Raw genomic sequence first — 141,177 nt, forward strand, 5'->3', positions numbered from 1 at the left:
TCAGTCTCTTACTCTCTTCTTCCTCTTCCGGCAAGTCACGCATCCTCTGGAGCGCCCAGATATGCCTACCATGTTGCGTAACGGAGCGGACGAGTCCCAACTCTATCAGTGGAATTTCTGGGCAACTATTGCGAATACGACTAAACACAGCGCAAAATACTCTCGTTACGGATGCGTTCCGACTGTAAGACATCTGCAAAAGGATCAGCGAGTAGAACTACTGTGGTATATGTCGTCTATTGGGGGCTTTTGCGACTGGTAGATGAAAACAAAGTGGGGCACTGCGATTAGGTCGGAACGAATGAACAAAGAGCGCTATGCTCCTTTCGGACAAACTTGCGACGTAATGACGCGGCAAGGCGCACTAGAAAGGCAGCGTCACCTGGGAAACCCAATGCACTGGACGCGTTGACGGAAAATGTATAGGCATCTGCCAAGGTATCAATGACACAGGCTTGCACCTCTTCTGCGCGCCCTACGGCGTGGCTCCCACCAACTGCAGCGCACGTAGAACGTCCTATACCCCGGTATGTCCTTCAAATGCACAAATGATTGTCCTGATGCAAAGTTCAGTGTGACCTTTTGGGGGTACAAGTCTTCAATTACTCTTGGTTCAGGCATTGTTTACCGTAGTCCACGGTCAAGAGATATTGGGAGCTGGAAGATAGTTGGTGTCCCTTGCTTAAAGAGATACCGACTACCTATTGCTAATGGTGAGGACCTGTTGCAGTGGGGACCTCCCAACGTTGTTGAGCGACAGTCGTTGTTACGGTTCAGTAGTTTACTTGTTGGTTGGTTGCTACGTCATACAGCCAAACGTCAACATCTACACAACATTAACACAACATCGACATTGGCATCTACCGATGTACTGCTATGCTCTGTGGCATGTAGCATGACCAAGTCATTCCTCCAATGATCCTTGTCCGCGTGTCCCACACGGGCTGCGACAAAATCACTCTCACAGGCCTGTTAGCCTTCGAACGAATAGCTAAAGTAACCTCCCTCCCTGCGCGACGAACAACCTGGTGGGCCGATGTTAGCCAATGAGACGTAGCGTAAGGTCGGGATATCTGCAACTCTTGCGCTCTCATTGGCCGACTTCGGCGCACTGGGTTGTTCGTCGCGTAGGGAGGGAGGTTACCTCCGCATGATACTAGAAGAGGAGTTTCAGAAAACGCGAAATTTGTCGCTGGCCTGCAGGAGTCGCCGGTAACGTGTTGTGAGCACTACTGCGTCTTGGACGATGGCGAGGCTAGAAGACAACATGACTTCAGTACACAACTGTAGCGAATCAGGGTGGATCGTGCCATACCCGTACAGGCGTATTCTGCGACGCGATCTAGCGTAACAGCAATTATACTAACAAGCATTGTGTCTGCCAAGGGCGAAAGGGCCTGTAATCGCCCTGACCGTAGCGCGACACCTTCTTTAGGGTTGCGAACTGCGGGAGACGTACCGCCCTAAGCACCTTCCATCTCGGAGACGGCTGAGCGGCCACCCCAAATCACCGCTAGTCACTAGTGCTTTCGCCGAGTGTCCTTGGGCCGCTGACGTGCACAATGTAGGTGCATCCTAGTTATTTGTCCGCCAGATTCACTCCTAAGGAGCAACCCGATCTGATACCATAAAGGTGTGCCGTATGTACCAACCAGATGATGTGTCCCAGTGCCTACAGATCTCTCGCATCGCTTCGGCGCTAATTAGTAGCGCCCAAAGAAAGCGACGCAGCGTGGCAAACGATAGTACATCTAGTAATAGCTTCAACCACGTTTATGGGGTCAACAAAAGTCCTTGTTACACGGTTCCTCACCGCACTGATGTAGGTGCGGCATCGGCTCATTAGAGTACCCCGCTTGACATGCTCAGCCCGCCTGACGGGTCCCGATTGCACGGACCTAGCGGCGGATGCGGGCTACCCCTTCGCTGTCCGGGTGTGCGGAACTTATGGCGTATGACGCCTGCAGCCGTTGAAGTGGAACAAGCGCCAGCAAAGTCAACACAGGTCTAATCGTGCATGCAATTTTTGGCTAGTGTTTCGCGACGTGAGGGCGAGAGCCAAAGATGTTCTCAGCTCGCCTCTGCGCTCTCTAACCTTTGCCGATCGCCCCCGCGCTAATCAAACTCTTATCCGATTTGCGCCACTCTACTTACAGACTTAATGTGCAACGACTAGGAAGCCACAGGCAGCCCCGTATGCACTGGCAACACAGATGCCTTGCCACTTGCGTCTAGCGCAGAGCAGGTAGTCTTCTGACTAACAAGCAGTGTGTTTGTTGGGAGAATGGCTCTTCCGGTAGTACGGACGTGCCTAGTTGCTTGGCAGGAGGAACTGCCGTCTTTATGAAGAAGGCATCCTGTCGACGTAGACTTAGTGTACTTATTCGATCTCACGCGTACAGCAATGTTCACATAGCTGTGTTACTTCCGACTTGCAACTTGCGGCTTGCAGCTTCCACTCGCCCACCTCGCGTATCGCACTAAGCAAGGCCACACTTGCTCGTAGCCACCTCCCAAGAGAGTCAGAGATTCCAAGTCTTGCAGAGCAAATCCGCCCAGAATGCGAAGCGAGCACCTATACGCATGTTGAGAATAGACAGTCAACCGCCCTTGAACGGCTAACGGCGTGAAGCTTAGTTTACTGTGGATGCCACACCCTGCGGCTTGAATTAACTTGATTGCGAGGTTTCATGGATGACCAAACAAATTCAGGTACCGCTAATCGGACAAGCTAGCGTACCGCGGAACCCGAGGCAGCACGACGGCCTGCGCGATTTGTGCAGATGGATAATGTTTGTCGCCTACGGGGCGGTGTTAGTGCGACATAATACATAGCAGCAGATGCTCTCTCGTCCTGGAACAATTGTGGAAGCTGTGGGTGTGGCGTTTTGTCTCCTCTTCGGAGTCAGCCCTGCCAGTCACAGTGCTAAGAAGAGCCCGTGACTCCAATCGTTTGGATATGTTTTCGAACGCATATCCGCCCAGGCAGAAAAAGCAGCATGAGTGGTAGTGCGAAGCAAGTGAACGGTCGGCAGCTGCCACTTATTCGTGCGGAGGATCGAGACATGTTGGCATTGTTGGGATCCCTGGAGGTACGGAGGGCTATTTGCGCAGGTAAAAGAGAGCAAAGGATAGACCCGTAATCCACAGGCAACAAGCGCAGTGGGGGGAGAAGACAGCGATAGCGTAGGCCTCGAGCATTCTGCTCGTTGCAAAATTCGTTGAATCGCCACTGAACCCTGCTTGGACGCGGAGCCTTTCGGACGTTCTTGAAAAGGCTCTGCTCCTTGAAGGATGTCTATATTTATTCGAATCTAATCTAACAACTATGTGTTTGAGCTAGAGCTACTATGCATAGCACAAGGAGATATCTCCCCTTGCTAGGCGCTTTTGATAGCTTACGTGGGCGTTAGTACAGACTTGTCACGTCTAGCCCGTCTGAAGTTCCCAAACGAAAAGGAGTGGAGCATCCGATCTAGGCATATACCTGGAGCTAAGGCGATTTAATTTTGTGGCGTCGGCGTTACAAGTCGAAGTCACTTCAGCCCGCCGAAAGTGCACGCCAGGATCAGAGGCAAGAAAGGAGACCAGAGCTTGTCCCCACGACGTAGGAGTGCCAATTAGAAAGAACGAGAATTTTATAGCACCAGGGAGAGATTCTACAGAAGACTCGGTGTACCCAAAGGTAGTCACTGAAGATGGAAACACGTGGCAAATCATTGGCCCATGGGGACGAGCTGCGACCAGGTTGATCTTGGAAGAGAGAAAATACGAATCTTCTTAATAATAGCTCGGCAGCGCGATACCAACTCATGGCATGCTAGTTACCGTCAAACCGCTCGTAGCAAACTATCAGCCGGAGATTACTTGGTAGTTCTGCGACATCCAGTCATGTCCTGTCGGAATGATGGTGGAGATGGATACACATAGACGATCGTCACGCAAAATGCTCCTTTTACGAATGAACCCTGTAACTGAAGCTAGTCCTATAACCCTAAGTCTAGCTAGTCTTATACTCCCTAAATGTACGGAGAAGCTCGTACTAGTTGAGTAAAGGATGCCGTAGGTCAGGATCGTTTTGTTCTCAGTTGCAGCTTGATCGGTTAGAGATTTCCGAAGACATATCGATTCTATAGCCTAACCTTCTGCCCCTGTCCTGCCGCGGTAAGCTGAACGGGCGTGTCGGGATGATCAAAATAAAAGGAGTAGTACATGTGCTCTAGCGACGGAGCTAAGCCTTTAATACCTGTACGCTGTTTTCATGAGACGTGCTACTTTTGTTCATTGTGACAGCGTGCGTTACTGTTAGGTCATAGTGTATTTCGAGCATCGCTGCGCGAATAAAAGAAGACTTATGCAGATGAGTGTAAAGCAAGCAAGGGTACTTCGAGTACTATATGCGGAAGGTCGAGAACCAGCTGTATATGCATAGACTTACTTCTAGCCTAGTACGGACATATGTCCGACACTCAAGTAGTTGATCGAGATGCCAACGTTGGCGGTGAGTAGTCTGGTCCGCGTACTGAAACACTACTAGCCCATATTTTGATTCAGGCGCGGGACGGGCCTAAATTACGCTTCTCCAGGGAAGCGGCTTCAATCGGTGAAATTGCTTGACACCGTTATTAGGGCACGCTAGTGTTCGCTGCCAAGATGTGCAACACCAGAATTGCTCTTCGGGGACGGCTGAGCTTGAACTTATCACGTGCGGTATGTCAAGTTAGTGTGGTATTTAAGATTGCCGTTGTAGCGGTTTAAAGGACTACGATATATCACCTTGTCTTTCGTTTCTTTCGCTACAAGCTTCTCATCCGGTGCCAGATTGTCTTGTCAGCAATTTGCTGCCATTGCCGTTCCTGTGTCTTCGCCAATCGGCACGTCCATTCTTTTACTAAGCCTGAATCACTATTTGTCTCCAGACATACTACTCGTGTGCCCTACACTACTACCACAGTCCTTACGTTTAGCGCAAACTTCGACCAGAGACACAAACGTAGCCTCTCGTCAAGATGAAGGTGCAATTCGCCCTTGTTTCAATGCTATTCTCGATACCTCCGGCCTTTTCTCACACCGCCTTCACGAACTTCTTCGTCAATGGAGTGTCTCAGGTAGGACGCGATCATCAACGTAACATGTTCTTGATTAACGTGCACTAGGGTGACGGTGTTGCCATGCGCATGAATCCAAATCCGGGAAGTGTAGGAAGCCCAATCGGCAGTCTTAACAGCAATGACATGGCTTGCAGTATGTTAAATCGCTGCATCTAGTATCGTTCTAATCTTTGCTCTAGATGTCGGCGGAACAAAGGGCGTCTCTCGCGTACAACCTGTCCCAGACGGTGCTCTTGTCACTTTCGAGATTCGCTCATCGGCAAACGACCCATCCAAGCATCGCCTGTCTCGCAGTCACCACGGTCCTTGCGCGGTATACTTGAAAAAAGTCGACTCTGCTATTAGAGATAAAGCTATTGGAGATGGCTGGTTCAAGATCTTCGACTACGGCTACAATGCATCTACTAAGAGCTGGTGCACCGACGAGATCATCAACAACAACGGTCTTTTCTCTGTTCGACTTCCTAAGAGCCTGCAAGGCGGGTATTATCTCGCTCGTCCTGAGATCCTGGCTCTTCACTCTGCTACTGCTGGCGATCCACAAGTCTACACTGGCTGCGCCCAGATCTTCGTTCAGAGCAATGGTGACCTCGGCCCCAAATCAACAGTCTCCATCCCGGGGCATATGAAATACGGGGAACCCAGCACGAGCTTCAACATCTACGTCAACAAAAATGCTGAATACCGCGTTCCAGGTCCAAGTGTCGCTAAGCTTGTCGCTAAAACCGGGCAAGCTGGGACACCTTCGCCAACCCAAAAGGAAGGTCTTAAACCCAAAGGTTGCATCGTCGAGAATGACAACTGGTGCGGCAAAGAAGTCTCATCCTATTCCGACCAGAAAGGTTGCTGGGCCGCGTCTAAGGAATGCTGGGCACAGGGCAAGACGTGCTGGGCTTCTATGTCGCCAACAGGCGGTGCCGGATGCCAACTATGGCAGAGGAAATGCCAGCGAATTCAGAACGCATGCAAAGCAAAGCGTTTTGTCGGTCCGCCTAACAAGGGCAAGATCTTAACGCCGAAGAGAAGAACGATTGATGTGGGTCTAGTTATGGCTAGCTAAGGTGGTGTCTCTTGCCGCTCTAGCCATGAATACGCCTTTATCTAACACTGCGTGTGGATCTTAGGCGAACATGCCCGCTCCTCTTGTAACTTCCGTCACGGCTTAAGTTAGATGCTGCAAGGTATCCAACGACACTGCAGCTCAGCCACTCATCTACATTCTCCTAGGCCTAGCTCTGACTCTATTTTCGTTGTATCTTTTGCGATCCGCAGTTTCGTTGCTGGCTAAAGCAACAGCGTCGTGCTCTAGACAAGCCTCACCGCCTCGCTTAAGCTTTCATTCGTGCGCAACGTCTGCTTCCCTGTCTACATGCTCTTCCGCTAGATGTAGTACACGACTGCATATCTAGTAACTGCGGGTCTTTTCCTTTGCTTAAGTTCTGCTTCTTCTTTTCTGTTCATCGACCTTTAAGCTGCTAGCTCAGCTTTCTCATTACACATCTATATTCTTGTTGGCACAAGCTATACCAACTAATTACATTCGCTACCTACATTATTTTATCCCTCTATGCATATTACATATGAACAACAGCCCTGGTGAATCTTTGTCCCTTCGCTTATCCACACGCGTAGTAACTTACCACAGACTCCTCTACCGACCATGCTCGTTCAGTGTGTCCAATAACCAAGTAACTTGGCTTGGTTGGTTGACTTTGGTTGACTACGTAACAAGCAACCACGAGTAAACGTCTATCCGAGCAACCACAAGTAAGGGTTTTCGCATTACTCGAGTCAACTCGGAGTTGGTTGACGACCTTACCGCATTAGGCATTTTTGTAGAGGAGGTGAGCGACCGGAGTTTTTTTGGGCATCGGGACAGGAAGAACTATTAGCCTGGATGTTCTGATTGGCTGGAAATTGCCGCTCTTGAGATTTGCTGTCGAAAACTCTCACGCCTGCAGCCTCTATGTACGAAACCGCCAGATTTCAGGTTAAACATGCCTACCCACCCATTTTTTCTGCCTCGTAGAGGATCCACGTGTTCCCCTCTACCTAGGACTCCCTCTGAATCCCTTAGCTATAACCTAGAAAACATAGAGACCCCGAGTTCTGTTTCCACCAATACTGCTGCCACCTTCGAAAGAGAGCTGCCGACATCTACTCAATGCCCATTCCCTATTGACTGGGACAAAATTCGCTATGAAAGGAAGGTGTTGCCATCGATTCGATATCGTCAGCCTCACAAGCGGGCCCTCAACTCTAAAACCCAGCCCTCGCCAATCTACAAACACGGTGCGCAGCTCACAACCGATGGAGAGAACAAGTTTTGGCTCTGCAAATACTGCCATCTTAGTGGCCAGCACGATTCTGCTCTGTACAGTAGTGAGAGTACTACTAGTATCATGTATCACCTAAAGAATCAACACAAACTTGAAGAATTCAGTTACAAAATGATGGCATTAAACCCGTTCGACATAGCCATGGGAGCAACGAGCTCCATACCATACCTTGGAGGCCGGCGCTTGATGTTCAACGACTCTCAGTTCAAGAAAGAGTTTATTGACTGGGTTATTGATCTTGACTTCACCTTTCGACAAGCGACACATCAACGCACTCGTAACATGTTTACTGGCTGCTTAGAGGATATCGATAAAATTCTACCTAAGAGCCCATCGACTCTTAGCACCTGGATTAAAGACATGTGGGACGGTGATACTGGGAGACGTGCTTGGCTAAAGGAAAGGCTTCATCTTGCGAAAAGCAAGATCCATATCTCAATTGATGCCTGGACGTCTGAGGAAGGAACAAACTATGTGGCAGTTGTTGCTCACTTCCTAGACGAGAAGCATAAGTTGCAAACAGCCCTTCTTGACCTCCCGCCTCTAAAAGGCCCACATTCTGGAGAGAACATTGCGAAATTGCTGTCAACGGTTATCGACTTGTACGATATATCCGCTGTCATTGGCTTCTTTATGATGGACAATGCTGGCAATAACGACACGTGTATTGGAGAACTAGCAAAGCAGTACCCCACAATCACACAGCAGAGTCGCCTTCGGTGCGTTGGCCATATTCTAAACCTCATCGTCAAAGCTCTTCTCTTTGGGACGGGGGTTAGCAAGTTGGAGAAAGAGCTCTGTGGCGCATCTGATGATGAGCGGTTTGAGATATGGAGGAAGCAGAGTTTTATCGGTAAGCTCCATAATTTCTGTGTGTGGATCAACCGGAGTGATCAGCGGCGGGAGTTTCTGAGAGAGTATATTTTGCAGGCGTACGATAGAGGCAGCATCGAGAACCTTTACACTAGGGTACTGGCTGACGGTGGCGTCCGCTGGAACTCTGTGTATGCCATGATTGAGAGAGCTCTTAAGCTCCGTAACGCAATTGATTTGTTCTTTCTCCACTATAATCATAGTGGTGAAGGATACGATATCTCACAGGACGCCATTACTCAGCGCGATTGGACTAATCTGGAGCACTTCTTCAATATCTTGAAGCCGTTTAAAGATCTGACCAAACGCATGGAAGGCCGGGCCAATAAAGCTGGCCTTGAAGGATCACATGGCTCACTCTATGAGACACTCGAGTCGCTTGACGTCCTCTTTAAGAAGCTTCAGGAAGCCGGAAAGTTCGCAGACAATCACCCCGAGGAGGTTTCGGAATACTATTCCTGTGCCATTGATACTGCCCGCCTCAAGCTTGAAGAATACTACGGCCTTACGGACGCTACGCCAGCGTACCGATGCGCTGTCGCCCTCCATCCTGCGAACAAATTTAGCTATTTCGACATCGAATGGCAGCATGAGAAGAAATGGATTACTGAGGCGAAGCAGTGATCTTGCTGGACTGGACTGGACTGGATTCAGGGTTCGGATCCAGTCCAGTCCGGTGCAAGGGCTCTGGGACTCCTGGAGCGCCAGTGCAAATCCAGTTCTCACAATTGCTTAGTAAGTAACCTTTTTCAATGGAAAAGGCCAGTCCAGTGGCCGAATACACATTTATTCTACACTATATACTGCGTCATGGACATCCACAATGTCCATACTGGTTCCATCAATATCGTCCTCGTCCAGAAGATCGTCTTGGTCCACGATCTGAAGTTCCGCGCCGTCCATTTCGGTATCAGCATCACCCCACCCTGCTGCCCAGTTTCCTGAGGGTTAGGCTCACCTTCTAGTCTCCCGATGCCTTCGTCGTCGAAAGTATTCCGTGTAGGTGGTTCATACCACGACCGAAGGCACTCGCTAGCTTCGATAATATCCATCTTGAGCCTCGAGCGCCGGTCGGTAAGCAGCATCTTTGCGCTGCTGAATAGCCTCTCACACTCATCGGACATTGGTGGAACAGCTAGTACGTCGAGAGCCATACGTGCTAGATCAGGTTGCGAGTAGTAGCGATCATTCCAGTACTGGATAACGTCAAACGAGTCATGTTCATCGAGCCGGATGACGTCTTTCTCAAGAAACTGATCGAGGAGATCGATAGCGGGTATTTCAGGTGCTGATGCCTCATGGCGGAGCTTAAGCCGCTTATGGCTTTTAATAGCTGCAGAAGCCTTCTCTTTCTTAGCCGGAACAGCTGGCGTTAGGGCTGGGGTAGCAGACGCCTGCTTAGTAGAGTATCTACCTCGATACTCTTCTAACCAGAACTCCTTAACAAGCTCTTTCACGGTTAAAATCCATGGCCGCCTAACTTCGTCCGTCCAGGTCTCGATGTACCACTGATGTTTAAGAGTTGGATTTAGAGAAATGGCGGTATAGTATGCTGGCGTATTATCCGCTTTTTTGAAGTATTCCTCGGCCTTACTCCAGGAAACTTCAGCTGCAGCGGCAAGAAACGCGAAGTCATCTGCTTCAGTTGCAAGAGCTCTACGGCCATGTTTCTTCAGAACCGCCTCTTTGTGGAGCTCTTCAAATTTAATCTTAGCCTGCTGAATCTCATCTAGCAGCCAGTCAAGCGTCTGAAAGTGATCCGCTAGTGTTGACGCCCTGCCTTCCGTAGATAGGGTTCCATCATAGAACGTCTCAAGCTGGTCGTGAAGGTGCGCAAGTTCCTCCCACTGTTGCTTAGAAAGGCGGTCTTGAATGAGGGTTATCTGGCCCTGGCCAGCCTCGTACTGGTCACAGAAGATCTGAATTCGCTCCTTCACGTTTAGAGCTCTACCGATCGAGGTAAAGTATGAATTCCAGCGCGTCTGTTGGCTCTGAATAATCTAGAGCATGTTAGCTCTAATTTCCGCCTAGCAGGTGCCAGCTCACCTCTAAGCTGTCAAACTCTGATAGCTCCCCTCCACATATAATTGATCTAAAGAACTGACGGCGCTGAGGGCTTGCTCGTATATATCGAATAATATTATGAAGCTTTCCGATAGCGCCGCGCTTCCGCCAGAGCTCCTTAATTCTCTTCATATCACCCTCCCTATACGCCGCGTCCAGATCTTTACAGACTTTTTCAGCGTCCTTTCCGATGAGAAAAGCCTACGCACATAGGTTCACGATATGCCCAAAGCAGCGGAGGCGCCGGCGCCTTCGCTGCTTCTCTGACAAATTTGGGTAGAGGGCCTGAAGGACGGAATTGATACAGGTGTCATTAGTGGACGCGTTGTCTGCCATAAAGTAGCCGATCTGGCCAGTAATCTTGTAATCTTTCATCACCTGCAAAAGGACATCGGCGATATTTTCTCCTGAGTGTTCCCCTTCTATCTCACGTAGCGCTAACACGGCAGTTCGACGTGTTCCGGTATTATCGATAAAATGTGCCACTACTCCAAGCACAGCGAGGTGATTCGGCGACGTCCAAAGATCGAACGATAACGAAATAGAACTCCGAGCGTCATGCATGTCGTGTCCTAATCTCTCCTTCCTCTCCTTGAATGCACTAATCACCCATTGACGAATAGTAGATGCGGCTTTTGGAAGTAGGTTCGCTAAAGGGGGAAATAGATAAAAGAGGAGATCCCGAAAGTAGCCATTTTCAATCTGGAAGAAAGCGATATGGCAGCAGACCAGCCAGCGGATTAGGAGTTCTTTAAACCGATCTAAGCGGCGGGCGAAGACGATTGACTTCATGTCCTGGTAGTCGGATATCGACGGCTGGCTCGTATCCACCGAGTCTCCTCGGAAGGATTTACTTTCGCCGGTAACCTTATCGATCTTATGTGTCGAGTCGAGGTGGTCGAGCGCTGTAGAATTGCCATTCGACACTGCTGGAAGCTCTTGCTGACGGCGCTGTTTTTCACAGAGGTAGCAATACCATACACGTCTCCCATCTTTTTTGGCCTGTAGATCTTCACTGTATATCCAGATCACCGACGTTCGCTTCTTTGTTGCTTTAGGGCCCTTCGCTAGCACCGCACAGCGGATATACTGCTCCCCCTGGAGCGTAAACTCATCTGGCTGGATTAGAGCTTCTGGGTCGCGACGGGGGTTAATAGATTCAGGGGCAAGAATAATATTATCAGACTCGGAAGTCTTGGAGGAAGAGCGAGCGAAGAACTGAGTAATTGTTGATGCGGCCATTTTAGGATGTCTGCCGCCGCTGAGTAGGTTCATACCATTTTTAACATCTTAGCAGTTGTAGGTCCCGCTGGCCTGCCAGATTCATTATTGAATGCTATTAGGAAGTCATTGGACTAGATGAACTCCTTCTGAGAACGCGCTTCTGGGGTAAAGCGTACCTGAAGCAAGAACGCCGAAGATGTGACTCACTCTTCCTTATCAGGTTAAGTTGCTTCCTAATTAGGCATGGTCCATTGGCGCTCCAGGAGCCTCCAGACCTCTCGATCCAGTCCAGTCCAAATTTCTCAAACTCCGGATCCAGTCTAGCTAAATCCAGTCCATCCAAATCCAGTCTAGTGCTAGTCCAGTCCAATTAGATCACTGAGGCGAAGCGGGTGGTGCATGATGAGTATGTACAATACGAGGAAGCAGCTGCGGAAGCAGAGATAGCAGAAGCAACACAAGAGGAGGATAATGAGGTTGGTACTGATAGCGATACAACGCTCGATCTTCTCCAGCAAGCTCGTAAGCGTCGCCAGCGGGTCGCCGCTAGTACGGCGTCTACGCGAGGAAAGAAGCGCGCAAGAGTCACCTCTGACCTCGATCAGTTTATAGCTAGGACTAATAAGGCTGATGGAGATGTTGATGACCCTCTAGAGTGGTGGATTCGCCATGCACCTGACTATCCTGTGCTCTCTAAGATGGCGTTTGATCTGTTTAGTTGTCCTGCAATGAGTGCTGAGTGTGAGCGGGTATTCTCACAGACGAAAAAGGTCATCACGGATGAACGGAATCGGCTCAATTCAGGGACTGTGGCGGCAATTGAGTGTCAAAGGCACCTCCTTCGAACTGGTATGCTCCTGTAGGTTAGTATAGATATCAAATCGGGAAATTCTATCGAGTAATGTCAACCAACCAAGCAAAGCAAGGGCATCTCGTCAACCAACCAAGCAAGGTAAAGGATTCTCGTCAGCCAAGTCAAGTAAGAGGGTCGATTTTTGGTTTACTTGGTTGATGGACACACTGGTACAAGCTCATCTCAGTAAATACGACTGTCAACTATAGTAATCAGATAGCAATCAGTCAGTCAGTGCAACACCAAAAATAGCGATCTTGGCAGTCAGTTCAGTTTCAGTTCACCAGAGTTGTCAACAATCAGTCAAATCGGTATGATTGGTTCCTATCTAGGTATAACACTTTCCTAATCGAGGCGATACTAACCTAGGTAGGAAACAATCATGCCGATCTGGTTGATTGTTGACAACTCTGGAGTTCACGACTCCAAAAAAGTCTTGGCAGTCAATCAGGTCAGTTCACTAGTCCCAAACTGACAGTTTGAGCCGCATAGATGGACTGACAACTGATTGATTGACTGATAGCAACTCTGTAGGCGTCCCACTAGCAGCATTTGACCTTATAGGGTCTCCGCTTATTGTAGTAGTTGCCAGGTCTCAAGAGAAGCGACGTCGTCAGAAAGAGACAAAGGGACATTTTTTTGCAGAACAGGACCAACAATTGAATGGAAGAACGAGGCGTTTCTAGTACTGGATCTAGTTTTAGCTGACGCTGACGCTGACGCTGACGCTGACGCTGACGCTGACTCTCATATGCTAAGTATCTCCTTGTCCAATAAGAAACCAAAAAGTTTTGGAGACTGAAAACAACCGTTTCGTCATTGCACTACCATGCCTACTGTGGTATTTGGCATAAGTATTGGGCTGCTGAGATTTGTCCCTAAGAGGAGATCTGTCCCCAACGCTAGCTATATATCTACTAGTGCAGAAAGCAGACATTGATTACAGAACATCAGGAACATCAACACTTGGCTGTCTTGAGTGATTCGTAGTAGCTGCTTTGTTCCATTGTAGTTCGCTTCTACTGTCGTCGAGACCTCTTCCGCGGGCCGAGATCCTTCCAAGCCTCTGAAGCTGTCGCTGCTGCTGCACGCTTGGGACGCTGTCTAGGCTCATCCTGAGGCTTAACAAGTGCATTCTGCGCATCAACTTGCTGTAAATGGGTCGGGTATGAGTCCGTTGCTCTAGGCTTTCTTTGCTCTGAGGAACTCCTCCCACTCCGGCCTCCCCGTATACTTCTCCATTAACGTCCTGTACCCACACCAGGTTCCCACCTTCGCAACAGCGCCCTGCAAGGCCCACGGCACATACCACCTTAGCGAACCAAGCCACCAAGCCGTCGGAAACATGATGAGTGCAGATGCGGCTGCATGTCTGGCATCACATTAGCATGTCTGGCTGATATATTGGTGATTCACAGTCCGCCTAGTGCGAAACCTGTGTAAGATTGTGGATTGGAAAAAAGAATGAACTTACTGCATAAGCATGATTTGAATAAGGCTGAGCGATACCTTCTTTTCCTCAACGTCGCTCATGTAAAGCAAGAGGTTTTCGAAGAAGAGCCGGTCCATAGGGTCCGGCGTTCCGGTGGGATGCGCCCATACATATAATACGCTATCTTCTTGTGCTTCAGGGTGGGGCCAGAAACTACCATTATGTCAGTCAACTGTTGTGTTCTCGTATGCAAACCCCCATACGACTAGGTTCCATCTGCAGTCTTGCTCTGGTGGGAAACTTACCGATGCGGCACCCAGGGCTCGATCTCGAAAGCTCCGTCCTCGCTCGTCCACGCTTGGTCCTGGGCGGCCCATCCGAGCGTCGTGCCGACTTTCCCTTTTGCCACATAAAATGTTTCGCTTTGATCGAAATGCAGGTGCAAGGGAGGAGACTGGGGGTGATGTTTCCCTTTACTGTTGGCAGGTGTAAGGTAGATTGTTCGCATAAGGACCGTGGCATTCAGCGTTGGTGGAGGTTCGAGGAACTCGATTATAAAGGAGGAATTGAAAAGGGTATGTGGCCCGGATATCGTTTTTGCTGTTTCCACTGCTTCGAGATTTGTTGTTGCCATGCTGAACGACTATTCTTATACGCCTTGATGTCCAGGAATAAAAGACGTAGGAGGTCCCGCGACTACGATCAAGTAGCGAAGCAGGTAGGGAACAGAACGTGATATTTATGTTATGATGCGCGCTTTTCGAAGCCCGTACTACCGTGTCCGTGCACACCATGCGCGGATTCGCGCAATGCGCCCAAACGCTTTATGCACCCATACTTCACAGCACTACAATTCAACACCACGATGCCGCTAAAGCAAGTCCTTGCAGAGATCGACTCTATAATGCCATGCGACAAGATCCCCTGGACAGAATTAGCTAGAAAACATAGTGTTGTACGCTCAACTCTATCGCGAACGTACCGACGCGAAACGCGATCGCGTGAAGAACAGGCTGTTGCACAACAAAAGCTCAACCCACAACAAGAGCTAGAGCTTGTTAAGCATATAGATGTGCTTACTGCGCGTCGCTTGCCACCTACAAGAGAGATGATACAGAATTTCGCGTCAACTATCGCAAAAGAGCCAGTCTCTGAGAGCTGGGTTACCCGATTCATCAACACACACAAAGACCAGATCACACCTCAGTGGAACAACGCTATGGACGCCAATCGCCACGCTGCTGATTCCTACACAAAGTATAAGCTGTACTTCGACCTGTTGCAGCACAAAATCACCCAATACAACGTTGACGCTGAGCACACATACAATATGGATGAGAAGGGCTTCTTAATTGGCTTAATAGGCAGAAGCAAGAGGATCTTCAGCAGGCGTCAATAGGAGAAGAAGGAGGTTCGAGCCAGTGATCTAATTAGACTAGACTAGCACTAGACTGGATTTGGATGGACTGGATTTAGCTAGACTGGATCCGGAGTTTGAGAAATTTGGACTGGACTGGATCGAGAGGTCTGGAGGCTCCTGGAGCGCCAATGGACCATGCCTAATTAGGAAGCAACTTAACCTGATAAGGAAGAGTGAGTCACATCTTCGGCGTTCTTGCTTCAGGTACGCTTTACCCCAGAAGCACGTTCTCAGAAGGAGTTCATCTAGTCCAATGACTTCCTAATAACATTCAATAATGAATCTGGCAGGCCAGCGGGACCTACGACTGCTAATATGTTAACAATGGTATGAACCCACTCAGCGGCGGCAGACATCCTAAAATGGCCGCATCAACAATTACTCAGTTCTTCGCTCGCTCTTCCTCTAAGACTTCCGAGTCTGATAATATTATTCTTGCCCCTGAATCTATCAATCCCCGTCGCGACCCAGACGCTCTGATCCAGCCAGATGAGTTTAAGCTCCAAGGGGAGCAGTATATCCGCTGTGCGGTGCTAGCGAAGGGCCCTAAAGCAACAAAGAAGCGAACGTCGGTGATCTGGATATACGGTGAAGATCTACAGGCCAAAAAAGATGGGAGACGTGTATGGTATTGCTACCTCTGTGAAAAACAGCGCCGTCAGCAAGAGCTTCCAGCAGTGTCGAATGGCAATTCTACAGCGCTCGACCACCTCGACTCGACACATAAGATCGATAAGGTTACCGGCGAAAGTAAATCCTTCCGAGGAGACTCGGTGGATACGAGCCAGCCGTCGATATCCGACTACCAGGACATGAAGTCAATCGTCTTCGCCCGCCGCTTAGATCGGTTTAAGGAGCTCCTAATCCGCTGGCTGGTCTGCTGCCATATCGCTTTCTTCCAGATTGAAAATGGCTACTTTCGGGATCTCCTCTTTTATCTATTCCCCCCTTTAGCGAACCTACTTCCAAAAGCCGCATCTACTATTCGTCAATGGGTGATTAGTGCATTCAAGGAGAGGAAGGAGAGATTACGACACGACATGCATGACGCTCGGAGTTCTATTTCGTTATCGTTCGATCTTTGGACGTCGCCGAATCACCTCGCTGTGCTTGGAGTAGTGGCACATTTTATCGATAATACCGGAACACGTCGAACTGCCGTGTTAGCGCTACGTGAGGCAGAAGGGGAACACTCAGGAGAAAATATCGCCGATGTCCTTTTGCAGGTGATCAAAGATTACAAGATTACTGGCCAGATCGGCTACTTTATGGCAGACAACGCGTCCACTAATGACACCTGTATCAATTCCGTCCTTCAGGCCCTCTACCCAAATATGTCAGAGAAGCAGCGGAGGCGCCGGCGCCTTCGCTGCTTTGGGCATATCGTGAACTTGTGTGCGCAGGCTTTTCTCATCGGAAAGGACGCTGAAAAAGTCTGTAAAGATCTGGAAGCTGCGTATAGGGAGGGCGATATGAAGAGGATTAAGGAGCTCTGGCGGAAGCGCGGCGCTATCGGAAAGCTTCATAATATTATTCGATATATACGAGCAAGCCCTCAGCGCCGTCAGTTCTTTAGATCAATTATATGTGGAGGGGAGCTATCAGAGTTTGACAGCTTAGAGGTGAGCTGGCACCTGCTAGGCGGAAATTAGAGCTAACATGCTCTAGCTTATTCAAAGCCAACAGACGCGCTGGAATTCATACTTCACCTCGATCGGTAGAGCTCTAAACGTGAAGGAGCGAATTCAGATCTTCTGTGACCAGTACGAGGCTGGCCAGGGCCAGAAAACCCTCTTTCAAGACCGCCTTTCTAAGCAACAGTGGGAGGAACTTGCGCACCTTCACGACCAGCTTGAGACGTTCTATGATGGAACCCTATCTACGGAAGGCAGGGCGTCAACACTAGCGGATCACTTTCAGACGCTTGACTGGCTGCTAGATGAGATTCAGCAGGCTGAGATTAAATTTGAAGAGCTCCACAAAGAGGCGGTTCGGAAGAAACATGGCCGTAGAGCTCTTGCAACTGAAGCAGATGACTTCGCATTTCTTGCCGCTGCAGCTGAAGTTTCCTGGAGTAAGGCCGAGGAATACTTCAAAAAAGCAGATAATACGCCAGCATACTATACCGCCATTTCTCTAAATCCAACTCTTAAACATCAGTGGTACATTGAGACCTGGACGGACGAAGTTAAGCGGCCATGGATTTTAACCGTGAAAGAGCTTGTTAAGGAGTTCTGGTTAGAAGAGTATCGAGGTAGATACTCTACTAAGCAGGCGTCTGCTACCCCAGCCCTAACGCCAGCTGTTCCGGGTAAGAAAGAGAAGGCTTCTGCTGCTATTAAAAGCCATAAGCGGCTTAAGCTCCGCTATGAGGCATCAGCACCTGAAATACCCGCTATCGATCTCTTCGATCAGTTTCTTGAGAAAGACGTCATCCGGCTCGATGAACATGACTCGTTTGACGTTATCCAGTACTGGAATGATCGCTACTACTCGCAACCTGATCTAGCACGTATGGCTCTCGACGTACTAGCTGTTCTACCAATGTCCGATGTGTGTGAGAGGCTATTCAGCAGCGCAAAGATGCTGCTTACCGACCGGCGCTCGAGGCTCAAGATGGATATTATCGAAGCTAGTGAGTGCCTTCGATCGTGGTATGGACCACCTACACGGAATACTTTCGACGACGAAGGCATCGGGAGACTAGAAGGTGAGCCTGACCCTCAGGAAACTGGGCAGCAGGGTGGGGTGATGCTGATACCGAAATGGACGGCGCGGAACTTCAGATCGTGGACCAAGACGATCTTCTGGACGAGGACGATATTGATGGAACCAGTATGGACATTGTGGATGTCCATGACGCAGTATATAGTGTAGAATAAATGTGTATTCGGCCACTGGACTGGCCTTTTCCATTGAAAAAGGTTACTTACTAAGCAATTGTGAGAACTGGATTTGCACTGGCGCTCCAGGAGTCCCAGAGCCCTTGCACCGGACTGGACTGGATCCGAACCCTGAATCCAGTCCAGTCCAGTCCAACAAGATCACTGCCGGGGAGCGACTTATCCTCGGGACGGGGCTTTTCCCTTTCGGGACTGGTTGCGAGAGCGTCGTCCTCGAGATCTTGAGGATCGAGAGGATCTTGAAGTATCAGATCCTGCGGAGCGGGTACGGGTCTGGTTATTAGCGCTGTGCGATCGGATATGCTGAGCGGGCAGAGGGACGCTGCAGTTGCTAGATATATGACCCTTCTGGTTACATTTAAAGCAGCGGCCTTCCTTGATTCTCTTCTGGCGTTCAGCAGAGCCAGCGGGAGCGTAGTTCAACACGTCTATATCCATTGCATCAGGATGGGCTGCAGGGAGACGGCGTGGGCGGTCTGGTAGGAAGCGGAGGTTGTTGTCGTACGTGGATATAAGGTTAGCGTAGTCGTTGAGGTCGCTAGGCAAGGCCTCTCCAACCATTGCACGCTGTAGTTCATGGGACAAGGAGTTTCGGAGGGAAGCGATGAGACCAATCTCATTTAATCCAGTATCAGCGGCTAGTCGTCGGAACTCAGCGAAGTGGGAAGTGAAGCTGCGCTTCCCTTGACGTAATCCACTCAGTCGGCTAAGAGCTGTCAGCTCCTTGTTTGGGTCTCCGTAGGTGGCTTCGAGGAAGGTAACGAGCTGGTCTACATTATGGATATCCTTGTCCATAAGAGGGTCGATAAGGGCTACTGCGTCCTTCTCTAGTCGAGAGTGAGCGTATAGCAAGCGGAATCTTTCGTTTGGGTATCGGTCAGCATTGCCCTCGAGCTTATACCTCAGCTTGCGGACAAAGGCGGGAAGGTCCTTTCGTCGACCATTGAAAAGAGGAGGGTCAGGCAGACGATCGGTTCGGGGCAGGTCCTTCTGGTTCACGGTGGGCGGCGTCGCAGGCTTCGAGCCAATTCCAGATGGCTCCTCTAAACGAATTTGTTCACCTTCAGTGTCGGTACGGGTAATGGCCGGGGTAGTAGCGGGAGCAGACCTAGTCTTAATAGTCTCTAGCTCTTGACGGAGCTCTAGTATTTGCTGAGCGTGTCGATTCTCTTGCTCAGCTAGATTAGCGAGCAGTGCTTCGTTGCTGGCTTTTAACGCGGCTGAGTCTGCTTTTAGTAAAGCAGAGTCCGCTTGAATTGCGTTTAACCGATTTAGGATCAGTTGCAAAGCGTCAGATTGTTCAGAGGTGGTCATGGTAAGTTTGACGCAACGTAATGTCACGAGATGCTACGCGCACGTGTTTTAAGAGCTTGCTAGAAGCGTTAATTGTGGCTACGTACGATATCTGGTGTAATACAAGACGTTGCGTAAGGGAACAGAATCAGCATGTACAGGCGGTGAGAAGTTATCGATGGGGGCCGTGCGCATGGCGCTAGGCCCGGCCGGCCAATCAGCAGAATCCTGGTGCTTGGCGGAGCACTCGGATTCTGTAGTGCGTTCAGTGTCAAGGGAACCACGGTGGTTACCGTGACAAATACCTAGAACAAGCGTTTGGGGACCCAGACCGTACCCAGAACGCTCAGAACAAGCTTTTCAACCTAAAGCAGAAGAACCTTGATTTCAGCACCTACTTCGCGGAATTCCAGCGCCTAGCACTGGAAGGAGAAATGTCAGAGAGCACCCTAACGCCCCTGCTATTCCAAGGGATATCTCGCGAGCTGCAGGATATGCTCCTGCACAATCCACCGCCCTCGCAGGAGTTCTCCGTGTATGCTAGCCACCTCCAGAAACTTGACAACCGCTACCGTCTACTCAAACGTAACCGCCAAACGACCCAGCTCTCCCGCTCCGGCCCACCAAGTCCAGCTCCGATGTACGAACCCATGGACCTCTTCTCAGAAGACGTTCGCACCAGGCAGCCGGAGGGAGAGAGGCGAATGTTTCCGCTGCGGATCAAAATCCCACCGAGTCGCCCAGTGCCCTGAGCCTGACACCCGCCAGTCTGCGGGAACGATCACTAACCAGCACCAACGCTACCCCAGTCCGCCAGCCGCCTACCAGGCTCTCCGCTCTGCGTCCCCGCAGCCTTACCGCCCCGCTAGCCCCCCTAGGTCTCCACTACTCCGCCGTGCCGCCAGCCCGCCCTCTAAGACGAACTACTCGTTAAATGGAGTGAGCCTGAACTAAGTCGCGTGCAGGCTCCTGAACGGCGCATCAAGAAACCACTTCCCTTAGTCCGATTATCCGCCGCGTCTATTAAGGGACTATCGGTGCACGAGGAAAGTGACCAGAGGTCTAACATGATTATCCTGCCTATCACGCTAGAGATAGGGAAGAAGGCGATACTAACGTACGCCATGACTGATTCTGGAGCAGAGGGTAAAGGATTTATAGACCGAAGCTGGGCTGATAGCCACGGGCTACCTCTAAGGAAGCGAAAGAACCCCTTTGGCATTGTTACGTTTGAGGGCGACATGTCTGTTAAGGGGATAGTAACGCACTATGTAGAAACCACCATGCGGGTAGAGGACCACCTAGAGACGATCCGGCTGAACGTGACGCAGCTAGCGCACTACCCAGTAATCCTAGGAATGCCCTGGCTAAAGCAACATGACCCGAAGATTGGCTTCGCTAGCCACACGTTGACGTTTGAGAGCGAGTACTGCCAGAAACACTGCAACACGCCTGGAAGGCCAAACAAGATCCACGCTCTGCACGAGCTCCCGCCAAAATCCCGCACGATTGACCTGCCCGACCGCCCAAAGCTGCTGAGGAATCGAGATATCGCGAAGGTATCGCTGAACGCTTGCGCTGCGTACGCCCGAAGAAACTACCGTATGTTTACGATCACGATCGAACAGATAGATCGCTATCTGTCCCAGCCTGACACGCCTGAGCTACTAGACCCTAAGTCCCTACTGCCAGAGGAGATAAGGGACTTCTGAGACGTCTTCTCGCCCAAAGAAGCGGAGAAGCTCCCTCCACACCGCTCACACGACCATGACATCCGCTTACTTGATGGCAAGACGCCGCCCTTCGGGCCGCTGTACCCCATGTCCCGAGAAGAACTTAAAGCCTTAAAGGAATGGCTAGAGGAGAACCTGCGGAAGGGCTTTATCCGGCCAAGCTCTTCGCCTGCCGCCTCGCCTGTACTGTTTGTTAAGAAGCCGGATGGAGGCCTCCGGTTCTGTGTCGATTACCGAGGACTAAACAACATCTCAGTAAAGGACCGCTACCCGCTGCCGCTCGTAAAGGAGAGCTTAAATAACTTGAAGGGAATGAAGTACTTCTCCAAGGTTGATATCATCGCTGCCTTCAACAACGTACGTATGAAGGAAGGCCAGGAGTATTTGACTGCGTTCCGAACGCGATTCGGCCTGTATGAGAGTCTGGTGATGCCGTTTGGCCTATCTGGAGCACCAGCTACCTTTCAGAGGTTCATCAACGATACCTTGAGGGAATACTTGGACGTTTTCTGCACTGCCTACCTAGACGACATTCTGATCTACAGCCGAACTAGAGGAGAACACGAAAAACACCTGCGCCTGGTACTAACCGCGCTGCGAAAAGCCGGACTGTACGCAAAGATCCAGAAGTGCGAATTCTTCAAGGAAGAGACTACCTTCCTAGGCGTTATTGTTGGACGCGAAGGGATTCGCATGGACCCACAGAAGGTCGAGACAATACAGGAATGGAAAACCCCGTCCTGCCTGACTGACGTACAAGCGTTTATCGGATTTAGTAACTTCTACCGTCGGTTTATACAAGACTTCTCGAAGATTATCGCCCCGCTAGTCGCTCTTACAAGAAAGGGTATTAAGTTTGTCTGGAATAGTGACTGCCAGAAGGCCTTCGACCGTCTGAAAACCGCATTTACCGAAGCCCCGATCCTGGCCCCGTTCAACTGGGAAAGGGAGATTATCCTAGAGACGGATGCATCCGACTATGTATCCGCTGGAGTGCTATCTCAGTACGGAGACGATGGGATACTTCGACCCGTAGCGTTCTTCTCTAAGAAACACTCAACGACTGAGTGTAATTATGAGATATACGATAAAGAACTGCTCGCGATCGTACGCTGCTTCGAGGAATGGAGACCTGAGCTGGAAGGAACCGCATCGCCAATTAAGGTTATTACAGACCACCGCAACCTAGAGTACTTTACAACTACTAAGTTGCTGAACCGACGACAAGCCCGCTGGTCTGAATTCCTGTCCCGCTTTAACTTCCGGATCACATACCGCCCCGGCAAGCTGGGTGCGAAGCCTGACGCGCTGACCAGGAGGTCAGAAGATCTGCCTAAGGAGGGGGATGAACGCCTGCAGCACCAGAGCCAAGTCGTGCTAAAGAAGGAGAACTTCGATCTGCCTCCAACCCCGCGGGACACGCCCGCTACAACCCCCGTACTAGCCGCCGCCCGCCTTGTCAATGTACCGCCAACGCCGCCAGCTTCCCCAAAACCTAAGAAAAAAGTCCGCTTTGCCGTCGACCACTTCGTCCGCCTGTTCCCTATTACACGCGCCCGTGCGATAGGAAGTCCAGAACTAGCAGTGCCAGAACCAGCCGTTGAACCCGCCCGTCCGATACTACCACCTAGGAGAGCTGCACCGATACTACCGCCGACCATAAAGGATCTGTTCACGAAGGGATACAAGAACGACGAAGAACTGAGTTCTATACTAGAGGCCCTCCGTACTAGACAGAGTCGTCACAAGAGGATCACACTCGCCGAGTGTGTAGAGCGTGAAGGCTACCTGTATTATCGAGACCGCCTGTACGCGCCTAATGACCCTGAGCTACATGCTGAGCTACTACGGATGTACCACGAGAGCCCTGTCGCCGGCCACATGGGCCGATCCCGAACCTACGAGGCACTGTCCCGAGAATACTACTGGCCTGGAATGCTAGACTACGTCGAGCAATGGGTTCGGAACTGTCACACTTGTAGACGAATTACGACGTCACGAGAAGCAAAACAAGGAGTCCTGAAACCGTTACCAATACCTAACCGAGCCTGGCAAGATCTGTCGATGGACTTTATCACGCACCTGCCTAAGAGTAGTGGATTTGACGCTATCTTAGTCGTAGTAGACAGACTCACTAAGATGAAGCACTTTGTTGCCTGCCAGGGTACCTGCGACGCCGAGGAGGTATCGCGCCTATTCACGAAGTACGTCTGGAAGCTACACGGCCTCCCCAAGACTATCGTATCAGACCGAGGACCACAGTTCGTATCCGAGTTCTGGAGCCACCTAACCCGACGCCTAGGGATCCAGTCCCTCCTGTCTACTGCGTACCACCCAGAAACTGACGGGCAAACGGAGAGAGCGAACTCCTTTCTAGAACAGTACTTGCGAAGCCAAGTTTCGTACCTGCAGGATGACTGGGCGAGATGGCTACCGCTAGCCGAATTTGCGGTAAACAACGCTAACAACGAGAGCACCCGCACAACGCCATTCTTCGCGAACTACGGCTTCCACCCCCGCCTAGGATTCGAGCCTGTTGATCCAAGCCGACAGCCAGCGGCGCAAGACGCCGAAAATCTAGCCCTAAAGATGAAAACCGTCCACGAGTACTTGCGCTCTGAGATTTGTGTCGCACAAGCCCAGCACGAGAAGTACGCCAACAGGAAACGCAAACCTGCCCGCCAGTTCTTTGAAAACGACCTAGTGTGGCTTGACGCCCGGAATATTAAGACCGCCCGCCCGCAGAAAAACTAGACTGGAAATTCCTAGGACCCTACAGGGTCACTCAAGGTCGTCAGCCCGTATGCTTACCGCCTAGAGCTGCCTGCTTCAATGAAGATCCACCCTGTGTTCCACGTGAGCCTGCTCCGCCCAGCTGCGACTGACCCCCTGCCTGGGCAGCGACAAGACCCGCCTCCTCCTGTCGAAGTCGAGGGAGTCGAGGAGTGGGAGGTCGAGGACATCCTAGACTCCCGCTGGGACCGCCGCGGCCGTGGAGGCCGGCCCCGACTAAAGTATATAGTGAAGTGGGTTGGATACGACGAGCCTACTGAAGTACCAGCCGACTACGTCGAGAACGCCCAGGAGATTGTCAAGAACTTCCACCGCCGTTACCCAGACAAGCCCCGTTGATCGCGTCGTCGGAGCTCCGCCTAAGGAGGGGAGTACTGTCACGGCGCTGACCTAGATAGCCTATTAGAGCGCGCCAAGCTGCTAAGCGAGCAGCTGCGCGATCGCTGAAATTCCTGCGCGAACGCGCCCTGTCGTACGCTCCTTGAGCTACGTCCTTGTCTTAGCCTGACCCCGTATTGTCAGCGATATCGTAGTGAATATACTGATCACGTGCACCTATCTTCCCTGCCTGCCGACCCCGTGACAGTACTTAGGCGTAGCCCCTTACACTTATAAAGTAGAATCACATGTGGAAGACTTGCCACTTCGGCCTTGTCAGGCAGACGAACGCCTCGATTACGCTAGCAGGGAGGATGGCCGACCCGCACCGCCACAGACCTTGCCATGGGTCCAATATTTCCCCTTTAACAAAGAGAGAAGATAAGAAAGTAGTGTATATCTCTCCGTGCAGCCGGCTGTTCAGTGCCTAGACCGCGGATGTCAGCCGCGCCGGGAACCGACACTCACGTTCAGCTCTAAATGCACAACATGGGCTTGAGTGGACAAGGAATTAACTTGGATCGAACTCATTCAGACGTATTGAAGTCTTCGAACACTCGTTTGTTTAACAAATTCCTGGTTAGTACGGCCAGAGGTCGATATCGCACCTGCTCAGGCAATTCCAGCATCGTCAAACTTATCATATGACTGGATTGATTCCGTTACCAGTATTGCCTCGAGATGCGGAGTGCAGTTGGCCCTCGCGGAACGTGATTGTAAGATCGACTGCAAGAATTTAAAGCGAAATACGCATGGTATTGAAAACTCTTTATATAACAAGCCCTTATGGTAAATGAGTAGGAACCACGTCTGCTCATGTCCCATTTCCATTCAAGTCTCCTTTCTCTTCTTCACTTTCTTCTTCTCTACCTTTTCACTCCCGCCTCCCTTCCTCTTCTTCTTTCCTTTTTTTCTTCTTGGTGCACTTCTTCTGCTCTTGCCCTGGTTTCTGTCCTTCCACTGTCTCCCCACATGTCTTCGCCTTTATTGACTTCTTCTTCTTCTTCTTCTTCTTCTTCTTCTTCTTCTTCTTCCTCATCTTCTTCTCTTCCTGTCCCAACTTCTTGCCTTTTTCAATCTTTTTGGCTTCCTCCTTCAGCTTATACTCTCTTTTCTTCTGCTCTTTTTCTTCCTTCATACGTGCAAAATCTTGTTTCCACTTGGACAGTCCAAACAATTCACTCTCAATCCAAAAGCCAGAGCCCACCATAGAATCAAGGGTGCTCCTAATGAGAATCTTCCAATTATCCCAGCTCGGTACTCTCCATTCCCTCTGCTGAAACTGCACAGCCTCAAAATGTGTATCCCAGTTTCTGGTTTCATCCACGGGCCAAATCTGGTAACGAAAGTCCTCTGCTCCTTTTACCATAGGGTGCACACTGTAAATTTGTAAGCTAGTTTGGCTTAGTGCTGCTGCCCAGTGGAGAATTGGAGCCTCGATCATTTGAAAGTTCGTAAGTCCGATTGGATTGAACCTCTGGGGAGGTGGTGGGGATAACACCACAACCGTTTTCCCTCTTGATACTGACCATGCAAATACTGCAGATGCTCCCTTGATATACCTGGTCCAACTCGATTTAGTTTTATCATGATTTGGGCACAAGGGATTCTTTTTGTCCATGAGAGGCCCCATCACAGTTGTTAAGGTTTGCATATTATGTTCGTCTGCCCATTTTTGAGCCTCTTCACGTAGAATGCCGTTCCATAAGACCTGGACATTGGGTCGCCATGATTGTCTAAACTGTTTGATGATCTGTTTCTCTTCTTCGATCGTGAGGTACTGGCGTAATACCGGCATCGACGAGGATAGATAGCATCGAGCATCCTGTGAGAAGTTCGTCATATCGATTGCGGTTGGCATTGCAGCTATGTTAGAATGATGGTTCATCTCGATTCTAAAACGTCGGAGGAGTTGGTCGAGCTTGTGCTTTATGTTTCCACTCGCGGGTCAGATGGCTTGGGGGATGACGCAAAGCCCTTCACTAGGGTGCGGGGAAGACTGCGATACACGCTCCAGAGCCTTTAGTACGAACCTTAACTGCGTCGACGCGAAACATGCGGTTATCGGTAGATCGATCTGCCGATCTGCATCCACCAACTATCATCTGGGATGCTATGCCCAAGTCGTTTCTCTTCCTGGAATAATCGAAAATAAAATCTGCATTGAATGAAATGGATTCACAAAGATTTGGGGCCCAGATATGGTTAGGCTTGGTCAAAGCGTGCGGTCATGCTACCTTGGCACTAGCGCATACCTCCAGCGGGCTTGGCATGATCGCACGAAGCTTATGGCCAAATCACGACAACCTCACCAACACCATCTAAACCACTCTTCCTTTGTCTCCTTATGCTTAGAAAACGCGTTCGCTCTGAGTCGCCAGGCGAGTTCTCACAATACGCTAAGCGCGCCCGCGTTCCGGCATCCGCGGTACACATCGACAGCGCACGAAAGAGCCAAACCGAACGCTCCCGCTCCGCCGAATGCAAATCCACGTCGCTGTCGCCATCGTTACCTAGTGTTACTCGTGGCCGTAGCCTATCAGTAGGCTCTGATCATCGCCCTGTCCAGCTTACCAAGGAGAACCTTGCGTCGTTCGAAGCGGCGCATTCTTCAACTATGCCATCACAACGCACGGCATCCCCCTCACGAAACGCCAGCGGTGCCAATATCGACGACAAGCAGAAGCTCGACGCGTATAATATAAGGTTCGACGTAGGGGCGATTCTACCAGCGGAGCTGAACACTTTTGTTGACGCGGTGGTGAGGAGAGCGCGTGACGGACCAGCGTCACCTAATGCACAGCGTACGGTGGAGCGACGGCGCCGAGCCGCTCTACAAAATGAGGCTACAGGAATCGCTACATTAGAAAAGTCCCTGCTTTTCGAAGGCCAAGCTGGAGATGAAGAAAATGGAGTTCCTCTGCTAGAGAAGAAGGCGAACGTTAACTTGAGTCGATGTTACTAGCCAGATGCACCAAGCAAGATGGTTAAGAACTCGTGGGGCACTCTGTCTTTGCCGCAACCTGATCGGGCCCTTGGCTATATTACACGGATGGATGCTCAGATGTCCGGTGGTGAAATCGAGGTACCCTTCAATGAGCAAGAAGAGCAAATAGCCGACTGGTACGTACACACCGTGCGATGAGAGATATTCTACCCGGGTTTTCTTTGACATCTTAGGTATCGGCTCTCCACACGTGGTGATCTCCATTTCCCCTTTCTTACGGCGCAGTTCAAATCTCTCTCTGGAGGGGACACTATCTTCCACGCAAATTGCCAGTCCGCCCGCGATGGCGCCATCATCACCAACTACCTTCATAAATTCTACTCAATCGCTTATGCTGGACAATCGCCAACCCGTGAGCCGTCCATGGTTGAAACTTGCCATTTCTCTCTGACGAGTGAGATGTGGAGTCTTGCATTGTGGATACATTGGCGCGAGTTGGATAAACACGGCACAGTGCAATATAGGATGGAGATAATTCATTCAGCAACACTGAGAGATCTGGATGCGCTACTGGTAACAAGACGCATGCTACGAAATATTGTAGACTGGTCGCTCAACGAGCGCCTCAAGTCCATCAAAGCCACGCTTCCGCTATTCTGGGACAGTCCTCTGAGACCGCCTCAGCCCACGGAATTGGGAGCAAGCGATTCTAGCTCGACGCAGACAGGGAGTGCTAGTGTTGCCAGTGCTTCAACGAGTGGAGGAGTGAGGTTTGTACCACCCATGACGCCGTCTAGCGAGAATGGAGACGCAGTAGGTGCAAACAAGAGAAGAAGGCTGGTAGACCAAGGTTGAAAACCAGGAATCCAGTGCAGTGCAGGGCTAGTATTCTATGAACCGTTCACTTATGCACGTAATTGCACTTTTGTGGATGACATTCTGAGCTTCATGCCTGGAGTGATATTTTTTTTAGATACGTACCCACAACAATTCTTCTGGCCTTCAGGAGCAGTTGGCCCTCGGCAAAGTTCTTCGGATGCCAGTGGTAGATACTGGCCGCTTCTTGAGCCGCTTGGTCGTAACATAAGCAAGTTCAGTATTGAACTTGTGCGCTATTGGCCAGGAAATCAGCCCTTGGCGGTTTGGCACGTGATGTACTACTTATGCCGTGACTCGTGTACCCCAAGGTTTAGGTGGGACTTCGTTCAGACCAACCTGCCTGCGGTCATGTTCTAGCGTGGATCCACACGACAGATCCGATCTGACGAAGACTGACGAACCTCTTCCAGACTCTTGGCATTAACCAGGATGAGCCGCGGCCCACATGTTCAACAGCTGCCCTGAACTGTCTTGCAATCATTGGTCTAACGTTATTTTTATAAAGGGAAAAAACCATGGCCCTCTGCACAAGGTTAGTGCCAGTGCGGGTCAGCCGTCCTCCCTGCTTGCGGTGGCGAGCTGAAGTATCTTATGCGTCAATCTACTGCTTGTACAGAGGTAAATACCGCTAATTATGTTGCCACTAAACCCGTTTCGTGTAAGGACGATGTAGGTCGGTAAGTCAATTGCATTAGCCTGCAGCAGTCATTACGGTGAGCTTCTCTATAACTTAGCCAAACGTGTTACAAGTAGACGGAATGTATACGTAAATTGTGCTTCAACATATAATCCACTACTCTTCTAGAAATTTTGGCGCAAAGTCGTTCACACGAGTCGTATGTTGGTCCTCTGTGCTACCACGTAGTCACTCTGTATCAAGCCAACACCAGCCCTCCTGTACTCACCATCCACGCTAGTTGACCTGACAACCAGTACGTAGTATTCCTCAATGTCACTGTTACTCTTCCTTCGCCTTCCCATAACGACACAATCTTCTTTGCGAATATCTTCACCGCCCTCAACGTCATACTGCATCCACCCTCTTTTCACTCTACTAGGATCCAAGACTGCATGCTGTGCCTCATGAACTTCAATCATACAGTTCTGAAATGTCCATAAGTTGGCGATTATGGCATGGCCGTATTCGCGCTCCTCGTCGAACCGGAGGTGATCAATCCAATCAACTTCGCCCAAGGGAATGTCCATAAACTGAATGCCTCCACTATATGCCATCCATGACCAAGATGGCACATGGTAGTCGTACGCAATCTCCTTCATCTTGTTGTTCGATGCCTGCCAAAGGAGGTTCCTATGAAGATACTTTTGGAAGATGCCATATCCGCTGTGGCATTTTAAGGCACCCGCAATACGATCCACCAATCCAGATATTGCAATACATCTATCGCTTGGGACTGTAAGGTCCCGCTTCGAGTAGTCCTGGAATAGAAAGGAAATGCAATTTGGGGTACGTAGCCTGCCGGATTGAAGGAGTCGTTTCGGGAAGTTTGGATCGAGCGTGAAGAACCTGTTTGTGGGAGGGCTGAGGATAACGATGACTAGCTATGAAGATGTCGCCTTAGATGTTTTGAAGCTCTCACCTTTCTAGCCGGGTAAGGTTCTCGCAGTAGACCCCTTTACCACATTCCCAGTATATCTAGTTGGCGCTAAAATGGATTGTCCGTCGCGCCAAAACCCCTTCTTGCATTACCCATGCTCGCGTGTTCAGTTGAGCCTTGCCCACATCGTTGTCAAAATCATCTATATCAGTGCTGGTATAGAACTGCTCGCCTAAGGCATCTTGAACATGGACATACTCAGGAATTATGCCACGCTCAAGAAACCCTGCGTAGGAGTCGATTGCCGCAGTTGCAGCGATTATGCAGTAAGCCACTAAAAAGACGCTCTCCATTCGGCTAGATTCGCGTTTCCAGTCCATACATGGGCAAACCGTTTAAACGGTCGAAATTTTCTCAAACAGTTAAACGGTTTAAAAATATTACAAACGGCTAAACGAACGAATAAACGATTTAAACGAACGAATGAACGACTTATAGTGTTGAGAAATATCCACAGCGCCTACTTGCTCAATACCAGTCGAAATAATGCCCACTATCATCCTCAACATCCTGAGAGTCACCTTCCGGCCGTGGGATTCTGATTAAACCCATCCCGTTCTCATGGAGAGGCCGTATGAGTCCTTGACGCAGCCAATTGCCTGTACATTCAATCATCTCGATAGTTTTACATGTGATTCGTAATCTATCCCATGAACATATCCTTCTTGCCCTAGAAAACGTCCTCTCCGGCTCCGATGACTCCGCTGGGATAGACAGAACACTAATCGCTATGCGGCTAAGTTTTGGATACTGCCTTCTCTGCTGTGGTTGACACCACAACCCCAGAGGCGTACAATCCGGAGGGATATCTGTTGCCATACCGTTAATGAAGCTAGTAAAATCATCACTAACACTCGCATTAATAGTCCTAACCTCCAGCTTCTTTAATAGTATCGCGAGTTGATTCTGCTTCTTTGCTAGTGGTGGTGGCATCGTCGTAGGAGTAGAGGGATATTCGCTGGGGGGTCCGTGATTAAATTCCGTTTGCCAGAATGCTGTGGCCGAGGCAATAGTATCCTCGTGCCATTCATCTGGCCAGTTCTGCTTGATATACGCGATGCGTTTACGGGGATTAAGGAGCAGAGCGGCGGCGTATACAGGAACCTCCTCAGTTAAGCGGTAGTATTTAGAGAGGATAAACCATCCCATATCGATAGCTCGAACCATCTGTTCGTCGTAGTGTTCATCCGATTGATATATCTTCTGATAAAATGTTAGTAATCGACTTGATGTGGATAAATTGAAGGATACCTGTTGTTCTTCGTAATGGAGTAACAACATATCCATTAGCATCAACGATTGTGAGATAGATGAGTCGTCTCCTTCTGCGTACAATGTTGCTGAAGCAAATGGTTGAGGAAACGTGTGTGCTTTGCCTAGCAATTCCCAATCTCTAACTAGTAGCCGGTTGTCTCCGATAGCATCTTCGTGATCAGACATGAAGGACTGGATTTTGTCCTTCTTTCTAATCGCACGATCAATGACCTGATACCAGGACGACCAGCGGGTGCGATTATCTATTCCTAAACGCAGTCCCACTGCCTTATCCCACGCATTCTGGTGGAGGGTTGATAACCTTAGCCACACAGCTAAGCCATGAAGCTTGCGTAATGCAGGGACATTTTCAACGCCGCTAAAGTCTTCAGTCGATATTACGGACGCATTGCTAGCCGTGCTGCCCTTGCGCCTGTGCTTTCTGGCCGGCTCTCCGTTCTTTCTCTTTGCTGTATTTCGTTCGGCGGCAGCCTTCTTTCGATGAGAAGCTAGGACCTCAGAAAACTGAGAGAGAAGCTCCTCTCCAGTGACGCCGGATGCTGCCTCGAGTGCTGCGACGAGAGCCTCTTTAGAAGATGCGAGAAGGAAGGCTTGAAGGGAGAGGTTAATGATATGCGCGATACAGCGTATACGACGTCCTTTTGCGTTGAATTTGATCTGCTTAATGTCAGCCTATAGCTTACACTGCGTAATTAACTAACCCTATGTCTACTTATTAGCTTGCGTTGTATAGACTTAAGACAAGTGTCGTTTGACGTCGCCTTGTCACCCGTGTGCCATCCAAGTTTTAACTGTATCCTATATTTCTCTAGAGTATCGATAACTGCCTGCGCTTAAGCTTCTCCAGAATGGCTCTCTAGACATTCTGGTAGAGATAGTAGTGCCTTACAAAGCCTATAGTCTTTGTCTACCCACTGTGCACACACAGCAAGTAGAGAGTGTCTATGTGGCGATGTCCAGAGGTTCGTTGAGATATGGATCGGACTTGACGTAGTGGTAAGACTGTCCTTGATCTCGCTGCTGTAAAAATCATAGTTTGCTGCAATATATTGGACTATCGTGCGCCGTGAGGTAATGAGGGAGTCTTTGATGTATAGGTTACATGCGAGAGCTAGTTGTTTAAACTTATCCCATTCAATAGCCGAAAAGGGCACTCTCCAACGCGTGAGTATACTGATTAATGCTTCCTGATATGCTTGCGGGTTGAAGGCATTTCGAATCGCATCCTCGCTTGCTACAGGACGAAAATGCGCGGAGATTGAGCGCTGGGTACCCGATACGGACCTGGTGGATCTGGATGCGACGGGATGATTGTTTCTGACGTGATTGGCAGCATTTACCTTATGGTCGTATCGTTTATCTCGACACACGGTGCAAGCATAGAAGGTTTTACCTCCAGACTTGCGTCCGCGTGTATTTAAACGCTCCTTCGTGATCTCCATAATTAAGAGGAAGTTTGGCGGTAATCCATTGACACCTTAGGAGGTTTCCGTAGCATCAATAATAGACGATGTGTCAGATGACATATTGATAGTTAAAAGACGAGGTTTTGAACTTGGTATAATGGTTTGAGACCGATATCGAGGGACTTGAAAGATGTTTCGATTGCCAAGGCTGGAAACCCGTTTAACCGTTTAAACGGTTTTCGAATGCCTATAAACGGTTAAACGGTTAAACGTGCATAAACGGTTTAAACGAAACGATCGAACGAATGAACGAACGGAAGTGCCCATGTATGACCTTACGTAGCGCTAACACGGCAGTTCGACGTGTTCCGGTATTATCGATAAAATGTGCCACTACTCCAAGCACAGCGAGGTGATTCGGCGACGTCCAAAGATCGAACGATAACGAAATAGAACTCCGAGCGTCATGCATGTCGTGTCGTAATCTCTCCTTCCTCTCCTTGAATGCACTAATCACCCGTTGACGAATAGTAGATGCGGCTTTTGGAAGTAGGTTCGCTAAAGGGGGAAATAGCTAAAAGAGGAGATCCCGAAAGTAGCCATTTTCAACCTGGAAGAAAGCGATATGGCAGCAGACCAGCCAGCGGATTAGGAGTTCCTTAAACCGATCTAAGCGGCGGGCGAAGACGATTGACTTCATGTCCTGGTAGTTGGATATCGACGGCTGGCTCGTATCCACCGAGTCTCCTCGGAAGGATTTACTTTCGCCGGTAACCATATCGATCTTATGTGTCGAGTCGAGGTGGTCGAGCGCTGTAGAATTGCCATTCGACACTGCTGGAAGCTCTTGCTGACGGCGCTGTTTTTCACAGAGGTAGCAATACCATACACGTCTCCCATTTTTTTGGCCTGTAGATCTTCACCGTATATCCAGATCACCGACGTTCGCTTCTTTGTTGCTTTAGGGCCCTTCGCTAGCACCGCACAGCGGATATACTGCTCCCCTTGGAGCGTAAACTCATCTGGCTGGATCAGAGCTTCTGGGTCGCGACGGGGGTTAATAGATTCAGGGGCAAGAATAATATTATCAGACTCGGAAGTCTTAGAGGAAGAGCGAGCGAAGAACTGAGTAATTGTTGATGCGGCCATTTTAGGATGTCTGCCGCCGCTGAGTGGGTTCATACCATTTTTAACATATTAGCAGTCGTAGGTCCCGCTGGCCTACCAGATTCATTATTGAATGCTATTAGGAAGTCATTGGACTAGATGAACTCCTTCTGAGAACGCGCTTCTGAGGTAAAGCGTACCCGAAGCAAGAACGCCGAGAATGTGACTCACTCTTCCTTATTAGGTTAAGCTGCTTCCTAATTAGGCATGGTCCATTGGCGCTCCAGGAGCCTCCAGACCTCTCGATCCAGTCCAGTCCAAATTTCTCAAACTCCGGATCCAGTCCAGCCAAATCCAGTCCATCCAAATCCAGTCCAGTGCTAGTCCAGTCCAATTAGATCACTGCTTCGGCTGCCGCAACCGCTCTTCGTATCACAAGCATTTGCGATAGCTTGACGAATTTAGACAAGACTGGCGAGTAGGCAGCAGCATCGTGGAATGCTCCAGCATTCTTCTCGTCAATACCAAGGACGGCGAGGAAGACCACTACTGGGCTTCCAAACACACTTCCGCGAAGTGGATGATCGAGCAAGGATATACAGAGTAGCAGCGCCGCCTGTCTAACGCTTCCGTGTCCTTGCTCTGTCTCTGACAAAGCTTCCTTGCATGTTTGGCTGCCTCATGAATACAGGTTAGCTGTACAGCAGTGTATTGGTGAGGTAAGCGAGCCATTCCACCGTGGTCTTCGTCTTGACTGGTTCGGCACACGAAGCACAGAAGACGCTTCTAAGTGTATTTATAGGCTCGATAGGACTCCTTCTGGAGATTTACTATGAGTGCCTTCTCGCTCGCTCGGCTTGTGTCGTCGCTGACAAAGCTGTTGATTCGAAACTGATCAAAGAAGCCAACCCTATCATCACAAACATCTGCATGTGCCTGATCGACCAGGCGGTCAACGCTCTCAGCAAGAACGCACAGATCGGGCTCTAAGGCGGGGGCGGGCATATGACTAAGACGGGCAGCTTTCAGGAGTGGGACGCCTTTGAACAGCTGCCACCATCGCGTAGCATCCAGCCAAGTGTCAACTTCTGTCGCGACGGTCACACCCGGGCAACTGTCTAATCCAGCTTCTAGCGCTGTCCGACTGCTAGCTAACTCTGCATCGATCAACTCGTGCAGCACGGCCTCTCTAGAGGGAGCTGCCCTTCGTACGTTCTCTCGTAGGACTGGATGACTGACCACATCATTTCCGCTTGGACCAGGAGTAACCTCGAAATACGATGACTGCGCGCTAGTTGCAAAGAAGCGTTGGCAATAGACATGCGTAAAGATAGGGCTGCTATTTTCGTACAGATGTTGTAAAGGCACGTGACGGCCGCCTCTTGTGGTTCGTACTGTACTGTGATTCTGAAAATGTCTTGACATAGTGTTCTCCGCACAAGGCGAAGCTGTCGCTATCTTTGGACACTGAGAGCATTTTAAGCCCTGATGTAGTGATAATCTAGGTATTGGAGATGATGTTGGCGCTGGGTACGGAATCAGGCTCTGTGTTGGGTCCACAGCACCTGGGAATGCTTTCCGAAGCAGCCGAGCGACGCACACTGCCCTCCTGTACCATCGCACGGACGTACGTCTGGGTGCAACTTATGCTGCGCGCGAAGGTGCGTAGTGAGCGCACTGACTGATAGCTTGTGCTACCACAGTACGCGTGCTAGGCGCGACAGATACGCGTTGGTGTGATGTTCCGGGTTCACTTCGGCACATGGCCACAAGCAACTGTGATTGGCTACTCGAACAAATCGACTCAAGCCCATTCAAGCATAGGATGGAGATTTATATTGTGATTAACATGGGTTTATCTGAACTGTGCGCGCGCGAAACTCCAAGTGCTCGAACAACTGTGCAAGACCCCATGTGGCTGTTTCCAGTATAGTCCCGGAAGATTGCTACATGACGTCACATAAGACGGGTGTCATAGCGTGCCCAGACGCGTCGTTCCAAGTACCAGGCGCGTAGACAAGCCGATGACGTAGCCTACTTCGCAACGCGAACAAATCGCAAACCGTGTTTTTGCAACATTAACTCTTTCCTCCCTCTTTAGTATACTCGAGGCCTCTTGATATCCAATCAAGCAGAGGTCGATCGAGCAGTGGAACCTCCGCAATGCACGATCCGCAAGACCTTGACTTTGTCGGGTCGATCCGAGCCTTGATCGTCTCGGGAGAATACCGCTCGCGTGCGAAGTGCCCTCTCCACCCTCCTCGGCTGTGTGCTCGCCTCGCAGATCTTCTCCTCCTCGACATCTTCGAGCAACAGCATCTTCAGCGGCTTGAACGGATGGGCGACTCTACAGTGCATATTGGTAACGTGGGGGACCAACATCGCTATCAACTACGGGAACGAGTGGTCCGACTATGCCCTCGATACGCCAGGTCAACAGGAGAGTATCAGGCGGGACGTCAACTTGCGCGAGGCGCTCGCTAAGAAGGCCAAAGGAGAGGCGGGAGGAGAGACGGGAGGGGAGGATCTCGAGGAAGCTGCGAAACAGGCAAATTCGAAGCTTTATGGAAATACCACGAGGATCATTCATGATGGGACGTTCCACCGTGGACGGCGCTCGCTTGCTGTGCGGTCTGGCAGGCTGCGCTCGTAGCTCTCATCATCTTCTCGCGTGCAGCGGACCCCGCCCTCTCTGGCGCATCGTTGGGAAATGGAGCAAGAACACCCTTCCGCGGTTTGGCGCTCCACCTCGGCATCATATGCACGATCCTCTCGCACTCGTACGTCGGGCCTCCGCTGCGCCTGCACTACAACGGCTTCGGCGAACTCGTCTCTGCGCTGTTCCTCTCGCCCGTCGCTGTCCTTTTCGGCCTTGTCGGCCACTACACAGCCTCAACAGGCCGCCCAGTCGCGTGGTCCGACCTCTTCACGTCGAACTTGCCCACTCCCTCAGGCTTCACGCTGGACAAGTCGCTCTGGCTCCTCTTTGGCGCGTTGTACTTCTACGAACAAGCGAGGATCTTCGTCATGCACATACACGACATTGGCACCGACATCGCCGGTGGAAACGGACGTTCGTCTCGCGCATAGGGCACCGGCGGGCCAAGGACCTCTATGCGGTGTTCAACGTGCTGTCTGTCACGTTATTTGGGCTGCTAGCGCGCACGCTTTCAGGCGAGAGCTACGGCGATCGCAAAAGTTTGATAGGGCGGGCAGGCGGGAAGATGCTCCGGCTCCGAGCGCGTTCGAGTGCCGGACAAGTATGGATAGGCGGCCTGGTCGTGCTGCTGAGCTGCGCTCTGCCTGTGATTTTCGCGACGTATCGCGTGCTCGTAGCGGAGATCCCACAGGCCACTGCTCCTTCGGCGGACGTGCCGGACGCTCTGCCCGATGCGAGCCTCAAGCACGGCTTGACGGATACTGCCGAGCCGGCCCTGCGAAGCTTCCATGGACGCCCAGTCCCGGACGGTAGGAAGGTCTATGAGCCAAGTCGGAAAGCAGGAGGAATATCCATGGGAGACTGTATCAAGTTGGTCTCGCTGCAGACGTTGGCGACGCCGGCGGTATTGACCATAACGGCGTTGTTGGCGGCGTACGTCGGGCAGCGGGCGGAGAAGATGGACGCGTATCTGCACTAGCACAAGTTGCTGGATGCGGAGCGAGCCGCACAAGTACAAGCATCTTCTGCACATCGTTTGTCGCGTTGGAAGGGTGTAGGGTGTAGTAGCTGTTTGAATACGTGATACGCTGACAGAGCCTCCTGGAAATGACGTTATTATAAGAGCACACCTACTGGGCTTGCTTATTTACCTCTTGAGAATGCGGGAATAGACTGTCATGTGGCTGACCAAGCCGCTGGTTGGGTTCTCTAGAATGGGTTCTAATGTGGGTTGACCGTAGGACTTCGATTGTTGCGATGCAACGACTCTACCATCAAATGGGAACGGTGTGAGGGGAAGATGTTGTTGGCCGATTGTGTTGCTATTGCTGTTCAAGACCGTGGTCGACAATCGCGACTCATTCTCGTGGGCTATTTTGCCTCATTCGGAGGTCACAGGGGACAACTTCGAGAGGTTGTGGTACGAAACCGCGCAGAGAATGGGTCATGCACTCAGTGAGATCCATCAGAAGAGCGTTGCTGGAAAGCCAGACTACTTGAAGGCGTTGGACGAGCACATCAAGTCCGCGGCTGACTGGCGGGCACAGAACGAGTAAACTTCGGCTCGCTGAGCATGAGAGCTCTCGCGCGAGTCTCATCAGGCCTTGTTGGGTGTGTTGGAGTGGCACTACTCGTATGACAGTAGTACGCCAGGTGTCTGTGAGGTGGTTCGTGCGAGCGGTGATACTGATCAGCCCGAGGGCTTGTTGATGCGGGACGTCGCGAACATTGTTGGTTGGCGGTAGGTAGACAACAAACCCCGCTGGTGGCTGTGCTCTGACTGTTGCGCCTGGGGGCGTCTTGATTCCGTCATTGCGTCTTGCGCTACTTTGTTGCCTATGTTGGATAGATGTGTTGTGCGCAGACTTGTCAACAATCAAGCCAATCAAGCCGATCTAACCATGTTTAGTAAGATCTTAACCTATGCGAGCTAGTGAATTGCCATATTGGGTTAGACCGGCTTGATGAACTGGAGTGTTGACAAGTCTAGTCGTGCGGTGTAAGTTTAACATGCTCGCAAGTGCTATACCTGTCCCTGCCAGTTCCATCTCTTGGAAATCATTTTGCGATCGTCTGCGGTGTCGAGGAGCGAAAAGCAATCTGCATAACGATTGGCAAAGCGGCTGAGAAGCGGCTTACTGTGATGCAGTTTAGAAGCTTATACACATGACCAGTCTGAGAGCGCAGTTGATCGTCTCGAGCGCACGTAGATTATGACCACAGCTCCGAGCAGTATCTCCATCCACGCATATTCTTCACGGAACGGCTCCAGAATCTGGCCAACCCAATCATTCTAGTCATCGTCCCATCGTCCGCAAGCAAAGATAGCTCGGGCGTACTCCCAGTAGCTTGGGTACCAGCCGGCAAACTCCCAGTCTATGATGACCAACTCGGAGTGCGCACTGTCGGGTTGCGTCTCCCGCTTGCGTATAAGAATGTTCCTCCGTTGAAAGTCTGCATGCGAGCAGAGTTGCCAACAAGCAAGCCAATCAAGCTTTTGACGTCGGCTTGGCGTGAGGCTCGTTCTTGAAGCTTGGATATAGGCTTGGATTACAAGCTTCTGGTGTTCTGGGCGGCTTGCTTGAAACTCGGCTTGAAGGCTTGATAGATTTGTGTACGATAGACCGCCCGCCTATACTGATTACATGTCGTCTTGATCCCAGTCGCATACGCCGTACAACGCGTCTATCTGGTGGTCAGATACTAGTTTTGTCGCCCCCGTTTTGCCCATGCCGAAGCCAGCTTTCTGCCACCGTCGTACGCACTGTATTGCCGCCAGTAACTGGGGTGATATCGCCCGTCTTCGCGGCTCTAATAGATTACCGAGCTCACTAAACATGCGCTCACAGTCGCAGCTTGAAGCTGGGGCTGATATGACGTCAATCGCGAGCTGGGCAAGTCGTGGGTAGCGGTCGCGTTGTTGTATCCAGTATTGTATCGGGTTATTGGCGACTTCTGAGCCTTTCTCCGCCCGCGGTTCTCATCGTTTCCATCGCTCGTATTCGTCTAGATCGTCAGCGCTGGCGCTAGAGGTGGCCTTTGGATCGATAAGGCTGTCGATCGCGTCGTCAACATCGTTAGTAACGACCCATTGGGAACTTAGAAAAGGGAAGACGAGAACGGGGTTGAGCGTAAAGTCAGCAAGCGCAGTTTCTTCGTCGGGAGTGAAGGCGGTCTGCAGTGTGAGCTCGAAGGCCTGCGAAGTGGACAGATATCCGATGATGGTATCAGCCTGAGGCTGTGACAATCGGGGCAGCGTCTTGCCCGAAGGCGGTGGAGGAAGGAAGTCGCGTGACATGAAGTCGAGTGTGCTGGAGATCATAGGCATTCGTTACCTCGAGCCATTGTTACTCTTTGCTGGCGAAGATGACTCGAGAGCCATCAACTCCGTGCCTATGTTCTCATTGTCGAACGAGAGTCATCTCTCTTGCGTGACAGTATTGTGTCCAAATGGCTCTGAAGATGGGCCGGCAGTGCGCGTTGTGTATCGACATCGATGCGGTAAGCTCGGCAGTGTGTCCATCAACCAAGTAAGTTACTTGCTTGACACCAGGGCGCTAGAGCACTACAGTGGGCCGGACTAAATTAGTTGGAACCTTAAGCACCGACGCGCAACACTGGCCAATCACTCCAAGACGATCTGCTTACGTTAAAGCAACCGGTTGAACCGGTCGGTCCAAAGGGCCCACAGTTGCTTGGAGCCCTGGTGTCAAGCAAGTAACTTACTTGATTGATGGACACACTGAAGCTCGGAGCGTGGCGCGCGTCCTAGGCGCTGCGCGTCGGCCAACATGGCTGCAATCGACACCGATGCTAAATTGCCTGCTGGATGGCCTTCTATCTGACAGCAACACATGCTATCTGACACATCCCCATTGACATACCCATCTCGCAACCAACCCGCTTCTGGACAGGTAAGAAAAGCTTCCTGTGAACCTTTTTCGCAGTCACGATCTTTGCGCACAAATCATTTGTTAACTGTCTTGTCAAGTCAGGATGTCTTAATAATAAACCGCCCCTGGGTGATGAACTACGCAAGACAGTCCAATCAAACTTGATTGATAAGGCTGGCGAGGACGATGTCAACACCCTTGATGTCCAATATGGATGTCTCAGAAGGGAGAGTAGCACAGCCGAGAACACTGATATTGATATGAGCCCCTCGCTGTCTGGGTCTTCTCGAATAAGCAGGTACTTTTGAAGACATATTTTTTTTCATTCGACTCATCAAGACTAGATCTGTTCCTCACAAGACGCCCCCAACGACTTCTCCCTGAGGAATTGCTCTAAACGAAAATCTATCATCCAAGATGTCCTACACGAAGCCGATAGCAGACTTGTCAACAATCAAGCCGATCAAGCCGGTCTAACCTAATATGGTAATCCACTAACTCGCGGAGGTTAAGATTTTACTAAATGTAGTTAGATCGGCTTGATTGGCTTGATTGTTGACAAGTCTGGCCGATAGAGGCTGGGTGATCGAAAATAGTGAGGATGGTGAAGGCAGCAGGAGAAAAAGTCGCAAATGGCACCCACATAACAAAACGTGGGCACACAAAGTCCCACATACACAAGTTAGTCTTATTCAAAGTATTTTCACCAGCCCACTGACTTTCTGATAGAGTTTCTGTAAGGGGCTACGCAAATGTTGCTGATGCCTGGTAACAGGATTGTATTCGATGCCCTCCTATCTACTGCTCATGCTGAGTCTATAAACACCCGGTAGTACTGTGTTCGAGAAGCTTCTAGCGATTCCCAGAACACCAAGTAAGCCCGAAGGTTCCACCGAGGAACACTACACTAACTAGGCTCTAGCCTATCACAAGGTATTCAAGCTCGCCGTAAATGGGGGTCGTTCAATAATCCTGGCCGAAGGGTTAAAATATGGATGTGGTCTTCAGTAAGGGGCCGATGAATTCCCTTGTCTGTTAAGAGGTCCATGTTATGTCCCAAAAGAAGCTTCAGAGACGTTATGATTCTGAAGTGTACGTAGAATTTCGGCCAAGACAGATATTCGGTACCATCTCGGGCGGGGTACGCCAAGTAATTCCGCCGAACTTTGCCATGTAATGGATCTGCGATGGCGGCAACGCCTCCATCGCAACCTCAACCCTGCTATCCTAATGGCCATTAGCGACATATCACGTCGGGTCGCTATGTACGTCAAGATCGCTGATATTGAGGGAAACACTCTTAGTAGACACGTTACTTTGGGGCAAGGGTTCCGTTCCCGGTTTCAGATCCTCTCGCTCTGCCGAGATCCGATCTGGTGGTTGTGGCTAAAAATGTGGCCGGATTCTCTTGGCAGCCTGCCTAAGTTGCGATGAAGCCTATCTAAACCTCTTTCTTTGTCCACACCAGAATAAATATAACGCCTCTGGCGCAACCCTGTGGCCGGTGCGGGTCGGCCATCCTGTTAGTGCGGTCGAGGCTTTCGCCCACATTATGTGAAGAGCTAAAGGCGGCGATTCCCCGTTGATAGATCTGTTGTAAGCCTAGGACGATATTATATGATTTCTATGCAGGCATGACTACTGCGTCTGACTACTTTAGAGCTCAGATCACGCACTTGTACATATACACAACAATACGCTCATACATGAGACCCAATACTAGTGCTTCCCTTGCCTACAGTAATACTAATTCTATACGCAACATATGGTGGGGCTGATCCGCTCGCTTGTGTGATCCACTCGCTTGTGGAACACGTTAGGGCCTGCATTATACATCGCGCTAGACAGAAATCCATCGAGCGGTGGCGTATGCACCTGGAAGCTTCTCTTCTGGCTCACTATCATCTGCTGGCCAATGTTAGAATTCGTTAGCTCTCTGCTGTGTCGGGTAGGCTGTGTTCAGCCGCCGAAAAAACCGCACCTGAAGTTGTCCACGATCGGCTCAGACGAGCAGTCATCAGCTGTAAAAAGGAAGTCACAATGTGATCTTTGCTCTCTCCGGGGGCCAATCAGGATATGCAACATATACGTAACCATTACAATTGTACACAAAGTATTACGCAAATAGGAACGTCATTGAAAAACTGTCAAAAACTGTAGACATCCACGGAGCGAGACTCCAGCCAATCACACTACCGTGTCTGTGCGCGTGATGATCATGGTCGAGTGATGATCACCCCACCAACAATCCTATCTATCGAAAATGAGGCTGTACAACCACCGCAAATCGTGATTATCGTAAGATTTCTTGATGTATTAACGTGTTCCACCAGTCCTCGGCCCACCCCACCAAATCCTCGCAACTCCGTCTGCGCCAACGACCATGGCTCAACAACCACGTGCTCAGCAAACCTATCGTGAGGGTAGAACTCTTCTAGCATCTCGTGCGCTCCAAGAAAAACGTGTTACAAGCCAGCGCCAGGCTGCCTCGTTGTACGACGCTCCGCGAACAACGCTCCGACGCCGATGTCAACGCGTCCCTACAATTAAGGACTTCAACGCCCAGAAACGGAAGCTAGACCCTATCGAAGAGCAGTCTCTCGTTCAATGGATCCTAGACCTCGATCGACGAGGCTTTCAGCCCCAGGTCATCGACGTACGACGAATGGCAGACGCTCTTCTTGCCGCGCGCGGCCAAGATCCACCTCCACCACCTACAGGCAAGAACTGGGTGTCGCGCTTTGTCAACAGCCAGTCTGAGCTACAGACAAAGTGGAACAGGAAGTTCCATAGCCAGCGCGCTCGCTGTGAGGATCCTGTCGCTATCGCAGCATGGTTTAAGCTTGTAGAGGAGACGCGCCAGGCGTACGGTATACTAGACGACGATATATATAACTTCGATGAGACTGGCTTTATGATGGGCGTCGCCGCTACGTCTAAGGTGGTCACAAGCTCAGATACAGTAGGTCGCGCTACCGTCGTACAGCCAGGCAATTGAGAGTGGGTTACCGCGATTGAGTGTATCAACGCGTCTGGCTGGTGTCTCCCACCCTTCATGATCCTGTCTGGCAAGCAGCACCAGGCTAGCTGGTACCGCCACCTCCCGCCAGACTGGGTTCTGGTCCACCGGCAGCTACACATCTGTCGAGTCCAAGAGGCCAGATGTAGGCACGACATGCCGACTGTATTACAAGGAGAAGAGCAACTGGGCTCGACTGGTCAATCATGCCTGCAACCCTTGTGCTGAAATGACGGTGAAGATTTTCTCCGGCAGAGCAAGACTGATGCTTCGCGCACGACGAGACATATGGGATGGCATGGAGATCACGGTCGATTACGGGAACAGTTTTCCCAGAGATGAAGCATGTTTGTGCGCGACATGCAGCGAAAGCGCAGCATCGAGAAACGACAAAAGCTAAAGCAACAGACATAGCAGGCATCAATCGCGTCTAGACGCCAGGTTCACGTTGCGGCATTGCTGGACATCACTCTTGAGGGGCGATGCCGTATGATTGACAGCTCGAGCAACATACCAGACTCGCTCAATATTGCTTGCCCTTGGCTTTATTGTATACCTTGGCAATATTTGCGATCTCGGCGCTGTGCCCACAAAACCTCGGATCATCGAAGCAATGAGCCCAGATCGTTTACTAAGACGCGGTGAGGACTGTTGTGCCTCCCGAGGTAGTTACGTTCGCCGCCCCAGCCCCTGGGCAGTGTGAAGAGAGAGTCCCGTTGTTGCATATGTAGCTGCCCACCTGCGCTTTGAAGTCGTCCGACATCTGATCCAGCCCAGGATACCACGTCTCTTCGCCTCCTTGATCCGTGAGCGGCGTGTTGCAGTTGTCATTACTAGATAGTTAGGGCTTTGAATACGCATCTGTCACGAGACCAAACCTACCTGTAAAACTAGCAACACAAGCCTAGCTCGATGGCGATGGAACTAACGTCGTTTAGCTGATCGGTGGCGACACAGCGATCTGACGAAGTGATTAGTACACTGCACTCTCTAAGCTGTGTTGGAGCGGAAGTGAAGCTAGGGTGGGCTGTTATCGGTAGGAGCGGTCGCCTAGTGCTTTGTTGTCCTACCTTTAGTACGCAATCCGCCTACTCGACTTAGTTGTTCTAGAGCGACACAATTGCTGTTTACGCGAACGCTTTAGCGAAGAGCGCGCTCAGGATGGACATGTGTAGAAATCGCATATTAAAGTTAGAAAATACCTTAATTCAAGCCTGTATATGCGGTCAGTCAACATCAGCACAGAGCCACATTATATACTCGACGCCTAATACAGTAGTATCTGTTTCCTTGCTAGATGCATCCTCGAGACGACCTTAGTTTGTGTAGGCGTAATGCCAGTGTGCGCCATGGTCCATGGAGGGAGCTCCTTGGCCTCCCTCCTTACTCCCTCCCTCCTTGGCCTCCATGGAGCTCCGCCGGAGTTGACGGAGTTGCTAAGCTTTTACCCCACACTCACACTAATCGTATGAGGCGTAGGTTAGAGCGCGGCGTAAAGCTTAGCCTCACCGCTGCTATCAGAACGCGGGGAGCACGGGCCATGGTGTTGTTAGAGGAGGTGAACAATATATTGTATATATACTACTTAATCTATCGTTCTTTTATCAAACCCACCACTAGAGTGTATATCTCAGTGGTAGAGCGCTGTCAGGTTAATTGTTCTGGCGAGGAGAACAGTGTAAATTAAGGCTTCCAATCAGTAAGTCATACATGGGCAAATCGATATGCTTTAGCGTCGATATATCGATATATCGATATCGATATGGATTTTGAGGCTGATTTCGATATCGATATCGAAACTCACCCGTTTTCGATATATCGATATATCGATGAAAAAGCTTGGCAGCCCTTACTGTAACACGGGACGGCAGAGGCTGAGCGAGGAGGACGATTATGGTCCCAACATGTTTGCTTCTCTCGCTCGCGCCTTGGCCTCTGAACCTGCTCATAACCTGCGCTCCGCGCGTTAGGAGATGGACAAGAATTATTCTCACGACCTCCCTACCTAGTGTAGTAATACAAGAGCTTTCCCCCACTATTCTCTTGTAGTGTGAAGCAAATACTATTGCCTATAACTACCCCTCACACTTAAAACCTAAATATCTCTGCAGATACGTACTTTTATCCCTTAATATCTATCAACAAGCCGTTTTTTAACCTGATTAGTACTACTTACCTATTACACCATGGAGTCCTTTTTATCATCAGATGTCGCACCATCTAGCTCTGCTAGCAACCCAATTAAGTTACCTAGTAACTTCTGGGATGTCATGGAACGACGTACCGTACCAAGCCAGAAACGTGGATCTCAAGGCACTCAAGAGTTTATATGCATGATGCATCCTCAATGGGGCCCTCAAACATCAAAATCTAATGCTTCATATCATTGTCGCACCCAGCACCCATTATCTCAGCAACAGCTACGTCAGCAGCATTTGAACGACGCAGATACGTCATTATCTCGAGGCCTTTTACCTTCAACCGCGGCCCTACATCGTACGTTCGATAGGGAAGCCTACAAAGAAGCAGTAGTTGGATTACTTACCCGACGGCGCCTACCATTTAGCAGTGTTGAGTGGCCAGAGATGCAAGCTCTACTTCTAGCCGCTAATCCTGAAAGTGGCCATTTTCTCATCAAGTCTCGACGCATTGTTATACGTCTTATGGCTGCTAATTACGTCATGTACCGAGATCAGCTTCAAGATACTCTTACCATGGCTCGCAGCCCGATTCACTTACAAACAGATATCTGGACGTCGCCCCATCGAAAGGGCATGCTTGCTATCTGCGGGCAATGGATCAATCACGAATATAAGCTTCAAAAAGCCTTGTTAGGCCTAGTGGAGTTACCAGGAGACCACTCAGGATCATCTCAAGCATCCTTAATCCATCGGGTTCTTAAACAATACGAGATCACGTCAAACCTTGGGTGGTATACAGGCGACAACGCGACGTCAAACGACACTTGTCTGGAATCTCTGGCATCTCGATTACTTGAAGAGCATCAGGTTTGTTTTCTACGTTTTCTAGGTATCTTGCTAACACTATATAGGTTAAGTACGACCCTAAAAGGCGCCGTATACGCTGTATAGCCCATATCATCAACCTATCCCTTCAAGCCTTCCTCCTCGCGTCTTCTAAAGAAGCTCTTATCGCCGCGTTGTCCGCAGCAGCTGAGGTCGATGGAGAGGAACTTTTTGATAGGTTTTCCCTTATCTCAAGCTCCAATAACTCGAAAGACGACGCTCGCGGCCGTAAAACTTGGCGAGCAACCGCGAAAGGCCGTGGATCGCGACAGGCGAGCCAGAATCCTCAACACCAGGATTTCGATGGGATAGGCCGATTACCTGCACTCGAAAAGCTTCACGACCTGGGTATCTGGATCCACCGCTCACCACAACGCGATAAGGACTGGCTTGAGGCTATTGGGATACAGATAGGGATTGATAATATAACGCGGTGGTCATCGTGGTATCTGTTTATCGATAAAACACTGCGGAAACAGAGTGAGATTAAGGTCTTTCTCGTTGATCACGAAGACGACCTAAATGGCATTAAGCTTACTGCTGAGGATTGGGATATCCTTAGCAAAGCTCACTCATTCTTGCAACCGTTTGCAGGTGCGACTCTACACGCAGAAGGGGATAAGTCATCAATTGGACAGAGCCTTGAGATTATGGATGTTCTCCTCTACCACTATGAACAAGAGAAGGTAAAGTAGACGTCTTATTAGGTATCTTTACTAATAAGTTATTAGGAAAGGTACTCTACGCCTGGTCAAGAAGATCCTCAGATGCTCCACGCTATTAACATGGGATGGTATGTCCTTAGTAAGTACTACGGCCTCACAGACGAAGCACCTGTATACGCCGCAGCCCTTCTTCTCGATCCTTCAAAGCGGTCAGCCTATATCAAAAAGAACTGGACCCGAAGCTGGATAGCGCCAGCAATTGATAAAGCTTATACACTTTGGGTAGAGGATTATAAAATGGCTTTAATCCCTGGTTCCGAACCTGTTCAACAGCCCCAACATTGAGATCTCTCTGGGTTTGATCGTTTACGCCGCAACTTAGCTGGAACGACAGCTAATGAGGATGAGGATGACTTTAGCGTGTTTATTGAGGCCACACCCATTGCGATTAGCTGTACAGCTTTAGAATGGTGGTGCCACGAGGATCAGAGACGCCGATATCCAAAGCTTAGCCAGATGGCTATCGATATACTCTCAATCCCTGCTGAATCTGCAGAGGCAGAAAGGGTGTTTTCAGGTGCAAGAAGGACTTGTAGATACGATCGACTCAGGCTATCGTGTGCCAATATCGAGAAAATCGAGTGTATTGGTAGTTGGCTTCATCAGGGATGTCAAGATGGGCGATGAAGACAGTGGTCATGTGACTGATGTTGCATGACTACTTAGCGTCAGTACTTAGTCTTAGGTCTCACCTTGACAATACGATAACTCTTACACCCCCCCAAGTTTTGACAAGGGATTAATTACGCCTTCATCCAGGTCCGGAAGGGGGTTTCAACTTGAACCAGGCGAAAATGAGGCTATCCAGGGCTGGACAGATGAAGTGATTGATGAGATAACGTGGTTTGAGGACACTTAGCTAGCTAATTGATTTTTTATAGCTTATGTCATCGATAACGATCGATATCGACGTCGATATCGATATAAAAAACTTCAAATCGATATCGATATGAAATCTGCTATTTTATATCGATATCGATATGCCCATGTCTGCAGGCTCAACAAGCCAGTGCTCAGGCAAAAATTTGTGAGGCTCTGGCCAGTAGTTCGGGTTCCGCTGGACCGCGCCGTGGACAACCCAAAGGTTAATATCTTCAGTTGGGTATTTATTCCCACTCTTGTCGCGCAAGAAGACACCCGGAAGACCGCCTCTCATGCCCGAAGCTGGTGGAAAGAGCCGTAACGTCTCTTTGATCACCGCGGTCGTGTACGGGAGCCTGTTGATTTGCTCTGGGTGCTTTCTAAGCACACCTGCAGCCGAGTCGATGCCCTCGCCAAAGATGTCATCGAGCTCCGCGCGGACTTTAGCCAAAGCGTCTGGGTGCTTGGACAACATGTTGAGACTGTATACAATGGTAGCAGCGGTTGAATCGTGCCCAGCGAAGAGGAACAACCGAATTTGAACCGTCGCCCATTTTTTGAACTCGGGGTCAAGCTTCGCCGCTCCTTTGCGCTCGCCCATGTACGCTGCTATTACGATGTCCATGACTGACTTGGCACGAGTGGGCGGCTCGTTGGTCCTCCAATCCTCATATCGCTTGTCCAGCTCGGTGCTGAGGTAACGATCCATTGCCTTGCCGTTAGACCATTCAATTAAAGGGCGCATAGGGTTCCAGCGCTTGAACGGGTTCAGCTCCTCGTCCTGACAATGCCATTCTATGGAGCTCCTCATCGCAGCTGCAAGCGCATTGTGACTGGTCATGGAGTGGAGGCGGGTGTTGCTGGTATATCTCAGTACATGAATCCAGTCTGACGACCCCAAATTGTACTTACATGGTAATGGCACCGATGAGGTCCATCATGTAGTCACATGTCAGTCTGTCCAGCGAGAAAGTGTCGCCTTTCTTCGCATGCTCTCGCAGCAACGCCACGTAGACTTCAGCTTCGTCGATGATGTGCGGCGTGCTCTCGAGTATGATATTGGCACTGAAGCCTGGGTTGAATAGCGCTCTCGAACGCTTCCACTCGGCCCCGTTCATATCGAACAGATTCGGGCCTCCTGCAAACGGCGCGAAGAATGGAATCAGAATCGCTGGTTTGGGGAGATCATGTTCTTGACATGCTTGCATTGCCAGCTCGGGGGAAGTGACAACAATCAGCGGACTGCTAAAAGGCCAAAGATCGACATAGAAGCAGTTATCCGAGTCTTTGAAGTCGTATGATAGCAAAGTGAAGGCATCAGATTGCTGTGAACCTTTAGAAACTTCTCAAAAAATCCCGGCAATGTTTTCAAGTTACCGGCTGCGAAATCCCACGGCGGCATTGGCTTTTAGTTGTGTCGCGTTAGCACAGGATTTGCAACATGTTTGGAAGAGTTCGCATACCAGACCCTGCTTTTTGAGCTTATAGAAGATCATGCGCATCTTTACTAGCTTGAATATGAACATACCGGACGCGGTAACGACTGCAGATAACGCAATCTGCCATGTCGTACGCTTGAAGTCGAACAAATCCATTGTATACATGCTCTGCTTCCTCCTATCTCACGCACAACGGTGTCGTTCGGAACGCGCAATTTCTGAGTAGCTTCTCGCTGTGTAATCGACATTCACTACTTGGGACGCAAGAGCTTTTCAATTCGAGATGCGCATCGATAGAAAAGGGGTACGCGAGGTGCGCGTTGTTACATTATGCGTGGAGTCGGAGCCTTAGCCATGTTGGTGGTCGCGCTGTTGGTGCTGACAGGGCGAAATCCTCCGGGGCGTTGCGGCACAGTTAGCCACCGGCTGTTCCTGCGCTATCACAATGTTCCGCATCCTTTGCTCACGATACGGGGTGCCTTGCACGTCAGGCGAACTGCATCCCGCATATTCCATACTAGTACTTTGACATGCTAAACCTTAACTCCGCCCACTTCGCAACAACTTCTGCCTTCTCAGCGTCGGTTGCACCCCGATAGCTGACAGCCGATCGGCGTAGCTGTATGAAGAAAATCTCAGCTTGAAGAGTAGTGAGGTGCCGAGCCAAGAGCCCCTTCTCGACACCTTTCAAGAAGTAGCCTGGCAGACCAAAGATAGCTAATAGGGTCAGATAAGCAGGTTCCGCGGCATCCTAAGCGTTTGGGGCTTTGACTCACCAGCCATCGAATGGCAATACAACCCACCGAGACCTCTCCCAATCCCCTTGCCAAAACCGAGCGCACCTTCTTGTTTCGCACCAAGGTATGGATGCCTCACGATGCCTAGCAGTGCATCACCGAAGCCGAGCACAAGCTCCTTTCCTGCGAGCTTACACCCACTGCCAAAACCGGTGATCTCATCTCTCCGCCTGGCCGGGTCATTATGTATGGCGTATGAGGGCAAGTTCCGAAAGCCATTCGCGACATTGTAAAAGAGAGCGACCGGAGCTTTGGCCCCCGTAGCTGCAAGATCACCAACGTAATGGGCGGTCGCGCTAGTGATCTGGTACCCACGGCCACCCTTGGCTTTCCTTGCGGCGACTTTTTCACGCAGTGCTGTTATCCCGGGGTGACTTTGCGGCTTCTCAAAGTTGTGAGTGTAGTCTTCATCGCAAGACTTCGCCGCCATCCTGTACGCCAGGTGATGGAAGTGTTTTGAGGTGATGCCCTTCTCCACACTGACCTCATCTGGCTCATCGCTCTTCAGCGTTCCTCGCGAGAATTCGTTGTCCGTATCGCGTGGTCTCTTCTTCAAACGCTGCGAGAACTCGGCCGTATCTGTGCCAAGGGAAGCTATGAGTCCTCCGAAAGCAGCCACAACACCTGTGAGTGGCCCTTCGGCTCCTTCGTGGGTATAGTAATGCCGGTGTTGCAGTAGCCGTAGATGCCTCAAGTCCAACAGTCTCTGTTCAGCGAGCGCAGACGCTGCAAAGCCACTCAAATGCGCCCCAGTCTGTTTGTCACGCCATATCGCCAGTCGCTCCGGACAGATATGACATCGCATTCCATCGATATCCAGTCTCTGCTCAAAGTCTCGCATCGTATCTCCAGCACCGTCTTCTTCCGCAATACTCTCAGCCATCTTCTGTACAGCGACTTTGACAGATTCCTGGAGCGCAAACGTTATGCTTTTGGCAAGGCTCTCCGCAGTCATCTGCTTGAACGGAATAGGCATCGGGCCGGCGCCAGCTTTGGCGATCATCTGTTACAGAGGTTAACACGGTTCGATTATGCATCAATACAAACTTACCTGTCCCCAGAAGGGTTGATCGCCGAAGAAGGGCACAACCACGGTGGGCCTTCCCAAGGCAATCCCAGCAGCCGTTGTGCCAGCACCTCCATGATGCACGACACACAATACTCGTTGGAAGAGCCAGTCATGAGGACAGTTACCAATGAGGTAGACGTCATCAGGCACGTCTCCTACGCCCACACCGCCCCATCCCTTGGACACAATTGCCCTAACTTTCGCTAGCTTCACGGCGTCAAAGATGAGCTTAGTGAGAGCCACCGGGTCATCCACCACTATGCTACCAAAGCCGATATACACTGGAGGCGGACCTTTACCGAGGTATTCGACCAGGTCCTCGGGTGGCGTGTAGCCTGAACCAGCTTCAAGGAACGAGAAACCGGTGATGTTGATGTGTGAACCCCAGTCCGGTGGCCGCGGTATCAAAGCTTGAGACCACAGATAGCTGTAGGGAACACGAAGCCTTGTAAGCAAGTGATGGCCCCACAAAGGACTAATCGCGTCTAGATGCAAGGTCTGCGTTCTGAACTTGTTGATGACGTCCCCGAGGCCTTGCCAAGTTAGCAGCTCCATGATGCTGAAGCTGAAGTAGTTGGCGACAGACATCTCGACCTCACCGTATTCCATGGCCGCTAGAGGATGATGAAAGGCTTTTGTTGGTGACCATGGCATCGTGAAGACCATGTGCAGTGGAATGCCAAGCTTCTCTGCGCAATGGATGTGCCCCATCGAAGGAGGGTTCGCAATAATAGCGTCCGCAATGAAGAGGTCTTCGGGCGCGTCTACATTCAACGCTGGAACCTTCTCGCCCATGCCATCGCCGGCCTCAACACAGCTTCTCCAGGTCCCATCCATCATCTCGGCCATCTCTTTTCGTCGCTTGCCAATATCTCCAGCTTTGATCGACTGCATATTGGGCAGAAGGCCTGGGTTCTTCACCATGTACGCCATTAGGGCTTCCGGATCGCCACCGATGGAGAAGAACTCCACGCCATTGCTTTCCTACAAACGGTGTCAGTGCGTTGCATGCAGCGTAAATCCAAACGCAACAGCCACTCACCACAAAGTCCTTGAAGGCTGGATGTGTACAAATGCGCACTCGATGGCAATGTGGAGGGGCCTGAAGCAGCTTTGCAATCGGAATGAAGGGCTGCACATCACCTCGCGAGCCGCAAATATGTATCGCAATGTTCAATTGTGGCGCGCCAATGTTGCTCGTCTTGTCGCTGATGAATTCATCCACAAGCGCTGTGCTTCCCCTTCGCGGTTTCGCACATCGCGCCGGTCGACATACGGCGGCGTCCTTCTGGACTGTATCGAACCAGTACCTGACGTCGGTCGTGTTCTTGTGGAATTGAATAGCGACCTGACCAAACGTGTTTACTCGTCCGGTACCTTGCGCCTTACCGTCACGGTATTCGCCTCGTTTATGCTTTCTGCTGAAATCGAGAGGCATTGCGATACCGGTTGCAAGTGCTTGCTACATTGGGCCCTCGTCAGGATATAGAAGTTCAGAGATGACCAGATAAATGACGGAAATGAATTCTGCTCAATGTTTGTTCGAGTAAGCAGTCTTTCTGAATCGACTCTAGCGCATGGTTATACCTCTTACCTCTTCGGTTCGCAATCTGCAGGTCGCGGACCCTCTACGGCGAACCGAGCCAAACACAACGCGTTGCCACGTCCACCGAGGGGATCAACCGTCCCCCGCAAACTTTCGCACGAACAAAATGTGCTCGGCCGGGCCTTCACAATAGTCTGGACCCAAATCTCACTACATCGCATTGCGGCGCAAGGATTGTCCGCATTGGCATGCCTATCAAACTTTGTCGAAGGGTCGCATAAGAAGGCTTCACGACCTCTAGCTCAGCAACGCGGGACCGCTCGGAGCTCGGGCAATATGTGAAGCGATACGGATTCCACGCGTAGTTACTTTCGACTCGAATACAAGTACCTGTACTGCACGCGACACCAGTCGCGCACACACATTCAGCCATGGCCGACAACCAAGAGAAGGGTATCGTGGGGCGAGCACGTGGAATGTCGTTGTCGTTACTGCACACGACGCCGCAGTTGGGCATGTGGCAAGCCACAGCAACAGCCATGGCTCAAGCACCAAATTTGACTGAATTGAGAGAGCCGGAATCTGGCGGCTCGAACATCACGTTTGATGCACATGGCCATGCAACTCGTATCGCGGTACCAGATGACGACGGCGAACTCACCTTGGTCAAGTCGCAGACGAGGATCCTCAGTCGCCCAGCAACAGACGCTGATTTACCGGGAGAGGTACACAATAAGGCCGAGAAGCATTCTCGAAAGCATCATGGCCACGGATTCCATCGGCGTCCGACTCTGAAGGAGAAACACGCATCCGCCCACAAGGAACCATGGGGTTCTACCATCAAGCATGGTCTCAAGGCGTTCTGGGTCTTCTTCCTCACACCATCGGGCTTCCTGATTACCATTTATGGCCTCAACATTGTTGTACGTATGCGCTCGCTTCATTGACAACGATGCGCACTAATAATACAAGGCATGGGGCGCAATGCTTTTCTTCCTGCTCCTCAATGCCGCGCCGGCCATGTGCCACCCCAGCTGCGACGACGACAACAGCGCGCGGAAGATCTGGCTGGAGATTGATAGCCAGATTCTCAACGCGCTTTTCTGCGTCACGGGCTTCGGCCTAGCACCCTGGCACTTTCGCGACTTCTACTGGGTGTTGCGCGCCGTGCACGCTCACGATGCAAATGCCATGCGCCGCCTCTTCAATCAGAACAAAGCCTGGTTCCGCCCACCGGCTTGGTTTACGGATAACGAGGGCTGGCGCGGAGAGGAAGAGCTACAGCCTGCGACGTTCACTGGAATGAGGGCGCCGCCTACAAGTATGTGGAAGTTGGCGTTCACGGTGGACATGATGGTGTTGAACACGCTGTTGCAGGCGGTGCTTTGTTTCTTCATGTGGCATTACAATCGATTAAATCGGCCGACTTGGGCAACCGGTACCTTCATTGCTCTTGGATGCGGCGTTGCGATGTTCGCGGGTATCATGTCTTGGTGGGAGGGGCGGAAGGTGAAGAAGATCGAAGGCCCGGAGATCAAAATAGAGGCCAAAGCAGAACAGTCGGTTGAGGATAGCGGAGTCTAGCAATTACGTCAACGATGATTCGACTTACATACCTAACCTCCCTCCCTACGCGGCGAACAACCCGGTGGGCCGAAACCAGCCAATAAGAGCGCAAGGTTAACAGATATCCCGACCTTACGCATTGGCTCATTGGCTGGTTTCGGCCCACCGGGTTGTTCGCCGCGTAGGGAGGGAGGTTAACTACATTTAAGCGACCACATATAAGTCTACTACTATTCCGACTTAACACGAATTCCGCGCTCTGCCTTTCGCTTCAGCCCAATTTCCACTCTCCGACATTCGCCTATTTCATTGTGCTAACCAGGTTTTACGGCCACAAGGCCTTGGAAGGTGTAGGTCTCTTAGCAGGCAAATCACGGATGAATGCTTCTGCCAGACAAAGTTTGTTGTCGGATATGTCACCTTCTTTCGTAGCAATTTGATCGCTTGCTCGCGGAAAAGAAGCGGCCATCAGGTATACTGCACTATTGGACCGCTGGAGAAGTCCGCCAATCTAGTGCCAACGTAATCCTCCCAAGTTTGCAGCCGCATGGCAGCTCTGAATGTTCAATGGGGCATCCGCCGCATGCGTAGACTCTATTCTGGACGCAGCTAGCGCCAGGCTTGCTAATCAATCAATCTCTTGGCAACATTGTTTCAACATGTTGTTTCAATGTCAATTCAACTGGCCTACTGCTGCTGACATAAGCAATCGCAATTCAACTCAACTTTACCCCCAGTTGATTGATAATAAGTTGAGATGACTAGTGCGCCGCATGCTATTGGCTGCGTCGCTAACCGAGGACGTCTTGGCTTTCGTTTGGACGCGACACGACGCGACGCGTCAACCGGCGCATCTGCTAGCACATTGTCGCATGCCAAGCGCTTTCGTGAACCTAAACTCTGTTACTAAGCATGCCGTGCGAGGGCCTGAATATAAGCTGAGCTATGATGCAAGAACAATACAATAACTTACACACTCTTCATGATTTCCCGTACTTGCAACACCGCACCCAACCGTGCGACACACATCTATCAAGCATCTCATACATTGTCATGGATTTAGATATCGTCGACGCCTCCTCTATCGACACCCACTTCCGTACTGTGCAGTCCGGGCCACCCACCTCTACAGAAGCCCGGTTCGAGCCGTCTGCGTCCACCCATTCTCTTGCAGATGATGACCACTACCAAGATATCGTCTGGGCGCGACTACCGGGCTATATACGTCCACCAACCAGCGACAAGTTGCGCGCTTGGTTTTGGAAATACGGTTACTATGTTCAACAAGGGCTGAGCTCGGAGCGCTACTGGCTCTGTCGCGAGTGCCATTCGAAAAAGCCCTATCGCACGACTAAGTACATCATTGCCGGAGTCGACAATATCAAGAAACATCTTCTCAATGTCCACTGGATATCAAAAAATGGGCCTCTCTCTAGGAAACGCAGCCGTACAGTGTTCGAGCAATTACAGCTAAATACGGACGACCCAAAAGACCAGCAGGTAATGAATTGGATGAACAGTAGATTCGACCCTGAACGCTTCAAGAGGCTTCTTCTTTCTTGGGTAGTGTCTGACGCTATTCCCTTTCATAAGCTTGAGAGCGAGTATTTCCGCAAGCTATGCGAATATCTCCGTCCCCAGAGCAGTGATCGGAATGGTCTGGTCTGACTTGGTCTTGGTCTGGTCTAGACCGCCAAGACTTGGTTTGGTCTGGCGATTTTTGAGACCATGGTCGGACCGGTCTAGATGGTCGGACCACTCCAGCTATAAATAGGTCCACGTGACTAGATCTTGGACTAATTCGGTTAGAACACTCAGCACAGGATAATGTGAAGATCGATGTAATAGTACGGGGTGTGTTAGCACGATTGGAAGATCGATGTAATAACACAGTGGTTGAGAAGCAAGTACTAATCCTTAGATTGAATACGAAGTTGAGCACAATGACCATAAGGGTGCATTGTCCAGTGTCTATATACTTGTACGATAGTCGCGTTGGCTCCTACCGATAGTCGCGATAGTCGTCCTTGGCGTCGTAAACGGTCACGTGACTGTACGCTTACAGTTAGCGGTTTTGAAGAATTGCGGTCCTGGCTGTGCTTGTGTGGCGTGGTTGCGGCGTTTTGGCTGGGGACCGTAACAACTGGCTATCTCGCTACGACTCCCAACGAGATCTCGCTCGCTTCGCTCTAGACATGTTTGCAATCTCGCCTGTGTCGGATGAATGCGAACGTCTTTTCAGTAGCGCAAAGCTTACGATAGTTGATCGCCGTGGTAGGCTGAAGGCAGATATCATAGAGGCATGTGAGTGTCTCCGGGCCTGGTATGGAAAGCCCCAGGCTGAGGGAAACAGCGATATCGAGGATAGTGAGAACGAAGACGACTGGATTGATAGTTAGTAGCAAAATACATTTCCTCGGCTTCCTTCTTTTCTTCAGCCTCATTCTTGGCGGTCTTGTTGGTCGGACCGGTCTGGTCGGACCGGTCCTTATGTAAGCACCTGGTCTGGTCTGGTCTGTACCCTCAGACCAGACCAGACCAGACCATTCCGATCACTGCCCCAGAGCCGGCCCCATATTCCTCACCACACGACGATGCGGAGCATGATCGTTGACGAGTACGAGCGGCATCTACCCGTCGTCGTTGATCTGCTTCAGAACGCTACCACGCGGATACATCTGTCGTTTGATATCTGGACAAGCAGGCAGATGCGATGCCTAGCCGGTAAGTAGCACATTAACTGCTTCTTCCAAGCTAATCCCTTAGTAGGTGTTGTCGCACATTTCCTTTGTCGAGAGTTCGAGTACAAAACCGTCCTTCTCTCGCTTCCAGAGCAGATCGGACACGCAGGCGTGAAAATCTCTGCTACTATCCAATCGATTCTTGACCGATTTAAGATCCCACCTCAACAGCTCGGATATTTCGTTGCGGACAATGCTTCTGAAAATGATACGTGCGTAAAAGATCTGGAAGAAGCTTTTGGCTATCAACATGGCTGGCGACGCATCCGTTGTATGGGCCATGTTATTAATTTGGTAGCTCGGGCGCTTCTCTTCGGCGAGAATCCTGATGGCTTTGAGGAGGAGAATCAGGAGTCCATGGTTGAAATCATCGAACAGCAGAAGCAGTGGCGGGCGCTAGGGCCTATCGGGAAGCTTCACAATGTAGTTGTTTGGATCCGGTCCTCTGCAGAGAGACAAAGAGAGTTTCAAAACCGCCAGCGGGCCAGTTATATTACTACGGGCGATCCTGATGCAGCCACGAAGCCTGTATACAACCTGATTCCTGCAAACGACACCCGGTGGAATTCAAACCTTGCCGAGATGCAGCGCGCAGTCGAGCTTCAAAACGTGATTGACGAAATAATAGCACCAGAAGTCTACAAATGGAACTCGCACCGCTCTGCGCAGAAGCCATCGATAGCCGAAGACTATCTAACTGCCGACGACTGGCCTGTTATTGCGATCTACTTGGATATTCTGAAGCCTCTCGAAAAGGCCACCTTAAAGCTGCAAGGTAGACCCAGCCGCAGTTCAGATACCGGTATCTGGCATGTACTACCTACGATGGAGTGGCTACTCCATAGGTTCGAAAGCTTCAAGGAAGAGTATTAGTCCCATCCGGATCCTCATTTCCGACGCGGCATTACCCAAGCCTGGGCTAAGCTTGATAAATACTATCTGCTTACTGAGAAGTCACCTATCTACGTCGCTGCAGTAGTCTTGAACCCGAAGTGGAAGTGGAAGTACTTTGAGAAGCAATGGGCTGATCATAAGGACTGGATTCAGGACGCTAAGAAAGCAGTCAGAGAGCTTTGGACTGTTGACTATAGGAACCAGCCACTACCGGATGAACTCGAACTCTGCGAGCCCCAGCAACGCGATATGATCTTAAAATCGGATCTGGACGATTTCATCAATTCTGTCATGGGCCCATATTCCCCAGCCACGGATCAGCCTGACGACTACGAATCATACATATCACAAGGTGTTACACCTGAGGACCAGGCTTGCAACACCCCTATGGCATACTAGTTAGAGAAACGACGCGTTTGGCCTCGGCTTGCGAAGATGGCGCTAGACATACTATCTATTCCACCGATGAGTGATGAACCAGAGCGCATCTTTAGCCTTAGCGGTCTTCTAACAGTAGCCAATCGGGGAAGGCTTAAGACGGATGTCATCGGTGCGTCTATCTGTCTGGCAAACTGGCAGAGATTAGGTATAGTTCCTGATAGCTTTTCGGTGAGCACCTCGTGTAGTCAATCACATTTCGCCAAGACCAGTCACTGAAATGTGATTGGTTCGCTTGCATTGCATACCCTTGTCCATATATCTTGGCAATATGTTGTCAATCAACATAGAGTTGCTTCAATTCAACTGTCAGGCACCAGGTTACTCCGGGCCCGTTCGGGCCGGTATGCCAAGCAATCGCAGTATATTAGCCTACCTTACCGCTGTTGTGGCTCGACAGCGGTTCGTCTCTAGTCTTACAAGGCAATATACCTCTACTTCCACTATCGCGGTGCATCTCGTATCTATAAAGACTCTATTGCTTGACATCAACTCAACTCAACTTGTCTTTTCGCGATTACATAAGCAACTCAATTCAACTAGGACCGAAATTGAATTGAATTGATTGATTAGCAAGCCTGGTCGAGACGAAAACGCGAAATGTCTCAACAACGCAGCACTCAATCTACTTATACTGAAGCAGACCTACAGCTTGCTCTTTCTGATATTAGTTTTCAGAGCGTTCAAAGTAGTTATCGTGCTGCTAGAATATATAACCTTCCTGAATCAACTCTTAAATACCGTCGCGCTGGAAGCAGAGTTGCTAACAATCAATCCAAACTGATGAGACTGACTGACTGACTGATTGCTTGGCAGTCAGTTCAGTGTCAGTTTGGAGCTCTCGTCTTATCAGTCAGTTCAGTTCAGAACTCTTAAACTGACTGGATTGACTGATATGAGACTGATACATAGTGTTGCGGAGGCTTATTCTAGGCTGTTGATGAGGCTGTTAGTGAGGCTGTTGATATGGTTTCTGTAAGCGGCTAGCGCCAAACCTTAGTGTTGCAGCTCAATCGCGCAACGCTCTAAATCCTAACTCTACGCCAACGCTACTATCTATCGACGCGCCTACTTGCGGGTTATACCAGTTTCTCTTGGTGCTGATATGACCCAGCAATCGAATCAGAGCCTCCGCCGACTTGTTGAGCGCGATAAACACGGAGATCCACCTGCGAACGCGTCGGTCACGCCATCTGTTGACAACAACACCGAGCTTGATCGCATTAACCAATCGATTGACGCGCCAATCAGCGAGGCCATAGATGAGGCTGATGATACTTCTTTTGACGGCTTAGACTGGTCACGGGTCCCGTACCTGGAGAGGCGACAGAAAGAGCACGCTAGAGGTGCCCCAAGTTGGATATACAAGTACGGCTGGCCAGTATATCATCGTATCAAACATCGTAACTACTGGCTCTGTTTCTATTGCCACATACACAAGAAACTTGGGGGCGAGTACGACGCTGGATCAACGTCAGCAGCAGCTACTCACCTAGCTAAAGGTGTGCCCGGCCACAGCGTTGGTGCCCAAGAACCTCTCCGACGAAGCCGCGATCCTAACCAGGGCTCAATCGTCAGCCTCATGCGCGATAGTGGTGTTGAGGTGTCGCAGGAGGTTGCGAATGAGATATCATCGTCATTTACAAAGCGCAAGTTTCAAGACGCGCTAAAGGACTGGATAGCTGCCGATAACCAAAGCCTCCGCGTTATTGAAACGCCTACCTTCGTCAGTTAATTCGAGCTGCTAATCCGTTGGCAGAGGCAGTACTTTGGCGTAACCACCAGTCTCTCCGCGACGCGATTGTTGCCGAGTATCACTCGTACATACCTGCTGTTCGAAGCTACCTAAGCGGCGCGCGGTCCCTTATTCATGTCTCCTTCGATAACTGGACGTCGACCAGCGGCAAGCATGGACTCACGGGCATTTGCGTACATCTGATGGACGCAGCGGGCGATGTGCAGGACTTTGTTCTGGGCTTGCCAGAGCTTCATGGGCAGCACAGTGGTAATAATATTGGCGCTGTTGTTGCAACAACGCTAACAAACTTTGGGGTGGACAAGGCATCAGTGGGCTATTTTGTGCTTGACAACGCATACAACAATGATACTGCCGTCCATCATCTGGCTGGTATATACGGCTTTGACGCCTCTGAGCGGCGTCTACGCTGCTGCTGCCATATACTCAACCTTGGAGCTCAACTTATCATATGGGGCAAAGACCGCGACGCATACGAGAACGCTGGTGGCAGCCTTAAAGACGAGGAGGCTTTCATGAAAGAGTGGCGTCAATATGGGCCTATTGGTGTACTATTTGATATTATCGCATCCATCTGTACGCCCCAGTCGCGCGAGCTGTTACAGAAACTCCAAAGAGTTGAAGCTGAGTCGCTGGGTAAGCCTGTCGTCCTCCGAGAGCTGATCAGGCCAGTTAAGACGCGCTGAAACTCCTACTTTGCTGCCTTTGTACGCGCTGTTGAGCTCCAAGGCCCGCTTGATAACTACGTCGAGCATAAGCTTTCTGAGGGCCGCCACAACGAGGTTATTGCTCGCCGCTCACGGCGACCTGGAGGTAGCGATAGCGTGTTCCAGGAACCTAGGCTTTTTCTGCGCGAGGGTGGCCTAAACGCTGGTGACTGGGCAACAATCACGGAGTATATAAAGCTTCTAGCGCCCTTCACAGAGGCCTCTAAGCTGCTAGAGGGACGCGGTAAACACGGCCGCCACGGCGCAATATGGGAAGTTCTGATTACCTTTGAGTGGTTACTTAACGAGCTCGAAGCGCTTAAAGAGCGCTTAAAGGATATTGACTATAATGATCCGTTAGCGCCAGAAGACCACCTTATGCTTAACGTTAACTTAGCTCACAAGAAACTATCGCAGTACTACTCAAAGTTTGACGACGCGCCTATCTACTACGCTGCTACAGTGCTCCACCCACACTATAAGCACCATCTCGAGGCACTATGGAAAGTGCCTGATGATCACAACACGCAGCGCGACGGCCCTCACTACCGCGATGGGTGGCTTACAAACAATCATCGCGCTTTTATAGCGATGTGGAAGGGCTTTCAAGAAGCAACAGTGGTTGGCAGCGCGACAAGCGACAGCGATGAGAGGCGCCCGGCAAAGAGAGTGCGTGTTGTTGGTCCAACAGCGTCGCGATCTGCCTTTCTAAAGTTGCAATTAGACGCTGCTGTTAAGCAGGTAGAGGAGCATCTTGGCGATGAGTACGAGCGGTGGAAACGCGTACCAGCGATCGCAGAGGACGATCCGATGGCTCTTAATCCGCTTAAGTACTGGCAATTACAGACGCAGCAGTACCCAACGCTTGCTAAGTTTGCTATCAACGTGCTTACAATACCAGTCTCAGCTGCTGATTGTGAGCGTACGTTCAGCGAGCTTGGTGACTTGCTAGGCACGCGGCGGCTGCAAATAAAGCCTGAGTTGCTTAACGCGCTGCAGTGCTTAAAGAGCTGGCGGCAGTTAGGTCTTAAAACACCAGCAGGAGGGCATACAATAGCTAAGATCGCCGCAGTACAAGATTATCTTAGTAAATACGACTATTGACTATAGCAATCAGATAGCAATCAATCAGTCAGTGCAACACGAAGATAGCGGTCTTGGCAGTCAGTTCAGTTTCAGTTCGCGACTCCAAAAAATGTCTTGGCAGTCAATCAGGTCAGTTTACTACTCCCGGACTGACAGTTTGAGCCGCATAGATGAACTGACAACTGACTGATTGACTGATAGCAACTCTGCAGCCTGACATCCCAGCTGACTGAACGGCTCAGACACACATTTTCGACCTCTGACTAGCATCGATGCTCTGATCCAAGACTGAAGTGGAACTCGGAGGCTGCGAGCACAGCTGATGCCTTGCTGTTGCACCTGATGACTAGCGTGGGTGGACGTGGATGGAAGTAGAAAGTGTTCACCACGCCGCTCGCCTCAACACTTTGACGCGGAATGTTTCCCGCTCTCCGATTGCTATTTGTGAAGGCTCGATGCGGAGACTAATGTTTTGGTGCTTGGCATCCGGCCTTCACTGTCGCTGAGAGTGCACGCTAATCGACTTTCCATGGCTGATAAAGCGCAATACCCAGCTGAACAGCCGCCAGAATGTGCATTGCGTAGATCGTAGCTAGGTCAGACCTCCAGTGCTCAGCAGCGACCTTGTCGCTTACTCGCATCGCTTGGAAGCTTGAAGCTCGATGTTGCTAACGAAGAGCGAACTGAATAGCGTCTGTTTCTTCGTCGGGATAACGCATCTTATCAGTAAGCTGCGCACATTAGTGACGTGGTCCAGCACAGCGCACGTGTCCGCGTAGCTCGCAGGCAAAGACTTGCAAAATCTCAACTCTACAAATCCCGTCTATCTTCGTTGCCATTATTATGGACGAAGGCTTCATGCTTCGCATGTGCATAACAGATCTTTGTGCGGCATCAATCAGTAAATGAAAGACAAGTTAGCTGCTGTCGCGAGAGCGCTCCTCATTGGCTAGCAATCCTCGCATAATGTCAAGGTGATCTGTGCATGCACGAAGGAGGCCAAGATACGTAGCGATAGTGATGTCTTCTTTCCTAATATAGTCTAGCTTCTGTCAAACACGACCAGTGCTGCTTCCAATCGTGTTGGCGATGCGCTGACGGTCATCGGTTCACTACACAGTCTTGATTGACAATTTGCATTACCTCGTCTCGAATTAGCTCATCGCTGCCGGTATAAGCACCTTCCACCCACGAAATGTTTTTTACTATCGGCACAACTTCCCTCCATTCTTGCAAGTGCATACCCTTGATGACAACTGCCAACATGAAGACGAAATGGCTCCGCTCCACAATATCCTTCGTTTCGATTGCTGCGAAGTATAGCACCCAGACTAACAATGGCTCGAGCTCATTCCATTCCACCATGTTCTCTGTAAGTCTAAGTAGGAGTTTGCGAGATATGACTGCTGTCCAGATAGTGTATCGTCCTAGGAGCCTCCACAGGGGCGTCAAAAACAAAAGAGTGCCAAGCCGGCACACTTCTTCGATCATGTTCCCACGCTCATGGCCCTGTTGCAACGGCCGTACACACAAGAGACGATATGCAATTGGCTCCATCCAGCTGCTATCAGTGACGGACAACAGTGTTTGCTCTCGGTTGAATGCCGGATCAAGTGAGACAAGCTGCACAATGTCGTCAAAGATTGTGATCCATTCTAGTTGCATCGGTAGCTGTTTCTTCCATATCAGAGACATGGGTCTATGCGGTCGTGGTGAGCTTGCTAGGGGTCTGCAAGCATCCTCCCATTGGGCTGGCAAGGGAATGATAGGCGGAATATCTTGCGAGAAACAACCTACGAGATCTGACCTGCTATCCGGTCAGTAACGTCTACTGCCCTAGTATGAGATTGGAGCTTGGCAAAAGACATACCATGTCAAGGTGATCCGAAGGTGCTCGTTCTCAATCGCTTCATAACCGCCTCTGAGTTCTACAATGTGTACGAGTGCATTTCGATGCTTGTACCAGTGACCGTCGGCGAAACTATTGAGCAACGCCTAAGAATTATCAGGCATCAAACATCAATCGAAGAGGGCAGCTGCTTACATGATGACACATGAAAGATGCCACTGTCCCGATCATGTCGTCGCTCTTGTGCTTTGAGGAGTCCTTCATCATCTCGCTGGCGGCACGAAGTGCCTTGTAAGAATGTGTCAAAGCTAAAGCATCGTCGCGTGAGGGGAACGATCCATTCAACTTCTGGAATATGAAGTTCTGAGAGTTTGACAAGACGTTGTGGAATATGGCTGCACAGCTAAGTCCTACAGGATACCAATAATCCCGCAGCCGGATTGGGTGATTGGTGCTTGGGTCGAGAACTAAGTAGAGTCAAGGAAGCAAGAGTTGGTTCTCAGAGGGGCACACTGACTGTTTGCTACTAATGCTCGATTGGATTCATTCATTTTGATAGGGTAGACACAGAACGGGTCCATCTGGCCGCCACCGAAGCGCTCGAGACCGAGGTGCGCCTCCGTTGGATCACGGATTTCGAGGACGATTTCGTTGCGTTCCCTTCTTGTCCTTGGCTTTCTTCGCGCCTTGCCGACTTCTGCCATGACTATGCGCCGAATGCGAACTTGTGTCTCCTCATCTTTGAGATCATCGGGGTGTTTCAGGTTTATGAACCGAAATCTCGGTTTCGTAGGGGAGTCCATGGCGTAAACATTGAGCTTGTTGATATCGCCTGGGTTAGCCTTACAGCGCTCTTAGATGCTGAAATCCCAGGACGCAAGCGAATACTATGAAATATGCGTCGCGATAAAGAGGCATAGAACTAGTATAAACACGTAATGGGCCTATTGTTGGAAGGGTGGCATAACCACACACTCGTGAGTCGTTCTAGTGCATGCAAAATTGGCGGTTGATCCGTTGCGGTCACCTGAAAGTCTCGATCTAAGGAGGACTGGGACTCGATGACGCACGTAAGTAAAATTTGAGAGGCGTATATAAGCGAGAAGGATGAGAAGTCAGCATGCTTGGCAAGACTAGCGATGGCACGTGCTCAACCCCGCCATGCTCGAAGGCAACTCAGGCAGCTAGCCTTAATCATGACTCTCAGGAGCGGAGTACCGGTACAGCCCAGTCATCGTCATGGTTCTAACCTCTAGCACATCGAATTACCGATGTCAATCAGCGGCTGAAATGCACAGTAAGGAGGCGCAGACTGCCATAACAATGGCCAGATCTAGGCACTTTGCCGAAAGTTCATGCATGCAAGGATGTCCTGTTTCTTGAAAGGGCTAGCATTACCCACAAGCTGTTCGAAAGAAACACAGCGGCGTAATCACCCTCCAAAGCAGGTCGCTTGTCACTGGACTAGCGAGTGAGTACCAAGAGCACGTGGCAAAAGAGGTTAGTGCTGCTGGCACAGACTTTTCAAAACCACCACATATCAGGACTTCCATGACATTGTGCCGTGCCAATAGCCGGATGCCACAATGTCAATATGGAGACTGCTATCTCTGTGCTTGTGTTGGACGAACTAGGTCATTTCGATCGTGGAGACACCGCCGCTAACATTCCCGGCGCTCGCAACACCGCTGTAGTGAGCTGAGGTTTAGGTCACGTGACCCGGCTGCTGGCCTGCGATGGTGTTGGGGCCAGATGCTATAGGCGAAGACTGTTGATATGTGACTTGCATGGACATGAATAAGGCGTTGGAGCTGAGGAGTGACCGCGCTTCTGCTCCAGTGTGTCCATCAACCAAGTAAGTTACTTGGTTGACACCAGGGCTCCAAGAAAATGTGGACCCTCTGGACCGGCCGGTTCAACCGGTTGCTTTAACGTAAGCAGATCGTCTTGAGGTGATTGGCCGGTGTCGCGCGTCGGTGCTTAAGGTTCCAACTAATTTAGTCCGGCCCACTATAGTGTTCTAGCGCCCTGATGTCAACCAAGTAACTTACTTGGTTGATGTCACGATGTTCCAACACCACAGGTTCCAGCCACAGGCAGGCAAGCTACCGGGGACCCTTCGGGCCACCGTCGACCCTCACCAGCCACGATCACGTGACGTAGGTATATATCATCCCTCTAGGAGTCTTGATAGCTCCTCAAGGATTCGTCTCAATACAAGCCTATACCAATATCTCAGTGCCTGCCCAAATACTCCTCACAATTTGATAGTTGACCACTCTGTCGTCTGCATTAAGTCGAATGCCCCTTCGGATGCCGTGAGGTCTTCCTCCACCCTGGAGATGGTGTGAACTACTTCAGCTTTGCCTTTGTGCAATTCCCATCGTCAACATCGTACCTCAACATACATTCTTCGTGTTGCTGTGCGTGTAACGTCTATCCCTGTGCAGCGAAAAACCCTGTGACCCGAAAACGACCAATGAGAGCGCAAGGATAGCCGATCTCCCAGCACAGTGCTGTGTCTCATTGGTTGTTTTCGGCCCACTGGGATTTTTGCTTCACAGGGACGGACGTTAATCAGACAACGGTACATACACCGACAGGGCTCATCTGGTTGTGGAGCCTTCCCTACGCTGGTGGATGGGTCGGGTCGGGTTGGGGTTAGGGTTGCCTAAATAGGTAATGACTAGCTCAAACTCAGCCTAGTTATTATCTATTTAGGCAACCCCAACCCGACCCGACCCATTCACCAACGTAGCCTTCCCATAGCCCCGCTAACCCCTTTTCAAAAGCTGGTTATCCTTGCTCGCACATGCATCCGGCTTTCAGATCTACTCTAGATACCGACATGCCCACGCCTTTCATCTACGGGTAACTCTAGTCCAGTGTAAGGGGCTACGCTCAGGGAGCTATCGCACAGGTATACTGGAGTTGTATTTGATAGAGAAGAGAACTACAGGTAGCTAGGGTTCTGAAGGTCGTTCAGGGGGCGGCGGCTCGGGATAACCTTCTGCCGGGCTCGCTTGCACAGAATCCGGGTGCTCAGGGGGGGCACCCGGAATCTGTGGACAGTGCGCCTCCCGCACGTGACCGAGATATCATCGAGGACTCACCAACTGGGCTCCAGCCCATCACATCCAGTCTAGCAACGCCGAAGTATTTGTACTTTAGAAAAGCAGACGCTGTATAGGCTAATGTCAGGATTTATCCTCAATTAGTCGATTTTTACAAGATGCTTGTTATATAATTGCTGCATATCTCCGCTGCTACTATTGGTTTGTACTAGTACAATGGTCCTAGTGTTCTCCATATACTTTGCGAATGCCCGTGCCGAGGCTCGACGCAATGCCTGTCTAGCCAAATAGAGAATATGCTTCAGACGCCACCGCATCTTCAACGCAATATTTTGCTACAACCTGACTTCGCCCAGGACCAGGTCACGGACTTAAAGGCCTTTGAGTGTCAGTTCAAGCCTAGGCATCGTGCCGACGCATCACATTAAGCCATTGGTATATGCGTCAAGGTGGTCGTGTATGCAGTGACAGGGGTACCTTCTTTCCCAAAGTGGTCTAGTCTCTGCCGATCTCACCCGGAAACCCATCCAGAAACGTTGGTGAACTGTCAACTAGGACCATAGTCCCCACAGGATTTTGCTTGACGATCTGCATGACCTCGTCCCGAATCAGGTCGTCGCTGCCTGCAAAAACCTTCTCAACCCACAAGACATTCTTGAGGATTTGCATGGTCTTGTTCCACTCTTGCAGCCGCATGCCACTCATAAGGACTGCCAGCATGAAGACGTATTGACTTCGTTCCGCTAGATCTTTTGTCTCGCTCGCAGCGAAGTATAGCACCCACACCAGTAATGGCTTGAGCTCATTCCACTCTACCATGTCCTTCATGAGCAGGAGTAGAAGCTTGCGAGATATGGCTGCCGTTCGCACAATTGACCGTCCCAGTAACCTCCAGAAGGGCGAGAGAAATAACAGAGTGCCAAGCCGACACACCTCTTCTATCACGTGTCCACGGTCATTGCCCTGTAGTAAGGGCCGTATGGACAAGAGACGATACGCGGTTGGCTCCATCCAGCTGCCGCTGCTGATTGACAATAGCAGCTGTTCTTTGTTGAATGCTCGATCAACCGAGATTAGCTGCACAATGTCGTCAAATATCGTGATCCAGTCTAGTTGCATCGGCAGCTGTTGCTTCCATAATAAGGATATAGGGCTATGCGGTCGTGGCGAGTTCGGTGGAGATCTGGAGTCAGACTCCCATTGACGTGGCAAGGGGACCACAGGCGGAATGTCTTGCGAAAAACAGCCTACTAAGTCTGCCCTGCTCATGGGTCAGTATAGTAACGAGGTTTGTTTGAATCCGAAGGCTGGCAAAAGATGTACCATGTCAAAGTGATCCTAAGGTGCTCTTTGTCGATGGCGTCATAGCCGCCTCTGAGCCCGACGATGCTTACGAGTGCATTTCGATGCTTGTGCCAATGGCCATCGGCGAAAGTCCCCAGCAAAGCCTAAAAATCGTCATGTACCAGCTACTAATGACGAAGACCGCTGCTTACATGATGACACATGAACGATGCCACAGTCCCGATGATCTCGTCGCTCTTGTGCTTGGTGGGGTCCTTCATCATCTCGCTGGCGGCACGGAGTGCTTTATGACGATGGGTCAAAGCTAAAGCATCGTCCTGTGAAGGAAAGAATCCATTCAGCTTCTGGAACAAAAAGTTCTGAGAGTTTGACAGGACGTTGTGAAATGCGGCTGCACAGCTGAGTCCTACAGGGTACCAGCAACCCCGCAGCTGGCTCGAGTGGTTGGTGGTTGGGTCAAAAACTACATCAAGTCAGCCAAGAGCGAGATTGTCCTCGAAGAAGCACGCGCACTGTTTGCTAGCAAAGCTCGATCAGAATCATCGAGTTCAATGGGGTAATGGCTGAAGGGATCAATTTGGCCGCCACCGAAGCGTTCTAGACTAGAGTGCATCTCCGTTGAATTACGAAGTTCGAGGACGATTTCGTTGCGCTCCTTTCTCGTCTTTGGCTTTCTTCGCGCTTTGCCAACCTCGGCCATCGCTAGACGCCGAATGCGAAACTGCGTTCCCTCATCTTTGATATCGTCCGGATGTTTCAGGTTTACAAAGTTGAACTTTGTCTTTGTAGAGCAATCCATGGTGTGAACACTGGGTAGTGACAATTGGGTGGTTCTTGTCTTGCTGTCCGATCTGGCCTTGCGCCCCTCTTAAATGCTTGTACACAGGTGAGCACTTGAATCCTGCATTTTACCGAATCTTGCCTCTAGACACTAATCCTATAGAGTCATTGAGGAGGGGCCAAGACAGAGTTGAAGTCATGCAAATAGCGTGAAAATGCAGGGAAGCCGGGCTATCTTTGCCACGAGCGAGCAGACACTCCAGTACACGTAATGCTAAGGAGTGATTTGTTGCAGGGCTTGTTTTGGCCCTATCCTAAGCGGATTGGTTGTGGATGTTGCAACACGAATTGAAGATTGAGCTGCATGTACGAAGGCGTGAGTGGTTTAGTCATGCGGATTATCAATCAAGCTAACGCCTTTGGGAAAGCTACCGTAGACAGAGTGGCAGGAATTAGAAGATTCCGATCCGTCTTGTACCTTCCTTTTCAAATTTGCTACCCCGCCCCTCGAGCAAACATCTGCTAACCCAAGCAAGCGAAGAGTGTAGAACGGAGACAATATAGTAAACAGAGCTTGTAGTTCATGTTGTGTACGGTTCAGGCTATGTAGTAACGTGCATGTTTAACAAGGTTACACTACACTACTCTTTGAATGCCCAATGACACTAAACTCCCTTCGCGAAATTATCACGCGAATGTCTCTTTTTGACACAGGCCTCCTTCCTACGAGGCTTGAAAGCCAGGAGAAACTGGCTGCAGACTCCGCATCAAGCAAGTCAATCAATCTGAGAGCCGTTGATTGGCTTGCTTGTGAGTAACATCGTCGTCGCTTGATTGTTGCTTGATTGTTGGTGTTTTCGGGCAGCTTGCTTGCGACTTGATTGTAGATTGACTAGATTAGACGCTAAGAGATCGATTTTATATACAGTTACTGCGGATGAGTATTCCACTCTTCTATATTGTAGTCTCGTATAACGTGAGTGCTAGGCGAGTGGCGCGGCTAGGCGAGCGGCGCGGCTAGGCGAGCGGCGCACCCCAATGAACTTTTGCACCTCTAACACGCTATTACTCAACACTACAACAACCTACTATAATGCGAAATACGTAGAATTAATCGCTAACCTCTGCTATATCTTTTTTGCAAGTACGCGAATTGTGTCCTGTCTCTCCGCAGCGCCTACAGTGCCTTTTGCGCTGCTTGCCTGCACCTGTTCGGGCTCTACCTTCACGCGTTTCCCCCTCTATCTTCGCCCCAACGTTTATTTGGGCCATCAAATCCTCTGCCTGCTCCTTTGACAGGTCTCCGCCCTTCTGGATCCGCTTTCTTTTACGCGATTTGCGCTCAGAAGCTGCTCTGTTTGACGCTTCAAGCTGCAGCACTCGGGCAGCCAGCAACGTCTGTGAATGCAGTATCATCTCAGTGCCCTTTCTAAGCTGGTTAACCATCTCAACCATAGGAGAAGGTGAGGAACCCTGATGTTTTTGAATGCGATCGCGAAGCAGCGTAGATTGAGCCTCTACTTCAGCGGCGTTGCTTGGTGTTTTAGGGTTCCATTGGGTGGTTCCTGGTGCGGGCGGTGTTGGCGTGCGAGGTTTGACTTCAAGCTTTGATAGCACCACCAATGGGTTATAAGGCACTAAGCCAGTTGCTCTAAAGCTTAATTGGATATTTGTTTTTGAGAACGCAGGCTCAAAAACCTTCGCAAAGGAGGCAATAAAGGCCTTTTTGTCGATTCGGCCAATGTGGTCTGTTGCCAAGACTTTGATCTCTTTGCTGTACGCCTGCTTCAAGGGGGCAAAACATCCCACATCAAGCGGCTGCAGGATGTGCGACGAGTGTGGAGGCATACAGAGGGTAATTTTTTGTTCTCCTCGCAAAGAGCCTGGAAGGTAAGCGACTTGTGGCTCTCGTGGCCGTCGATTATAAGCAGCACGTAGCTACCCACCCTCCGCCCCTTTATCTGCTCAATAAAGTGCTTCAACTAGGGTACACCAATCTCGTTCGTAGTCCAGCCGTTGTTACTAACCCCAATGCGCCATTGAGGCTTTAGATCAGGGAACCAGGACGCGTCGTGGTTCTTTGCTTTAAAGATAAGGTAGGGCGCGATTGCCCAGCCCATCGCGTTGACGGCGGCGATAAGAGTCACCCACTCACGGTCTCCCTGCTGGACGCCAATAGGCTCAGTGCGTCTCTCTGAAGCGGTGACTACTTTAACTCGGTTTCCAACGCCCATCGTGAAGCCAGTCTCGTCAAAGTTGTAGGTATCTTCGTCTAGTATGCTGTACTTGGCCTTAACATTCCGTACAAGGTTAAACCAGGGCCGGATAACCTCTGGATCGCTGCACAAGACTCTTTGACGATTGCGCTGTCGATTTAAACGGGATTTGAGCTCGCCCTCGCGTTTAACGAAGTTTGAAGCCCATCTTGGGCCAACAGGCTTGTCACCACGCGCAGCACGTAGTTGGTTGGCCATATCTTCTACAGAACGCAGTGTTGGCGCAAATCCTTGCGCATATAGCTTCTTAATATAGTGTCTAAGCGCCTCCTCTTCAGTCTTTTGAAGGCTTGATGATTTAGGGTGAGTATCGCGTTGCGACATCTTCCCAGCGCGTCGGCGGCGAAGGGTCGTTTCAGGCACGTTGTAGGCGGCGGCAGCGCGTCGCAAGCTTAGGTCTTGAGGCGGTGTAATGGCTTGAAGGGCTTCTTTAATCCTCTCTTCTTTTGAGAGCTCTTCGAGGTTGGGTGGTTGAGACATTAAGGTTTGAAGTTCAAAGGTGCAAAAGCTCATTGGGGTGCGCCGCTCGCCTAGCCGCGCCACTCGCCTAGCACTCACGTTACCCCGATTTGATTTGATTTGATTTCGATAATTTTGATTTGATTTGGATAGATTTAAATTCGGTTTATCTGTTTGCAACCCTGGTGGAGGCCCCATTTAATTGATTGTTGACAAGTCTATCCCTTATTGGCCCTAAACAGACTTGCTAACAGTCAATCAGATCAGTCCGAAGCGTCTCGTCTTCTCAGTCTAACCAGTCCGTAGAGCTCAGACTGATTAGATTGGTTGAATTAGACTGTTGTAAGGCCATTTTGAGGCGTATCTGGTAGTCGTGATCGCGATTTCTGGAGTTGAGTTTTGTGCGGTTTAACACCCGGGCATACCGTGACGGTCACCATGCTTATGATCCATCGTCGAAGGTACACACTGTTTCTTCCTCGTGTTGGAGTGGTTGTTGACGTCACTCTCACTTACTTGTTGAAGGCTCTGCCGTGTGTAGATAAAAGATTGTTGTCTCTAGTCTAAGTGTCGGCATTCTCCTGCTCTAATTGTACCTCTGCGTTTCTTCTCTTGCTCCGTTTCACGATGTTATACATGACATAGACCGTTGTAGTTGTATCGAGAGCTGCCATAGAACTGGAGGGCGCAGTCCTTGCGATTGCCATCATGTTCAACTCCTTCATCCCATCTTTCTTGCTGTTTGCACCTCGTTCTTTGCATGTCACGCTCTTCACCTATCCGTGCTGGAGTCTCATCAGTTAACACCACTTTTTCAAAGATGAAGCCCATGTCAGCGAACACACGTACACACATGATGCAATTACTGACAAACTAGGGTCGAGTTACGCTAAGGTCTATGTTCCTCGGTGATGCTGTCACGTACAGTCCGCAACAAGCAAGCGATAGACAGATTGATTACCTCATTAGGCGTAAGAAGACCACAATCTGGCTCGTGCCACGCCTAATGCGGTAATCAATCTGTCTATCGCTTGCTTGTTGCGGACTGTGCAAATCAAGTCCTCTCAACGCAGCACTACCGGTATGTAGTCCGTGTCAGTGTGCACATTCCAACTGTAGGGTCGTTCGCGAGACTTGATTTGGCTCGATTTGTTGGTCGCCACCAACTCTCTCTACTACGGTGTCAGGCATAAGCAATGTAGGTGGGCCCGGCGCCACAAGGATATGACCAAGACCTTAAGAACTCCAACTGCTTATCGGTTGCCAATTGTGATACTTCTAGTTGCTGACTATCCCTGCTACATGCCTTATGCACTGCTGTTAGAAACCAAATGAGTAAGTTTTGCTCACCTGCCACTGCACGAACCAACCACCGTAGTAGATAGATCGCTACGACGCTTACTGAATTGCACCTACGAAATTCCGCCGAGAAGGTGGAGTTGAGCTTAAAAGCAGTGCATATCTTTCCTCTATCACACCGCACACTCACATATTCACTCTTCTCATTGTCAAAATCCCAGATCACGTTTTGAGCCCACCGTCTTCACAATGGCGACCTCGACCTCCAACCAAGCATGGACAATCCCTTCCACAGCATCCAAAGTCACCCATCTCATGAAACAAACCAAGCCCGTCCCAACTCCAGGGCCGAAGCAAGTCCTCGTCAGAATGACGGCTGCCTCCCTCAACTTCCGCGACGTTCTGGTCTCCACTCGCTCTCCTGCTTATCCAGGAACTCACAAACCAGACCTCGTGCCCGGCTCCGACGGTGCAGGAACAATCCACACCCCCGGTCTCTCATCTACATGGGCCGGCAAAGAAGGCACCCCAGTCCTCTTGCACTGCAGCTCCTGGCTTGAGGGAGACGTACGCAACCTCCGAGGCGATGTAGTATTTGGTGGGACAGATGTAGATGGCACGCTACAGGAATGGATGGTCGTTGACGATGATTGGATCATTGAGGCGCCGAAGAATCTGAGTGCAGTTGAGAGCGCGAGTCTAGTGACTGCAGGAACGACAGCATGGGCGGCTATACGGGGTGGTTTGGATGGGAGGTTGGATGGTGGTTTGGAGGAGTGGAAGGGTGTATGGACGGCGAAGAGATTGCAAGGGAAGACAGTGCTTACGATGGGGACCGGCGGTGTGAGCTGTTTCGCTATACAGGTACGATTCCCTCTTCATCATCCTCCACCCAGTTCGAACAAACTACGCAAGACAAAGAGCCCAGAAGATACTGATGAGCAATAAATAGATCGCAGCCGCCCTTGGTGCAACTGTAATTGCCACATCATCATCGGACAGCAAGCTGAACTTCGTCAAATCGCTTGGCGCCACCCATCTTATCAACTACTCCAAGACACCCGACTGGGACGAAGAGGTCCTTCGTATCACGAGCGGAAACGGCGTCGACCATGTCATCGAAACTGGCGGCGCAGGAACACTGATGAAGTCCGTCAACAGTACGCGACCTGGCGGGCTCATTAGTCTTCTTGGGATATTGACGCCAAATGAGGCGATTTCTGCGGCATTTGTGCCAAGCGTGCTGTTTGGCGCTAAGATTGGTGCGTCACACTGGTGAAGGGAAGTGGAGAGCGAGTGATTGCTGACAGTGTGCAGTGAAAGGATGTACAGCTTTTAGTCGCGATGCCCTCGCCGAATTTGCAAAGCTCGTCGATGCGAACAGGATTAAGCCTGTCATAGCGCAGTCGTTCGACTTCTCCCAGATGGTTGAAGCATTTCAGGCGCTGCAGAAGCAAAATGCGGTGGGAAAGATTGTGGTCAAGATCAGTGACATCTAAACACCCACAATTCTCTCCGTGAAGATGGCCTTAAGGAAGACATCTTCAACTTGTTGCATCCATTTGGAGTATTCGTTCCAGAGGTCTGGTAGAAGGAGATGCACACAACTGGGTATTGCGTAGCAACAATTGTGAATCATTCTCAAGCCGGTAGCTACCAGCAGCGTTTGCAACAGTCCGTACTACGGTACTTTTGAGGTTATCGTGAGCACGTTACGGCCAAACTTTGGTGTTGTGATTATTGTACGCCTGTTTTTCCGTACAGTACTACATCGTACACCGTACTACTGTTAAGACGGACGATGAAGGTAGTAGCCATGTAACCTTGACTGCATGACTAATCATTTAGTGGTCGATGCATCCCTGATGGTCATGATGACTTTACGTTACGTCTGCACCAACGGCGCTCTAGGAACTTGTGTATTGGGGATACCTGCTAGTGCGGCGCCCCTCGCTGCCATGGCAGCATAGCTGATCGCATTGTTTGTCTGCTGTCCTGTGTTCTTCATCTGCCTCGTCATCTCCAGGTTCGCCTTGCCTACCTCTACCGCCTCCTTGGCGGCTGCCCTGGCTTCCTCTCCAGCGTGTATGTTCTATTGTACGTTTGTGGCCATCCCGTGGATGGTTTCGGTGGTGTTCTTGAGCTCGTTCCTGACGGTATCAAATGTCTGCGCGGTGTTTCCCGAGGCTACCTTGGTGTCGATTTGCAGGATGCTGAGCGCGTCGCATACCGTGCTCAGGTCAGGGGCGTGTTGCACTTTCAGCATTAATGTCAGCGTGCCATGAATGATGATCTTCACGAGGTCTGCCGGCACGGGCTGGCTGTGAGTGCGATCGATGCACGTCAGCGCGCCTTGAAGGTAAGTGCTGACGCGTGTAGCGTGCTCGCGGAATGGGGTAGGCCATGCGGGCTGCTGAGGCCACGGTGTCGCCATGGCACGTCAGTCGCAGTGGGCGCTACGGCTGGGTGCTGGCTAGTCGATTGACGTCAAGAGCAACCGTTTGCGTGCGATTGTAAGTAGATTGTGTGTATTCTGCGTATTCATCACCGAGAGGTCTGTGATCTAAGCTTATATACATAGAGTAGTGGGCTGATTGGCCGCTGAATAGTCCACGCGACCATGCAAGGTACCCTGGGCTTACAGCGATAAACTGGGTAGATTCCAAAAATCGAGTTCTCGCTGATTGTGGTGTTTTTCTATGCCAAGGTGCGGCAACATGCGCATTGCGATTGCGGGCCTACGGTACCGACTTTGCCGACGCCCGTCATCTCTGGACCGTGGAGCCTAGTCTAGCTTAATCTTTAACCCATCCCTGATTCGTTAGGTTCCTCGAACTTCTAATCACATGGCCGCCGCTGTTTTTACTCCTGGTGACAAGTTTTGCCGACTTTTTTGCGAGCACGTGACAAATCCTTCGTGTGACACTCGTAAGCAGGCTAAAGCATGTATGCTCGAGGACGGGAAGAAACTACAAAGGTCGACGACCTAGCTTGTTGCGAATCAGTAAAGTATTGCGAAACATTTAGCACACGTCACCGCTTGTCTCCACCTACATTTTTGCCCTACAAATGCGCACCGTTTCCGGTGCAAGCATCGGGTGACTCGGAATGCGCGTTACGAGTGCACAGACAGTACAGCGCCGTTTAGTTATTTGGGCTCCTTCTTGATTGCCACCACTACGAGCCTTCTTCGACCGCCCAGCAGCCACAGAAGCCTCAGCGGCTATCTGGGCTGCTACCTCACCATACTCCATAGTGCCACCCTGCTGGATCCGCTTGCGTTTACGCGTTTTTCTCTCGGTCATCACTGTTAATTTCTTTTCAAGCTCCGCGTTGCGGGCAGAGAGAAGAGCGTTTTGGTGCAGCATTACCGTGCCCGTGCGCGTGATGCGCTTGTTCGGGTGATGCGCGCAACCACCAACATGTGCACTTTACAAAAATGAGGTTCTACAGCCACATACAATAGCTATTATCACGAGATTTCTTAGTGGACTACTCTATAGACCTATGCGACAAAGTTCCTCTACACAAATTCATTGTACAAGGTGGCGGTTCGGCCGCTGCGTGTGGTGTGGGTGCGCAGCTCGCGTGCAGGCTCCGCATCAACAACACGACTACGCGCAGCCCTAGCACCACGATTCTGCTTCTTTTTTGGTACAGGAGCTGGTGAAGCTTTGCGCTTGCCTTTGTTAGGCAATCGTATGGCGTTTTGAGCGTCGCGAGCTTCTTTATCCTTGCGTCTTTGCTCTTTGCGCGCATCGATAGCGTGGCGTTCCTTAGCCTTCTTTGCAGCCCTCTCCTTCTTCTCCTCTGCTGCTTTTACACGCTTTTCTTCAGCTATCTTGTCGTTGTAGAGCTTATTAGCATGCTTCAACTCCTTCATGTTCGCCTTTTCAAGCTCCTCTGCATGTGCTGTCTCCTTCATAATGCAATCACGACGCCGAGCTTCTCCAAACTGTCGCGGAGAGTGCCACTTCGCACCGCCCTAATCGTCAAGGGTGTGCTTGTTAAGGTCTAGTGCTTTGCTCTTCTTATTCTGCTTCTTCTTGACCTTGAGCGCCTCAGTAAGCCCCATATTCTCGTCGTGAAGTAGCTCATTCTGGATAGCCAAGTGGTGTATAGTCTGCCGCAGGGCCTTGGCTTCTGGCAGCGTCTTATTCTTCACAACACAGTCGAACTGTCTCATTATTTCGCGGCAATTAGCACCTTCCAGCTGCTGCGGAGGTGTTGACGGCGAGACTGGAGCCTCAAGCTCAGACTTGCTATCAGTCAGTTCGATCGACAGACTGAAAACCTAAATAGGAAATCCCGGACGGAAACTAGCCTTATTAGGTTTTCAGTCTGTAGATCGAACTGACTGATAGCAAGTCTGGTGCCAAGAGAGAGAGAGAGAGAGTGTGTGTGTAGGGGAGGGGAAAGAGGAAGAGGGGTGGGGAGTATCGCAGCTATTGTGCTGGACCTAGTTCTGCTAGGTGCTGCATTACCCGTTGCTGTTGCAGGGCAGGAAAAGCTACCGGGGACCACAGTCCGCAACAAGCAATCTGGATTGAACGGATTGATTGACTTGATTGGTTTAACCAATCTAATCAATCCAATCCGTCGCTTCTTGAATTTGCGCCAATCTGCAAGCAAATCAATTTTAGACCTTCAGATTGATTGATTAGATTGGTTAGATTGGTCAGATCGTTATTCCAGGAATGTAGATTAAGATCGAGTAGTCCGCCTGCATTGTCTGTGACATCACGTGATGATAAGAAAGTCACGTGCAGATAAGCCGATGAAACAGCTTATCACGAAATCGGCATCTGCCTCGGAGATTCGATAACCCCTATGTATAAACTAACCAATCAAGTCAATCAAGTCAATCTGAGCTACTTCAAAATAGCTTCAATCAATCCACAATCAATCAGCAGCTAGGCTGCTGACAATCAAGTCAATCGACGACTCTGAGATTGATTGGATTGCTTGTTGCGGAGTCTATTAGTTGGAACCTTAAGCACCGACGCGCGACACCGGCCAATCACCTCGAGACAATCTGCTTACGTTAAAGCAACCGGTTGAACCGGTCGGTGCAGAGGGTCCACATTTTCTTGGGGCCCTTGTGTCAAGCAAGTAACTTACTTGGTTGACAGACACACTGGGACGATCCCCACCTGGAACTGCTCCAATCAAGCGGCTACTCACCGCACTTAAACAAGCAGCTCTACCTGAATAGGGTAGGGGGTGGCCTATGATCACATCAGCTTCTACATACGTTCGAACCTGAGGGAGGTGTGTAAGCCCAGGGTACCTTGCATGGTCACGTGGACTATCCAGCGACCAATCAGCCCACTACTCTATGTATATAAGCTTAGATCACAGACCTCTCGGTGATCAGGACAATACACACAATACACACAATACACACCATCTACTTACATTAGATTGAATACGAAGTTGAGCACAATGACCATAAGGGTGCATTGTCCAGTGTCTATATACTTGTACGATAGTCGCGTTGGCTCCTACCGATAGTCGCGATAGTCGTGCGCGCTCCTATCGATAGTCCTTGGCGTCGTGAGCGGTCACGTGACTGTACGCTTACAGTTAGCGGTTTTGAAGGATTGCGGTCCTGGCTGTGCTTGTGTGGCGTGGTTGCGGCGTTTTGGCTGGGGACCGTAACAACTGGCTATCTCGCTACGACTCCCAACGAGATCTCGCTCGCTTCGCTCTAGACATGTTTGCAATCTCGCCTGTGTCGGATGAATGCGAACGTCTTTTCAGTAGCGCAAAGCTTACGATAGTTGATCGCCGTGGTAGGCTGAAGGCAGATATTATAGAGGCGTGTGAGTGTCTCCGGGCCTGGTATGGAAAGCCCCAGGCTGAAGGAAACAGCGATATCGAGGATAGTGAGAACGAAGACGACTGGATTGATAGTTAGTAGTAAAATACATTTCCTTGGCTTCCTTCTTTTCTCCAGCCTCATTCTTGGCGGTCTTGTCGGTCGGACCGGTCTGGTCGGACTGGTCCTTATGTAAGCACCTGGTCTGGTCTGGTCTGTACCCTCAGACCAGACCAGACCAGACCATTCCGATCACTGCACTGTACCTAGCAGAACTACTATCTATGGACACAGAACGGAGGTTTGGATATGCAGACGACATATGTCTATACCGGGCCTCACACTCCATGGACGACAACGTCGAGCTCCTAGCATCAGATCTAAGGCAGATCAGAACATGGGGCGAGGCCAACAAGGTCACCTTTGCCCCAGAGAAGCAGGAAATGATACATCTGACTAGACAGCGGAGCAGCTATGCACCACCATGTGTTGTAGACGAGCAGCTCACGATCCACCCTATCCTCCCAGGTGGAGAGCACAGCCAGCCAGCCCTACGTCGGTTAGGAGTGTGGTTTGACCGCAGACTTACCTTTAGACGACATGTAGCCACACGCACTGCAAAAGCGGCTAGGGTAGCCCATCATATTCGCAGTCTGGCCAGGACTACCTATGGACCACCAGCTAGCTCCCTCCGCAAGGCTACTATTGCCTGTGTGTACCCGTCGCTTCTGTATGGGACTGAATGCTGGTACAGAGGCCGCACGAAACAGCCACACTCACTCAAACCTGGCAGGCCTCAAGAGGTCAGCGCTTACATTGGATGGCACATAGCTGCTATAGACAAGACACTGGCCATAGCAGCAAGGGGCATTCTACCAGCGTGGAGAACAACGCCTACAGCTGCACTCTTCCGAGACGCCGGACTACTGTCTGCAACAGTAGCACTAGAGGAAGCTAAACTCAGATTTGCAACCCACTTGCGCACTGCAGAGGAAGACCACCCTCTTACTAGGCGCACATTAGTACATATAGTAAACAGGGGCGTAAAAACGGGACAACCCCAGCGAGTCAAGACCAAAGTCCAACAGATAGCATCTCTTCTACCAGAGATTGTAAGTAGATGGTATGTATTGTGTGTATTGTCCTGATCACCGAGAGGTCTGTGATCTAAGCTTATATACATAGAGTAGTGGGCTGATTGGTCGCTGGATAGTCCACGTGACCATGCAAGGTACCCTGGGCTTACAACATTACTTACTCTCGGCACCACAATAGATTCATGAACCCACATATGCGACATCTCATCGTTTGTCGCAATTTGCTTACTTATTACGACTGACGAACTTCACATGTAACTCAAGCGCCTTGAACGGAATGCAACTTCAACTATTAATCCTGACTACTCCGATAGCGTTCATTGCTTTTCGTCTTCCATTGAATCTCTAGACAATATGATTAATGCGGATCGCGATTAGTTTGACGGCATCGACCAATGCGAAGTCGTGTTGATCCAATCGTGGTACTAGTCGTTGCGAGGGCAGTGCAGTGGCTGTCGGCATGATAGATCGGCGCTTACATCCAGGGTCGTATAGTTGTGTCAGCGCATGGTTCCAATTTTCTTTTTCTCCTGAGCCTGCTTCCACAGTCCATCAACCGAGAGGTCCACGTAGCTCTAGAAGAGAGCCTCCTGTTGCCTCAGCCTCAACACCTTGTCACTGAACGCGTGGGACAGATTCCTGCTTGAGTGAGAGTGATCCTCTTCGTCAGACATAATGATTGACCAAACATCATTGAGAGGCTTTGGGAACCATTTTCTGTACTTAAGGTCGGCGCCAGTATTCTTGTACCTTCCCACTTGGAAACCATGAACATCCGGCTTAGCCGTCTCACAAGGGATGAAGGAGACTTCCGTCGGAGTCAATCGAACCACATATGCATATATTTCATGTAGCTCCTAGACCCAGGATATAATAGTTTTAATGCGCATGCGAAGTGCGCATGCGATACCGAAGGCGCAGGCTAGGAGAGGACTGAAGAGATATTGGACTGGTATAACACAATCTTGTGTATAACGCTAAAGAGAAAAAATATACAGACCTAAGCGCGTTGTAGCGGCTGTCGCCATCTAGTCTTTGCATGCCCGTGACCAACCTTAGTCTACCACCCCTGCGATCCTTACAAGTACTCTTACGTCGCAGTGCGTGCGGCGTTGTCGGCTTCGCGGCCCATCGCTGGCCTTATGCGCGTCAGACGGGTGGTTCTCAGATAGGCTCGGGTAGTGCGAACGCGGTATGGACAGAGGTTGATGGGTAGCGGTAGGTTGCTACTATGATAGGATCAGGGCTACTCTTCCTTGACGACGCAAGCAAAGTCCGAGAAGGCAGGCTTACCTTGCTACTACATTGCTGCAACTGGGGAATACCTTCTATAAATTGGCGTATTAGGTTTGTACAGATAGAGAATTAGTAAACAGCGTCACATTAGCTCTGCATAGTCGCGGCATCTCCGTATTGCGCTCATATACTTTCCTCATCATGTATCGTGAATCGCAAACGTGCTTCGATCTTTCTCCGATCGTCACTCTTCATTCAAGGCTTTGACAACGAGCAAGCCTTTGCCTTCCTATACAATGATGACGACCTAGTACCGGACATAACTTACTCAAGCGTACGACTATAAGACCTCTACAAGTCTAACTATATAACTGCACGAACTCTATCACTAGCTGCACTTTGCTTATTGCTCTAAGCCCATGCAGTATGTGTATCCTCTCTCGGCAACTATCCTTTTTTGGTTGGAGTAATACCAGCTCAAGCGTCGCTATCTCCATCGCCCAGTCCATGAACTGGCTTACTCTCGAAACACCCTCTAGGTTGAAACGGTGCGATACGCTCCAAAGTCTTTGAACACTTAGCTATAACGCCATACATCACCACAAACGTCGCAAGGCTAACACCCTGTGCAGGTGAAGCTGCCTGTGCATACTTGCATCTGCTTGTAAACCCCCTACATTCCGATATACCTTCACGTAATCGTTCTATCTCCCTGAAGTTCTGTAACTACTACCCCAGTCTGTATCACGCCGATAATGAAGCCAGCCTCGTCAAAGTTGTAGGTCTCTCTATCCTGGATACCATGAATGCCTTCCGTGTTCTCTACAAGCTGGGAACAGCCTCCCATTACCTCTTGTCTTCAACAAGGGCTCTACTATAGTCGTTCATTTGATTGGAAGTGATTTCGAGCTCATCTTTGTGGCTGAAGTCTTGCCAACTGGCTTCTTATGACACTCAGCAAGCAGAGTGGGCTATAACTTTGACACTTTCAAGCTCGAGCTAAATTTCTCACACATCGTGGACGAGCGCAAGCTTAAAGATCATGTCCTACTCTTTCTTTCGAAGATACCTGTCTTGAAACCTGTGATCCCGTCGAGTACGCGTCCTCTTAGGTCAGACTTGGGAACAATCAAGACACTAGCGGTTTTGTTTCCTAATATAGGGTGGCACAGAACCTTGGAGTGATCTGAGACATGCTTAATTAGGAAACAAAACCGCTAGTGTCTTGATTGTTCCCAAGTCTGTCTTAGGTATCCTATAGATCTTTGCAGCACGCGGTAGGATGAGTGTCTCACCTTGTTGCATGTTACAGTAGCGTGAGGTTTTGTAGGATCTTGCATAAATCGGACATGCGCTTGAGCAGGCCACTTGCACAATACATGTCTTGCGTCCTATTCTCAACGCAAAGTCTTATACAGCTACGTCTAGTGGTCTCAAGACTCGTAGATGAAATTCTGCACTCGGAGCACGATTGCGCGGAACTCTACTCCGCTGCTTGACTATCTATTTCGTCGTTCGCCATAGAAAAAGAAAACGAATCATTGGATTTGAGATCAAAACATACAAGAGCACGCTCATTAAGTTTCTATCCGCTCACAAAGAGACGCTACGCTCGCTCTCGCTTTCCCGCCTGACCCTTGTTTCGCTAGAGGATCATCTCGGAAAGTGGGAGTGCAATTTGAAAGAGAGATAGCGCAAGGCCTATTTCTTGAAGCACCACACCATCTTCACTGTGCGACATGGTCCCACGCGACGGGGCTAGCACTCAGCAGTTGACAGTCGTTAGGAAATGGTCGACTCGCTGGATCCTGAATGTTGCACCGCGGAGCGTGTCGTGTATGTAACAGCAGCAATCGAAAGACCCAAAGGCAAGTAGCTGTAAGGTTGTAGCGGATAGCTGAGGCGGGATGAATGAATGGGCGATTTTTAGGAAGGACACATCGAACAGGCAGACGCGCCTAGACCGTCTAAGCCTAGGCTTAGGAAGGACATTGAACGCGAATTACGACTCGTGCGACTTGACCATGTAAGCCATCTCTTCGCAGTACAAAGATGATCATGGATGAGACAAGCTAATGCTAACTGACAAAAATAAGGTACACCATTCCGTGCCATACGACGACAGATCATGTTCAAGTAATACTGTATGAAATCCTGATACCCCAGTGGTCTGCAGAGCAAGCCTGGGTGACCAGCCTAGATGCACTGTAACTAACCAGTTGCCAGTGCTTTACAGGTCCTATCGAGTAACAATCCGAAAATGCAAGCGACGTGGCGAAAGCGTAATTTAGCAAGTCTTAAGATCAGCTGTAATTGAGTGCACAAGAAGGCAAGATTCTATCTATTTAGTCAAAGCACACGAAGTAAAAGGTGTGAATCAAAAAGCGGACTTAGGTTGTATGCCATCATGAGTTCCTGTCTTTTAACTGGATCTAAGCGCTGTTATAGTAGCCGACTTGGCGTTACGCAGGGTTCATACCGCGAACGTGCAGCGGAGTGCGCGCTGATGGGCCAAGCGAAAAAGAAACCGACTCATGCGGCATTTATCATCAAGCCTATCAAGGCCTTGTTACTGTTAGTATAGCTTCTTCCATTCTGCACGCTGGGTTCACTACGGCGACACCTTCGCCAGTTCGGCTCTGTGTTATAGCTTGAAAACATAATAAAGCAAATACATTACCACAGCTCCGGAATAAATCCTATAACAACGAAAAAATCTATCAGAAGAGATATTGAGCACAACATCAAGAGAAGAATGGGGAATGAGGAATCTGCTATGGTTCGGTATAACGGTAACGTAACAAAATGGGCGGCAGATGACCAGCTTTCCTCCTACGAAAACATTTTGGTCAGCAAAATTCCTTTCTTGTCCTTATCACGTAGAGACTCTAAGTCATCAAGATGTCCAGTGGCATAGAGCAAGTCAGTACTGGGTTAATACAATGGTCAGAGTCAACATCTTTGCTTGCAGCACAAACTTAGATCAGCTAAGGCTCCTTTGCTTCCAACGTTTCCTACAAATTCTAAAGTTGCAATTGTGTCCCCAATAATTTCTTTCTCTCCACCATGTACTTATACACTAAAGCTTCTCCTGCTCCAGCGTCTTCTTCTCCTCTTTCACCCTCAGTATACTCTGCTGACTCATGCACGCTACTGCCCTCCCCTTCTCATCCCAAATCCAACTCTCACTGTACGTCCTTCCTTCACTCCCTGCATACGTCTTCAGCTCCCTTAAGTGCCACTGATTGAGATCCATCACATCCGCGCTCCTAAAGAACCTCAACGCAAAGTCCAAGCTCGAGCACGCCCCACAGTCGTCATACCACATGTGACTGAAACTTAGCGGTGCAAAACTAATCGCTGTATCGCTGAAGAATGCGAGGTTGGTGGCATGGTCGATGGCGGTGAAGAGGGGTTCCTGGCACCGAAACCAGTCTGCTGTTGTGCGGGAAGGTAAAGGCAGAGCGTCTTGCGTGGTTGGGAGATATTTTGCCATGCCGTAGAGGTTTTGAGCGAAGATGCCTTCTGGACAAGGTCGCATATCATAGATATTGTCTACAACGCTGAAGCCTTGGGCGTGCGCATCGAGGAGCCATTTTGATATTTTGCCTTGATCAAGAAGCCTTCGATGCACTTCTTGCTGTGTGGGTAGGTCTTTGTAATGACTGTATTTCTTGCTTGGGGGTTTTGAGTACTCTAGTAACGTCCCCTTCTCTTTTGTCTGAAAATCGGCCACCGCTATCAGGCACACTCGCAAGTTGCCGTCGTCTTGCTTCTGGCTTACTTCAACTTGTCGGGTTGCGAATGTGCGTGTTTGCCTGATTGCCCGTATGCTTGCGCGCATTGGTCGATTGGTGAATGCAGGGCTAAGGTAATTGCCGAGCATCGAATATAGGTGGTATCCCTCAGGAACGGAAAGACAGGCTGATTTACACGCTGTGGCTAGTGCGTAGCCTCCATATGCTATGTTTAGTGGGTTACCCATTCGTTGCGGTGGATGTACAGTCTCAAATTCGCCATTTCCGAGCTCTTTGAACGCCAAAGATTCCAGAAAGCTTTTTGGTTCGGATTGGGCCATTTCAAAAACCCACGAGTGGCAATGGATACGCAGGGAAAGTATCTGGATAAAATCTGAACAAAGAAACACGTTCGTCCAAGAGTGGACGGCCGGGTTTTGAATGTGTTCCTACTTAGAAATGCACTAGCGGCCTGCCTCGGCTCGGTGCCTGGTGAATCTGTGCAGTCAATTTTCTAGTCCCCACTTTCCTAATTCAGTTGGTTCTGGAACTAGAATCACTAATCTTGACTCAGCATACACTATCGTATTATGCACATGGTGTATGCGCACATTCTTGGATGACCAAATTCCGCTACATCTGTGTGGCAATGCAACGTCCCAGTTGGACTAAGAAATTGTCTCCGAATACTTTCAATAGCGACACCAAAACATCCATTTTCGACCACATTTCGAGAAATAACACTTCAACGAGCACAATTTTGCCCATATGTTGCGCAAGCACGTGGAGAAAATTCCTTACGCGGCACCAGTCTCATAGGAACGTTTATACTTGTCAAAAGTGAGAACCTCAAGAACCAAATAAGCTATCGAACTAATTCAGGATATCAATCCAAGAAAGTGGACCTGTCTTCACCTAATCCTTAAGTCATCTGCATATATATCAAGCTTATCAGTGTATGTAGCGACAGGGGCGTCTTCTTTCCTAATATAATCTAGCTTTTGTCAATTAAACCGGAAAACCTTTCAAAAATCTTGGTGGAGTATCAACTGATCTCGTAGTATCCACAGGATTTTGCTTCACGATCTGCATTACGACGTCTCGAATTAGCTCATCGTTGCCAAAAACACTTTTGATAACCAGCATAATTACGTCTAAATTCTGCCGCTGCATGCTACTCACAAGGACTGCCAGCATAGAGACGTAATAAACCCGTTCCGTTAGATCGTCTGTCTCGATCGCGGCGAAGTACAGCACCCAAACAAGTAATGGCTTGAGCTTATTCCATTCGACAATACCCGTCATTAAGAACAAGCTGCAGTATGCGAGATAATGCTGCTGTCTAGACAATGGACCGTCCCAGTAGCCTCCAGATGGGTGGCAAAAATATTAGAGTGCCAAGCCGGCACTTTTTCGATTACCTGTCCACGATTATTTCCATGCTGTAACGGTCGTATGGACAAGAGACGATACGCAGTTGGCTCCATCCAGCTGTCACTGGTGATAGACAATAGCAACTGTACTTGGTTCAATACACGATCAAGTGAGATGAGATGCATAATGCCGTCCAATATCGTAATCCTGTCCGGTTGCATTGGAAGTTGTTGCTTCCAGACTAAGGATATAGGGCTATGCGGTCGTGGGGAGTTCGGGGGAGATATGGAGTCAGACCCCCACTGAAGTGGCATAGAAATGATAGGCGGGATATCTTGTGAGAAACAACCTACATGATCTTCCCCGCTCGCGGGCTAGCATTATGGCGTGGTTTGATCTGAAGTCGAAGTCGGGCAAAACACATACCATGTCAAGGTGATCCGATGGTAGTCTTTGTCGATTGCATCATAGCCGCCCCTGAATCTGACAATACCTACGAGTGCATCTTGATAGTTGTAACAATGGCCACCGGCGAGGTTCCCTAGCAAAGCCTGGAAAATTGTCATTCTCCAACTACTATTGACGAAGACCGCTACTTGCGTGAGGGCAAATTTATTTTGTTGAATTACTAAACTAAGAATTTGGGGTCTCCTTATATCACAATGCATGGCCTTTCTTATTCGATAGCTATACCTTTTTCAGATGTCCATTTTCCTCCTGTTGACCCTCACTGGGTGACCCTCCCGTGGTTTTCCAGCCGCAAGCAAAACTTGATACATCGGATCACCAAAGGCCTCTTGTGGTCCTTTGCGGAAGCTCGCTTCTTTTGCCCACAACGTTCCGTCTGTACTAAGCGTCTCAAGCTCTTCGAAGACAGATCTAACTTCGAACTCTCGTATTGTCATCGCGAGTACGACCTTCATCTCAATGAGAGCCAGCTCTTGACCGATACAGTTCCTTGGTCCCCTTTCGAATGGTCGCCATGCATTAGCATGAAGCTCGTCTGCGTTTTCGGGTAGGAAGCGTTCAGGCTTGAATTCGTCTACATCGGGGCCCCAATAGCGAGTGCTACGATGGATGCACATTGACGGAGTCCATACATTCTGATGAGCTAGCAATCAGCAACAATCCTAGATCCTGGATGTGAAGCGGGATGCTGGAGGCAAGTCAGGGTTGAGCTAGGAGTTATACATACCAGTCCATCAGTTGGAAGCATAACACCGGTTGCCGGATCTTTGATGAAGTAATCGTTGCGTCCGGTACGGATACTGGATGCCGGAGGCCAGAGTCGCAGTGTCTCCTTAATGACAGCAAGTGTGTAGCCGCACTTGTTGATCAGATGTGGGTTGTCTTTGAGTTGACCCCTTAACAGTATCTAATCGCTTCTAAAGTCGGGATTCTTCACAAGAAATATGTTATGACTCAGCGCCTTGGATTTAGGACTAGAATCTCAAGATTTGCATAAGTAGAATGCGTAAAACCAACGCTATTTTGCGAGAAAAGCCCCTGAACTTTATGTTAAGTCTAAAATAAAGAGACTAGCGTCCTGGGCAAGCTGCTCTAACACCTCAGGCTCAAATACACTATAATCCCAGCCTCTAGCATCGTTTATATACGTCTCCCACAGCGGTTCCTTAACAAAGACCTCTAATTGCTGCCTCATTCGAAGGAGACACGCCAGGGGTTGCTGGAACTTGCGATTCCAGTCCCTCACAGTTAACCCACGGAGGTCGTCAACTGAGATCTTCTCCTCTACAGCTCGGTTTCCAATCAAAGCGATACGGTCTTTAATATCCTCCTTCTCCTCATGGTCGTACCACCACTGGAAGAAGGCCTGGGCAACGCGAAGAGGGAAATGAGAGCCTCCAAACGGTACGTGTTCAGCTGGTGGAGCAGCGGCAGCAAGGTCTGCCTGGGCTTTAGCGCCGTAGAGTCTCGCAAGCTCTCTTAATGTTGAACTTACTTCACTTAGGATCTCCGTGTTGTTGTTGTTATCTCTCCTTCCACTTCTCCGACGCTCTCTCTCTTGACGGAGGAGAGTCCTAAGGTTCTCTGACGGGTCTTGTGCTGTAGAAACACCTCTTCGAATCTCCCGATTCCATATATCAAGTACTCCTTTGGGTACTGGGTAATGGTTCTCTACTCTTCCAGGGCCTCTTTCATCGGGTTCAAGACCAGCAACCCAGCAAGTATAGGAGTAATTCGAACAGCCCTGATGCTCACATCTCCACTTCGCAATTACCTCTGTAACCTGCCTTTCTGTAGCAAGAAGCTCAGCTGCAGTAGTCGGTAATTGAAGCAACTGACGTTCAGTTGGGTTGCGACCAGTACCAGAAAGATTGCCTTGACGCCCTAAGCCGAAGCTGCGGTCTGCTGGCTCTACGTAGAGGTCAAAGTCGACCCATATCGTCTTTGGAGACCCCCTGGCTCTGTCTCTCTCCTCTCTCTTCTTCTGCAGAAGCCCCAGGAACTGGTTGAACGCTTGGTTGTCTCCTTTGCTAAGGGATTGTACCCAGAACGATTGCTTTAATTGCTTCTGGAAGTATATTGATGCAGTGAGTCTCGTAATCGTATACACCATTGGTAGCTGCTCCGCAATTCGAGCTTCTGCCCAGCTCATAATGGTGGCCAAGGTAACCTTCTTAGAGTGCTGCGCTGAAGTCTCCTGGCGGCCGAGAGCCTCCCTTCCAGTGAATACACGCCAACGACTCATGTAATTCACTCTAGGAGCGTTCTGGGCGTCCTGTATAGCTGGGCTTGAGCGATCTCCGACGAAGATACCTCCAGAAAAGCTGCTAAGAGCTGAGTCTTGCCGGTTGTCGTCGTCGTAGATCTCTTCATCAGCTACAGTATCGCTTCCGCTGTCTTCATCTACTAGCTGAGCTCTAGCACCTGGCTGGGAGAGGTCCTGATACGGCTGTGAAGGAGTAGAGGGCGTCGCTGAACGTTCACTGCTTATATCGGAGATCTCCATGATCCTACGACGTCTCTTACTACGCTTCTGGCGTCTTTCCTGCTCCTCACGAGCTTTCTGGGTAAGCGTACGACGCCGCGACGACGTGGTGGGCATATTAACTATTATGTATAAGCGTAGTTCGTCTCCCTAATAATTCAAATTGATCCCACACCTTCACCGTTGCCGAAACCAACTTCAATCAACGCCTCGTCGCTGCTGTAGGGAGAGAAACATCAGGTGGAATGTAGATGGGTATTGAGAAATGTGGGTGGGTACTGCAAAACCGTATACACCTAGCGATTTAGCTTTCCTCCCATGTCTCCGGCACATCCGGAGACTCCTGCATGCCCTACATTCACCCTAGTACGCCGCTTTAGGACCGATTATCTTATTAAGAACCCCTGTAAGCTTTCACGCCGTCCTAAACCTTCACTACCCCGCCTCTACCTACCCCTACCCCTGAGGTATCCTACACCTGTTACAACCTCCTAAACGCCCACTAATACGCTCTACAACTTCCTAAAAGCTCACTACTACACTGTATTCACCTATACAGGCCTCTAAAAAGTCTCCAAAACGTCTACTTAAAGCCCTACATGCTACTCTACCCTAACCATGACCAATCGTGAACATTCACTCTGCTTTTGGTGACGATTACTACTAGTAATCGACTAGGATATTCACGTGATTTAGCAAGGGGGGCCATATGTTTCCGCAACGATAATAAAAGAGCTTCAAAATAAGCTAGCTATTTTCTAAATTGGACTGGCGCTGGTGTCACGGGGCTTACAGGCGGGGTAGGTAGGTGCACGCGAACAGTATGTATTCACTACGTAAGGCTGACAGTACGGGGTCAGGCTAAAGACAGGGACGTAGCTCAAGGAGCGTACGACGGGGCGCGTTCGCGCAGGAATTTCAGTGATCGCGCAGCTGCTCGCTTAGCAGCTTGGCGCGCTCTAATTGGCTATCCAGGTCAGCGCCGTGACAGCTGGCGGAGTTATTGCGAAAAGATGATATTTTGGATTGACCCCATTTACCCGCCTACCCGCAAGAGTGAAACGGCACATGTAGTAAAGAACTACTTAATTGAGCATTTCACCGCGGATATCAAGCATAACGACAATTTGATGTTATACCGTCCTACACACGGTAGTGCTCAACAGAAGCTTTACCTTAATTAGAATGTGCCGTAGCTTGGCGTTGAGATGTGAGCTTAGCACTGCTCAATTGCCCTAAGTGGAAAGGTTGCTTATAGAGCAGCTGCTGTCGTCAGCACTACTTGAAAAGGTTCCTTACAGAGCAGATACTAACCCTATAGTCATCATACAGCGACGCGTCAAAAGTTTCGCCCACACTAGCGTAATAATTTTCCCCCACCACACTTACAACTCAACTTCAACCCACTACAACTATGTCTACACCGCGTATTTTTGGACGTGAGCTATCACGAAATGTGCGCCGTGGCCCAAATATGAGTCCTGCTGAGCGCAATATTGCCATCGGTATGCTAAATGCTGGTTGTACGGCCAGTGAGGTGGCGAACGCGTGTAGTCGCGCGGAATCAACTATACGACGCCTCCGCGCAAAAGCAACCACAACAGGCACAACACAAGACAAACCTCGTAGCGGGCGTCCGCAAATACTTTCGAGGCATGCGCGCAAGCTGGTGTATCGCGCTGTCAGAAAAAATCCCAAGATAACCTACGCAGAACTCGCTGAAATCGCTCAAGTCTACCTACCCGATGGCACCCTATTAAAGCCACCTAGCCGCTCTACACTCTATCGGGTTATAAAAAAGACTAGTTTACTACACGTACGCTGCAAAAAGCGTCCAAAGCTTACCCTACGACGTGCGCGCGCACGCTTGTTGTTCGCTCGTGAGTATCGCGGCTACCCGTGGCATCGCCGCATACTTAAATTCTCTGACGAGTGCTCTATTCAGAAGGGCTCAGGCCACACAACTGAGTGGTGCTTTCGCTACGACGATGAGAAATGGAAGACAAGGATGCTTACGGAGCTGTCGACTGCGCGCAAGCCTGCGCAAATGGTGTGGGCGGCTATATGGCTCGATGAACGCGGGCAACCTCGACGGAGTGATCTCATCGTAATGCAGCGAGATCTTGATGCTCCCCACGGTGGGTACAGCGCCCAAAGCTACATACAAGCGTTGCAGCAAGGTCTTCTGCCTCATTGGAGAGATTCCCAGCTATTCATGCATGACAACGCGAGCATACACACCGCGCGCGCGGTGGCAAGCTTCATGGAAACTCACCACATTCATGCGATCGGATGGCCACCATACTCAACAGACCTTAACCCAATCGAGCACCTCTGGTGGCACCTTAAGAAGCTTGTATTCACTCAGTACCCGCAGTATAACAACATTATAAGGGCAGAAGAGGAGTGGGATGGGTTCTGCAACGCGCTGAAAAAGTGCTGGCGGGCCATCCCCGGCAGCTTAATCCGCGCCCTTATTATGGCTATGCCACGCCGCATTAAAGCTTATATTAAAGCTAGAGGTTGGCAAACGAAGTATTAGCTATTAACAATATAATCCCGCGCTTTAAACATTTAAAACTATGCGATTTTGGTGGAGTTATCACTAAAAAGAGCATTTGCAAAAGTGTGGTGTTGCGGCCGATCGGCCCTTGGCGAGCGAAACTTTTGACCTAGTACTGTATCTCCATTGTACAGTATCTCTTGCATCGTTCATCAAGGTATACGATCAGTCGGCGACCACAAGGTGTGGGCCACTGATCCTGCTGTTCAGTGCATCGGTCCTGCTTCACAATAATCCCTCGAGCGTACATCGTCCGATATACGGTTAGGTTGATAGAGACCCATGTACCAACAGGTGTATAAGTAGGCCGAGCATTGCACGCAAGATAACCTACCATCAACTCCAGTTGTCAATTAAGTCTCTCCACTGTAAAGTCACTCCCAAAGCTCACCATGCGTTTCACTACCTCGATCCTAGCGGCAGCGTTTTTCATCGGCGGCACGCTTGCCCTGCCAGGAGAATCCGATGTCTCGCAGACATGTGTGTACCGCAAGGTGCCATCTTTCGATACACTCTACTAAGTAAAGCAGTTAATTTCCTTGCGGATGAAACTTACTATGTCGAGCCCCTCGGCAAACGATCCGACGGACTCGACAAACGAGCCACTGGCTACTGCGGCTGGAGTTACGAGGGGTGCGACTGTACATGTGCTAAGTAAGTACACAATCCAGAGGCAGAGTTGACACATTAGCAGGATGTTTGCTAAGATCATACAGTTGCTTGCCACCCCCATCTGGCGCGATCGGTGGTACCTTTGAGTGTCTCAAAATTTGTTGCCATTGAATAGGAGGACAATGACGAAAGAAGGGGACCACTATAATTTATGAAGGATGCAAGAAAAGACTATACGCGGTATACTCACCAAAATACACTCATTCATCGCACGTAACTTATCTTTTCCTATCCATATGAACACCCTCAACTATGAGACCGAGCCCGATGTGTAGAGCATGGAATTGAACCAAGATACAGCTTCTCAACGCCAAAGATAGCGTTGATCACATAGCCATTAGATGAGATCCCCGAAAAGCCGAGGTGGGCAGGATGGCTGCCTTGAGGATGAGCCAAAGGGTGGGTTGGTTGATGCCCCAAGGATGCAGGCGTATACCACGAGGAATACCGTGTCCGTGCGCGTGATGCGCACGTTCGCGTGATGCGCAACCCACCACTTTTGTAGCACGCTTTGCATCTACTATAGCTCAACACCACAATGCCTGTAAAGGAAGCCCTCGTAGAGATAGATCAATTGAAACCTGGAGAACTGTTTTCGTACCGGACTCTTGCCAAAAAACACGGTTGCTGTCGGTCAACGTTGACGCGTCAACACCAACATGAAGTCGCGTCGCATAACAACAAAGCAGAGTCTCAACTGCTCATCCACCCACGAGATGAGGCTGAGCTGGTGCACTACATCAGAGGACTGACAGAGCGACACTTGATGCCTACAAGACAAATGGTCCTGAATTTTGCAACGCCTCTTGCTGGAAGGGAGCCTTCAGAAAGCTGGGTTATTCGCTTCATCAACCGCAATTCAGACACGCTCATCACCGCGTGGACCACGCCTATGGAAGCTGGACGTCACAAAGCCGATTCTGGTGAAAGGTATCGCCTTTACCTTGAGCTGTTGCACCAAAAAATGGAGCAGTACAACGTAGAGCCTGAGCACACGTACAATATGGACGAGAAAGGCTTCGCTATTGGCGTCACAGGAAGGAGCAAGCGCATCGTTGATAAGCTATTATTTGGCAAGAAACGCTTCAAGCAGAGTCTTCGCGATGGCAATCGAGAGTGGGTGACGTTGCTGGCAACTATTTGCGGCGATGGCTCAGTACTTCCCCCAGGCATCATCTTTCCAGCTGCTGGCCGTGCTGTACAAGCCAGCTGGGTACACTCAATTGATCCAGAAAAGCACTCTACCCACTTCACCACTTCACCAAATGGCTGGACGAATAACGACCTGGGATTGACGTGGCTTGAGCAGGTGTTTGAGCGCTACACAGCACTAAAAGCTCGAAGAAAGTGGCGTCTACTTATCCTAGACGGCCATGGCAGCCATATAACAAAGGCCTTCATTACCTATTGCGATAACGATAAGATCCTGCTGATGATCTTTCCACCGCACGCCACCCACACGTTGCAGCCGTTGGATGTAGTCTGCTTCAAGCCTCTCGCTCAAAACTACACCAAAGAGCTCGATCTTCGCACTCAGAAGACCCAAGCCTGGCTACCTGTGAAGAAGAGCGACTTTTTTAGCTTGTTTTGGCAGGCTTGGGTTACTACTTTCACAGAAACGTTGGTATTGAAAGCCTTCTCCGCCACAGGTATCCATCCACCCAACGCCCCCGAACATCAACTTTTCCAGGTCAGCGAAAGGTCGATATCCATCGATTTTCCGTCAAAACACGACTCAAATCCAGTCCAGTGCTAGTCCAGTCCAATTAGATCACTGTCTAGAGCAGCTTATCTCCGAAATGTCAGGAGATCTTTTCACATTTGGGCTACCTGCAGTATTGAGCATTAAGACTAGGCTGATCGCCACAAGGTAAAACCGAGACTATGCTTATAAAGTTTTACAGTATATGTAACGTTGCAATGTATTATCACCTCAACTCCTACGAAGCTCGTCTTATCTCGCTCTCACTTCATCCTGGCTTTAGACCCTAAATTTTCTTTAAAACAAAAAAAGAGTGTATCACATGCAGTTTCTACAAACGATTGACCTAGAGGCCTATTACAATCCCACGTTGATTTGTGTGCACTTGCAGTTTCCGCTTTTTGCAGGCCATTTGATTGTCATCCCGCACTTATTCTAATCACGTTTGATGTAAGCTTTGCCGCAACAAGCTTAGCTTTCTTATACACTGTTAACCGATTGGACCGGAAGTCTGACCCAGTGCTGTATTCGGTATTCAATACTCAATATGACCTCATATTGAAAAAGATCAATATTGAAAAAGTCCGTATTGAGTATTGAGTATTGAGTATTGAGTATTGAATATATTGAAAACATATTGAGAATATTGAATATATTGAGGTCCTTGGCTAGGAACGATAAGGCTTTCTAAGTGAAATCCATCGTCTCTTGCAACCCGCTGCATTCAGCCCCTACTTCGTCTGCTACTTCTATCTCGCCTTCTTCCAGAGGTAGATCGACGTTGAGTTCGTCAAGCCAGCCCTTCCGTAGCCAGTGTTTTAGACACTCCATCTGCTCAATTGTTTTCGCTCCTAAGCTGGCCCTGCTCCATGGTATTTGACGTCGCGCGCCCGAGAAGACTCGCTCTGCTTCTGCTGACATCGCTGGTACGGAAAGGACATCAATTGCCATATGAGAAAGTCGTGGGTATCGTGTTCGTTGCTGCTCTTGACACCACCATTCCAGCGCAGTCTTAGTAGAGATCTCGGTAGGATCGGCTTCGATGAAAGACTCCCAATCGTCGGCGAACTTTTGAACCACGTTTAGATCTCGCTCTAGAAGATCATATTCGTCCGGCTCGTAGGTCGGTTGCGACAAGGTTAGAGCACTAGCTTCGTCGATCACAGCATATTTCTCTTCCCAGAGATTCTTGAGCTTTGGCAGTACTGCTCTAGCCCAAGACTTCTTCCAATTCATATCAATATAGCGCTTCCGCCTTGAAGGATGCAGAAGCAAAGCTGCAGCATAAGCTGGTACCTGATCGGTCAGGCTGTAGTACTTGTCGAAGGAATACCAAGCCATTAGAACTGCGTTTTGAAACTGGGCATTGTTTGCATGCTTGTTCTTCTGCTTCTCTAAGTGCTTAACAAGGATGTCCATTGTTACCAAGGTTTTCTCAATGGAATCAAGGTCGGATTGAGTTCCCGTCGTAACTTTCTCAAAAGTCTCAAAAGGCTCAAGAAAGACGATAATCTCGCGCAGAGTCTCCCAATCGTCAGGTGTAAGTGCGTGCTTCCGATCGCCTTCCAGTGGTTCTTGACAAAGGTATCGACATGACCTTCAAGCTCACAAGCAACTATATTCATAGTATGCCAGCTATTCCATCGGGTATCGTTGTCCATAGGTATCATGCGACCCACAGCATTAAGGAATTCGTTGTAGAGAAGTTCAGAACTTCTCATATAAGCGACAATCGCGTGAAGCTTTCCCAGCGGCCCAGCATCCTTCCAACTAAGCCCTTTCTTCTTTTTTGACGCTGCTGAAAGCCTGGCCTCCTCATCATACTCATGATCCTCATCAAAACTACCATTCAGATCGTCTTCATCTAGAGACCTCCCTTCTTGTCTAATGCTATTCACTACCGCATCAATCGTCTCTTTATCAGGAGCAAAAATGAAAGCTTGACTAGCCAAGTTGATGACGTGGCCGTGGCAGCGAATCCGGTGAACCTCTGGATCCCAATCAACTTGATATCGTTGCTGAAGATGGCTTGAGATAAAGCGACAGCACTTGTCGTTGGAGCCATGATTGTCACCGGTATAATATCCAAGTTTATGAGCAATCTCATACCAGTCTATCATCCTATTCACATGCTCTGCTTGGAGTTGACCGCCATGACTTCCGAGCAACTGTGGTAGGCCTAAAAGAGCTTTGCGATAGTTCCCTTTGGCATCAACAAAGTGCGCAACAACGCCTAGGAAAGCCTTCTTCTTATACTCAGTTGTCCAGACATCACAGGCGAGATGTATCTCAGAAAGTGCGGAGTGGAGTTGTTGTTTTATTTCAGCTTTCGTCCGTACAAAGGAGTGGTCCATTTTCTTTGGTATCATGGCTCGAGACTTTGGGTAAACATCTGCTGCCATATAATTGACACTCGTGATCAGAGAGTACAGCTCCGGATACTCCACTAACTTATGTGGAAGATTGTTGTTAACGATAAGCTGCAATAGAGATTCTTCGAAGACATTGGTATTGATAGCGTTCTTGAGTACTTTTCGCTCGCGTTCATCATTCTGGGCTTGTTGTTTCTCGCCCTGCCGTCGCAGAATCTGCTCAAGCTTCGCCTGTCCCTTTGTCACAACCTGTGACTGCTGTGGTTTTACCTTGATGCCGTGCGTACGATCAAGATGGTTTCGAGCGGAAGTTAGAGAAGCTGATTCCCATGAGCATTTATTACAAGCCCATATCCTATTGCCATAGCGATCACGTCGGACTTGCTCATCTCGCTCGAACTTCTTCGCGTGGCTCCAAGTCTCTCGAGCGGTTTGGGTACGCTTCTTGGTTCCGCGACCGGAAGAAGTTCTGCTCTCGGTAGTAGCCGTAGAACCGGGGCTCTCTGCGTGCAAGAAGTTGGCGGGTGGAGAAGAACCGAGACCTGAGAGCTGAGAGGTGGTGCCGTCGTCCATTTCGATGTCGTTATGTGCCATACCGAGGTTGAGAAAGTACGTTATTTCGTGGTTCTGAATGTGTGAAAATATTATTGGTAAAGCTCTGAGGTCCGAAGTTGTTCCGAGTAGCGAGTTGCATGCTTGAATTCAATATTCTCAATATACTCAATATCCTCAATATTTCCTCAATATTGAAGAACTCCATATTTAAGAATCAATATTGAAAAAAATCAATATTTTCAATATATATTGAAATATTGACAGGGGTTTTTCAATACCGAATACACCACTGGTCTGACCGTTTGGCTTATACTTGTGATTGCTAACGGAAACCGCCTAGACCGGAGTGGGATGAACGAAGAATTGCTTGCAGAACCGGAAACTGCAAGTGCACACAACTCTAACACAGAGCGCACTCTTCTTGATTGGTGTAACCTTGACGCGATACGGGGTTTAGCATGAGTACTTACGCATTAGCCTGCTTAGGATGTAGGGAAGTTCTGCTTACTATAAAACCCACCTTCCAATCTAGGCACTACTTACTTCTAATCCTACTTCTAATCTAGGCACTACTTGGATGCTTACTTGTAAGGTTAGAGTTACATTGAGTATCTTACCTGACCGTTATAGCCAAAGGGGATGAGCTTGTTCCATTTGCACCATTTGCACCACTAACAACATGCATTGACACCCGAGTAAATCCCCTCTTGCATACTTCCATCAAAAGGGATAAGGTTGTAGCGTGCCTCTCTTTGCCCCCAAATCCGCAGGATTGTGCAGTGGACTACGACGAATCGAACCGTATGCTTGAATTCTTAGTGCGGCTCTTGCTTCCTGCTATGCGGGCGCCGATGTCGTCGTTGATGAGGTTTTGGTGAGGCAGGCCCGTGCAAGCAGCCAACGCTGCTATCACCACTACATCACATCAAATACCCTATCAGAGACTAGGGGAACGCCGGCAGTAAATCGTAAAAAGCAAACCGTAAGGATCGATTCATTATGCAGCGAGTTGGGGACGAGCAGGAAGAAAGGATTCAAGAGACGGAGAGAGAAAGAGAGAGAGAGAGAGGGGAGCGGGGGGCAGATAAGAAAAGCGCAGTGTACCGCTACTATCTACTTACTACTCGCTACTAGTTCTCTACGAGCAATGGACTACTTTAAACCTATTTTTATCCATGTCCCAAGGTGCTGCATCCTGGTTTGCTACGATGTCCAATCACTACATGTTTTTGGTACTCTCAATGCCGTTGACAAAGAGCACGCTGCTCCTCGCTAGTCACATCCGCTTGTCAAGCATGGCCTGGTAGAAGTTGTTGATGTCTCCGAGCGACTGAAAGGCGCAGCGAAATGTGACAGCCATGGTCTGGTATTTGAAGATTGCACAATATGGCAGGCAGATGAAGAGTTGAGACGAAGTAATGGAGATAGACTCACTCGATTACCTATTACCCATTTCACGCTTTATGATATGGAGCTTCCGGTTCTTCTAATGGTCCTTCGTGACTATTCAAGGAGTTGCATGTGGAGCGGTAAGGGGTAAATCACAGGGTGTGGTGGCCGCCGTTCAGACTACTATTCAGTAGACTCGAGGAATGGTTTGGTTTTAGATTCATGGGTAGACAAAGCAATCAAGGAAAAGATGTATTTGCTGATGAGGTAATCTGCAGTCCCATTTCAGTCTTATTGCGCTCAGTCTCAAGATCACTCAATATCCTTCGGCCATGGACCCGTTCATTACGACACGCCCCTGGCTCTTCGGGCACCACGTCTGCTGAGGACTGTGGGAGAGTAGATTGGTGATCTCATTGACAGTACCGAGCCATCCTCCTGACTCAGGTTCGATTTTCACTCTCCATATTCATCAGGATCTGCACGACGATGATGAGGTGGAGATTCTGCACAAGTCAATTTGCCAAGCCGGTGTCGTGGAGAGAAGGCTGGCTTCGCTGTTTGATCGCACATTTAAGGACTAGAGCTGGTGTCAGAGTTGACTAGCGGCGTGGCACGTAAGTATGCAACTTGGAGCTGCTAAGTGCATGGCCCGTGTGGTATAAGGTCATAGTAGTGGTTCATAGGATTGTTTTCTGTGGGATCTTAGCTAATGACCTTCATAAGGCTCGAAGCCAGTGTAGTACGTAATGCTTATGATCTCATTCCTACCATCATCTTCAGTCTTCAAACTCCTCACACATCGACCGTTGGACACTGAATATTGGTTTTCCTGGCCTACTTGGCTTGCGGGCACCTCTGCCTGTCTCACTGAACGTTCTGTTATCGACTGGCACGGCTCCACAATTATCACCAACTCCAACAGCGGTAGCCTCATCCTTGCCATTAGCAGCGCCAATATTAGCACCGGGAGAAAGCAAGGGCAAGTCTGGTCCGGGGATCTACGGTTAAGGATTATGTGCACATCCAGCAACACTCAGTTCCATAAAAACCACCAATTAGATTTAGTGAGGCATTTTAGTTACCTAGTAGTTGTTAGCAAAGAAACAGTGCTTCTCTGTCCTAGGTATGACAGACTCGACATTTAGCACGATGAATTCAGAGGTGTCATACGGGAGGACTAAGCCTAGTCTCCACTCGTTCCTTTCGTTCACACACAGTTGTTTCTGGCTGTACAGTCCGATGTCCCCTACTAGCAGTCACTTGAGATGCCCTATATCTCACTCTGCTCTATCTGTCGTCACTTTAGTTTGTGTAGGCAAAGCCAGAGCGGAGAGTGCCACCATACCATTCGCGGCCCACTCAGTAGGGACGTATATTGATCGATTTAGACGAAGTAAGCCCCAGACAGATCCAGCAAGAAGTCCGAGAGAAATGATGGCTACGAAGAGATACGAAGATTCCATGGACACCGTCCTCGTTCGAATATAACCAGGAATGAAGCAGGTGCAGCTGGTTTGACAATTAAGTGCGACGGTGGTAAACTAGAGCGTGGTACTAACTGATGATGATGTATATTTATAGCACTCAGGTTAAACTGACCATATACGCCATCAACATTGGCGAGGTGCAGTAGTGGGGGCCTGAAGCGATCAGAACCACTCTAGCTATGGGTTGTGTGTAAGATATAGGCGATGAAGTAACTATAAAGGGTAAATGCAGTAAACAGATGCCTCTGTTTGAGAGTCATTACTTCTGTTCAAGACAGTTACTAGTTGTAAAGAGCTTAGCAGAAACATAGGGTCGAAAATGACTTGGTCGACGACAAATTAAACACCTTCTACTTTCAGAAGGCAAGGGCGAGCAGTGAGATCGTTCGAAGTAATTTTGGCTGTAGGTCCGGCGGTGCTTCGAGCTAAATGAGTAATGACTCTTGATTATCTTCTGCTATCTCAGTGGTCGAAGCCGAGATTGGGCAACGGTCATGCCAAACACTACAGGGGCTGTGCATGCATAGATGCGGCGGAATAAGTGGTGAGACTTATTTTCGCTGACAGCACGCAAATCAATGTCACCGCAGACTTCTCAACAAGCAGGTTGACCTACAGATTCGATACTGTTTCCGTGCGGGATTTCCTGATTGGGTATCCACTCCGTAGATGAACTTGCTTGTCGAGAAATCTGACAACGTGTGTCAGCGAGAATATCATTCCATGTCGATTCATTTCGTCGATAGGGTAAAAGGACCAACGGCGCTTGCAGGCGCATTGCGCTATATGCTGTTACAGGGTTCTTAGCGATGCTACCCTCCCAAGGTAGACACCGCTTTACTCAAAAGGGCAAGTGGTGCAAAGATATGTGCATCAAAGCCAGCCATCACTAGTACACAAAAGCTTTAGCATAGCTACATGCATAGAGCAAGATGGTAGGTTACACCTCACCGCATACAGCATCATTCCACCTAATGAAATAAGCTCGGCCACCTATTTTCCGCCCACCCCTAGTTTCCGCCTACCTTACTACAACGCGTTGAGCGATTTTAAAGCTGTGTATCTCAACAACGTCTATATTTGCTACTGCGTACACATAGAAGCTAGAGTTGTAGCTGCTGCTAAAGCTGCTGTACGAGCTGCAGCTCTCTCATTAAATTTAAGTGCAGTACCATGTCTGTGCACCAAATGCGCGCCGTCATCAAATGCGCGCAAATCCTCACCAAAATACCACTTTTTTAGGTGTTTTAAAAGCAGTCTAGCTCTTTATCTACAAGCTATATTTAAAAACTTCTAATACTAAACTTATAGCGTTTAGTAAGCTCTATAACTTTATATAAAAAGTTTTTTAAAATAACGTCCGAGACGGGTGAGTGGCCGGAGTTTGCCAAGACCTCACCAAACTTCAACCCACCTTCAATTAAGTTGCGATGTCTCAACGTAGCAGCATGAAGAGAAGCTTAAATGAAGCTGCGATACAAAGCGCAGTCCAGGCTCTAAACCAAGACACGAGTCTTACTATTCCACGCGCTGCAGCAATCTTTGGCGCTCCTGAACGGACCTTACGGCGACAACGTAACGGAACAGTCTCCCAACGCGATTGCAAACCTAAATCAATGAAGCTTCTTCTATCTGAAGAGAAGGCGATTGTTCAGCATGTCCTTGAGCTAGATGCGCGAGGGTTTCCACCTAAGCTCGCTACTATCAGAGATATGGCTGATTCTTTGCTCGCTGAGCGGCATCGCGACCCTGTTGGCGAGAACTGGGCTAAGACATTCGTAAAGCGCCAGCCTGAGCTTAAAGTAAAGCTAAATCGGAAGTATGATTACAAGAGAGCTCTGTGCGAGGATCCTAAGGTTGTAGAAGGCTGGTTTCGCCTAGTACAGAATACAAAAGCCAAGTACGGCATCCAGGACGAAGACATGTACAACTTTGATGAGACTGGCTTCATGATGGGTGTTATATCGACTGGCGCGGTAGTCACCGCGGCGGGGCGTCGAGGAAGGCCGAAGAGCATTCAGCCAGGCAACCGGGAGCAGAGATGGGAACAATCAATTCAATCAATTTTGAGCCTCTAATTGTTCCTGATTGAAAAACTTCCGAGTTCGGATTGATACTGACTTGATTGATGAGGTTTTAAGGTTCGTCGCTTGATAATTGATTGATGATTTGATTGTTCTTGATGTGTAACTTCGAGCAATTTTGTATGCAGATCACTGGAGATCTGTCTCCCAATCGCATATATCGTAGATTGCAGCTAACTCGGACTCATTTAGAGTGTCTTGTATATCGTTAGATGGCTTGAAACCTGCCCTCCTCCAGCTCCGTACACATTGTATCGCGGCTAGTAGTTGAGATCCGATCTTCCGCCTCCGAGGCTCTAATAGATCGCCGAGCTCGCTAAAGAGGCGCTCACATTGGCAGCTACTCGCTGGTATTGTGAGCAGATCTATCGCGCAGAGTTGCCAACAAGCAAGTCAATCAATCAATTTGCTTGATAACGGACCTCTCTCTGGTATGTGCACAGTGTCACGGACCTCTATATGGTCCGTTATCAAGCAAATTGATTGATTGACTTGCTTGTTGGCAACTCTGATAACAGGTAGATGCCGCTCGTACTCGTCAATGATCATGCTCCGCATCGTCGTGTGGTGAGGAATATGAGGCCGGCTCTGGGGACGGAGATATTCGCATAGCTTGCGGAAATGCTCGCTCTCAAGCTTATGAAAGGGAATAGCATCAGACACTACCCAAGAAAGAAGAAGCCTCTTGAAGCGTTCAGGGTCGAATCTACTGTTCATCCAATTCATTACCTGCTGGTCTTTTGGGTCATCCGCATTTAGCTGTAATTGCTCGAACACTGTACGGCTGCGTTTCCTAGAGAGAGGCCCATTTTTTGATATCCAGTGGACATTGAGAAGATGTTTCTTGATATTGTCGACTCCGGCAATGATGTACTTAGTCGTGCGATAGGGCTTTTTCGAATGGCACTCGCGACAGAGCCAGTAGCGCTCCGAGCTCAGCCCTTGTTGAACATAGTAACCGTATTTCCAAAACCAAGCGCGCAACTTGTCGCTGGTTGGTGGACGTATATAGCCCGGTAGTCGCGCCCAGACGATATCTTGGTAGTGGTCATCATCTGCAAGAGAATGGGTGGACGCAGACGGCTCGAACCGGGCTTCTGTAGAGGTGGGTGGCCCGGACTGCACAGTACGGAAGTGGGTGTCGATAGAGGAGGCGTCGACGATATCTAAATCCATGACAATGTATGAGATGCTTGATAGATGTGCTAGCAGATGCGCCGGTTGACGCGTTGGTTGGTTGGTTGGTTGATTCCTACACGGTTTCAGCCGCGAAATGCAGCTATGCCCGGATGACAGGCATGGCAGACAGCCGACACGGTGCGGACGTAAATCTGCACCGCCCCACTTCACTCTCGAAAGAGCCATCTGTCCCCAGAGGCCTGGCGTTGTCTGGCTTATATCTACGACTATGTACATCTCGTCTCTAGAAGTGACGTGTTTGCCTGCGTTTGTGTTCCTCAAACTGTCTTCCTGTGTGTATGCCGTACTCGAAGCCTCGTGTGTGTAACGTTGTTTCAAGGCTCGTAGAGGCACGGTTGCCTCATGCTTTGCGACCGCAATACCTTCAGTCTCCCCCTAGCGTTCAGCTGTCGTGTGTGCTAGCTTGCCCTCGTGCCCCAGGGCCTGGAATGTGTTCCCTAATCTCCGATGTTCTTTAAGTGTTATGATGCCGTCCACTAGGTTCCTATGCGGCTGTGTGGTGTGGTGTGACCTGCCATCAGGCGCGGCGGCAGCAGCATTTCGTCGTAACGCGGCTCCACAAGGGCAATGCTCCGCTCGTGCGTGCCGTTAAGCCTACTGAGCAGGAGAGCTCTCGCGCGAATCTCCTCAGACCTTGTCGGGTGTGTCGAAGGGGCACCACTCCCTCAACACGTGGGGCGACAGTGGACGAGGCTGTCTGGTGATCTGTAAGTGTGTTGTGGCATCGGTGGTAGCATGCCAGAATGTCTGTGAAGTGATTCGTGCGAGAGGTGATGCTGTTCGGCCCAACGACTCGTCGATGCGGGACGTTGCAGACTTTGTCGGATGGTGATGGGCTAGCAAGGAAGCCCATCAGTGACTGTTGTGTTTGTTGTGATTATGATCCTCAAGGGATGTCTGGGCTCTGTCATCGCGTCTCGCGTCGCTGTGTTGTGGCTAGATGGCTGCCGCTGCATTTGGTGGGCGTGTCATGTTAAGTAGCTTGCTCGCAGATTTTGTCTGTCTGTGCCTGCCAGGGCCGCAACAGCGACTCTACAGGTGCCAAAACAACGCGGGGGGACGCGTGATGGCCTGTAGAGACCGTTGCGACCTCTGGCAGGTGTTTGTGATGCTTTTTGTGATGATAATTCCAAAAATTGAGTTCTCGCTGTTTGTCGTGTTTTCCGCCGGTTGACGCGTCGCGTCGTGTCGCGTCGTGTCGCATCCAAACGAAAGCCAAGACGTCCTCGGTTAGCGACGCAGCCAATAGCATGCGGCGCACTAGTCATCTCAACTTATTGTCAATCAACTAGGGGTAAAGTTGAGTTGAATTGCGATTGCTTACGTCAGCAGCAGTAGGCCAGTTGAATTGACATTGAAACAACATGTTGAAACAATGTTGCCAAGAGATTGATTGATTAGCAAGCCCGCGGCGGGCCTTGATTAGTACATTTTCATGTAGCATTTCCTCAGCCCCTTTGACAAGTTTTGAGAAGCTTTCTTGGGCGCCTGTTGGTGATCGTACGAAGGATTCTCTTACAAGCTTTGATTGTGATTCAAACTCGTACGAATTGCTTGGTGTTTTTGACTGCCAGGGCGTTTCTGGTAGAGGTGCTGGTGGTGGGGTGTGAAGTCGCACATCAAGGCGAGCAATAACCCTCTGCGCGTCGAGAGGGATTAGTCCCGCTGTCTCAAAGTCCTTCTTATAGTTTCTCGTACGTAAACACGTCGAAAAACGCGTCTTTAAAGGCTGGGAGGAAGCCTTCCTTATCGATATGGTAGATATGCCGGCGTGCTAAGCCTCTGTCGCAGGCCAAGCGCTGTCGGGAACTTGAACCTTATTACTAATAACGCCGTGCGATGACCTCCATATAAGCTGAGCTATGATGCTAGAACAATACAAGACATACACTCTCTCTCCTAATTATTCTGTCCACAATACCCGCACCCAACCGTGCGACAGTTATGAGCCCGGTCAACCTTCCCTCTGCAGCACTATCAGTCTATGCAGACATTACTATCTCTATTAACTGCTCATTGCAAACACGCTGCTGGTTGCGACCGTCAGCACGATCCCAACAGAAAGTGAGGGGTCGCATCCGCAACCCCGCATCCCCGCGATCGTCACCACACTTAAGGGTTGAACAACGACAACCACCTTGAGGAAAAGGAAGACAAGTATCAAGAAGCAACCAAATATATTTCCATGATGTCGACGAGGGAACATAATCTACTAATGCTCAATGCCCGCAGCGACTGGATCGATTGGTACAACTCTATTGAAGATCTCGCTAAGCGGAACGAAGTGTGGAAGTACTGCGATCCACTGGGCATTGAGAACCTCGTCTTCACATCGACGAAACCATCAGACTCAGCAAGTAAGGACACTATCCAGAAGTTCCAAAGCTTGCAAAGCATCTTCGACTCTGAGAAGAAGAAATATGACAAAGTATCTGACCGCATCGACTACACTGTCTGTCAAGAGTTCAAGCAACACTACCTTGGCAAACACGACGTGCGGAGCAAACTTGTCGCACTCTCAGATAGCATTCAGCCGAACGCGAAAGATCAAAGGCAAGACATTAGAACTGAGTTCGAGAAGCTTAGAAAGGGTCCAGGAAATACAAGCCTTGACAGATGGCTTGGTCGCTGGCCCGCACTCGTCAACAGTGCCAAAAGGTACACAATCGAAAACCTCAGCGAGCCGCAGATATGTGAAGCCTTCGTTGAAGCGTGCCGAGATATCAACTCACCATTCTACAACTACATGAAGTCAAAAGACGCGCAATCCGAAAGTCAGGCGTCTATTATCAACCAGACGGCAATGGCAATGAAGAGGATGTCTGATGCACTTATCACAGCGCTGAACACAATCAGCCCAGAACAAGCGAGCAGTGGTTCTACCATAATGAGCGATTCAGGTGATGCTGATTCTGACGATGCGGTCGACGAAGTCGATGCTCCAGCGGTACAAAGAGCACAGAACACGATTGACAAGACCCTCAGATCCTTTCGTAGGCTGAAGCCAACACTCTCTGACAACAGGATTACGATAAGCTTCTGCATCAAGCAATTCCGGAGCATGGCACCTCCGAGCGAGAAAACCGCCAGAGGTCGCGCAGCTCACGCTACGCTTCAGGGCAGAAAGCACGGTCGTGATCCGAAGACGTCAGACGAGGAGGATGGGCAGCCACGGCGGAAGCGAGAGGTGATTGGATCGAGTTCAGTCTCTGCGACCCAGCCGAGCTGTCTTCGAGACTGTGTTTGCGGACAAGCACACAAGTACGCCGATTGTTGGTACCTTAACCCTGCAAAGGCTCCAGCCAGATGGAGACCACAAGTTCATATACAATCAAAAGTAATCACGGCGATCTCAGGAAGCCATCGCCAGCGCGAAAGATAGAGAGAAGCTTTTCTCGCAGCAAGATTGCACTGCCTGATTTCTGGCCTAGTAACAACGCAGATGATCAATCTGAGAAGGCGGCAAGCCAAGCCGGTTCTGCCACAGTGACAGGCACGAGGCAGACTAGGCCTAGGGCTTCTTTCGCAACTTCTAGATATGCGTTAAGTATCACACGAAAAACCGAGAATGATAGCTACTTTCGTCTCGACAACTGCGCGGATACTCACGTTTGCAACGACAAGTCGCGCTTTATCCACTACAAGCCAATACACGACGAAATTATCCGTTTTGGCGACACTAATACACGCATCGAAGGCGGTGGAAATATCAGCGTCAACGTTACAACACCTACAGGTCACGGCCTCGTGCAACTAGAGGACGTAGCATACGTACCTGGCTTCCATTGGAACCTTATAAGCACTCATTCGCTAGAGAAGCAAGGTCTGTTTTTTCAACACACGAACATGTTGGATGGAGTTTTCAGATGGCTCAAAAGCCTTCCAAGTCAAGAAGCATGGCGCTTTCCGAGTTGTCGAGCCATACGTTGGCCAGACTCATCAAAGCTTGAGACCGGCATACAAAGCAGCGCATGCTTCTGCTACAAAGAAGACGTCCCAAGATGCAAAGACTTCCATAGCCTCCATGGACGTATGGCACTTGAGACTAGGACACATTCGTAAAGAAGCTCTTGAGCACGTGCCCATAGCAGTAAGGGGGGTGGCGCTCAGCACACACAGCTTCCAGCGGAACGCAGACCTCTGCCAAACATGCGAGCTTACACAGGCTTATCAACAAGTCTCGAGAGTTCCGATGTGGAGAGGAACCTACCCGTTCGAGAAGGTTCATATGGACCTCATTGATATGGAAGAAGCATTCAATGCCGACTCATGGGTCGTTCACTTCTATTGCGACTACTCAGCGTATTACATATCATTCAACGTTACAAACAAAACCTAAGATGAACTTGTTTCAGTGACTAAAGAATTCCTAGCAATCACAAACAGCAACTGGGGATTCACAACACGATACATTCGATCAGATGGGGAGAAGGGCCTAGGAAATGAGTGGAAAGAGCTAATCGCCGCGAAAGGCATCACTTTTACACCGTCTCCACCTGATATTCCAGACCAGAACGGTCTCGCCGAACGTTCTGGGGGGGTGATCATGGCCACGGCGCGAAAACTCCGCATACAGAGCAGATTACCTCACAAACTCTGGCCACACATAGTTGCACATGCTACACGTCTTCTCAATCGGATTCCAGTGCAGCGCAAGGACTGGAAGACACCGTTCGAGATGGTGCACGCACGACAGCCTGATCTCTCACACATCAGAATTGTCGGATCACGAGCTTACGTCCTTATCAAAAACCGAAGAGACCGCCCAGCCAGAGCAAAGCTCCAAGAAAGAGCACTCATGGGATGGCTTGTCGGAATGGAAGCAACGAACATCTACAAGGTCTGGATACCACAATCTAACCGCGTTATCACATCACGAGACGTAAGGATAGATGAGAAAGTCCTATACGACCCACGACAATCCATAGCTCCTCTTGAACGTGATCAGTCACTATCTACTGTACTCAATGACATCGACATGAACGAGTCAGATGAGGAAGCGCTTCTTAATGGAAGTGATGCTGTTGAGCTAGTAGAAGCGTCAGCTGAATCGCAAAATCAAGAGATATTGCCTACAGGATCAAGAGAAGTAGCATCTCTACGGGAGACGTCCACACAAGATATATCGAGAGGCGCATCTGTACGATGGCCCTACCCCACTCCAGTATCTTTCGGATCAGCTCCACGCCAAACAAGCATTACACAAGAATTACCTAGAACAGGGAGAGACACTAATACTGACGCAACTGCTCTCCAAAACTTGCGCACCAGTACTGGAAGAAATATCCGACTGTCGCAAAGAGGGCAAGACGCCGTTGATTCCTCCCACACACATGCTACGCAACGATATACAGAAAAGAGAGCAAGACGCGAAGCTCATGCTCTTCGACTAGAGCGTGCTAGACTCGGTCAGCAAGTGGCTCACGCTTTTGCAACAGCACAGTCTATTCGCACACACCGGAAAGACCTATTGCCGCCACCAGACTTCTGGCACCAGCTAAAGCGACATCCTGAAGGCAAGGGATTCCGGCATGCTGCAGACGCTGAACTTGCATCGCTCGAAGAGAAGAAAACGTTTGAACTAGTGGACCATCCAGATGGCAAGCAAGTACTACCACTCAAATGGGTGTTCACATACAAGTTTGACGACGCTGGCTACCTCGTTCGTCACAAAGCGCGGATCTGCGTAAGAGGCGATCTACAACATCAGGTCACCGATGACATCTATGCAGCAACCGGCGCATATCGTAGCTTCCGTATCCTTATGGCTCTTGTCTGCGCATTTGGGCTTTTTTGTCATCAAATCGACTTTAAGAACGCCTTCATCAATGCAGACATGGACGAGGAAATATACACCACTTGTCCACCTGGGTACCGCCAGTCAGGGAAAGTCTGGAAGCTGCAAAAGGCGCTGTATGGCCTGCGTAAATCACCAAAACTCTGGTTCAACGAACTCGTTTCGTTCCTTAAGGGTCTGGGATTCAATCATTGCCCAGATGAACCATGTATCCTCATAAACAACCAAACAGGACTCATCCTGTTTCTCTATGTGGATGATATGCTTGTCATCGCACAACCGGAAAGTATCCACTCCATCAAAGACTTTAAGCTAAAACTGAACAGCAGATACGGGATCAAGGATTTGAGCGAGGCAATCTCCTTCCTCAACATCAGCATCCTCCGCAACACCAGAGAAAAGAAGCTCTGGATCAGCCAACACGGGTACATTGAGAAGATCTGTACCAAGTTCGGCATAGACGACTCTGGAAGAACGGCTACAACGCCTCTCCTCTCGTCATATCGTCCTCAACAATACGAAGGGCAAGCAACACTTCAACAGATCACAGAGATGCAAGAAAAGGTAGGCTCGATCCTGTACGCAGCAGTAGTATCACGACCCGATGTGTCTTTTGCAGCCAGCCAGTTAAGTCAGTTCACTATGAACCCTTCACCAGAGCACCTGCGTTACGCGAACCGAGTTCTCGCATATCTCCAGGCCACGAAGTACTATGCCATCGAGTTCTTGGGCTCAGTGGAAAATACCACTGAAGTAGAGACACGCGGTGAAGAGGTACTTCAGCTGTCAAGCGACGCGTCGTTCGCGGATGATCCAGAGACTCGAAGATCCACGCAGGGCTATCTCATGAAGCTGTTCAAGGGACCGATTATGTGGCAGTCGTCTAAACAGAAGACTGTAACCACGTCAACAACTGAAGCTGAGCTACTCTCGCTGTCACACACAGCGAAGGAGACAATAGGTCTGTACCGGCTGTTCAAGCAGATACAGTTCGATCCCGAGCACCAACCTCGCATACTCTGTGATAACCAGCAGACGACAGGCCTGATCCAGAAGGACAGACCACAAACGTCATCAAAGCTAAAGCACGTTGACATCCATAGCCTATGGCTGAGACAGGTCTACAGAGACGGCAAAGTCACAGTTCAATGGGTTCCAACGACTGAAATGCCTTCGGATGGCTTCACCAAACCACTCTCAGCAGAAAAGCACTCTCAATTCGTACGTCATTTAGGCCTGGTTGATATCTCATCGCGGATTGATCCAGTGCATCGACACGAAGAGGCAAACTCTGATGACAGTCAGACCTCATCTGAGACTGAGTGAGATCTGAGGGGGTGTGTCGCAGGCCAAGCGCTGTCGGGAACATGAACCTTATTACTAATAACGCCGTGCGATGACCTCCATATAAGCTGAGCTATGATGCTAGAACAATACAAGACATACACTCTCTCTCCTAATTATTCTGTCCACAATACCCGCACCCAACCGTGCGACAGCCTCGTACGCGTTGAGAGTACTTGAGTTTCAAGGGCGAAAAGCAGACTAGGTCAAGTGGTTGGAGTATATGCGATGAATGAGCTGGCATACACAGTGTAAGGATCTCTCGTACGAGGCAGTAATCCTTAAATTCCTGGTTAAGGTGGCGCCTGGGGGGCACACACGCTGCCCTATTCTGCGCTTTTCGTCTCCTCTGCGCAGGAGTCATAGAAGACCACTTTTCCTCGGCCCCCTCTCCAATCCCCGAAGGCACGCTGCTAACGGATATAGGCGTTTGTGTTATGGTGGCGTGAGGTAAACACTGTGGTGGACTATGGAATTCAATTGCGTCATAAGCACCCGTAAGTAGGAGAGCATCAAGAGCCTTCTGTAAAAAAAATGGCAAGTTAGTCATTGTCCATCAGGCTGAACGCAAGGCTGAGGGGGCAAACTACTCTATGTACACAGTCTAGTACATACAACACTTCGCGTTGTGTCTGGGCTAACTTCGACATGCGGGAATTGACACAAGGCCATTCCTATGAGACACTGATGACGCTGCTGCAGCGATTAGAAGCAAGTAAATTCCATGGCGACGTGGGAACGCTAGTCGATGGCTTTGCGTGCAGGACAGATCTTCATAGCCTTAGCAATACTCAGTACCCAGCATTAATAAAATACCTTCTAGCGGACTTTATACCTCAGATATTGGGCTGTATTAGATGCGGCGAGGTCAAACATTCATCGTGAATAGCGCTGAGTTTAGGGCAGTTGAAAGTCCCCACGGAAGTCTTGGCACTCAGATTGAGCATGCCGCGAGGTTATCGTTACTGATAAATATGAACCATCAAGCCTTGGCGTATAAAGACATGGTCTGGTCAGGACCTAGGCTTCGTGGGGGTTCCTTTAGTCACGATTGATCATGACAACTTAGAATCTAAACCGCCTCTCAAACGAACATGTAGTGATTGGTATTACAGTAGATGCGCATGATCACTTCCGCTGCAATGACCACAACGCAAAATAGACATCCTGGCTGGATGTGCAATCGGTAGGCCACTGATCGTTGACCAGCGCGATGGAATAGATGCTGACAACTGCTTAGATTGAGCAATGTCATTCATAGACAGGTTGATGAAAGAGAATGAATCCCTCTAAAGCTGCCATGCTCTTCGACAGGCTCAGCGAAACTTGGCACTCCCGGATCAGAGTCGTCCTGCACGCCCTCAGGGAGCATCGCAATATCATGGATAGAAGATGTACGTGACAAGAAACCGCCATCCCTGATTTTGTTTCACAATACCCAAATAATGTCGAAATGGATCAGTTTTTCAAACTACGGAGCCTTTCCTCTGTTCCACCAGACCGTCATGGCATCGAAGCTGTCACCGACGTCTGCTATGAACATAGACTTACCGAGATCGTTGCACTGCTACGAACCGATGACCAGGGCGGACAGGCGTAGGTATCTCAGCTTAGCTAGACTTAAATTGGTACAAGATAAAGAGAAATTGTGTAAGCATAGCGATGTATATCATTGGTCCAGGTTAGCGTGACGCACAGGCCTGCAAGGTTCCATATGTAAGGCAAGCCACCCGCCCCTGGTGAGGCTAAAAACCCAATACGGAATGGTACCATGTGTTTATTGCGTGCAAGAGCAGGGATGACCAATATCCAAAGGAGGCTAGCGAGCTACGAATTTTTTTACCACCTATGGACGAGTCCTTGTCCATACGTAAGATTTCTCACCTTGTACGTACTGCAACATTAAGTACGCATATTGCCGTCCGACGAATGTCGCCTCGCTCTGCGAAGCGGATCATAGTTTTAGGGCTGACCTAATCTTCGCACCGACTGGCACATGAGCTCGAGAGAAGGTTGACCGTTGCGTATGAGCGCTACTTACCTGAACTCTAGAACACATGTTGATTATTACATAGTTTTGTAGATGTTCTGCATTCAGATGGTCGCTATGATCTTGGGCATGACGATGATAGAAACAGATTGCGGAATGAACGATTTACACTCTCAAATATGAGAACGTTTTGATCTATCCGAATAGCTTTCTTCTTCACCGGTTTAGTCTCAAGCTCAGGCTCATGTAGGTAGGTGGGGAGGTGAGAGTGAAGCTGCGACTCACTTCCTGCCCTTGTTGTTAGGCTTCCCCTCCGTGCTCATCAGTGCTCTCAAGAATATCGACATTCATTCATAATATTCATTTTTATGAATGCATATTATATTCATTGCAATGAATATTAGCTTAATGAATGAATATCGATATTCGAATATTTGAATATTTCACGTGACATTTTAGTGTGAAAATCTAAGAATTTTGCTCGCGATCTCGTTCAGAGGATGCCACCTTACTGTTGACAGGTCTAGAAAATATGGTGATATCTGACTAGGAGAGACCGAAGTTCTAGACCTTCGGTGAGACCGAGAATATCGGATTGACCGTCGGCCAGACCGAAGAGCTGAAGTCAGTGTGGTTTTCAACCTTGTCAATCCTTATCAATCGATATTGACGATTGACTTGAATTGACCTGGAATTGACATAGAATTGATCAATCCTCTTGGCACTTTCGCCATTGAGGCCAGAGTTGCTAACAATCAATCCGATCGGCGCATTGATTCGCATATATATCCTATTTGAGCGTGCAAGGTGTAGATAATGGTCTGTGATGCGGTGCACAGCTCTTTGCCTGTTTCGTTCGCGAATCGATCCGCCGATCGGATTGATTGTTAGCAACTTTGAGGTGGACATTCAAGATCGTGATGTGGAAGTACGTGAACCAGATGCATTTGATGCATGGGATCGTAACCAGCACGTCTTAAACGAGATCAAAGATGAACTAGAACATTTTATCAATGATACACCAATTAACCTTCCAAAGGGCACTACTGCGCTCAACTGGTGGTTGATTCCAGCCAATCAATTGGCCTATCCTTGCCTTTATCGTATGGCAGTAGACATCCTCTCAATTCCGCCTAAGTCAGCTGAACCGGAGCGTATCTTTTCAGGGGCACGCCGTACAATCTCATGGGAGCGCTATTGCCTGGGCGCTGAGAATATTGAGGGAGGAGAGTGCTTGAAGTCGTGGCTGAAAAGTGGGCTTGTAGATAGTTGGCGGGCAGAGCTTCTTCAGCAGGAACTACGGCAGGAACTACAGCAGGAAGGAGGGCAGGAAGGTGGTGAGGATATCGAGATGGAAGGCGCTGAGATAGAGTAGGGCAAAGCTTTCGCACACCTCAACACCATGCCAAGATACTGCCAAGAACGATATTCGAATATTATATTCATTCATTCATGATGGAGCACGGATGAATGAATATATTCATAAGCCTAAAAAAGTATGAATATATGCATTCATATATTCTTGAGAGCACTGAGACCGACTAATAGTGGTCCGATTGACCTCGTTCGCCCTGTCTGTGGGCACATTCACAGAGTCTTCCGACTTGTAACGGAAGGTCATAGCGTTTCCCTTGGAGTCATATACTTCCGAGAGAAGTCAGGAGAATGTTTTTGCGGCCGCTTTGTTTCCATCATTAGGGTCAACTACGCATGATTCTTGATCTCTGCCTAAAATGGACGTGATGTTCTGGCCGGTAATAACACGCCAGTGAATGTCGTCCGGGTTAGAAGCGTTGGTCCAACGCTCGATGCGGTCAAAACCCTTTTCGAATCGTGGTGAGTATCTTCTTATCATATATCCATCTCGGTTTGCTTCATCGAAAATTGGATTCCCGTTGGCATCGAGCGAAACGTCGCCCTACGGGCTTCGCTTAAAAACTGAGACCAAGTCATCTTGACCGGCGAATATGAACACGTCGGATTCTGCATCTGAACCGCCATTTGCGTATCGTGGAATGCCTTTGGCTGTCTTGCGGCTGATTTCGGCCAGTGAAAGCCTCCATCCCAATCCGAACGGACCATTCCCGGTACCAGAGCTGTACGCGAGACCTAATTGCGGGTGAAGACCAGATCTTTGCAGGACTAGTTCGGATAGAAATGGAGGCAGAGGCGGTGCCGGTGCACAAATTCACATCGAATTTCTCACCCATATCACGGATGGCGCCTCCTCCCTTTGGAAGTGACAGGGTCGGAGCTGAGGGAATTGAGGCATCGAAGGGTCTAGACTGCCCAGGAAACGATGGTTGACCCTGAATAGGGTCGTCAGCGGGCGGAGGCTGCTCTGATCTTGCATCGTGGTTGGGTGCGTTGGTTGTTGTTTGATTGCCGGCTGCTCACTCGCTTGTAATGCTCACTCGCTTGTAAAACACGTTAGGTGAGGACTATACGCACGACATGTTTTCGTCCAACTGGAAGGTGGAACGTAGTAGTAATTAATAATGAGGAAGCAGAATCTCCTGCAACGTCCTGAATGTTCGGCAACATGATTACATCTCCGCCAATGTCCTTTTTCTTGCAGAATATTTACGGACTAAGTCGAAAAGTGAAAATGACAGTTTTACCACCAAAACGTTCATATCATCTTTGTAGGGCCAAGTTACCCCAGAGTCTTCCGCTCTAACAGTACCCGTGGCCGGCAGTCGTTACACCATAGGACAATTTGGCACTTGGGATAGAGAACCACCCTCGCTGTTCATAACAGGCGTTCCGGAGACTGTTTAGAGCGGACCCAACATTACTCCAATCGCACCTCTGACCATTTCCGTAGTTACAGGCATAGGCAACTGCGCTTCCATACTGATACGAGATGACACCATTGTAATCAAGGCCACCGCCACAGCGCTGTTGGAGGCCGGCTTGGGCGTTTTGCCAATCGAAATCAGACACCCATCCGCCATCGCAGTGAGTGCCATAGTCCGATCGCTTGGTAAGGATGGTTGGCACACCGCTTGGAAGTTCGCTACTGTTGAAAGGCAGGTATTCCGCTTCTCCAATGTACTCCCAGTGGGTTGTGCCATCTGGGTTCAAGCTCCCCATGTGTAGGCCGTCTGGTGCTCCAGCAGGAAGAGCATCATAAAGGGGCTTTCTGTCGCCAGGCCCGCTAGTCGTCTGCGTAGCAAGAGCCCTTGTCGTGACCCCTATACTGCACAGGGCAAGGATGGCAACGAGCTTCATCTTAAGAGACTAACAGAAGTTTAGCACTTTGTCAAAAGCTTGAGATTGACAGAAGCATACCTGGCAGTGAGTGCGAACTTGAATGGATTGGAAGTTTAATTGTGTTTGCGTAGGTTGATTTGCGTAGGCTGATGTGTAGAGAAGAGAAGTTGTAAACCTCAATTTGAGCTTTGAAAAGGTTGACAAGATGGTGTTTCTGGACGAACTGTAGTACTAGTACTAAGTAGAATGCTGCAACAGTCTAAGGGATAGTTGAGAGTATTTGGCGCAGATTATAGAACTCTTATAAGCGTGGAGGGAACAAGAAGCTAGCTGACTTAGGCCGGCAGGCGTCTTTGCAAGACTCAAGGGTCATCCACTATCTACTACTATAACCTTAAAATTAGATTTTGAAACGGCTTTTAGAACGCTTTGGGCAAATCAACAGCTTACTAGTCTCTTTACTTGTCTAGGCTAGAAAAGTGTCTAAATAGCTACTAACTCCTTTGTAACAAGGCATTCTATCCCCTTAGCTCGGCTAATAGCTTACACATCCCATTATCCAAATCAAGAAAGTGTCTAAACGATTGCTAACTACTCTGCTACAAGAAGCTTTACTACATTAGCTCGGCTAATAGCTTACGCATCCCATTATCCAAATCAAGAAAGTGTCTAAACGATTGCTAACTACTCTGCTACAAGAAGCTTTACTACATTAGCTCGGCTAATAGCTTACGCATCCCATTATCCAAATCAAGAAAGTGTCTAAACGATTGCTAACTACTCTGCTACAAGAAGCTTTACTACATTAGCTTCGCTAATAGCTTACGTGCTCTCTTGCTTCTGAATTAAGAAAGTGTCCAAATAGCTATAGCGTGGTATAACCTGCCGTTAGCTTATTAGTCAAGTACAAAGATAAATGCGGTTGTGTATATATATCTATATTATCAGTTATTGTTGCACATCACAACACCTACTTCTCCACACCTTACCGCTACATTATCCAACATGAAGTCTTCTCTTTCTTTGTGCATGATTGCATCGATCCTAAGCTCAAAAGCTATGGCGGGTCCTACTCCAGGCCAGGACGGATTGTTTCGCCTCCCTCCTGGTTCCAAGGACGGCTTCTACCTTCACTCTGTGGACGCAAACGGCATCGCAAGCACCGAATATCTTGGGCTCGCCAACGTTACTAGCATATCCCCAGATCTTGCAAAGCCCGACACCTTGAGCAAGCGCGATAGCGAGGGCTCGCGCTGCCAAGGAAACTATGTCAACCCCGTGGATTGGGATGGTGCTGTCGACGGCTTACTGGGCTACTGCAATTTCGAAGAAAGCTTCTCAAAAGCTATCTCTTATCAGAGTGGGAACGCTGTAGCATATGGCTGCAGTTATGGAGGCCTGGAGACGTGTCGAACCTGGGAGGTTAACCCGATGATCACTGCTCTGAAGCGTGATTGTGGTAATCAACAGCAGGGCTTCTACACTAAGCCAAGCTGGAAGGTCTCCTACGGTGTGACAAGTGTTGGGAACAGCTATTGCTAAACTTGGCTTTCTGCTTTTGGGTTTCGATCAAGTCGGTCCAAATGAGGGATTGTGTTTGTGGGCACTCTTAGCTGTCGACCTCCATCAAAGACTATTAGGTTTACTTACACAATTTTCACAAAAGCTTATACTGCCTACATAGTTCTCAATACTCACTACATGGTAATCATCCGGGTCGTCTCCACTACTTCGTTTTACTGCGATGGACGTCGTGAAGCCCCCTGGTTTGAGTATCCCGTGACATCGATCATACGTCTTTTTCCTCTGTATTGGAGGTGCTCTTGGCCTGTACGTTGTAGTGTTCCATTTTGGCGGGCAGAAGCTCAAAGTGTACCTTTTATTCGAACTGTAGATCAGCTTTGCGACAGCTGGCATTTCATCCTGCTGCTAGATTTCGAGAGAAAGTGGTCATGGTTTAGATGCATGAAGCGCGTAACCCAGGTCTCGGAGAGGCGTGTTTGAGCGATCGCAGAAGCCTGATTTTGTGTCATAGCTCTCGTGGGTTGTAGGCTTCGCTTTGTTATATCTTCACTATAGACTACAAGCTCCAGCTCCTGCGGTAGACTAAGAGCGCGTCGATTGATTATCTCATTCTGAGAGGCCTGACAGTGTTGGTGTCTTCGCGACATTATACCGGTACAATAGAGTAGGGTAACATAGCTGCACTCCTCCCCACAACACGTCTTGTGGTTACAGCATCACTTGTGTTATCCAATACTTTCATGCTGTGAAACTGCAGGCACTCAACAGCTCTGCAATGGTGCCTAAGGTACCTAAATTTGCGGATTCAACAGTCCGTGCTGGGAAAGAAAAGACGCACGTGTTGGACTTCGTGGCTAGGGGTTGTTGCCCTGTTACCGCATTAGCTGTGGTCTATGCATGCCGTTGTCTGTGCTACGGAAGCCTGTTGGGGCCGTCCAAATCATTCGCAACATACGTCTTTTATGTGCGTTGAGAACCACCTGAAGGACCTGGCGATGAGAGAATTTAATCCGTGCTGCCCTGGTTTCTGGCGACAAGGCCCGTTTAAGTCCAGAGCGCGTGCCTCACTGTTGCCGGAGCGCCATCTCTACGGCTGACCAAGCAATATGAGCAGCAAAGGGTGTTGTTCTGATCGTTAAGGCCCTGTAGGCCACCCAGGAGAGCAAATCGAGCTCTATCTCGCGTCAGCGCCAGAGCGTCATTTCGAGACGCTATATTGGCGATCAGAGGAGTCGTAGAGCGGGCACAGCAAATTACCCTTGACAACAGCAAGTACTACGCGGTTGCTAATTTACCTATCCCAATTCTTCCAGTACTTGCTTTCAGCTCGTACAGTGGCGGTCATAGAGATTGAGTGGCACAGAGGAACACACGTAATTGTCAATCATCCAGCCAGCCAGCTGACGAGGGTTCGGCTGGCTTGGCTGGGTGTTTTGGGAGGCGTACGGCTGGATGGATTGGCTTGATTGGCTGTAGAGGCCCTGGCTGGCTGGCTTGGCTGGGTCGACTTGATGACTAATTAGGAAATTTGTATAGAAAACTTGGTGTTGAGTTTTAGTCGTCGTCCCATGTATCGATCCCGTACAAAGCGTCCATCTGCTCGTCAATTATTGCTGCCTTTGGAACCACCTTCTGACGCACTCAATTACTGCCGAAAACTGAGGTTGTATACGGCGACGACGATCCTCTAAGTGGTCACCCAGTTCACTGAACATGCGCTCACACTCATAGCTCTACGCTGTGATAGAGAGTACGTCAAGTGTGAGCTTGCTGAGGTTAAGGTAGCGATGGTGCAGCTCCAACTAGTAATTGATAGGGTTGTTGGCGTGATTACTACCCTTCTCCGCGGGCGGCTCGCAGCGTTTCCATTGCTCGTACTCGTCGTCCTCTCCATTGTTATATGTAGCTCCGCCTGGGTCGATAAGGCTATCAATTGCGTCGTCAATGTTATTAGAGACTACCTTTGTGCGTGTGCGCAGCCTCGGTAAGCTGTTATATTGCGCTTACAAAGCTTGAAAATTGCTGTTATTTAACTCCAGCCACTCAGGCTTCTCCGCCCATGCTAAATTGTAGTAGCATTTGTAGTGCGGATGGAGTATTGTAGCGGCGTAGTTGGCGGACGATAGGTCGAACTTGTTGTAGTGATCGAGAGCCTTGAGTATAGCTGCTCGGAGGTTGATTGCGAGGTGGTTTTCGGGGGTTTCGTCGTGCTCATCGTGTACGAGTCGTCGTAGTTTTGAAGTCGATTCTTGTACACGCCGAGTAAGTATTCAAACACTGGGATAATCTCAGCAACTGCTCGAAAGCCACCTTTCTCACCGCGTCCTTCAATGCGTTTTGTACAGTCTTTTAGCGGCCTGAGGACGTCTATATACTGGGTAACAACCGCCCAGTCGACAGCCGTAAGGCCATCTGATCTTATCCAAGTTAGAGCTTCAGGCAGCGTGTTGCCCTAGCTTAAGGCGTAGGCGTCTTCATTTCTATTGCGCTGAATGTGGCTGTTAGCGTAAGCGTTAACAGCTGATTGCAACTCAACGGCGCGCTTAAAGCATGAATAATACGTATTCCAGCGTGTGACAATAGGCTTAACCGGCTCTAGTATTTTGCGCTCTTCGACAGGCAGCTCGCGGTGGGTCATGCGCTGAAAACTCTCAAAAAGCAGGTACTGTTAGGGTGTTTTGATGTAGGTGATGATACTTGGAAGTACGCCTGATAGGCCATCACGCCTCCACTCACTGTTTTGATCTGACCTCATTTCGGCGACTTAGTCAGCTCAGCGTCAGAACCTCGGTGATGGACAGTTGAATCAATCATCCGATTTACTCAGCTCTCATCAGTAAAGCTGTCGCACTGTAATATACGGAGATGTGTGTACTTGCAGAACAGATACAATGTGTATGTCGAGTGAATGTTGTGTGAATGTTGTGTGAATATTGTGTATTAGCCTGAGATGGTCACCCTAGCCGTAGCTTATGTACAGGCGCCAGCAGCAAGAGAACTAACGCCGCTAATAGTGACACTTGATCGAGACAGCGCCTGGCCTGCTGCACAAGCCTTCCGGCGTAGAATAGACCAAGACCAAGCCAGAGAAGACCGTTCTCATCACTAGCTGCAGGATGCAATGAGACTTCTAAAAGGTATGGCCTTTGTTATCGCAAATATCCACTGACCGCGGATTACTTGCTTGCCCATAAGTCCATGCGAAATCGATAACGCTCTCGTGCCTTAGGTTGTAGAGTGACCAGAATTGGAAATCGTTGGCTCGAAAGTCTGGTTTGATGCAAGTATTCTTATTCCTGCTTTCCATATCATAATGTACCGAATGGCTTCGTTTCCCAAAGTACAGCTTTGCGTGGTTACGCTGCTTGTTTCCATCTTGCATCTGATCGTCGGTGCTATCGAAGGTGCTCGGGACATCGTTCCAGAAGCCGACACCGTAATCACCGTCCGTTTCCATGAGTAGCCCATACCGGTACCATAAACCGTCAGATTGCTTCGTGAATTTTACAACAGCCCATTCGAAGTCACTTTTATGGGACACATCGTGCTTGAAGTAGACATGGTAGGACACCCGCCAAGAGTCATCGCCTGGACAGTACGCGACCTTGTAGTATGTAGGTATCTGTTGAAATGGTTCGCCGGGGATATTGGCGTATGGCCAATTTGGACCACGGTATGTTGAGTCAGCGCAACCACCAGCTTGGTTCTGGTTGATGCCGCAAAGAACAACAGAAATGTCTACGCCGTTTGTTTGATGACCCTGACCATCTTCGGCAGCGCCAGGGAGGCAGGATCCGCTTGCCATATGCCACATTCTGCATTAACATGTGAGAAGAATATGTTTTTGCGAACAGAAAAGAAAAACATACGGCGAGGCTGCCTCCGCGGCCTTGATGCCATTATTTCCAGTAAAAAAGTCTTCCGAGATGCCATTGTTGGCGTAGACAGTTGTCGCAATTAATGCAAAAATGAAGAGTGCCCCCATTATGCTGGACGAATATAGGACTACACAGCGGAATGACAATGCGGCAGTGTCAATAGGCCTGTCGATAGAAATGAGATCAGAGAAGTCGACCGATGCGTCGATGGGCGCAGATTCGCATTGACTTTTATAGCCCTTTGTTTGATCTCATGGCAAAATGAGAGAACTACTCAAGACTAAGCAAGTACAGTTTAGCGTCTATATCGTTCGTGAGTTGATCTATGACGCCATCAAGATTGCCAAACTCAGCAAGTGCAGATTACCAAGCGACTGTTGAGGGGCCACTGTGTAAGGGCAAGCAACCTTGTCTTTGCATATCAGCTCCAGATCCAGTCGCTAGTGAATACAGCTTTACCCTTACGCATAGCTGCAACACTGTATCATGCCAATCTGTCAGCAAGTGTACTTGAGCCCACTTTCCGCTGTCAGCAAGTGTACTTGAACCCACTTTCCAACGTCAGCAAGTGTACTTAAGCCCACTCTCCATACTTAGTTGAGCGCTAACCGTCAGCATGGTCCTCGGCTACGCATGCAAGAGCCGAACGCAGGGGCAAACGATATTGTTGGTCAGCAAATCATAGTATGCAGGCCAGACCCTTGCTGGCAGGTTAGCCTCAATAAGGTTTGCTGCCTATGAGGGTCAAGTCGCATTCGCAATGACTGCATACAAAGGGCATTTTAGAGATTGTGCAAGTCTGATGGAGAAGGGTGCTAATAATAATGCGGAGGGTGGGGGTACGGCAACGAGTTGCAGCCAGTGTCATATAAGGGTCGCCATGCGATCATGCAGGCCTGGGGTCAGATTGGTGCCTGGTAAGAAGATGGCGTAATGCGCAGATGATGCTGGTCAGGTGCACGTCTAACCCGTTCTGTGCGCGGCACATGCTACTTGGAGAGTGAAAATGTGGACGGGAGGATTCCTAAAAATCCTCGTTAGTCTGGTGCTGACTCTGGTGTCTAAGTACGCACTGGCTTAGTGAGCTGCGTTCCAGAACCATACACGCACGTTAGCCAGGACAATGGACAGCGGCGACTCGATCTATGAGCAATCTAGCGTGGTACCATCATCGACTCAACGAAACGGACGAAGGTGCTCAAATTCTGACGGAAGCTCTGCATAGTATATGACACGATCCAATTGTGCATTTGCGGTTCCTTGAATTTGATTCTCCAGCACTGCAACATATTTTGCAGCCATTTCGGAAGGTCGCTCGAAAGCGGTCGTGTTAAGCCGCTCCTGGACCGCAACCTTGACCGAGATGATTGGCCCGGTAAAGTACCTCCGCACGTGTTCCCTGTGCGGGAGATCAATCCCGCAGCGGTTCTAGAAGACATCTTTGGTAGCGCCCTACAGCAGCTGTTTAATGCAGAAGAGAACAACGGCGATACTCCATTAGTATTCAAGGCTCCAGACAGAAAGAACACAGTTTCTGCTACACCGTCCTTGTTACGTATGTTGGCAGACTCATGCTCGCACAACTCATTCTTATATGCTGTTAACATGCCGCTGCCTGACATGAAAATGCCTTTACCTCGAGATATTCTAGAAGCTGTTGGCGTCTATAGCGAGGAAGAATACGGAAGCGATGCTAACATCGCCACTGTTGGTTCTGGTGTAAATCTTCATGAGGGTGCGCTGCCTTCTCTACTTCATCTTCTTAGAAACATGCTCAAAATTCACAGATCATGGCTGCGCGGTCGTAACCTGTATGAATGATGGGCAGATCAAAATCTGGATGCTCTACTCCTACGAGCGCAACGAGATTGATTACAACGCAACGAAAGACTCTCCGAACCAGTTTGCTGCTTGCGAAGAAAAGCTGCAAGGGTACTATGCGATAACCTTTCCAGGAAAAGCCATATATCTGCCACCGGGATGTATTCATATTACGAACACGATGCTGGCTGGGGCTTTTGGGGTCTACCTTCGCCACTGCCGTAGGTACTGCGGATGCTGCATCTATTCTACACCACCATATTCTCAGGAATCTAGTCAGCTTGTCATCCGGGAGCGATTCTTACGTACGCAGCCTAGCCGCGGCAATCTCTCACAACATGCTTAGCTCTTTCTTGGCGCCGTGTGTGGCCTTGAGCAATGCCCTATGGAGGAAGAGTTCCCGCCGGATCTGGCTGGAATTGTCGACGTACAGATGAAGGGCTTGCTAAAAAAGCAATAGTAAGGCATTTGATGATGACGCTCCAACCATCAATAATGAAGATGTGTAGAAACAGGGTAAAAAAGGCGATTAGTGTCAATTGCAATTGCTATCTGGGCTCATGATTGTGGACGGGCAACATGGAGACGACCTGGACGATTACCATGTGGTGAGTATTGAGAACTATGTAGGCATTATAAGCTTCTGTGAAAATTGTGTAGGTAAACCTAATAGTCTTTGATGGAGGTCGACAGCTAAGAGTGCCCACAAACACAATCCCTCATTTGGACCGACTTGATCGAAACCCAAAAAGCAGAAAGCCAAGTTTAGCAATAGCTGTTCCCAACACTTGTCACACCGTAGGAGACCTTCCAGCTTGGCTTAGTGTAGAAGCCCTGCTGTTGATTACCACAATCACGCTTCAGAGCAGTGATCATCGGGTTAACCTCCCAGGTTCGACACGTCTCCAGGCCTCCATAACTGCAGCCATATGCTACAGCGTTCCCACTCTGATAAGAGATAGCTTTTGAGAAGCTTTCTTCGAAATTGCAGTAGCCCAGTAAGCCGTCGACAGCACCATCCCAATCCACGGGGTTGACATAGTTTCTTGGCAGCGCGAGCCCTCGCTATCGCGCTTGCTCAAGGTGTCGGGCTTTGCAAGATCTGGGGATATGCTAGTAACGTTGGCGAGCCCAAGATATTCGGTGCTTGCGATGCCGTTTGCGTCCACAGAGTGAAGGTAGAAGCCGTCCTTGGAACCAGGAGGGAGGCGAAACAATCCGTCCTGGCCTGGAGTAGGACCCGCCATAGCTTTTGAGCTTAGGATCGATGCAATCATGCACAAAGAAAGAGAAGACTTCATGTTGGATAATGTAGCGGTAAGGTGTGGAGAAGTAGGTGTTGTGATGTGCAACAATAACTGATAATATAGATATATATACACAACCGCATTTATCTTTGTACTTGACTAATAAGCTAACGGCAGGTTATACCACGCTATAGCTATTTGGACACTTTCTTAATTCAGAAGCAAGAGAGCACGTAAGCTATTAGCGAAGCTAATGTAGTAAAGCTTCTTGTAGCAGAGTAGTTAGCAATCGTTTAGACACTTTCTTGATTTGGATAATGGGATGCGTAAGCTATTAGCCGAGCTAATGTAGTAAAGCTTCTTGTAGCAGAGTAGTTAGCAATCGTTTAGACACTTTCTTGATTTGGATAATGGGATGCGTAAGCTATTAGCCGAGCTAATGTAGTAAAGCTTCTTGTAGCAGAGTAGTTAGCAATCGTTTAGACACTTTCTTGATTTGGATAATGGGATGTGTAAGCTATTAGCCGAGCTAAGGGGATAGAATGCCTTGTTACAAAGGAGTTAGTAGCTATTTAGACACTTTTCTAGCCTAGACAAGTAAAGAGACTAGTAAGCTGTTGATTTGCCCAAAGCGTTCTAAAAGCCGTTTCAAAATCTAATTTTAAGGTTATAGTAGTAGATAGTGGATGACCCTTGAGTCTTGCAAAGACGCCTGCCGGCCTAAGTCAGCTAGCTTCTTGTTCCCTCCACGCTTATAAGAGTTCTATAATCTGCGCCAAATACTCTCAACTATCCCTTAGACTGTTGCAGCATTCTACTTAGTACTAGTACTACAGTTCGTCCAGAAACACCATCTTGTCAACCTTTTCAAAGCTCAAATTGAGGTTTACAACTTCTCTTCTCTACACATCAGCCTACGCAAATCAACCTACGCAAACACAATTAAACTTCCAATCCATTCAAGTTCGCACTCACTGCCAGGTATGCTTCTGTCAATCTCAAGCTTTTGACAAAGTGCTAAACTTCTGTTAGTCTCTTAAGATGAAGCTCGTTGCCATCCTTGCCCTGTGCAGTATAGGGGTCACGACAAGGGCTCTTGCTACGCAGACGACTAGCGGGCCTGGCGACAGAAAGCCCCTTTATGATGCTCTTCCTGCTGGAGCACCAGACGGCCTACACATGGGGAGCTTGAACCCAGATGGCACAACCCACTGGGAGTACATTGGAGAAGCGGAATACCTGCCTTTCAACAGTAGCGAACTTCCAAGCGGTGTGCCAACCATCCTTACCAAGCGATCGGACTATGGCACTCACTGCGACGGCGGATATCTTCCTGATTCCGAATGGACACGTGCCGCGAGCGGTCTCCAACAAATCTGTGGCGATGGCCGTGATTACACCGGTGTCCTTACTTATCAGTACGGCTCCACGATTGCCTATGCCTGTAACTACGGAAATGGTCAGAGGTGCGTCTCGCATGATGTTTGGAATTACCAGACCCAGCTTCGGAACGCCTGTTATGAACAGCGAGGGTGGTTCTCTATTCCAAGTGCAAAATTGTCCTATGGTATGACGCTTGTCCACAACGGGTTTTGCTAGAGCGGAAGACTCCAGGTTTAGTTGACTCTCCAAAGATGATACAAAGGTTCTGGTGATAAAACCGTCATTTCCTCTTTTCGACTTGCCGGTAGATGGATTGCAAGAAGTAGAACGTTAGTGGAGATGTGGATGTATTAAGCGCAATCAATAAAATTGTCGTTTATCAGGTTGTGACATGATATTATGGTTCATTGCGTGAACCTGTTATACTAGTCTTTGAACCTGTCAAAGTAGTGGGAAGTGCAATTATTTTGCCATGTTCGGATTTAGAGCAGTTATTTAGCCTGCGCAAGCAACTGGTCCCTAAGCGATTATGATTAGTCTATTCCAAGGCCTGCTAACACTCCGTTTGAGTCTGCTACACTTAGTGTGGGAGGTAGGAAAGAGCAGAAATGAAGGAAGCAGAAGTTTGATGTATCGAGAGAGCTACCCAGAGCGATTATGTACACAGACAGGTGAGTAGGGGTAACGTGAGACGCAATTCAATGTGTACTGTGTGAACTGCGGTGCGGGCTGACACAATGTATAGTTGATCATGTGTAGAGACGGCATGACTTTGATTTGCACTTTCGACTGAGAGAAATTGCCCTTGAGACTTGTTTACGGTAACTGGAAAAGAAAGACGGAGAGGAAACCAAACACAGGTGAGAAAACGGTCAACTCACCGTTCGTGGAAAAGAGATTCATGCATAGGATCAAGCGCAATTGACTTTCAGACTCTCCTGACAGGATGCGAGCCTCAACAATACAAGGACTTATACGTGAGTTTGCCAAGCGGGTCCTGTTATACAGCCCTTGTTTTGGATGAAGATTCCGCAACAATGTAACTCGAGCACTACCGTGAGAAGAACTCCGAAGGAGGCAGAGACAGTGGCTTGAACGAAAGCAAAACTTCTGCAGGTGGCACCTCCTGCACTGTAAATTTCTCGATCCCCGTTGATTAAATCACAAACTGTGAGACTGAAGAGATAGCAGTCCATGGTTTTCAGGATGAAGGGAAAACAGTGATGTGTTCAGAGAGCTACTCAGAGCGGTTATATACACCAGAGCGATGAGTGGACAAGTACTACGTTTTGTGAGGATGCAACTCACAGTGTAATCGGTGAATTGAGGTGTCAGGCTGACACGAACAGCTCTGTTGGGTCACTAGGCAGAGTGTTAAGCATTGTGCGGCTAATACTGGCGACGTTGTTATTACGTAGGGCAAGTATAGCCCCATCAAAAAATACTTGATAGTGTTGAAACAAGGTCCCTCTAGTAGTATGACTACCATGGATAACCAGGTAGGACGAGAGACAAAGCGGGGTGGCTACAACGTATTGTATTGACTATCGTGATAGAGGTAAGTGCACTTGCCCACCAGGTAGTGCCTACAATAGTAGGATATGATGCGACTCCAGACATGTGGTTGCACCTTCCACCGACCTGGACTAAACCTACATGTTCTCAACAGATAGTCTGTAACGGCATTTGTGATCACCGGAGAGGTGAAGAGATGACCGAAAAACTTACCCTCTTCATAGAGGAAGGTATCGGGACAGGTCCATATATTTGCGGAGTAGCTAGAGCGCGTGTCCACTCTAGGTGTTGTTAGCTCCTAAGAGGACTCTCATATTCTACCGGAAATGGGGTCGCCAGTAACGCCGACTCCTGTGGGGTTGGCGCTGGCGGGCTCAACGCAGAATTTTCCATTCCAACTCTTGAAACAACGCGAATTTTTGCGACACCACCATGCCATCAAAATTGGACTTATATTCTGACGTAGAGCAACGTGTTAAGTGACAATTTATGAGGAATAGGGATCACGTGTGTGATGTGATGGTGGACTGGTGCTCTTTCCTTATCTTAGCAAGCACCTTCTACAACACCTGTATCATAGATACGTCATGTAGGCAGGCTCTGGTCCTGTTTCTTTCCGACATGAACGAAACAAGAACAACACAATACATCACAGGATATAAGTTACTCAGACTTACTGCCTTGTGCGGTTACACCTTTTGTAACCATAGACCTTGAGTCACATGTTATTTATGTTCCTGGTACCTTGAGAGCAGCTACTATGTAACCAAGAGACCCTGTACAGTACCAAGTGCACACGCGCACACTCATAAAAGCCGCAATACCTATAGATAAAACACACTTATCAACGACGGCCTCTAATATTCACGTTACACACACAATGAGGCTTCTTTGGATCCTGAAATAGAAAACCTAAGCTTAGAGGCTTTAGCGCGCCATTTTTGCGCATTGTACGACCGGTTGAAGGCACGCCACCATAGCCGACAGTCAAAGCAACGTGCATAGTACCACAAACCTCAATATCGGCAAGGCAGCGTACTTTTGGAGGAATTTCAAGCTGTATGGGACGGCCTAGCGGTTGTCATGGCGTACAATTTGGTCATGACATCTTACTTCAAGCGTCTGACTATTTTCACAGCACCGATATACCGTGTAATCGTCTTCGGGAACGATTGTAGCAGGACACCGCTGCTTAGGGAAATTCGTTGAACTTCTGAAAGGGGTCTTGCACAGCTAGTTCACTATACAGGTCGCGGTCTTTCTGTGATCGAGCTTATCCGCACCTTATTGACACCTACTTCACGTTGAATGTATGTAGTCTCCAAAATCTAATGTATATCATGGTATCCGAGCTTTTGATCGTGCGGGGATGTCTAATGCGATCACATATCGTTTGGTACAGTACGGCGGAACCAAGATCACAAACCGTCCAATGTCTAGCATGTTTCATTAACTGCTACCTGAACATACAGAGCTGGGAGAGTATTTATGTATGTGGGTGAGTTAAATTTGACTCAAACGGGCTAAAAGTCTAGCCATGTTGAACGAGCTTCAATATTAGCGATTTGGAGCGAGAAGTAGGTCACTTGTTGTGCCTCTACAGTACTAAAGTCCCCTGTCAAAAGTTTCCGAAGCGAATTCTTACCAAAATAGCTAGTTTTTACACTTGATTTCCTCAACAACCACATGTCCAAATAGCTTTAAATTAATTATATAAGAAATTCTATATGTAATCTTTAAACTATTGAACCCTAAATAGATCAAGAATTAATTCGTGAAGTGGAGGTGCTGTAAAGTGAACAAAGTTTGATTTTCCTCTAATTTGTATGGGAAATCAGCCAAATCAAGGGTTAAAACGACGATTTTGAGTTCGCACCTCCGCCATTGAATGTGGGAGTTTTAGTTCAAGGGTATGATAATTCTCTATAGTAACTTAGGTAGTGTCCTATCTTGCTTTTGAATCTGGGATTAACTGAATATGTGGAAAAAGAGTTAGTATTATCTCAAACTTTGGACTATTTTAGTGAGGCTTGGTGGGGAAAATCTAGGGCGGCAGAAACTTTTGAACTAGTACCGCGCGCCGTCGGCCAACGCGCGGAATCGGCCCTAACCATCACCAGCAGACTTGAGGCTGTAGAGCCACACACAATAGCTATTATCGCTAGATTTTCTGGTGGAGTGATCTATAGACCTATGCGACAGAATTTGCTACCAATACTTACGTGGCTGAAGTATTCTACGGCCGCGGCTGTTCACTGTAGGTGCAGGTGCTGAGGGCGGCTCATAAGCAACACTACCACTTTGCACAGCTGCAGAACCACGTTTCTGCCTCTTTTTAACTCCTTGTTGCTGTGAGGCCTTACGCTTACGTTTTTGTGCCGTCTGAGATCTGTTTTGAGAGTCGCGCTGCTGTTTCTTGCGTGCTCTCTCAGCTTTGCGCGCATCAATAGCTTGGCGCTCTTCTGCACGCTTCCTCTCTCGCTCTTCCTTCTCCCTCGCTGCCTTCTGGCGCTTCTCTTCTGCAATTTGCTTTCTGTAAGCTGTAGCAGCAGCCTTTGACTTTCTTGCCTCTTCTTTTTGGAACTCCTCCTCCTCTGCCTCACGCTTTGCTATCCTCATCCGTGTGCGCGCTTCTCGGAAGGAGCGAGGAGTCCACATCATGTACGGTCCCCAGTACTCATAGTGTTGTAGCAAAGCCAGGGGCTTGCCTTGCTTCTCTCGCTTCCTCTTAGTAGTAAGAGCGTCCATTAGACCTTCATTTTCACTCCTTAGAAGGGTGTTTTGGATAGCCATGTGGTGGAGCGATTGCCGAATGATTGATGACTCTTTCTCTGTTGCACCCCTCAATGCACGCCTTGCTACTCGGTCCAGGAACCTCCACTGTTCTCCTTCATAGATAGTAGCGTCAGAGTCGCTATCTTCTGCAGTCTCAGAGTCGCTATCCACGAACTTATCGAGTATAACGTTGGGGTTGAATGGGCTCACACCCACTGCCTTAAAGGAGCTGAGTATATTCGATTCGGTGAAGCTAGCCACCCAGGCATCCCAGAATAGCGAGAAGAAGTCAGGCTTCTTCACTGGTACCAGGCCTTTGTGATTGAAGAGGCGCTCTCCTAGCTTCTTTGAGTATGCTGTACTGAGAGGCTTGAACATCACCACGTCAAGCGGCTGAAGCGTGTGGGTGCTGTGAGGTGGATAGATACCCACAAGGATCTTGTGTCTGTGGCAATACTCCAAAAACTCTTCTGTTAGGTGACTCCCATGGCCATCCAATAGCAGTAGGCGGTACTTTCTTCGAGCTTTGGATGCAGTGAAGCGCTGGAACACCTGTTGCAGCCAGGCAAGGCCTAGGCCGTCGTTGCTCCAGCCACTAGGCGATACTCCAAAGAAGGCCATATGTTCTCCCACCTTCACATCCTCCACCCAGGTGCTCTGAATGTTCTGAGATTCAGCCGGATATATGAGGCCTGGAGGAAGAGCAGATCCATCCGCACACACACATGCTATAAGGCTCACCCACTCACGGTTGCCATCCTGGAGCATCTGCTTAAACGCCTTCTTCTTGTATTGACGCTTGCTGAAGATTCTCTTCTGTCTGCCAATAGCTCCAACCATAAAGCCTTTCTCGTCCATATTGTATGTGTGCGCAGGCTCTATCTTGTAGAACTCAATTTTGTCGCGCAGCGCGTCATAGTACAGCTTGTACTTATCACCAGAGTCAGCGATGTGACGTTGCCGGTCCATAGATGTGGTGAATTGAGACGTAAGCTCATCGTTGTGACGGTCTAGGAAGCGCGATACCCAGCTCTCGGAGACCTGATGCCCAGCGATATTTGAGGCGAAATCTTGAACCATCTCTCTTGTAGGTAGAAGGTGTTCTTTTGTGAGCTTATCTATGTACTTTACAAGCTCTGCCTCCTCCTGTGGGCTAAGATTCTGACGTGTTACCGCATTCTCTTGGTGGGAGCGCGCACCAAGCTCTACTTTGCGCATCAAAGTTGAGCGAACAACACCATGCTTTCGAGCTATTTTTGTCCATGAAATTTTCTCTCCTAGAGGTGTACGTTTTGCTTCTGCAACTGCTTCTTCAATACCTGTCATCGTTGTTGTGCTGTGTTGGGATGAAAAAGTGTCATGTGGATGGTGTTCCGCGCGTTGGCCGACGGCGCGCGTTGGGTGCACGAGCACGGTACCGTGTCCGTGCACACAATGCACGCCGTCAGTCAATGCACGCGATCGCGATTTCATCCCAACTTTACACCCCCCACAACTCAACGCTACGATGACTATGGAAGAAGCTCTTGCAGAGCTAGATGCTCTTGATTCTAACGAAGATATTTGTTACGCAGAAATAGCTAAAAGGCATGGTGTTGCTCGCTCAACGTTGTCGCGCAAGCACCGAGGTATTAGTGGGTCGCGTGCGGAGGCAGGTTTAGCACGTCGCAACCTTCAACCAGAACAGGAGGCAGAGCTTGTGAAGTATATAGAGAGCTTAACAGAGCGAAAGCTTCCTCCTACAAGAGAGATGGTACAGATTTACGCGTCAGACATCGCTGGACACCCTGTCTCCGAAAGCTGGGTTACCCGCTTCCTCCACCGACACCAAGATGAGCTTACATCCTAGTGGAGCACTTCTATGGACCGTAAACGCCACGCTGCTGATTCGGGTGATAAGTACAAAGTGTACTTTGAACACCTGGGCGGCAAGATCGACTTCTACGAAGTGGAGCCAGAGCACACATACAATATGGATGAGAAAGGCTTCCTGATTGGAGCCGTTGGTAGACAGAAGAGGATTTTTAGCAAGAGGCTGTTCAAGAAGAAGCAGTTTAAGCAGATGCTACAGGATGGCAATCGCGAGTGGATAAGCTTGTTAGCGTGTGTTTGCGCCGATGGTACAGCGTTGCCGCCGGCTCTTATCTATGCGGCTGACTCCAACAACATACAATCAACCTGGGTGGAGGACGTGAAGGTAGGAGAACATATGGCCTTCTTCGGAGTATCAGGCAGTGGCTGGTCGAACGATAGTCTTGGTCTTGCCTGGCTTCAGCAGGTGTTTGAGCGCTTCACGGCACCGAAAGCTCGAAGAAAGTACCGCCTGTTGCTTGTGGATGGCCATGGGAGCCACCTAACAGAAGAGTTTCTTGAGTATTGCCACAGGCATAAGATACTGTTAGGTATCTATCCACCTCACAGCACCCACACGCTGCAGCCGCTCGATGTGGTGATGTTTAAGCCTCTCAGCACAGCATACTCAAAGAAGCTCGCAACACGCCTTCACAAGCATCAAGGCTTAGTGCCTGTAACTAAGGCTGACTTCTTTGGCCTGTTCTGGGACGCTTGGGTGAGCAGCTTTACTGCGAAGAACATCTTCAGCTCGTTCAAGGCAACAGGTGTACACCCCTTCAACCCCGACGTTATACTCGATCGCTTCACCAACAACGACTCAGACAACTCTAGCAACGCGTCAGAGGAAGCTCCTACATACGGCGGTGAGGCGTGGCAAAAACTAAATACAGTTATGAAACGTGCGTTGGGTGGTGCCTCAGAGACGGACGCATCTATCGTTCGGCAATCGCTCCACCACATGGCTATACAGAACACCCTTCTGCAGAGCGAAAACGAGGGTTTGCTTGACGCTCTTACTGTTAAGAAAAGGAGAGAGATAAAGGGCAAGTCTCTAGACTTGCTGCAACACTATGAGTACTGGGGATCTTCAATGATGTGGACTCCGCGGTCATTCAGAGAAGCCAAGGTGCGCATGAAGCAGGCACAAGAAGAGAAGGAAGCAGATGAGTTAGACAAGGCTAATATGAGAGAGTTGAAGAAGGCTAGTAAGCTATACAACGACAAGATTGTAGAAGAAAAGAAGGCGCAGCGTGCACGAGACCAAGAGGCACGGAGGAAGGCGAAGGCAGAGGAGCGCAAGGCAATCGATGCGCGCAAAGAGCAACGACGCAAGGACAAGGAGAAGAAAGACTGTGAAAAAGCTCTACAATTGTCCCAGAGAGGCAAGCGTAAGGCTTCACAAAGCACAGCACTAAACAAGAAGCCGAAAGTAGGTGTTGCTGCTGCGCGTAGTCGTGTTGTTGCTGCAGAGCCTCCTCAGCAGCTTCGCACCCACACTACCCGCAGCGGCAGAACAGCAACTCTATACAATTAATGTGTATGAAAGGATATTGTCGCATAGGTCTATAGAGCACTCCATCAAAGATTCTCGTGAAAATAGCTATTGTGTGTAGCTCTACAGCCTCAAGCTTACAGTTGCAGTTTCCGCAGATTCGGCGCATTTGGTGACAGCGCGCATTTGGTGCACGGACACGGTAGTGTGGAACAAACTTTTGACGCGTGACTGTACTTGCTGTACTGACTCTTGACCATCTGCTCGATCCTCCCAACAACGCGAAGCAAGTCACCTGTTGAAGTCATGAGATAGTCCTTTAAGACCCTGTGCCTTCCTTCAACAGGTGAACTTGTGATCGTGTTGTAGTGTCGGTGATGAGAGGTCCATGCAGCTGCCCACTCCGCGCGTGTTAGGTATTGGTTCTCCTGCAGGTACCTGCAAAGCTCCGGCTGGTGACTGTAGTCTTTAAGCAAATCGTTCCATTTAAATTGGAACCCGAGCGGTCTCTTTGCGTAGACAAGCTGCCCTAATTAGCCTAAACTTATTTAATCTGTAAAAGAGCTACTTTAAAGCGCTCTTAGCGTTTAGGGTTAGCGTACCTGAGTCCAACGCTTCATGAATGAAGCCCTTTGCTCAGCGATCCTCTGCTTCTCCTCTTTTATCGTGCCATTAGCGTCTCGCCAGACTTGTTGCGCTTTTGTCTGAACGTTCTTGTTAATGTGCCATACACACAAGAGCTGAGGAACGCCTGGGAGCAGCGAGCGCGCTGACATTTTCAATGCTTCTTCTTGAACACTGATGAACACACGTGGTTGTTGTACGCCTGTCTTGAGAAGGAAGTTTGCGATTGCCCAATAGTAGTCTGCATGCGTCTCGTTGCTGAGAAAGCAGAAGCCCGCAGAGAAGAACGTCTGCAGGTTGGTGCAGCCTAGTATGTGCAGCAGAGGAAGTTTGTACTTGTTGGTTCGATATGTGCAGTCCATCAGCAGGACGTCAGGGTTTGCCAGCAGAAGCTCAACCTACTTGTGATGGGCGAAGAAGAGGTTCTGGATGCGATTGTTATCGTCCTTCTTGACAGCGAAAACCCAGTCTGCCGTGGATAGATCGTCTAGCAGTGCCTTTATCGGACTCCTTCCATCTAAATGTCTCTCTCTGATCGTCTTTCTCTCACCGCGGATGTCGGTGGCAGAGATCAGTGTGTCTTGGTCTTCACTTTGAATTGCAGCGAGAATCTGCATCGGCCGCGCCCCCGCGTGGGTCATCAACTCGATCACTTCCTTCTGTGCCGTGGTGCGCTTGCGGTACACGTCGTGCGCGCTAGGATTGATTGATCGGGAGTGGTTGTGGTGCTTGTCTAGAACCCCCAGCTTCCATTGCTCGCTGTGCTTCACCTTGAAAATGACCAACTTGAAGGGACATCCTGTCGCACGTGTGCTTGTGTTTAGTTTCGTTGCGCTCGATTGATAGGTTCGAAATCGGTCACCATGGTAGTAGTATCGTGTTTTGACATCAGAATTGTGGCTTACTTCGCTTAAGAACGAAGCCATAGCCATAGTGCATGCCGTGCGTCTTGAGAGCATCGTATGCCTCTTCGTAAGAGTTATAGAGAAGGTCTAGAGGGCTGGAATGGCTTCCATGGTCATACACGTAGAACTAAAGACGAGTGACTACAACACAGTGAGAGGAATGAAGAGGTTAACGTGGTGCGGAGACGCGTAGATATCGCGCCATAGTCGCGTTTATTGATTACGCGCTAAACTTGCTTCGGCAGTTGATTTCCGCTAACACTAGCGCGGGGGACAGATCTCAAAGGGGGACAAATCTCAAAAATGGGGAGACAAATCACGCCAGCCATTTGTGACTGGTTCGATGCAGTTCTATGGCCCCTGCGCCAAGCCCCACCACTCATCGATTCATGCTCCCCCCTTGTCCTAGTGACAGTGATCCCTTCCGCTGTAGACAATTGAATACCGCCAATCGTGCGTTGCGCAGAGATTTGTAATCTGCTGAAGAATTTCAAGCTACAGTCAGCATCATCATCGTCATCGTCATCATGTTATCTCATTTACCCTGACTTGTTCCGTAAGATATGCAGGCCGCCACTACTAGGGCTTACCCTTCTGCAGCTATTCTATAGTCTACTGATGCGTACACGATCAAGCTACGGTCTTCTTCTTCTTCTTCTTCTGCTTCTGCTTCTGCTTCTGCTTCTGCTTCTGCTTCTGTCGCACTAGTGTGTGCGGAATGTTCAGAGGTGTAGAACGGTATTGTTGAGCGTTCTGAAAGTGTGTGTGCATCCGCCGACAGAATATTTGCTGACCCCTATCTTCCTGGCGAAGTGTTTCGTCATGCCATTAATTACAATGTAGACTTTAAATGAGGAAACGGGATTTGGCGAAGACGAGCGATAATGGAAACATGTTGCGAAAGGTGGAGAAAGCGCGAGGTGGAATGGGTTGGGGGAATTTAACTTGGGGACGCAATGCTAACCGCATTGGACTTAGACTGCACCCATGTGCCACTGCAAGTGCTGATGCCTCAGAAGCTTACAGAGCACTAGCTATATACCTTTTCCGCAATCACTTCCTGCTATCTTTGGTAAAAGTGCATCTTGGCGGAACGCTACAGCCAAAGTGCTTTGTGAGCTAGTTATCGGACGGTGGAGACCTGCAGGATAATTACCCCACCTTTCGCGAGGCTGCCTGGCAACGGTGAAACATGCCAAATGAGTCTCCAAAGTACATTCAACCTTCGTATAGAGCTAGTAGTTCAAGTATGGAGTGAAACACTAGTCGCATGTATGTGTCTCAATGCTAAACTGACGAAATGACTATACAGAATGAATTTGGAAGTAACGCCGATAATGCATATCAAGCCCCTCAAACCTGGTGGCCACTCGTGCCCGAACCAGAATTTACCAGCAACGTGCGTTGCGAATCACAATCACTCCACTTGGTCTCGATCTTGTGCGATTCCACGTCACCACCATCGTCCACCATCACGGTGACGCCGACCTTCTCCCCATTCACCTTCGCGCTGTGCCACGTGTTGATCACTGCACCCCAATACCGTTACGTGTCTTACCTTGCATGCCCAACGTGCCGGCTCCCTCAAACAAAACCTCCCTAGTCGGAATGCCCATTTTCATGGACTCACACACATGTTCATTCACATCCTGCCAAGCAATGAGCGCATTCTCCTTGGAATACAGATAACACCGCGACGTTGCAAGGTCCCAGTGGATATCGTCAAGTAAGCGTCGTCTCGTCCTCGTAATGACGTTCTTCTCGAAGCCTTTGACACAGCAATATGTCACCCAGATAGCTCCAAGCACTGCACTGCCAAAGACCAAGTCAGTGTGCCGCAGCACCGGAATCTGAGGAATCGACTTGTTCAGTGCGTTGCAGAGATGTAGATAGCGTGGGTGGCCTGGTGTGCTGTCGAGGCATAATGCAGAGACGGGTAAGCGTTCGCCCGTAGTGGTGTAATATGCTTCAGCCAATTCGCAAGCCTTGTTGCTGCCGCCCTCGGAGAAGACGTGCATCAAGATGCCTGCGTCGTTGGCGCTGGTGATGACGTATCCGGGGCTGGATATTCGTTCTACGGCTGGCCGTAAGCGCTCCTGCTTCCCTTTTGAGTGGCGGAGACACAGATCTTTTGCTGTTGTGGTGATGATCATGATGCGTGTGAACGGGAAGAGTTTCTGGTATTCCGCGGTGTACTTCGCAACATGTCTACTGTTTGCGCCAGTCCATGAGCAGAGCAGGATGAGTGATGGCGCATCTGTGTTCTTCTTGGGTGAACAAGAGGGTTCGTAGGCGAAGGACGGTTCGTGCTCGTATATTGATGGTGTGAGAGCAGTAAAGCCAGGAATCGTGTTGCTTAGAGTCTTGACCTTGCCCATGGTGGAATATGCTGTAGTAATCGTCAAGGACTCTGGTGATACTCGAGGCTGAAGTGATGCGATGTGCTGTTCGTCTCTTGATGCGCCAGGTAGTTGCTTATGTATCACACATTCCAAGCTCATTGATATTCGACTACACGCCACCTCGACCCAGCGCCGTGCGCCAATTTGCAGCTGAGTCTCCAGATGTTGGCTGGAATGCGGTCTTACCAACAGCCTTTTCAACGCCACAGATTTCCCTTCTCGTTCACAATCTGATCACTTGGCGGTACCAGAGCGCCTCATTGCATAACAAAGCATCGTTTCTTCAGACCGAGCGAAACTCTTAGCACACCACGTCCTCGATCCTGTATTGGTGTAATTTCCGATCCAGCGGCAAACAAAATGTCGTCTCCTGCACCCAGTGCGGCAGTGCCTGTCAAACATCCCTGTAGCGCGCAGTACGAACCACATCAAGCATGGTCCGAAGCCAATTTCAATCCTCCGATGGCATTCGGTGGAGTACCGATGAACAAAGGCCAATCGACTGTGCCGGTAGACTAGACGTACACCGTAAGTTTCATGAGAGGCTTGCGCAGCGGCCCGAGCTGAAGCCGCTACCGCATTGCACGGGTGTGGTGACAGTTAGGCGTCGCGTGTGGGCCTAGTACATCTATGGTGTAGACTAACAACCAAGCCTTTCCCAGATTGGCAACTCTCGGCATCCACCCATTTGTCAGATTGAGCGTAAGGCCGATAGTGTGGAGCTGAGCCTCCTGAGGCGAGAAAACCGTTTTAGCAACATGTCGCGATCTACATGCAGACGTTCAGCCTCGATAGGATGATAAGTGTGCAGTATTCCGGAATACTCACACGCTTGCAGTGGCGATCTGGTCGAGCTAAGTGCCCTTTTACCAAGTTCGGTTCATTCCCGCATTACTGGTAAAGGTTTACCCCGACATGTTGATCGTCATGACGCTTAGTCACTGTGGGGTGTGGCATACTGTACTGACATTAAATTGCAGGAAATTGCGCGCAAGCTCGAAGGCACAGCCGCAGTGTGTCCAACAAGCAAGTAAAGTAAGAATCTACCCCTCTACTTTACTTGCTTGATGAAAACATTTACTTTACTTGCTTGCTTGACGAGAATCCTTTACTTTACTTGCTTGCTTGACATTGCTTGGTCATGTTTCCTGATTTTGAATCTATAATAGACCTATAAAAGCATACCGGTTCGAAGAAGGTGCCTTTGGCATTCGATCGCTACCACAGTGTCTGAATTGAGGCGATTTCGTTCATCTGTGATGACCTTCTTCGTTTGTGAGAATACGCGCTCACACTCAGAGCTCATTGCCGGACAACTGAAGAAATCAAACGCCATCTTAGCGAGCACAGGGTAATCAGATGCATAGTGAACCCACCACTCCAGAGGATCCTCGACATCTTGATCGGCCTTATTAGCCCTAGCCATAAACTCATCAAGCTCAGAGGTGAGTTTTGTACGCTTCCTTCCTCGCGTAACAGACGCTGAAGTAGCGGCGAGCCGCTGACGACGCTTACGAGCTTGCTGGAAAAGATCAAGCGCAGTATCGCTATCAGTAGTAACCTCATTATCCTCTTCTTGTGTTGCTTCAGCTATGTCTACTTCCACAGCTGCTTCCTCGTAGCGTGCGTACACATCCTGCACTACCCGCTTTGCCTCAGCGATCCATTTCTTCTCATGACTCCATTCGAGCTCGAAATAGGTAAATTTGTTCGCAGGATGCAGGGCAACGGCGCATCGGTACGCTGGCGTAGCATCCGTAAGGGTGTAGTATTCTTCAAGCTTGGTGCGGGCAGTATCAATGGCGCATGAATAGTATTCAGAAACTTCTTCGGGGTGATCGTCTGCAAACTTTCCAGCCTCCCGGAGTTTCTTAAAGAGGATATCAAGAGACTCCAGTGTCTCGTAGAGTGAGCCATGTGCTCCTTCAAGGCCAGCCCTATTAGCCCGGCCTTCCATGCGTTTGGTCAGGTCTTTAAATGGTTTCAAGATATTGAAGAACTGCTCCAAATTGACCCAATCATGCGGAGTAATTATATCCTGTGAGATATCGTATCCCTCACCACTATGACTATAGTGGAGAAAGAATAGATCAATTGCGTTACGGAGCTTGAGAGCTCTCTCAATCATGGCATACACAGAGTTCCAGCGGACGCCGCCGTCGACCAATAACCTAGTGTAGAGTTGTTCGGTGCTGCCTTGATTGTACGCCTGCAGGATATACCGTTTCAGAAGCTCCCGCCGCTGGTCACTCCGGTTAATCCACACGCAGAAGTTGTGGAGCTTACCGATAAAGCTCTGCTTCCTCCATATCTCAAATCGCTCATCGTCGGATGCGCCACAGAGCTCTTTCTCCAGCTTGCTGACACCCTGCCCAAAGAGGAGAGCTTTGACAATGAGATTCAGGATATGGCCGACGCATCGAAGGCGGCTCTGCTGCGTGACTGTGGGATACTGCTTTGCTAGCTCTTCAATACATGTGTCATTATTGCTAGCGTTGTCCATCATGAAGAATCCACCGGTAGCAGGTATATCGTTCGACTCGATAACCGTCGACAGCACCTTTGCAATGTTCTCGCCAGTGTGAGGGCCCTTTAGAGGCCGGAAGTCGAGAAGAGCTGTTTGCAGCTTATGCTTCTCGTCCAGGAAGTGAGCAACAACTGCCACATAGTTCGTTCCTTCTTCAGACGTCTAGGTATCAGTTGAGATATGGATCTTGCTTTTGGTAAGATGGAGCTTTTCTTTCAGCCAAGTACGCCTCCCACCATCACCGTCCCACATCTCTTCAATCCAGGTGCTAAGAGTTGACGGGCTTTTTGGCAGAACCTTATCTATATCCTCTAGGCAGCTGGCAAAGATGTTACGGGTGCGTTGATGCGTCGCTTGTCGAAAGGTAAGGTCAAGATCAATAGCCCAGTCAATAAACTCTTTCTTGAACTGAGAGTCGTTAAACATCAAGCGCCGGCCTCCAAGGCATGGTATGGAGCTCGTTGTTCCCTTGGCCATATCGAACGGATTTGACGCCACTCGTTTGTAGCCGAATTCTTCGAGTTTGTGCAGATGCTTTAGGTGATAAATGATACTAGTAGTAGCCCCACTGTTGAATAGCGCGGAATCATGCTGGCCACCAATATGGCAGTACTTGCAGAGCCAGAACTTGTTATCTCCATCGGTTGTAAGCTGCGCGCCATGTTTGTAGATTGCCGAGGATTGGGCTTTAGAGTTGAGGGTACGCTTGTGAGGCTGACGATATCGAATTAATGGCAGTGGCTTTCTTTCATAGCGAATTTTGTCCCATTCAATATGGAAAGTGCATTGAGTAGATGTCTGCAGCTCTTTCACGGGTGGTTGGTGTAGAGGCCTCATGAGTTGGAGTTGAAACCGAACTTGGGGTTCCTAAGCGGCTCTCTGAGGTAGAGCTAGGAGGCTCGGAGGGGCTTTTAGGCAGAGAAGAACGTGTAGACCTTCCACGAGGCTGAAAGAACAGGTGAGAAGACATATAAGCTTAGAATTTGGTAGCCTTGTAAATAAAGACTGGAGGTGGCAGATTTTTCCCGGCACATCTGACTCCCTGTGCGACTCCAGCCAATCACGATTTTGCCGGGTGCCACCCGGTGAAATCATAATTGGTTCGCTTAGCTAGCGTCACCTAACTCATCTTCGACTTGCCTAGTACAGCAATTCTGTCAAGCAACTTGAAGTTACTTCAAGTAATGTGAAAATCCTTACTTGTGCTTGCTTGAATGAGCCTTTACTTTACTTGCTTGTTACGTAATCAAGTAATGTCAAGCAAGCAAGTCAAGTAACTTGGTTGTTGGACACACTGCTGGCCGGTCGACGTGGGAGACTGACGGTGCTGATCACTTTGATGGGATTGACTGGGAGCGGCTGAAGCAATACATGAAGCCAGTTAAGGCGCCCACAGGCAAGAAGAGTTGGATATATCAGCATGGCTATCGCATTGTCAAGCGGAGCAACTTAAAAAGCGTGTGGTTTGTATGCAGATACTGCTATTCTCATAAGGTCTTCGGTGGTGGCCTATACGATATAACAAGAGCAACGTCTGCAGCAGCAACTCACCTCCGGAAGGCTGCACGAGGCCATGGCCTGTCTAACGATTTCAACGTAAGAAACAGCATCGCGTACGGACCAGGTCAGCTATCGCTGCAGCAGGCGATCGATGGCGGTGTTGAACTATCCCAAGAAGCAGTCAACGTGTTTGGCTACTTTAACGTACAAAAGTTTCGACTCGCCTTT

At 49.4% G+C, this 141,177-nt stretch overlaps 22 protein-coding genes across 22 annotated transcripts in view; 8 read left to right on the plus strand and 14 right to left on the minus strand.

Moving 5' to 3' along the window:
• ALTATR162_LOCUS5009 (uncharacterized protein) overlaps positions 1-72 on the minus strand; it is a gene marked incomplete at both ends in the record, with an annotated part of 1,598 nt that extends 1,526 nt beyond the window's left edge. The window contains one exon of the mRNA XM_043312625.1: positions 13-72. Coding sequence (XP_043168560.1) covers positions 13-72 — 60 coding nt within the window. The remainder of the gene's footprint in view (positions 1-12) is intronic.
• Positions 73-5,009: 4,937 nt separating this feature from the next.
• ALTATR162_LOCUS5010 (uncharacterized protein) lies at positions 5,010-6,171 on the plus strand (the record flags this gene model as incomplete). The annotated part of the gene is made up of 3 exons (XM_043312626.1): positions 5,010-5,108; positions 5,157-5,244; positions 5,291-6,171. 3 exons carry the CDS (start codon positions 5,010-5,012, stop codon positions 6,169-6,171), a joined length of 1,068 nt encoding a protein of 355 aa, XP_043168561.1.
• A 7,763-nt stretch (positions 6,172-13,934) lies between these two features.
• Positions 13,935-14,530, minus strand: ALTATR162_LOCUS5011 (uncharacterized protein; the record flags this gene model as incomplete). Its single annotated transcript, XM_043312627.1, has 2 exons — positions 13,935-14,109; positions 14,202-14,530. The coding sequence occupies 2 exons, from the start codon at positions 14,528-14,530 to the stop codon at positions 13,935-13,937; spliced, it is 504 nt and encodes a 167-aa protein (XP_043168562.1).
• Positions 14,531-25,290: 10,760 nt separating this feature from the next.
• On the minus strand, positions 25,291-25,785 carry ALTATR162_LOCUS5012 (uncharacterized protein; the record flags this gene model as incomplete). Its single annotated transcript, XM_043312628.1, has 1 exon — positions 25,291-25,785. One exon carries the CDS (start codon positions 25,783-25,785, stop codon positions 25,291-25,293), a length of 495 nt encoding a protein of 164 aa, XP_043168563.1.
• Positions 25,786-26,763: 978 nt separating this feature from the next.
• Positions 26,764-27,381, plus strand: ALTATR162_LOCUS5013 (uncharacterized protein; the record flags this gene model as incomplete). The annotated part of the gene is made up of 1 exon (XM_043312629.1): positions 26,764-27,381. The coding sequence occupies one exon, from the start codon at positions 26,764-26,766 to the stop codon at positions 27,379-27,381; it is 618 nt and encodes a 205-aa protein (XP_043168564.1).
• Positions 27,382-29,067: 1,686 nt separating this feature from the next.
• ALTATR162_LOCUS5014 (uncharacterized protein) lies at positions 29,068-29,520 on the minus strand (the record flags this gene model as incomplete). Its single annotated transcript, XM_043312630.1, has 1 exon — positions 29,068-29,520. One exon carries the CDS (start codon positions 29,518-29,520, stop codon positions 29,068-29,070), a length of 453 nt encoding a protein of 150 aa, XP_043168565.1.
• Positions 29,521-35,809: 6,289 nt separating this feature from the next.
• Positions 35,810-41,209, plus strand: ALTATR162_LOCUS5015 (uncharacterized protein; the record flags this gene model as incomplete). Its single annotated transcript, XM_043312631.1, has 5 exons — positions 35,810-35,841; positions 35,891-36,252; positions 36,300-36,719; positions 41,055-41,072; positions 41,121-41,209. 5 exons carry the CDS (start codon positions 35,810-35,812, stop codon positions 41,207-41,209), a joined length of 921 nt encoding a protein of 306 aa, XP_043168566.1.
• Positions 41,210-47,932: 6,723 nt separating this feature from the next.
• Positions 47,933-49,424, minus strand: ALTATR162_LOCUS5016 (uncharacterized protein; the record flags this gene model as incomplete). Its single annotated transcript, XM_043312632.1, has 3 exons — positions 47,933-48,689; positions 48,742-49,154; positions 49,293-49,424. 3 exons carry the CDS (start codon positions 49,422-49,424, stop codon positions 47,933-47,935), a joined length of 1,302 nt encoding a protein of 433 aa, XP_043168567.1.
• Positions 49,425-49,785: 361 nt separating this feature from the next.
• Positions 49,786-52,572, minus strand: ALTATR162_LOCUS5017 (uncharacterized protein; the record flags this gene model as incomplete). The annotated part of the gene is made up of 4 exons (XM_043312633.1): positions 49,786-49,985; positions 50,045-51,068; positions 51,117-52,118; positions 52,177-52,572. 4 exons carry the CDS (start codon positions 52,570-52,572, stop codon positions 49,786-49,788), a joined length of 2,622 nt encoding a protein of 873 aa, XP_043168568.1.
• A 539-nt stretch (positions 52,573-53,111) lies between these two features.
• Positions 53,112-54,264, plus strand: ALTATR162_LOCUS5018 (uncharacterized protein; the record flags this gene model as incomplete). The annotated part of the gene is made up of 2 exons (XM_043312634.1): positions 53,112-53,603; positions 53,653-54,264. 2 exons carry the CDS (start codon positions 53,112-53,114, stop codon positions 54,262-54,264), a joined length of 1,104 nt encoding a protein of 367 aa, XP_043168569.1.
• Positions 54,265-62,969: 8,705 nt separating this feature from the next.
• Positions 62,970-64,520, minus strand: ALTATR162_LOCUS5019 (uncharacterized protein; the record flags this gene model as incomplete). Its single annotated transcript, XM_043312635.1, has 4 exons — positions 62,970-63,675; positions 63,739-63,863; positions 63,913-64,184; positions 64,235-64,520. 4 exons carry the CDS (start codon positions 64,518-64,520, stop codon positions 62,970-62,972), a joined length of 1,389 nt encoding a protein of 462 aa, XP_043168570.1.
• A 2,766-nt stretch (positions 64,521-67,286) lies between these two features.
• Positions 67,287-68,895, minus strand: ALTATR162_LOCUS5020 (uncharacterized protein; the record flags this gene model as incomplete). The annotated part of the gene is made up of 4 exons (XM_043312636.1): positions 67,287-68,052; positions 68,115-68,239; positions 68,288-68,559; positions 68,610-68,895. 4 exons carry the CDS (start codon positions 68,893-68,895, stop codon positions 67,287-67,289), a joined length of 1,449 nt encoding a protein of 482 aa, XP_043168571.1.
• Positions 68,896-73,159: 4,264 nt separating this feature from the next.
• On the plus strand, positions 73,160-74,409 carry ALTATR162_LOCUS5021 (uncharacterized protein; the record flags this gene model as incomplete). The annotated part of the gene is made up of 3 exons (XM_043312637.1): positions 73,160-73,774; positions 73,863-74,172; positions 74,228-74,409. 3 exons carry the CDS (start codon positions 73,160-73,162, stop codon positions 74,407-74,409), a joined length of 1,107 nt encoding a protein of 368 aa, XP_043168572.1.
• Positions 74,410-86,873: 12,464 nt separating this feature from the next.
• On the minus strand, positions 86,874-87,260 carry ALTATR162_LOCUS5022 (uncharacterized protein; the record flags this gene model as incomplete). Its single annotated transcript, XM_043312638.1, has 1 exon — positions 86,874-87,260. One exon carries the CDS (start codon positions 87,258-87,260, stop codon positions 86,874-86,876), a length of 387 nt encoding a protein of 128 aa, XP_043168573.1.
• Positions 87,261-105,343: 18,083 nt separating this feature from the next.
• ALTATR162_LOCUS5023 (uncharacterized protein) lies at positions 105,344-106,537 on the plus strand (the record flags this gene model as incomplete). The annotated part of the gene is made up of 1 exon (XM_043312639.1): positions 105,344-106,537. One exon carries the CDS (start codon positions 105,344-105,346, stop codon positions 106,535-106,537), a length of 1,194 nt encoding a protein of 397 aa, XP_043168574.1.
• An 8,425-nt stretch (positions 106,538-114,962) lies between these two features.
• Positions 114,963-115,520, minus strand: ALTATR162_LOCUS5024 (uncharacterized protein; the record flags this gene model as incomplete). The annotated part of the gene is made up of 1 exon (XM_043312640.1): positions 114,963-115,520. One exon carries the CDS (start codon positions 115,518-115,520, stop codon positions 114,963-114,965), a length of 558 nt encoding a protein of 185 aa, XP_043168575.1.
• A 987-nt stretch (positions 115,521-116,507) lies between these two features.
• Positions 116,508-117,044, plus strand: ALTATR162_LOCUS5025 (uncharacterized protein; the record flags this gene model as incomplete). Its single annotated transcript, XM_043312641.1, has 1 exon — positions 116,508-117,044. The coding sequence occupies one exon, from the start codon at positions 116,508-116,510 to the stop codon at positions 117,042-117,044; it is 537 nt and encodes a 178-aa protein (XP_043168576.1).
• A 3,112-nt stretch (positions 117,045-120,156) lies between these two features.
• ALTATR162_LOCUS5026 (uncharacterized protein) lies at positions 120,157-121,011 on the minus strand (the record flags this gene model as incomplete). The annotated part of the gene is made up of 2 exons (XM_043312642.1): positions 120,157-120,841; positions 120,896-121,011. 2 exons carry the CDS (start codon positions 121,009-121,011, stop codon positions 120,157-120,159), a joined length of 801 nt encoding a protein of 266 aa, XP_043168577.1.
• A 2,646-nt stretch (positions 121,012-123,657) lies between these two features.
• On the minus strand, positions 123,658-124,026 carry ALTATR162_LOCUS5027 (uncharacterized protein; the record flags this gene model as incomplete). Its single annotated transcript, XM_043312643.1, has 1 exon — positions 123,658-124,026. One exon carries the CDS (start codon positions 124,024-124,026, stop codon positions 123,658-123,660), a length of 369 nt encoding a protein of 122 aa, XP_043168578.1.
• Positions 124,027-125,013: 987 nt separating this feature from the next.
• ALTATR162_LOCUS5028 (uncharacterized protein) lies at positions 125,014-125,571 on the plus strand (the record flags this gene model as incomplete). The annotated part of the gene is made up of 1 exon (XM_043312644.1): positions 125,014-125,571. The coding sequence occupies one exon, from the start codon at positions 125,014-125,016 to the stop codon at positions 125,569-125,571; it is 558 nt and encodes a 185-aa protein (XP_043168579.1).
• An 8,442-nt stretch (positions 125,572-134,013) lies between these two features.
• On the minus strand, positions 134,014-134,547 carry ALTATR162_LOCUS5029 (uncharacterized protein; the record flags this gene model as incomplete). Its single annotated transcript, XM_043312645.1, has 1 exon — positions 134,014-134,547. The coding sequence occupies one exon, from the start codon at positions 134,545-134,547 to the stop codon at positions 134,014-134,016; it is 534 nt and encodes a 177-aa protein (XP_043168580.1).
• A 1,499-nt stretch (positions 134,548-136,046) lies between these two features.
• On the minus strand, positions 136,047-136,898 carry ALTATR162_LOCUS5030 (uncharacterized protein; the record flags this gene model as incomplete). Its single annotated transcript, XM_043312646.1, has 1 exon — positions 136,047-136,898. The coding sequence occupies one exon, from the start codon at positions 136,896-136,898 to the stop codon at positions 136,047-136,049; it is 852 nt and encodes a 283-aa protein (XP_043168581.1).
• Between the last annotated feature and the right edge of the window lie 4,279 nt (positions 136,899-141,177).

The sequence above is a fragment of the Alternaria atra genome, assembly GCF_907166805.1.
Source record: "Alternaria atra isolate CS162 genome assembly, contig: 24, whole genome shotgun sequence".
Taxonomy (NCBI): Eukaryota; Fungi; Ascomycota; class Dothideomycetes; order Pleosporales; family Pleosporaceae; genus Alternaria; species Alternaria atra.